The sequence below is a fragment of the Glycine max genome, chromosome 2 (assembly GCF_000004515.6).
Source record: "Glycine max cultivar Williams 82 chromosome 2, Glycine_max_v4.0, whole genome shotgun sequence".
Classification (NCBI taxonomy): Eukaryota; Viridiplantae; Streptophyta; class Magnoliopsida; order Fabales; family Fabaceae; genus Glycine; species Glycine max.
Genome location: NC_016089.4, coordinates 6,262,832 through 6,403,935, shown reverse-complemented (window position 1 = coordinate 6,403,935; position 141,104 = coordinate 6,262,832). Strand labels below are relative to the sequence as shown.

General features: G+C 31.1%; 18 protein-coding genes, 2 long non-coding RNA genes, 2 other non-coding genes and 2 pseudogenes across 36 annotated transcripts; 14 read left to right on the top strand and 10 right to left on the bottom strand.

Moving 5' to 3' along the window:
• Window positions 1-8,153: 8,153 nt before the first annotated feature.
• On the top strand, window positions 8,154-11,732 carry PIP2-9 (aquaporin PIP2-9). Its single transcript, NM_001248275.2, has 4 exons — window positions 8,154-8,531; window positions 9,093-9,388; window positions 11,020-11,160; window positions 11,312-11,732. Exons 1-4 carry the CDS (start codon window positions 8,231-8,233, stop codon window positions 11,429-11,431), a joined length of 858 nt encoding a protein of 285 aa, NP_001235204.2. The 5' UTR covers window positions 8,154-8,230; the 3' UTR covers window positions 11,432-11,732.
• Window positions 11,733-18,105: 6,373 nt separating this feature from the next.
• On the top strand, window positions 18,106-21,117 carry LOC102666568 (uncharacterized; annotated as a pseudogene).
• A 2,210-nt stretch (window positions 21,118-23,327) lies between these two features.
• Window positions 23,328-24,566, bottom strand: LOC100786436 (uncharacterized). Its single transcript, XM_003518233.5, has 3 exons — window positions 24,405-24,566; window positions 24,116-24,223; window positions 23,328-23,652 (listed from the first exon to the last, which is right to left on the bottom strand). The coding sequence occupies exons 1-3, from the start codon at window positions 24,543-24,545 to the stop codon at window positions 23,542-23,544; spliced, it is 360 nt and encodes a 119-aa protein (XP_003518281.2). The 5' UTR covers window positions 24,546-24,566; the 3' UTR covers window positions 23,328-23,541.
• Window positions 24,567-27,837: 3,271 nt separating this feature from the next.
• LOC100792111 (alpha-(1,4)-fucosyltransferase) lies at window positions 27,838-33,142 on the top strand. The gene is made up of 3 exons (XM_003519912.5): window positions 27,838-28,444; window positions 29,190-29,363; window positions 32,460-33,142. The coding sequence occupies exons 1-3, from the start codon at window positions 27,950-27,952 to the stop codon at window positions 33,024-33,026; spliced, it is 1,236 nt and encodes a 411-aa protein (XP_003519960.1). The 5' UTR covers window positions 27,838-27,949; the 3' UTR covers window positions 33,027-33,142.
• A 1,423-nt stretch (window positions 33,143-34,565) lies between these two features.
• LOC100783256 (septin and tuftelin-interacting protein 1 homolog 1) lies at window positions 34,566-40,502 on the bottom strand. Of its 3 annotated transcripts, none has more exons than XR_005889422.1 (4): window positions 40,272-40,502; window positions 36,888-39,540; window positions 36,232-36,474; window positions 34,566-35,029 (listed from the first exon to the last, which is right to left on the bottom strand). XR_005889422.1 is itself a non-coding variant. In XM_041011408.1 (3 exons), the coding sequence occupies exon 2, from the start codon at window positions 39,513-39,515 to the stop codon at window positions 36,927-36,929; it is 2,589 nt and encodes an 862-aa protein (XP_040867342.1). In that variant the 5' UTR covers window positions 39,516-39,540; window positions 40,272-40,502; the 3' UTR covers window positions 34,566-35,029; window positions 36,888-36,926. The 3 variants fall into 3 exon arrangements, 1 of the variants encoding a protein (XP_040867342.1); XR_005889423.1 differs by having other exon boundaries at window positions 36,371-36,474; XM_041011408.1 differs by lacking the exon at window positions 36,232-36,474.
• A 2,488-nt stretch (window positions 40,503-42,990) lies between these two features.
• On the top strand, window positions 42,991-46,494 carry LOC100526928 (probable inactive shikimate kinase like 1, chloroplastic). 4 transcript variants are annotated; one of them, XM_041011406.1, is made up of 10 exons: window positions 42,991-43,206; window positions 43,319-43,356; window positions 44,055-44,106; window positions 44,231-44,303; window positions 44,392-44,479; window positions 45,083-45,165; window positions 45,462-45,588; window positions 45,687-45,759; window positions 45,869-45,933; window positions 46,189-46,494. In XM_041011406.1, exons 1-10 carry the CDS (start codon window positions 43,041-43,043, stop codon window positions 46,255-46,257), a joined length of 834 nt encoding a protein of 277 aa, XP_040867340.1. In that variant the 5' UTR covers window positions 42,991-43,040; the 3' UTR covers window positions 46,258-46,494. The 4 variants fall into 4 exon arrangements, with proteins under 4 accessions (XP_040867340.1, XP_040867337.1, XP_006574761.1 ...); XM_041011403.1 differs by having other exon boundaries at window positions 42,993-43,206; window positions 45,681-45,759; XM_006574698.3 differs by having other exon boundaries at window positions 42,994-43,206; window positions 44,052-44,106.
• A 3,612-nt stretch (window positions 46,495-50,106) lies between these two features.
• On the bottom strand, window positions 50,107-52,896 carry LOC100791583 (syntaxin-132). Its single transcript, XM_041007575.1, has 8 exons — window positions 52,884-52,896; window positions 52,645-52,715; window positions 52,436-52,492; window positions 52,241-52,289; window positions 51,666-51,754; window positions 51,521-51,582; window positions 50,643-50,679; window positions 50,107-50,551 (listed from the first exon to the last, which is right to left on the bottom strand). The coding sequence occupies exons 1-8, from the start codon at window positions 52,894-52,896 to the stop codon at window positions 50,471-50,473; spliced, it is 459 nt and encodes a 152-aa protein (XP_040863509.1). The 3' UTR covers window positions 50,107-50,470.
• Window positions 52,897-53,673: 777 nt separating this feature from the next.
• Window positions 53,674-55,081, top strand: LOC100791058 (syntaxin-132-like). The gene is made up of 3 exons (XM_003519910.2): window positions 53,674-53,766; window positions 54,442-54,507; window positions 54,883-55,081. The coding sequence occupies exons 1-3, from the start codon at window positions 53,674-53,676 to the stop codon at window positions 55,045-55,047; spliced, it is 324 nt and encodes a 107-aa protein (XP_003519958.1). The 3' UTR covers window positions 55,048-55,081.
• A 2,911-nt stretch (window positions 55,082-57,992) lies between these two features.
• Window positions 57,993-59,685, top strand: LOC100527497 (ethylene-responsive transcription factor ERN1). The gene has a single exon (XM_014765535.2). It carries the CDS (start codon window positions 58,377-58,379, stop codon window positions 59,346-59,348), a length of 972 nt encoding a protein of 323 aa, XP_014621021.1. The 5' UTR covers window positions 57,993-58,376; the 3' UTR covers window positions 59,349-59,685.
• A 7,016-nt stretch (window positions 59,686-66,701) lies between these two features.
• On the bottom strand, window positions 66,702-69,868 carry LOC100817453 (putative eukaryotic translation initiation factor 4E). Of its 2 annotated transcripts, none has more exons than NM_001354850.1 (6): window positions 69,609-69,868; window positions 68,616-68,714; window positions 68,406-68,510; window positions 68,165-68,242; window positions 67,365-67,484; window positions 66,702-67,244 (listed from the first exon to the last, which is right to left on the bottom strand). In NM_001354850.1, the coding sequence occupies exons 1-6, from the start codon at window positions 69,771-69,773 to the stop codon at window positions 67,113-67,115; spliced, it is 699 nt and encodes a 232-aa protein (NP_001341779.1). In that variant the 5' UTR covers window positions 69,774-69,868; the 3' UTR covers window positions 66,702-67,112. The 2 variants fall into 2 exon arrangements, with proteins under 2 accessions (NP_001341779.1, NP_001341780.1); NM_001354851.1 differs by having other exon boundaries at window positions 68,616-68,711.
• Window positions 69,869-72,828: 2,960 nt separating this feature from the next.
• LOC100813728 (thioredoxin-like superfamily protein) lies at window positions 72,829-76,058 on the top strand. Its single transcript, NM_001255598.2, has 4 exons — window positions 72,829-73,073; window positions 74,440-74,621; window positions 75,084-75,208; window positions 75,366-76,058. Exons 1-4 carry the CDS (start codon window positions 72,915-72,917, stop codon window positions 75,797-75,799), a joined length of 900 nt encoding a protein of 299 aa, NP_001242527.2. The 5' UTR covers window positions 72,829-72,914; the 3' UTR covers window positions 75,800-76,058.
• A 3,065-nt stretch (window positions 76,059-79,123) lies between these two features.
• LOC100810509 (uncharacterized) lies at window positions 79,124-80,756 on the top strand. Its single transcript, NM_001252764.2, is given in 2 exon segments — window positions 79,124-79,834; window positions 80,416-80,756. Coding segments are annotated over 2 exon segments (807 nt in total). The 5' UTR covers window positions 79,124-79,144; the 3' UTR covers window positions 80,533-80,756.
• A 3,723-nt stretch (window positions 80,757-84,479) lies between these two features.
• On the bottom strand, window positions 84,480-84,654 carry LOC113000998 (small nucleolar RNA snoR138). Its single transcript, XR_003266307.1, has one exon. It is a non-coding gene; the product is annotated as a small nucleolar RNA snoR138 (small nucleolar RNA).
• A 14-nt stretch (window positions 84,655-84,668) lies between these two features.
• Window positions 84,669-84,788, bottom strand: LOC113000980 (small nucleolar RNA U19). Its single transcript, XR_003266288.1, has one exon. It is a non-coding gene; the product is annotated as a small nucleolar RNA U19 (small nucleolar RNA).
• A 1,780-nt stretch (window positions 84,789-86,568) lies between these two features.
• LOC100306627 (arabinogalactan protein 14) lies at window positions 86,569-87,072 on the bottom strand. Its single transcript, XM_003518194.3, has one exon. The coding sequence runs from the start codon at window positions 86,922-86,924 to the stop codon at window positions 86,757-86,759; it is 168 nt and encodes a 55-aa protein (XP_003518242.1). The 5' UTR covers window positions 86,925-87,072; the 3' UTR covers window positions 86,569-86,756.
• Window positions 87,073-91,630: 4,558 nt separating this feature from the next.
• LOC100803573 (uncharacterized) lies at window positions 91,631-92,980 on the bottom strand. Its single transcript, XM_003518190.5, has 2 exons — window positions 92,326-92,980; window positions 91,631-91,936 (listed from the first exon to the last, which is right to left on the bottom strand). Exons 1-2 carry the CDS (start codon window positions 92,479-92,481, stop codon window positions 91,832-91,834), a joined length of 261 nt encoding a protein of 86 aa, XP_003518238.1. The 5' UTR covers window positions 92,482-92,980; the 3' UTR covers window positions 91,631-91,831.
• A 7,971-nt stretch (window positions 92,981-100,951) lies between these two features.
• LOC100801991 (glutamate dehydrogenase 1) lies at window positions 100,952-105,226 on the top strand. The gene is made up of 9 exons (XM_003518189.5): window positions 100,952-101,109; window positions 101,847-101,960; window positions 102,055-102,276; window positions 102,407-102,481; window positions 102,920-103,036; window positions 103,246-103,496; window positions 103,930-104,005; window positions 104,144-104,230; window positions 104,710-105,226. Exons 1-9 carry the CDS (start codon window positions 101,002-101,004, stop codon window positions 104,893-104,895), a joined length of 1,236 nt encoding a protein of 411 aa, XP_003518237.1. The 5' UTR covers window positions 100,952-101,001; the 3' UTR covers window positions 104,896-105,226.
• Window positions 105,227-107,774: 2,548 nt separating this feature from the next.
• On the top strand, window positions 107,775-112,911 carry LOC100789473 (YTH domain-containing protein ECT3). 8 transcript variants are annotated; one of them, XM_014765507.3, is made up of 9 exons: window positions 107,775-107,969; window positions 108,822-108,889; window positions 108,985-109,084; window positions 109,180-109,262; window positions 110,023-110,595; window positions 111,213-111,794; window positions 111,890-112,102; window positions 112,192-112,338; window positions 112,519-112,911. In XM_014765507.3, the coding sequence occupies exons 1-9, from the start codon at window positions 107,936-107,938 to the stop codon at window positions 112,687-112,689; spliced, it is 1,971 nt and encodes a 656-aa protein (XP_014620993.1). In that variant the 5' UTR covers window positions 107,775-107,935; the 3' UTR covers window positions 112,690-112,911. The 8 variants fall into 8 exon arrangements, with proteins under 8 accessions (XP_014620993.1, XP_014620996.1, XP_040867330.1 ...); XM_014765510.3 differs by having other exon boundaries at window positions 107,776-107,969; window positions 108,828-108,889; XM_014765522.3 differs by having other exon boundaries at window positions 107,779-107,969; window positions 108,985-109,089.
• Window positions 112,912-114,280: 1,369 nt separating this feature from the next.
• On the top strand, window positions 114,281-120,953 carry LOC100793494 (T-complex protein 1 subunit theta). The gene is made up of 13 exons (XM_003518178.4): window positions 114,281-114,668; window positions 115,020-115,282; window positions 115,374-115,520; window positions 115,614-115,775; window positions 116,794-116,871; window positions 117,885-118,018; window positions 118,135-118,207; window positions 118,285-118,362; window positions 118,515-118,637; window positions 118,826-118,920; window positions 119,713-119,922; window positions 120,199-120,256; window positions 120,665-120,953. Exons 1-13 carry the CDS (start codon window positions 114,521-114,523, stop codon window positions 120,731-120,733), a joined length of 1,638 nt encoding a protein of 545 aa, XP_003518226.1. The 5' UTR covers window positions 114,281-114,520; the 3' UTR covers window positions 120,734-120,953.
• A 1,073-nt stretch (window positions 120,954-122,026) lies between these two features.
• On the bottom strand, window positions 122,027-123,849 carry LOC102663138 (uncharacterized). The gene is made up of 3 exons (XR_413072.3): window positions 122,941-123,849; window positions 122,612-122,775; window positions 122,027-122,484 (listed from the first exon to the last, which is right to left on the bottom strand). It is a non-coding gene; the product is annotated as an uncharacterized lncRNA (long non-coding RNA).
• A 350-nt stretch (window positions 123,850-124,199) lies between these two features.
• On the top strand, window positions 124,200-125,161 carry LOC121173864 (uncharacterized). Its single transcript, XR_005889421.1, has 3 exons — window positions 124,200-124,487; window positions 124,566-124,645; window positions 124,729-125,161. It is a non-coding gene; the product is annotated as an uncharacterized lncRNA (long non-coding RNA).
• Window positions 125,162-125,457: 296 nt separating this feature from the next.
• Window positions 125,458-128,608, top strand: LOC100790346 (protein NDH-DEPENDENT CYCLIC ELECTRON FLOW 5-like; annotated as a pseudogene).
• Window positions 128,609-129,542: 934 nt separating this feature from the next.
• On the bottom strand, window positions 129,543-133,250 carry LOC102662858 (protein SINE1). The gene is made up of 3 exons (XM_006574694.4): window positions 132,977-133,250; window positions 131,097-132,441; window positions 129,543-130,269 (listed from the first exon to the last, which is right to left on the bottom strand). The coding sequence occupies exons 2-3, from the start codon at window positions 132,432-132,434 to the stop codon at window positions 129,769-129,771; spliced, it is 1,839 nt and encodes a 612-aa protein (XP_006574757.1). The 5' UTR covers window positions 132,435-132,441; window positions 132,977-133,250; the 3' UTR covers window positions 129,543-129,768.
• A 1,743-nt stretch (window positions 133,251-134,993) lies between these two features.
• Window positions 134,994-139,511, top strand: LOC100788946 (pentatricopeptide repeat-containing protein At4g13650). Of its 2 annotated transcripts, XM_006574692.4 has the most exons (4): window positions 134,994-135,159; window positions 135,247-138,539; window positions 138,624-138,689; window positions 138,922-139,511. In XM_006574692.4, exons 1-2 carry the CDS (start codon window positions 135,037-135,039, stop codon window positions 138,319-138,321), a joined length of 3,198 nt encoding a protein of 1,065 aa, XP_006574755.2. In that variant the 5' UTR covers window positions 134,994-135,036; the 3' UTR covers window positions 138,322-138,539; window positions 138,624-138,689; window positions 138,922-139,511. The 2 variants fall into 2 exon arrangements, with proteins under 2 accessions (XP_006574755.2, XP_006574756.2); XM_006574693.4 differs by lacking the exon at window positions 138,624-138,689.
• Window positions 139,512-141,104: the final 1,593 nt, after the last annotated feature.

Genomic DNA, 141,104 nt, shown 5'->3' with positions numbered 1-141,104 from the left:
CATATTTGCACTTATTATACTCCCCACAGGTCTCGTTCCTTCCGTTTCACCACCCTTCGCCTTTTTCCCTGTCGGAACCTCTGTCTTCGACCATACCCACTCACATTAGTCATGAAACCACCATGGACTGCCTTGAAGAGGCACTGTCCCACCTCACCCAAACCATTTGCACCAATTCGATTTTCATCGAATCCCTGTAATTTGATAACTACCCAATCCGAGTTCATAGACACTTCTATATATCGTGACAAGAAATCTATGTAGTGCCATCTATATAATTAACATATACAAAAATAATAAATGTAAGTTAATTATTCACTTAATTATTTTAGCTTTAGGTATTCTTTGATGGTTGATCAAGTGCACTCTTCATTTTATTAATTCACTTCTCTTTGAATTTTCAACACAAAAAGATGGTAGTAATTCTCAATCTTAGCGAAAAGCCCCACATACAAGAAACAAAAAAAGAAATTAAACAATCTCATTCATATGTTGCCACTTTGCTAGGGACAAAACGATACAAACTGTGTGATGGCATAATAAAACGTGCTAACAGTAAAAAGGTGGCATGGAAAAGGTGATGAAAATGAAATGTGAAATCAAAAAGTGAACACAGTTCTTAAAATTATGACAATCAAAAAGTGAATAAGAATTGGGTCGACACCACAATAGTCACACAAGTGAAAGTGAAACAAGTAACGATGAATAAGTTGCTTTGTAGGATTTGAATCCAAGACAATTTTGGTTAAATTAAAATAATTCAATGTGAGTTGATTCACATATTTGATGGTTGATGATGATCACTTTAAATTTTGATGAACATTTTTTGAATCTATAGCCTATGCGTGGGGACGTGGGGCACCCATCATTTTTACTGGTACACCTAGTAATTTTCTAAAATACCATTGGGTATTTTTTGTTATAAATAGCCGATTAGCTTCTTTATTTTTGCAATGCTTTTTTTTTCATAAAACCACACTTCTTTAGTGTAACTTGCTTCTGTTAGTATCTTTTTGTGAGTGTTTGTTGTCGTCGATGGTATACGTGCGTTGTTTACAGATGTATGGTGAAGTTCGGTTGTTTTTCATCATTGGAGAAGAAGAGGTACATATTAAAAAAAATTCAAAACGGAATGACAATTCATATGTTTTGAATTTTTTTTAAAAAAATAAATTTTTAGAATTTTTTTATACATTTAATTTATTTACAAAATTTGATAATTAAACAAATTTGATATTTAATTGAATGTTGAATTTAGATGTTTATTACAGTAATTAATAGTTAAACAAATTTGATATTTAATTGAATGATATATTTGTATATTTATTACAATGATTGAAAACTAAATAAATATAATATTTAATTGAATGATGTATTTAAATATTTATTACAACAATTGATAATTAAATAAATTTTGTATTTTTTTACATATGTAAATTTTTATTAAATTTATTATTTTTATTTACAATTTATATATATTAACAAATTAATTATTAAATACGTTAAAATTTTTAGTGTTATATTTAATGATATTAATTATTTTATATTATAATTAATCTATTCAGATAGAATGTTGTGCTAAAAATATGAAAGTTACAAATTCGATTCACGCTTGAATCATTAATTAATCGTATTGACTTACGAAAAAACTGAAATTTGGCATGTTATGCGGGTATACTAATAAAAATGTTAGCAGTTCCCGTGGAGACGTTACAGTGTGAAGTCGGTCAGTCAGTAGTTATGTGGCGTTCTATGATTCAGTGTGAAACAGTTGACGGCACCGCCACTTCGTTGTGATTAAAGTGTTGCTTCCACAAAACTTGTGGCCAATTAAATTTATTCTTAAGAATGTAATTTTGGTTTGAGATTAATTTCAAAAGTATAAAAGTTTGTGCTAAATATGTTTTAGGTCTTTGTTGAGTAAGAAAATTTAATATTGAAAGTCGACTCGATATATTTTTTATTTATAGGAAAGCCTTATAAGCAGGACAGCGTAAAGAAAATGAAGATAGTTTGAGTGGAAAAGTGGTTTTTGTTGATAGACATCTAAGAGTAGCTTTGAAGAATTAACAATCTGTTTTCGATTGTTGAAAGGGTATTTATTGATGGATGTATGTTCAAAGGGTTATCTGGTAAAGTGAGATTGGTAAATTGAATTGACGAATAGAAACAATTATGATTTGATAATAAAGCAAGGGATACGTGTCAAGCTCTCGACAAAGCGGTTATTTCTTGAAAGACACATGCTTTAAGCATTTTATTTTTCTGTTATTTTTAGCTTACTATAAATAAGCAACTCTTGGTCATTTTTATTCCTACTAAACGCACATTTACCTCCTGTAGCGGGTAAAATTAATGGTTGATCGGTGTAGATGCCGCCGTAGGCAAGGTTAACATCTTATCAAGTTAAGAAAAACATTTTGGTAATTTTTCTCTTGTTTCAAAAATAATAAAATTTGTTTTAAATAATAAATTTTTCTGTATATAAATAAAATATTTTTAAAATTTTGAATAATAAAGTTTTAAAAATATACGTAGTAAAGGTATTTTTATTAAAAAAGGATTTCTAAAAAATAAAATATAATATAGTTAAACAATTTCTATTAAAACAAAATATAAAATCTTTAATTTTCAAAAATATGTGTAAATCTCTTCCAAAATTTTTATAACCAAATAACTATATTTTTGATCATTTTTTAAAATCATAATAACCATAATTTATGGTTAAGAAGAATTATATCTTCCAATCTTGTCTTATCAAAAGCCCCACACAAACCTAAAAATATACTCTATAATGATTTCCTTTAAATTAAAAAATGCTACCTGATAAACTTAATTATTGTGTTTTTGAATTACCATAATTAAGATTTTCAACTCTCTAATTAACCTTTAAGCGATTATAAGATTGATTTTTAGTTCGAGAGTTAATTCAAAATGTAATCCCACTTTTCTCTCTAAAAATTTTGAATTCAATTTTTTGTCCACAAACTCAACATATATTATTAAACTTGATTATCGTTTGTTGAATACTGGCCTTTTATTACTTATGCTTAGAATATTAATTGTTGGCAAGCTAATCATTCATTCCTAAACCAATGATGAAATGGTGCACTTTGTCTCAGCCACCCCCACCCATGACTTTCTTCACTCTAAATATGGATATTGTCATTTCTGAACCACCAACTTATTTTTTATTATTATAATTTCTCTTTTCTTAAAATAAACTTTTTATGAATTTTTCTTCGCACTGTTTTTTAAGAAGAAAAAGTTTGCTTAGTCGGCACTCCTAAGGCTAAAATGCTCATCCTTGCAATATATTCTCTCTTTCTATAATCATTAAAGAAGAAAAACCAGGAAAAGGAGCTTCTCGATTGAGAAATGCTTCTTTGTCCGTTACTCTCTAGCAGACAAACTATTGTTTTTACGTATATTGTATAACTATTTTTGTAGTTATAAAATCCATATATAAAAATATGAATAGAACAAATAATAAAAAATAAAATATATTGTAAAACAATATATCAGTAATATAATATGTTCTCACACAGTACAAAGACTTATTAGGATCACTAATAGTATAATGAGTAATTTTTCTAGAGTTGGATAAAATTATTCCGAGTAATTTATTCTAAATATTTAATTTAATGTAACTACATACATAAAATTTAAACTTAAAATCATTATAAGATAACCAAGTGAATAAATATAAAATATTAATAAGCTGAAGTTATAAGGGTTAATTATTAAGCTATTATCCGAATTCAATTCTTACGAAAATAATTATTGATCAAATTTTATTTATCTTTCCATTCAATTTTAAATTTTCATAATCTCTTCCCTTAATGAAATAAATGATTAAAACAAAATAAACTATTATTAAATATTTAGTTTAAACATCATTGTCATTATAAAATAAAGTACCAAATATAGAATGAATGCTTAAAAAAGAAAAACATAGGTTAAATCTCTTAAATAAATCTAAGTAAATATTGGGATATGTTTTTGATGATTTTCATTATTATATAAATTCACGTCAATTGGCCAAAAATAACGCGGAAAAAATATTTAACAAAAAAAAATGTGTAAAGAGGCGTTTTAAGGTGTGAAGAAAGATTCTTAGATATATAGACTAAAAAAATATCACATTTATTTGTTGTTTACAAGTTTTGTAAAAACATTTTAAGAAATATAAAATAGGCAAATTTAGATGAAGTTTTGTATTTTCTGAAGGAAAAAACATATTATCTACAATAACTATTCATTCTCGCATTTTTTCATCACATTTATTTTTAAATTTTTTAAAATTAAATTGTAACATTTGATTCTTAATTTTATAAATGGATGATTTTAATTTCATGATAATAGTTATGATTATTAGAGATGTTAAATTAATTATAAATTAAATAAAATTATTAATTATTAAAAAATTAACAAAAGACTAACAAAAGAGATACAAGAGACGGAGAAAAAAAGGAAAAACACAATTGTAGTGAATTAAAATTAATAGTTTTTTATTAAATTTTTAATAATTAATAGTTTTAATTAATTTATAATTAACTTAATTGATCAAAATTAATTTTTAATAATATATCAGCAGAATCAAAATTATTAATCTATAAAATTAAAAGACTAAATATTATAATTAAAATCTAAAGGATGAAAATAAATTTAAAAAATTAGAAAAATGAAAATTATAATTTATTTTTTAAATTAAATAATTTTTTCCCTTAAAATTCTTAATGATAATCATACTTATCAAACATAATGTTACTAAAAATATAATTGTAATATTGTAAAGCTTAAAAGAAGAAACGCCTGACAAGTTAAACAGGGGAACCGCCAAGGCATTTGGGGCCACAACTTTTTGGCCGCCTGCTTGTGTGTGTTGGCAGTGTTCTCAGCCACGTTTTCGGATTCGTCTACTTTTAAGTTCATAAAATAATATGCACACTATTCATTTCCATTTTAAAATATAAATCATGGATAACGTAAACCAATAGCACCATTAACAATTGCTCGCAAAAAGTATACATACTTTTGCAAATATATATTACAATTCTTCTGTCAAAAAATAAAAAAAATTACAATTCTACCATACCGATAATTGTATGTCATATTGATTGATTATATAAGCTATTAATTAACACACACAATGAAAAGCCTATGACAGGATGCATATTCATCACTTTTGTCCGGTGACAGAATCCAATTTCGTAGTGAGAATAAATAAGCAACTATTTGTTTTGAGTAAATATTCTTTATTTTTATTTCAATTTTTTAGATTTGAAAAGTATATTTGGTTTGAGAATATATTTTCATTTTTTAGAAAATAAAATATTAAAATATAATTTAATCATTTTCAATAAATATTCATAAAGTAATATTTTTTAATAGTAACAAAAAAGAAGAAGACTCAACAAAGTCCAAATCAAATATGTTTTGAGCGAACCATCGCGGAGCGATTAGAAAATCTTGCCTATAGCGAGTAGATCTTTTTTGGGTGAGGCAAATATTTTTTAGGTTAAATTATAATTTTAAATTCACAATTTTAATTTTAAATTAAAATATTTAATTTTCTTGTTTTTATAATAAAATATTTTAATTTTTTAATATAAATTAAATTCATGATCTTTTATTCATAAAGAATATAATAAATTATTAAAATACATGTTTATTTAATTAATTATATTAATATTATTTTTTAGTATCATTAGTTAAGAGTTATTAATTTTTTTAAAATTATCAAAATTTATAAATTAAAAAATATTTAATATATAATTTTTTTTAATTTATAAATTTTGATAATTTTTTTTTAAAAATATAACTCTTGAGTAATGTTACATAAAAAATAATGCTAATATAGTTAATTAAACAAAAAAAATATCTTAATAATTTATTATTTTATTTATGAATAAAGTATTATGAGTTTAATTTCTATTAATAAATATTTTATTTTTTTAGTTTATTTATTCTTTTTTCACATAAATATCATAAGATAATTAAATGTCTTGATTTAAAAATAAAAAAACCAAAATAATGAATTTAAAATTACAAAAATAATAAAATTAAAATTTAACCAGCTTCTTAATTTGTCATTTCAAATGTGAATTAGACATCAAATTTGTTATCTTATAATCCAAATCAAGTATGTATACGTAGGTAGTAGGAAGCATATATTTAATATATAGAGAAATAAAGTAAGCATATTAAATGAGTGTTTTTTATTGTGAAAAATGAAAACTATAATTATAAACAATTACATCTTATTTGAAGTCAAAATTAAAAGAAAAAATGTATATGACTTTTTAAAGTGATTATACGACTACCAAATAATTTTTAATCTTAACTTTCATAGAAGTATAACTAAGATTTAAAAATTTTACATTCTTAAAATGAGATTTGTTATCACTTGATATAACTCATTTTGTAAGTATAAATTTTAGGAAATATATGCATATAATATATAGTCCAACTAGCTTATAAACTATTAAAGTGTTTTATCACATATACACACATTTTGCCATTTTTTTGTTTTCTTATAAATTCAACTACTTAACTGATTTAACCTGTCCTTAGTCTTGTAAAACATGTTTAGTTTAACGTTTAACACTGTTTAATCCAAGTTAAGCGGAAGCAATAAATTATAACTTCATATTATTATTTTTTATACATATTTTGACGTGAAAAATATCTTTGAACACGTCCAAAATATGCAATCAAACACTCTTAATTATTTAGTTCAAATTATAGAGCTTCAAAATTAATTAAAACTGACTCACTTTAAAGGGTCTTGTGAAAAGTCCTACTTAAGACTTAAGTGTATTAAGATCCACTTTAACGAGAATTTTGCTTATATACCTTAAAAAAAAGTCACGTTAAAATTCAATTTCCCTTGGACCGGGAAAAAAAACCGCTAATGTCTTGAAACTTTTCAAACGGTTTCTACGCAACTGTGTACTGTAGAGCACAGCATATCACTTTGTTTTTTCTAAAGCAGCTTGCTTTCCCACGTCTGTGATGATTTCTACCCCAAATTGACTCATAGAGAACTTTAAATTAAATTTAAAGGATGACTCTTTTAATTATCATATATCTCTTCAAGTTAATTTTTTTATCCATAAAAATTAAAACAATAACAAAAAATTTATAGTATTCATACACCTTATTCAATCAATTCAATTAGAACATTTTTTATATTCAAACATAAATTGAAATATATAAATATAAATAATCTATAAATTATATTATGAATAAAATATTAAATAATTGTATCTATTTGGAATGTCCATTTCACTAGTTTTCTATTTTTAAAAATTAGAAAAGCAAATATCATTTTAATGTAAGCTCAAGATTTGAGATAACTTACCAAAATAACGGATAACTTATAAATAAAAGAGATATATTATTCTTACAACAAATTTTTACAATACTTTTTTATATAAAAAAATTCTATTTTTGTACTACATGATATAATTTATCTTATCTAGTTTTCTTCCATCGAGTAAAAAAGAAATGATCTTATCTAATACTTTTCTCTCTTCTCTATCATGTTCTAATATACAAAAATAATGAGCAGATATATTTTCCCTATATAAAATAAATAATCACACTATGAATAATGAATCGAATCATCCAACTCAACATTTCTTGTTCTTTAATCCGATTATTTCGTTAGTTAGACAATGATTATTGTAATTAGACAATGATTTAGTTCTTTTTTACTGTAATTAGAATTTTTTTTGGTACTGAAGAAAAAAACGATTTGTTCTGTCTCACAAATAAAATAAAATAGAAACTTGAAGTAAAAAAATTAATGTCTAACTTGGTAAACTTAGAAGTGAAGAAGAAAACTGATCCCTTGAAACTAAGGGAAGTAGACAAAAACCAAGCCAAGTAAGATAGATTCATTCTTTCTAGATAGAACAAAATGACAAAACAAACAAAGATACAAATGTATTTAAGGGAGTGGTAGGGAGGTGGTGGTGTAGTAAAAGTGAGGTCAAGGTCGGTGAAAGCGAGACTCAAACCAAAAAGTTTATTGCTATTAATATATGGCTTTGTTTTCCAGTGTCAAATTGCATTATTACAATAATCAAATGCACTAACCACACTCCATCACCCCCATATATACCCCTTCTCCTCTCACACTAATTAACACACTCATCAAAAAACCCTTCTTTCTTTCAGGTTCATTACTTGATCAGTGTCAAAAGGGTAGTTGCAAATTGCAATGGCTAAGCATGATGTTGAGGGTGGTTCCTTCTCAGCAAAGGACTACCATGATCCTCCTCCAGCACCTTTGATTGATGCTGAGGAACTCACACAGTGGTCCTTCTACAGGGCTTTGATTGCTGAATTCATTGCCACATTACTTTTCCTTTACATCACAGTGCTCACTGTGATTGGTTACAAGAGCCAGAGTGATGTCAAGGCCGGGGGTGATGTGTGTGGTGGAGTTGGCATTCTTGGCATTGCTTGGGCCTTTGGTGGCATGATCTTCATCCTTGTTTACTGCACTGCTGGAATCTCCGGTGTGTTATCACTTTTCAATCTCATAGACACCCTTTTAATTTGCTTGCGTGGACTTCAATCTCTTTTGTTGGATTGGCTTGGTTTCCTTTCTATATTCTGATTTCTTAGCATCCAAAGAGGGAAAGTTGCTTTCTTAGAACTCTAATTTAAGGTTTTAAATTGCAGTCGCGCTGTTATGGTTTCATCGCAATGCCGGAAATTGCAGACAAATATGGCCAATGTGGCAATGTGGTTGCAATTGACCAAAATTATGGTCGCAGACTGTTTTTTAAAATCATAGATTGTTGTAGAAATATCAAGCATACCCCCATTTAGACAATTAGCATTCTCGGTTTGGTTTTGAGTGCTTATGAAATGATATAATGGTGTTCGTCAAATTTAACTGGCCTTTCATGTTTAATAATTCCCCTTTTCTCTCAAGTTTCTAAGCCTCCAAACTGAGGAAGCTGGTGCATTTGTGCTTCTTTTCTTGGTTGGAAGTAAACAAATATCCATGGCTTGATTTGTTTGCAAATTTTGGTTTCCTATTCTGAAAACTGTAATTTTTCTATCCAATGTAGGGGGTCACATAAACCCAGCAGTGACATTTGGGCTCTTCTTGGCTCGCAAGGTATCTTTGATTAGAGCCATAATGTACATGGTGGCTCAATGCTTGGGAGCCATATGTGGAGTTGGGTTGGTTAAGGCATTCCAAAAGGCATACTACAACAGGTATGGTGGTGGAGCCAATGAACTCAGTGAAGGGTACAGCACAGGTGTTGGATTGGGTGCTGAGATTATTGGAACCTTCGTTTTGGTCTACACTGTCTTCTCTGCAACTGACCCCAAGAGGAATGCTAGAGATTCTCATGTGCCGGTATGAACTCAATCATTTTTATAGCCTTCTTTTGAAAAATACATCGTTACATTAACTGTAGAGGAAAATGTTGCTTGCATAAGTTGTGCTGAAAGCAATGATTATATGGAATTGTACATACTAAGTTCATATTGTATTGCCTTCGAAAAGAAAAGTTCATATTGTATTGCCATATATGATGCCTAGGAGTGAATCCATGCTTGCTTAAAAGCAGGGTAGGTCTTTCAGGTTTTCAATAGAAGATTGAGTTCCTTGAGATTATATTAGACTAGTTATTGATAAAGAAAAAAGTTGAGTGGAAGTGACTTAACTATAGTCAGATATCTAATCTTCATGCATCTACCTATGCTTTCTAAATGAAATTAGCTAGAGTGGGATTAATGTAATTAAGAAGCTGTACGTGCTTCCACTCAATATTTTTTTTTTGTTTGAAATGATAAAGTTTACAGCCTATGATAATATGAAGTTTCCATTTTCATAAAAAATTTGGCACAGTCAACATATATGCATGTTATTATTATTAATAATAATAGTTATAGAAGCTTTATTTTTAATAATCATTTCAAAATGAAGTGAACTAGTCCATCCTTCATGAACAGTTGAAGATCTTAGTCAGTTGGATTTCCTTTTGATGTTTGAATCTAAATCCTTCTTTTCACTACTTTATCTAGAGACTTCATTTGCAATAATATTGAGTAGATCAGGCTGCATTCAACGTAGATGAAAATTTTCACTTTTCTTGCTTGGCTTTCCTTTTTGTCCACTACTTGTTTGATTGTCTTGTCCTCAAAACAAGAAAGTGAGTAAACTTTTCCTGTGGGCATTTTTCATTTCTTAATGGTTACATTACATTTTTCATTCATCTAGGCATCCTATAGTGGTGAGCCTATCACTTTCTTTCACCAAAATTACCAAGTACATATTTTTTTTTTATTGAAGTGACTTGTTACCATATGCTTGAGAAATATGGGACCATTAGGCCAATTACCATATATGACTCTGTGGTGGTATTTGATTTTCACAGCCTTATCACACCAATCTCATCTAATTTAGTTTTCCTCTGCATCTTTTTGCCTTAGAAGCAAAATGTATCTTTGTTGATATGGAACTTTAAGGCCTAAAATAAAGTGTTCAGAACAGCGTCATTCATGCTAAATGCCATTTTCTCCAAGCTGGCAAATCTCGTGAGAGTTTCCAGCATCTTCCTTATTTATCATTATCAGCTTTAGGTTCCTCCAAACACTCTCTCAAATTCCCCAAATCAATAAAGAAAGGAAACCATGCCCCTCACATGGGGCATGCCCCATCTGCCCCTAGTGCTTACTGTTTTTCAATTCCATTTTTTTTTTGCCTTTAATAATAATTAACAAGGTTTTCAAAATGGTCAGCAACGGCAATTTTGGCCGTAATGTTTAGGTTTTTGGAGATTTTGTGATCATGATTGCATTTGCGTTGGCCACAATTTCCTGTAACATGAAGAATCACGACAAAACTACAACTGCAGTTACAATTTAAAATGTTGATGATTAATTCTGATTTGAATGTTTGGAATAAATTCGTATCCACAATTATTGTTTTAATTCAACCACATGACATGAGTTTCTTATTGTGCTTTTGTTCTGTACTTGAAGGTTTTGGCACCACTTCCAATTGGCTTTGCTGTGTTCATGGTTCACTTGGCAACCATCCCAGTAACAGGCACTGGCATTAACCCTGCTAGGAGCCTAGGAGCTGCTGTCATGTACAACCAACAGAAGGCCTGGGATGACCATGTGAGTTAACTGTTTTGTGTTTTCTATATTCAACAACTTGCTAGTTTTATACTATAATCAAATTTATAATTTGGCCATGTCATGTAACAAAGTATAACAATAAAATAGATGACACATTTGTCTGAGATGTTTCTTATGATTGTTTGTTCAGTGGATCTTTTGGGTTGGACCATTTATTGGAGCAGCCATTGCAGCCTTCTACCACCAATTTATCTTGAGAGCAGGTGCTGCTAAGGCTCTTGGATCATTCAGGAGCAACCCCACTATTTGAGTCAATTTCCTCTTCATAATCATGGGTTTCAAAAAGGAGATAATTGGAAGCAAAATGACTTGATATTGTAAGAATAATAATGTTATTAATAATGGCAATTGCTTGTGCTTTTATTGCAAGCTTTTCTTTGATCCTATGTAGATTAAAGGTTCTTTCAAGACAAGAGCCTTTGGTAAATACCCTTTAGTATTTTCAAGCACTTTCCTTTCTTCAGTGTGTGTTCTTTTCTTTTAGGTAATTAATCTCTTCTACTCAATGTATTCATGAAAAAAAAAATTATATAATATCCATGCTTTTACTCAAAACGTCTCTATTTGGCATTTTTTCTTAACTGCATTTGAGTGTTAATTATTTATCACTTATCAACAAATGCGAAACAGCTAACATGGCAAATTGGCAATAGGTCAAAAACAAAATGAACAAGGGGACAAAGAAATCCCTGCAAAAAATGAAAGGAAAGATATGTAACGGTCTTTGATGTAATCAGCATAAGAATAAGACAGTGTTACAGTGTACTAGTACTAATTGATTAAACACAACTACAGTACACAAGTGTATGACAAACGGTAAAGTTACTTACGTAAACATTTTAAATACGGACACTTTTTCGTCGAAAAAAACCAAAAGTACGGACCATTTGGCCACAGCGCACATGGATGTCGTTGAGGAAATTAAGAATAGTAAAAGGTGGAAACAAGGGTGATAAGGTGATCCTGTTACGTAAGGTTGTCACTGCCAGGTTGGATAGAGAAAATCTGACCTCTGTTTTTTTTTTTTTTTTATCCTTGTTGGCTAGAATCTTAGGGCTGACCCTTGTTTAGTACCTGAGCTGGACGAAAATAATTTGATAAGGCTATTTTCCTTCTGCTAAATCATATAACTTCTCTTAGCATTAATCATCTTATTTACTTTTATATTTATATTTTTTTTATCATTAATACGGTGTATAATTGTTAACAAATAATCATAAGACGTGATATCCTTAACAAATAATCTTATTCTTTATATATATATATATATATATATATATATATATATATATATATATATATTTAAAGATTTGATTTTCAACTCTTTTTTTTTGTATGAAAAAATATTTTTATAATTTTTTATATTACATCACTCACTATATTTTGCGCTTTTCTCTTTTCGTTTTCTATCTTTTTCATTGCACGAATAATTGTAGAAAAGAGTTATAATTACAACATATAAATTCTTTATGTTAACTTCCTAATAATTCCATCCAAACAAATCCGGTACCCCTCCTATGACCTCCCCTTTAACATAGGTTTTAATGGAAAGTCCCACTTGTTGGGTGTCAATTTCATCTTTTCCCTATATATTTAGTATAAGCCCCACCCTTCTTAATATAGAGGTGAGTGAGGGTGAGGCCATGGAAAGTGTCAACCTACAGCCTATGACCATTGCATAGCCCCTTTGGTTATTCACAAAATTTAGCAACTTGGTCCTTCCTTACCAACCTTTAAGGTATTGCTATTGGCACTACCTAATTTGCTATTGATACTACCCACATGTGTGCCTTTTGTGGTATTCTGAAATTGCCCCATGGCACAAACCAAATCGGGAATGTGTTTCCATTTTGAAAATGATTCCGTTATTAATTTTTCACCCCCATTTATAAAACGGAAACATGTTTTTGTTATATACCTGTACAACATAAATATGATTTTGTTGTGTATCAAATTCAACACACCATGAAATCATGATTCCGTTGTGTAAAACAAATTACTAGGTTGAGTGGTATGAGGGAGACAAGAGAGAAGAAAAGAGGTGGAGAAGTGATGGAAGAAATGAGAGACGAAGGGAGACCAAGGGAGAAGGGTTGGATGTGTAGGAAAAAGGGAGAAGGGTAGAATGGTAAAAAAGGGAGAGGTTCCCCAACCTTTATTACAAGCCACTTGGTTTTTGGGCCCAAACCTATACAATAACAACTTCGTCTCAAAGACCACAAACCTCTATAAGTATGATTGTCTAGAGAGATTTTCATATTTGAAACCTCAATGTATGATTCTTGAGTGTTTCGGAGTAAATAACACAAATTAAGTAAACGAGTTAAAATTCATTGTACTGTTCGCGCATCAATGAATTTTTGTTGAGCTATGTTCAACTTCAAAACACATGGAATTAGACCAAATTTCCATTGGGATTTGTTCAACTAAAGCTACTCCTTGTTTCTGTATAAGTATTCGCCAAACAAAAAAAGCTTTGAATCATAAAAAATGGTGGGATATAGGTTGAACTATGTAATGGAGAAGACAAGAGATTTTTATTTCAAGAAAAAAATGTTTGGAAGTTAGAAGACAAAAATTGAAAAATAAAACAAATTAATTAAAAGTTCTAAGCACAAATTTTACTAATAAGTATATTTTTTATTAAAAGGGTATATATTGTCATATATAAACAAATATATTGTATTGAATACAGTCAATACAAATAAAATATACTCAAAATAATAATAAAACTATTTTAGTGTTTTTATTAAATATTTTATTATAATTATTTTATATAATTTACCTAAAGTAATAATGTTATTACTATTTTTATTTAAAAATGATCTATTATATTTACTTTTATCAATATAAAATAAATATTATACATTCGTGTAAATTCAATGCACAATGGAGGCTGTAGAATTTTTTTTCTCAAAGTATACGAATTACAAACATAAATTTTCCTTAAATTTATGATTATAATAAAATTAAATTTTGATTTTACTTTTATGAAAAGTTATATTTAAACACCCCCAAAAGGTATATATAATCTTGAGAGAGATAAGAAGAGAAATGAGAGAAATATTTAAGAGAGAGATGAAGAGAAATTGAGAGTGTTAATGGGGTGTTGATATAATTGAAATATTTGAGTTTGATTTGAAGAAATGAAATATATGTAAAAATAGAAAGAAATGAAATATTTGTCATAAAGTAAAGAAGAGGTTTGCACCAATTTTTAAACCAAACACTAGCTAAATATCATAACTCTTGTTATCTATCTCTGACTTTTCTACTCTTCCAACCTCAACTCAAGCTCCGAGTCCAACTACTAGGCTATTAGCAATAGCGCATAGAGAGAGAATCAAAATTCAAAACCCGAAATTGATATAATTTATCAACTTCAATTGAGACATGCATCTATGGCCGACAAAGAATCTCCGAGATTCCTTCAAGGATTCATACCTCAAAAGGCTCGAATGGAACTACCAGAGAATGAAAGCGGAAAAGAACCAACAACAATCCTCGACGGAACAGAAACTTCTGGAAAACGAAAACCAGGATCATGGCAACAATAACAACGGTGACGCACCCAACCTCCTCAATTGCGAAGCTGGCTCGGTCTCTTCCCTGTTCCAGGAATTGTTGTTGGTTCTCTCCTGCTGCTACTGCTGCTTTTGCTGTGGTGGTAAGTAACTAACTAACTATCTCTCTAGTAAGTAATAACCCCTTTTGATTCTTGGTTTATTTAGTTTTTCATTCTTTGTTTTGTTTTTTGTTTGGTAGGAGGGGGATCGCTGTTTTGTTTCAATTGGGTTCATGGACTGCTTGTGAAAAGTGTTGTTTTTTTGTGGGAATTTTTATCTGGGGTGGGGTAATAGGTGTTGACATTGATGGTTTAACGTTTTCTAGGTCTAGTGTGGTCGTTCTTCTGGATGAAATGGAATTGGTGAATTTTGATTAGGATTAAACTAAGAGTCTAAGATGCGGTTTTTTAGGTGATTTTGGTTGTGTTTTCTAATCAAAGTTAGAGTTTTTTAGCTTGGTAACTTATGTTGACCTTAAAATGCAAACCTTTATTACGAGGGTTACTTGAAGTGGAAGTGTGGAACTTCAATTCTTATTTGAAAATAGTAGTAAAGCTCCTAAGGAACTGCATCAAAGTTTTTTTTTTTTTTCCTTTTGATTACCTATCAAGTTTGTTTTAGTTTTAACTTTTGATGTTTGCTCATGTATGGTCAATTGAGGAGTTTATACACTCCTATTATTTGGGAATTGGATCAATAAATGTATAGTGGTTCTAGCTATTTGGGAATTGTTCAGTGTTGATTACACAAGGAAGTATTTCTTGTGATTTTATTTTATTTTTGTTGGTTCTCCCTTGTATTGTTTGAGCTGGAAGTTAGATAAGAAAAAGGGAAAAAAGGGATTGATTCATGGATTGCTGAAATTGAGTTGGAGGAAGGGATAACATCAACATGTGCTGTATAAATTCCAGAGCTTAATATTCAAACAGTGCTACTGTGCTTTAGAAGCTTTTCTAGAAGATTTTCTGGTCGTAAAAGCCTAATGACCATTGTGGATTTTTGTTGGGAGAACTTTTAAAACTTATGTAAATTTAAATATGCATAAACTTTGGAGAAAGAAACCATTGAGAAGTTTCTTCAAGAGAATCAGAGAGACATTTCTTGCACTCTTTCATTGCCTTGTGTCCCCTTTTGTCCTACCTTTCTCTCCCTCACTCTCTTGTTTTAGTTCAATTGAAGATGCCTACGATCTGTGGAGTCTGACTTAATCCTGCATAAGCTTCATTTTCACACTAGCTAGCTTATGTTTCACGCGGGCACTGCAGTTTCGTGATCTGTTGTTTTGCATGCAACTTTTTCTTTTATTTCAGCCTTTGTGTTGTGCACTTCAGCCTTTCTTTAAGAAGCTGCTACCTCTGTTTTGGAGTTTCACATTAGTATTCTGTTTGGTCCTCTCGCTTTCTTCGCTTGCTTTTCTTGGGAATTATATTTACCTCTTCTCTTGTCCTAAATCTAAGAAAAAATCTCTTTCACGGCTTTATGCTGATTTATGTTGTTTTAGGATTGAATTTAATATCAGTATTTGGTTTAGTTGATTTCAAAATTGAAATATTTTATTTTTGTTTTTTGTGGATGGGAGTTCTTTACCAAGTACTCATTTTCTTATATTTTGCTGTTAGGGGTTGAATATTTATTACTAATTCAATTGTAAATATATATAAGGCTTCTAAACACTTGATCTATGATTATATACATATGTGTGTGTTCTCATCTTTGCTGTTAATTTGTTCTATATATAAAAGGAGAACAAAATTGACCTTTTCTTTTGATTCCAATATGTACAGTTTAGCTTTCCTACTTCAAACTGCATTATCAATAATTTTATTCTGCATAATCAGCATGGTTAATTTGCCATTTTTCTTTTCCTTTGCTTTTTGAGGAGGGGCATAGTAGTTTGAAGGAATGTCAAGTGCATTGAGTTTGCTGTTTTTTTTTTAAGCTTTTTTTGTCTCATCTTAACTGTGTTTTTCTCTTGAAGCTTGTGTTGATGAGAAATAACGAGCTACATGATTGATGGCAGTGCTTCTATTCTGTCCTCGATGCTCTTGGTGACAATTTGTGCATAGTACAGTGATTAAGTTTTGTACATTTGGTTATTGATTTTCTTATAATTATTTAGATTTTAACATTATTATACAATTATTCTGTTATGTGATTCGTAAAGGGTACTAATAGACTGATTGATAGGATTTGTTTCCCCTTTATATTTTCTACAACAATGCCTTTTTTTATTGGTAGATTAGATTTTTATTTTCATGTTAAATGTCTTTTTATTGAAATAACATCAAGGACGAGCTCATAAACAACTTATCAACGACCTCATTCTTGATCACATGGATAATGTTGTAAGGTACAGTTATATATGCTACGAACTTGTGATTAAGGATTCTGAATAGGTAATTTTAAAGCGCATATATGAGGGGCGGAAAAATAACTAATCATGCTCTTCAGTTGATTCAAAATAAAGCATAAATAGCAAACTGTTCTTCAAAATTGTAATCAAACAAAGCCTTTCGAACTTCAGTAACATAGAATCACCAATGTTTTCCTTCTCCTATCAATAATTTAAATAATTTCATTATTTTTTTACAAGATTCTCACTATTTTCTCATCAACGTTTACTAGTATCTTTCTATTTACTTAAAAATACTAATCTTTCCTTATTAAATTTATCTTTTTTATCGAAAACAACACAAGAATTCTATCTTATAAAAGATATAATTTGCATTTTATTTGAGAACTATTTGTCACGAAGGGTGATTTGACTTATACGAATGATTTATTTATTTTTAAATAACCAAGTGATCGTTTGTATTTGACAGAAAATAACGGTGGTAACTATAAAAAATTGACCAATCAAAATCATTCATGTCCTTTTGTGCAGTTTATCTTTGTTTCAGCATTTCCTTTTTCATTTTCGTAAATCTTATTTACTACCTTATTCTTTACAAATGGTATTCATCCAATTCAATTATTTTCTATCCAGTTCAACATATTTTTATTTTTAACACATCTAAATATAATTTGAATATTTTAAAAAAATTGTGGTGCCTACACAATTCTATGTATATATATTTCTACCACAATTTCAGATACAAAAAATTAATAATTTTTATTGATTTTTTTGTTGGAATTTAAAAACATTGATAAAATTCTTTACATTGCCTTGCACTATTAATTTACAATGCTTGGAGCTTTCATGTGGCCAAGAAAATGAATAAATAAATACAAAGAGCCACATAAGAGCCACATAACTACAAATATTTCGAAGAACATATAAAGCTCCTTAAAGAATGCCTAGAGACATGCTTATTGCTTACCACATAAGTTCCTGAAAGGGTCAATTCTATCACCCGCTTTTAATGGAAATTTCAAATCAAACTTGCATTCTCTTTTACTTCCTTTAAGGTTCTACTTTTCAACCTTATGCGATGAGTTTTCTGTAGCATTTAAATGATCACTACCTCATTGTTGAGATAAAGTTGCAACTGGCTCTGTGTAGTGTATTTTTCTTGGAGAAATGGATGGGATTTTTGAATGTATTGATGGAAGATTTGAAGTGTCTTTAGCAGATTCTACCATGATGGGGATTGTGCACCATGCCATGAACAAAGCTCAAGAGAAGATGAAGCTGAAAACAGGAGTCATCGAGCAGTTGAATGAGATATCAAAGTTCTATGAGTTAGCAGTGATGCAACTTGAAGGTTGTCTAAGCATTGTTCATACAGAGACTGAAAGCAGCTTTCTTGAGAGCAACCATGAAGAGGTACTCAATGATTTGAGAAACATAAAAGATCGCCTTCAATAGTGTCTCAAGGAATCTGAATTAGCCATAGTAGAGAAGGACAAAGAGTTGGCAGAGAGATTAGAAAATGAGTTGCAACTTAGGCATGCTTTAGAGCTGAAAGAAAGACAATTGGTTTCTTTGGGTATCAGCCATGGGATTGAAACAAGTAGTCTCAATGCTGAGAATGATCAAACAACAAGAAAAGAGCACGACAATGGCGATGGCGATGGCGATGGCAATGTGTGCGAGTTGAGGACTAGTGTTGATCAATCAAAGCTTGAGGCACAACATGATATGTTAAGTGAGGTACAAAATAATGGTATTGGCAGGATAAAGGTTGAAGAGATGGGTTCTGACATAGACATACTAAAGCAGACTATGGATCTTGCTTTTGGGAAGATGCAATCTGCCCTTTTCTTGTGTGAGATGAGGCCAAAAGAGAGGGAATGGAAGTTGACAATTGAAAAGGATGTAATGTCTATATCAATTGGAAGCTTCATGAGGGATTTCCAAGAGAACATTGAAGTAAAAGTGAAGAGGGAGGAGAATCAGGTTGTCAAAGTTTGGAAGGACCATTACAAATTTGCTGCTTGAATTTTCCACTTTCCATGACACATATCCTGAGGATTCTGACTGTTCATCACTTTCTTCCCCAGCAAAACCTTCTTCACCGACAAAGCCTTCTTCTCCAGAAGGAAATCATGAAATACCTAACAGGTTCTCTCTGAAGATGGAGACAGATAAGTCACCTGAAGAAGAAGAAAATGAAGACGGGAGCAGCATGTATGTTGCTAAGTTGATAAAGAATCATGAATCTATTATTCGCCGAAAGAGTGAAGAACTGAATTTGAGTAAGCATGTAATATCACAAGAAAGAAAGGCCTCATACGTGAGGAGAAGAAAGGAACTAAATCGCATGAGAGAAAGAATCCATGTTGTCACTGAAAAATTGGGCAATTTTATACGCCGGAATGCTAAACTTATTGAATCTCTTTTCAACCAAAGATCTATTCATGATGCAGAACTGTTTCCTCGGAGGAAGTTATCAGAAGTAGATGAAATCCATACTATCAAGGATGTTGAAAGTCAGAGAAGAGCTGAAAAACAGGTAAAAGGAGTCTGTGATGCTAAAAATGAAAAACAGGACGAATTAATAGGGATGTCTCAAATGGAAAAGGAATATAACACAATGCAAAATTCAATATCAGAAAATGTGTGTGGTTCTGTTGATGATCAGGTAGAAGTGCTCGATAGTAAATCCTACAATTTTGACTTGGAGAAGAAAATACAGGAGTGTGTATATAAATACTACTTAAGGGAAGTAATCAGTGAGTGGAATGAGAACATAGAAATGCAAACAATTGAAAGGAAGAGTAGAGATGACATAAATTTGATTGTCTTGTCTGAGGCAGTTATGGATATCAGTGCAAATCAAGAATTTTCCTTAATCAAGGGACGAGGCAGTGAAGCTGAGGAAAGTTGCTTGCAATGCTTGACATGTAGTGACCAAGTAGATAAAATAAATAGCACCATAAATGAGGATATATGCATGCTTATCTTTAGGAAAACTGTTGATGAATTCAACAAAATAATGGTAGATTGAAATGCTGACAATGTCATAAGAGAACAGATACATTATATTGTCCTTGGTGAAACATTGAAAAATGTTGTCAATTATGCAAGTTTTGCTTCAACAGAGCGAGAAAACAGGATTCAGAATGATTTTCTAGGTCAGTTACAATTTATAACCATAGAAAACATTCTGAAGGAGGATGTGTGTATGGTTGTATTCAAAGCTATGGTTAAGGAATGGAAATTGGAGCTGGATAACTATTATATGGAAAATTACATCAGAGAGAATATAAACCAAGTTGTCATGGTTTGGACGTTGAATGATGCCTTTCTCTTGACCATAGAAGATAGTTGCTCTACCTCTACCATGATGTTAAATCAAGTTCGGAAAGTTCATGGAGAAGAGAACTTGAAAATTTTGTTGTTAGAGTCTCTACTTGGTTGTTTTGAAGCAGAGGAGAGTCTGATGCCAAGTGCAAAGTGTGAGATCAAGGAACAATGCAGGGAACTTGACTTGGGTTCGGAATGAGGAGACCTACATGAGCATGAAATATTTGAAGACTGGATAACTGCAGAAGAACAAACATTCTCTTCACTGACCAGCAAGGTAGTTAGGTATAAGCAAGGCACTTCTTAGGGAGTTAGGCACCAGCTTAGGGCACAGTTTTCGCGACTCGGAATGTTTTCATAATCAAATTTCTGCTAATGAAGAAGGTCAACTGAGGCTGTCTTCTTCTGCTTTCATGCCCCTTTTGAATCTTTTACTGACATTTGCTGAATTTGGGACAATGATATGCCAGAAATTTGAGATGATGACTGTGAGGTATTCCACCGATCAATATTTTTCATATTTTTTCCATTTACCAAAGAGGGGTCCTAACTTCTATTCAAGCAAACAATTTAATTGATCCTGGCCATGCTACGACATTTAGATGCCTAATACAAACAAGTTCCTGTCAAGACAATCTTGTACTTATTTCAAAAATACTACATTGATTGATGTGCCGCCAATGATGTAATAGTCACATAAGAGTCCAGAAAACGATTAAGTTGAGATACATAAGAATACATGTACTATGAACTATGAAGTAAGACACACTAATCTAATACTCAAATTAGAGCATAAACATATGCTTGTGTTAAAAAAACCAGACCTAACCGGTCAATCTGAACAGGAACCAATGGTCTGATCGAGTCAACCGAATAACCGGGGTTAATATGACCTGGACCAGATCATGCTTTTTATTATTTTACTTTTTACTCCCAAAGTTGTGCTGTAGTTGCCTCTGTGGGAAACGTGTAAAGCACTTACCTTAAACTACGTGAATGTGTTACTACACCTGTGTAGTAAATACGAAAATAATATACTGTCTATGGTAAAACTAGGCTAAAACCAACAAGGTTTAAACTTTTAGTAAATTATTGACCAGGTCATAAAGGTCAATTAGTATTGCTTGGTTCAACCAGTCACCTAATATTTTGACCGGATTAATCGCTAGTTGAGTTTTTAAAACTATGAACATGTATGATTCCTCAGCATGCCTATACTTGCATAGTTCTCAACAAGTGTTAGTTAAAAAGAACATTAAAAAAGTATAAATAACACAAAATACAAGGAACTATATTAATTCATCAGATTCATACAAAGGAATTCCCAAGAGCTTATCTAATCCTAAAACTGCAATGAAATTATCAAAACGTGGAGAAAATACAAGTGGATAAATAAAAAATGGCGATGGAGGATGGCGATTCCATAAATCTTCAAGCTCTTCTTCCAAGGACTAAATCTCTAAGGGAGAATGTAAGAAATTTTTATTTTTTTTGGTAATTAAGTGATGTAAGAATTAGCATTCAAATTAACTCGTTCTCTCGTATTTTGAAGTCATACATTGGGTATTTGTAGCAACTGGAGTGGATCCAATTAATCAAGTAATAACTTCTATTACAACAATCCGATCAAAGACGAGTGGATAAAAGACCCGAAGAGAGGTTGAATAATGATACTTGAAAAATAGTGTCCCTTTTATTTTTCCCTCAAGTTTTCGCTTGGATATCAAAAGTATGTTAAGAGTAATAAAATATTTTCTTGAACTTGGATATAAATAGTAAATAATACAATACAGCACGCACCAAATTTAGAATGAGAAGGTGATTCTTAATACTGATTTGTAATGGCATGAACAAGGGTTGGTGTGTGGTCTTCGTCAAGGGGCATGTTGTTGGGGTCTTTGTGGGTTGGACCTGGGTTGGGATTTTGGTTCAGTTCAACTAGGTGTTGGTGTTGTTGGTTGGTTCAAATTCAACGGGTTTAGTTGGTTTGAGGTAGAGAATCAAGGTTTTCTCTTTCTTTTTAAGAATTTAGTTCCTCAACTGTTTTAATTGCTTAATCTCAATTTATTTGTTAATTTGACATCTAATATTTAACAAAAACCTAATGTGATGCTCTACTATATTTTCATGTGAGCACATTTAGGTACTACGTCAACATTTTTGTTATATCCATTAGATATTAAGTTAATATACGAGTTAAAATTACACAATTAAAATAAGAGAATCAAATTTACAAAAAAAATAATCAAATTTCAGAAATAAAAATAATAAAGGGAACAAAAATACAATTAAATCTTGTTTTTTCTAATGTCTAATAATAGTTTCACTTCATTTTGGCTAAAGATTTCAAAAAGGTCACAATCACTAGTATTGTGCGTGTTGTCTTTTTTAACACCCAAATGTAAAGAAAGCATATTAGCATCCCATATATTAGAATGCTAATTTTAATTTATACCCTAGACTAGGAATGATATGGGACAGAACGAAGACAAGCTAATTTTTATTTTTTTTCTTGCGCTTGTCCTATACCCACGTGAGAATCCATTGAGGATAAGCATGAACTTTATCATATATATATATATATATACTTGTTACAAAAAATGTGTGTATATATAATCGGCAATTATACTGATCAACAATTAATTTATTCAATACACATGCAAATACACTAACTAATTGACACAAAAATGATGTACAAAATAATTACAATAATCAACAATTTATTCAAAATACTTGAAATTCATCAATAAACTAGTCAAAACACTTCAATTAAGGAACTAAATGTAAAAGTTACAATACTTCATTCCAATAAGTTCAAACAATCTGAAACACTTCAATCTCGTAAGTCCATAAATAAGAAATCAAGATAACTTATTTATAAATATGTAAGGGCATTTAAAGAATTTCATGTTAGCTGAAATATGTGAACACAATACCATTGAGGCATTGAGCTATATATCCAAATTCATTTTGTTATGGATTTTATTCGCAGGAATCTAGCAACATGAATATTTGTCATCCAAACATAAATATTATATAGTCCAAAATTTATTTTTAGAATGTTCAAATTTATTTCTAAGAAACCAATGAGAAGTCATTTTAGTACTAGTTCTTGTGGAACCTCAAAACTGAAGCCAGAATACCATTGGATTTGGAGGAGGCTGAAGACTTCGACTTGTTGGTGATTTTTGGTACAGACTTGCTGGTGTTTTCGACCTATAATATATTACCAAATTAAAACACAATCTAACTTGGCCAGATAAGAATAGTCCAACAAATTGGGAACAAGCCAGTGCCCCCACAACAAAAGCAAAATAATGAAATTCATAAATAATTTGAATATTTATGTATTTTGAAAAACTTTTCAATTTTCATGAACTATATTCGCCAAAGAAAAACTATCAGTGTATAATTTTTACACAGTCAACAAATAAAAAATTATCTTGAAATTTTTTTAGATAATTATTATAGAAAAAGAAAATATTTATCGTAAACTATGCATGATTAAATGATAGAAGTCTTTACACTTTCAGTTAAATTCTTCTGAAATTAACCCATTGAATAAAAATTAAGATTGGGGATAAAATAAATTAATTTGAGTATAATTTTTATTTTTGAAAAAAAATTGCTCCCAATAGTTTTTACTTGCATCTTTAAAATAATATCAAATTAATCTTACCTTATTCTTGTTCTTTTTGTCCTTTGCCAAGTTCAAATCTCCAGGGTGATATTCTAGATATTCCTTCAGCTGCTGGTCGTCGTCGTGCATGTTCTCCATCATATCAAGCTATGCATGTTTAGTAGAAAGAAAGAAATTAAAATTATTTGAGAAATATTAACATTGTAAACACAACTATTTTGAGAATTAATTTAGAGCTTGAGAAGTATTAATTAATTTACTGAAACAGACTGCAAAATTAAAATTAAGCAAAGTTATGGTGAAGGGAATTAAAAGAATATATATATACCCATGTCTTAAGGTCTTCGATATCCTTGCTCAAGACCTCTTCTTCCTTCTGCGCAAGTTCTCTCTTCTCCTGCCATGGCATTGATACCACCTTTTCTTCTTCTGCTTGCTTCATCTTGTTTCTTCCTCCAACCGTATCCATGATGATTTTATTTTATGACTAACAAAATAATATAGCAGTGCCTTTATTAAAGAAATGGGCCAACCAATTGGATCAGTTGACAAGGCCGAAAATGCATGCCAGCAAAGAATGTATAAAAAGAATTAAATAGATATTAATTACAATTTTATATATATATATATATTAGTGCATATTTAAGGAGGAAAGAACATTACAAGTGAACCGGATGAATGAACGCATCAATTCTTGGCATTATGCCAACTATAGTTATTGACTTCACTATGACTGGCAAATGTAGTAACTATTAATGTTTTTTTTATAGAAAATATTAATGGCTTTAAACTAGTCTAATTAGTATTAAGAATCATAATGGATAGGGTGTTATAGAATTTATCTTCATATTTATATTTAAAAAAAATATTCGTACTAGGTCTCATATTCTCGGTATCTGTACAAGTATTCGTATTCATTGGATATCTATATATTTATATTCATATTTTATTTATGTATAAAGTTAATAAATTAATATAAAAAATTAATTAAAAAATTATCACAAGTAAATTAAAAATTTACTCCTAAGTAACCTATACATAACATTAAAAACATTTAAACACAAAAAAACATCTACATATAATTTCGATCTTATATATAAAAAATAATTACTTAATTCATCAATACTAATAAGTAATTAGATCAATTTATTTGTAAATTTTAATTTTATTCTAAAATTACCATTATATTAAATAATTTTAGTGGATATTTTTTAAAAATACTTTTTTAACTTTCTTAGAAAAATATTTTTTAACTAATAAATATATATTATTTTATTGGTAGGTCAATAAATACACCCACTTAAATAACATATTTAAATTACAGTCATATATGATATATGTGAGGGGCGCAGCTCCAACTTCAGCCCCAATAAGCACATAATTGTCCTCCCCGTTTGTGAATACTTTTGCAGGTACATGTTGAATTCGGGTCCATCTTGTCATTCCGATTTAGTGTAATTCATATGACTATTGCATGCTTTTTATACTTCCTCTTTTGTTTCATAATAAGTGTGTTCTAAGTTTTTTTTTTTATATACACAAAATAATAATAATAAATCATAAATAAATAAACAAGTATAACAATTTTACAAAAATTAATCTTATTTATTTTTTTAGGAAAGATACAGCACAACAATAACATTCTAAAAAATAATATTAGGTACATAAATAAAAAAGTAATTAATATTACATTAAAAAGATAAAATAATCTTTATTTTAAAATTTGTTTTTCTTCTAACACGACAATTAATATGAGATGAAAAAAATAATATTTATTATGTTATGCACAGACTTGAATATGCCCAAACCCAATTAAGATACTTGAAGTAACGTCTTATTGACATTATATGAATTTACTTTACATAAAATCTAAAATATTTAATTTTAAATAAAACTACTGTAATAATTTGTGTCCCGCTCAGATCTTAGATTTATAATTTACAAATATTTATATTATAATATTTTTTAGTATATTTGTAATGTCAATTTATCTTTTATATATATATGTAAGGGTATACATGTGTATGCTTGTAAATATATTCTATTTGTTAAAAAATTAAAACAAAAAAATAAATTAAATTAAAAAAAAAAACAAATTTGAAGCATATTATTATACTAAAACATTGTTTGAAAGCAATAATATGATATGTGAATTGTTGGTGTAATTTAATGAATATAAGTATTGAATGATGAGGAAGAAGAGTAAATCTAAGAGAGTAATTCTTGGAAGAACTTTAATAGCTAGAGTTGTCTCACACTCAAGACTTCATTAAAAACCTTTCCTCCAAGTATTAAACTGCATGTGTACCTTCACCTCATCAATTCTTATTTCTTCAAGAAATAATTAAACAATAATTATTGTTGACCTTCACGAAATAATTAAACAATAATGCAAAAGGTTTTTATATATATTATTTTATGTTGGTAGACTATACTGACCATTTTGAGAGTGAAATTATACACTGTTTAGGTACCGAAATCGTGACTTGAAGCTGTAAAAATTAAGTGTTAACTTCGCAACTGCATAACTCCTTGCACGGACCTTGTTTTAGAAGAGGGCTTTTTAATTTCCTATACTTTTATATTCACAAAGTCTAACTATCTGCAAAAACCCCAAACCATCTAACTTTTGTAGCTTAATTTGAATCATTTTAGTTCAGTTTAACCAAAAATTAGTTCATTTCAATTTCACCAAAAAAAAAATCTAGTTCATTTCGAAGCTAAATAACCCAAATTTTGCTCCCTAATGAAATTTTGAGTGGAACTAATAATGTGTTGCATTTCATAGCATATTTAATTTACAAGGAATTCTTCTCAGTTGTTTTGCATGTATTTTTTGTTAATTAGGGTTGGTTGATATACTCCTTTATTTCACTTAGGACTTTCAAAGGATTTTGTCACTGGGACTTTTGTATATTAGTTAATGAACTTTTAAGAAATAATTGGGATAAAATTAAAATTTTAAATGTCATTTGTAAAATCTACCCCAACGCTCCCCTCACGGTCGACCCTAGTGTGTTAAATGCATAAAATTAAAGGTATTTAATATATGTTTATTAATATATAAAACCCATTTGCATTATTGCTTAATCATTCCTTTGTGATTAAAACTTTGACTGGAATAGGTATTCTACCTTCAAATTGATTATTTAAACCCTAAAATTCATGCTTTATATTCGTCTTTACGTATTAAACCTTCGTAAGCTTATGATAATTAATTTAAATAAAAAAGCTACCGTTAAACAAATTAATTAAAACATGTATTACAATATTACAAGTATCATACGTCACGAAAAAAACGGAAAGCAAATCAAGACACGGAAAAAGTGTATCGGTTTTCCTAGTTGATATTTGTTTGGTTGTAGTTTGTAGGTTTTTGTTGATGCGTAAGTTGTCTCCAACTCACTAATTGTCCAACTCAAGCATGCACGCAAACAAGGTGTCACATTTTAAAGTTGACATGTTTCAATTTCTCAAGGCAAAGCATGCCACAATCGAACATATATGAAGTATTTCACTAGGTGAAATAGGAACTATAATCTCTCCAAAATAATCCACTATAATGAAGACAAAATTGTTGCTGTTTTTGAATTGGTTCCAACCCACAGTATAAGAATGACGCGTACGTTCTTAAATTTTTATTTTTGTACTATTCCTATCACTCGTTACTATCCCCCCTTTAAGGGTAAAAAAAAGGAGAGAAATTTCATTTAATTTTTTATATTATACTATAAAAATAAGATATTGGAGTACGTGTAAACAATTGGTGTGAAACTATCATTATTGTATCGTATAGTTTAAGATATTTCCTATGTTATTAGTGTTAGTCTACCTTTCATTTTCACATTTTTCACTTTGCACTCCAAAGAAAGGATGAGAGTTCCCAATTGTTCATCATTCTTCACTCCACCTCTACGCCATTTCATTACCTTAGTAAACACATTGGGTTTCATTCTCTTGATCCTCTTTATATCTGGGATCATTGAGTTCCCATCTTTTTCTTTATTCTCACAATTCTCAACCAAACCAATATTCAAAGATCAATCAAAGGCTTTCACCGATGTGGTTGGTGCATTCAAAAGGTGGGACTCCGAAGTGGGATGTGTCCGATTCAAGAATGAGATAAACCAACAAAGAAATAATGGTTCAAATTATAGTTTTTCTACTTCTTTGCAAGATCAATTGGAATGTGGGGTGCTGAAAATGAAACATGTGAGCATCTTGGTGAAAGGGTGGACATGGATTCCTGACAATTTAAATAGCATGTACATTTGCCCATGTGGATTAAGCTGCTTGTGGACAAAATCACTGGTTCTTGCTGACAACCCTGATGCCTTCTTGTTTGAAACGACTAAACCTCCAGCACAAGTAACAATTTTTTTGGGTCATGATGTTTACATTTATTGTTTTTTATTATTATGTGTTATGGGCATGATAAATTTTAGTTATATATTTTTTGTTATTAAGTGATTTATATATATGGGTCTAGCTAGACCTCATGAATTAAATACAATAGGATATATTGAATATATAATAAATCATGTGTTAAAATTTGTGATTTTAGATTATTTAATATATGTGCAATTTTAATTGTAACATTACAAGTTACATTTTTTTAACCAAGAATGAGAATTTACCTAGCAAATGTGATTGAAAAACAAGTAAGAATTTACACTTATATGTGTCCTGTTTTAAATTTCTATTAGAAGGGCACAAGTCAATATTCCTCTTTGCTCCTCATATTGCTTTAATTTCGAATAAAGGGACTGCTATATTAAATGAGTTTGTTACTGTATTGGACAACCATACTGTCTCTTCTCCTTGCTCTAGTAACTCACTCTGAATCTTGTGTTTTATTTAGAGTAATTATAGTTAGTGATAAATTATATGTAGAAATGTTGCAATTGTCATGGTAATAATTTCTCATTCATGCTTAGTATGAAGTGTTTGATTTGCAAGGGTTTTTTGTTTGAAACTCTATTGAACTTTGAGCATCCACACGATTGTGTTAAATAAATTTTTTGGCAATGACTTAAGAAACTTTATCAAAAATGAATTTCATTTCCTATAAGAATTGACTTAATTAATTGTTTCTTTGTTCTTTTGAGTTTAGAGAATCATAGGACAGCCACTTCGTGTATACATGGATCTTGAATCTAAAAGAAAGCGATCAGGTCGTGAAGAAGTATTTATTAGTTATCATGCTAAAGATGATTTGCAGTCAACCTATGCCAGTGCCATACTCCATAATGGTCGAAATTACCATATTTCTTCCCATAAGAACAATGTAAGTAGTTTTTAATTTGTATGATCAATTGCTTGTTAAAATTGAAATACTAAACTAAATGTTGAAAAAAAATTGCATTAAATTTTCAATATATGTTTTACATGCTCTATTACAAAATCCACGATAGGTAGGTGCATAACGACTTAGATTTGATTTTTATGATTGTCACTATTGTATACACAAAAAAATACTTTATAACAAGAATTTATTCATAAATGTTAGGATTGCTTGGTTTGAGAAAACATTTTTTATTTTTAATTTCTTTCTATATTTTCGTTGTTTTTATACATATATGCTTAAGAATAGGAAATAAAGTGGCAATAATTTAACATTTTTATAATTAAAAATGTAAAAGAAGAAAAGAAGAAAATATTTTCTCAAACCCAATAACCCTAAACTTTTTTGTTTCTTTTCTTATTATTTGAATTTTTTCCTTCTTGTTGTTTTTTCCTTCTTGAATGCCAAATTCATTGATTAGTATTTTCTTTGCATGAAAATGAATACAAATTATTCTTTGCATTTATAAAGCCTAATCTCTTTTTTTAAGGGATTGAAATCACTTGTTCTTGAACTATGTCCTATCAATCATACATTATACCAACTCAATTAAAAAAATCCCATGCCATCTCTCTATAGTTTGGAAACATTTTAGTGTGTATTTGGAAGTAATTATGTAATGTGGCCATCACACACACTTTCTCTCCACATACCTAAAATATGCAAAAAGTATTTATAACTTCAAGCTAACACGCACCAAGTGATATCTAACATAGTACCAAACATGCTATTATAATGTTACACCCAATCTCTTTCTTCTCTATGCAATGTATCCCTCCTTTTTTTAGGGTTAAAAGACCGTGATCCTTGAGAAATTGATGTTGGGTGTTACAATGTGTAATGACTAGGGTGGTGGGTTTTACAATACTGTACAAGATATTAACATGGCCTCGAAATATATAGGAAATAAATTAAAAAAATCCTTCATTGTTTGAAAACGTTTTACTATATGTTTGGAAATAATTATATAACACGGATCACACACACTTTCTCTCCACATACCTAAAATACGTGAAAGCAAGTCTTTCTAACTTCAGGCTTGCGTGTGCCGAGTGATACCTGGCATAGTGTCAAAGACATTATTAGTGTTACACCCAATCTCTCTCTCTTTTCTATGTAATGGATCCTTCCTCCTTTTTTTAGGGTTAAAAGGCTGTGATCCCAGCGAAATTGGCGTTGGACATTACAGTGTGTAGTGGCTAGCGTGGTGGGTTTTATAATACGGTGTAACATATTGACATGGTCACGAAATATATAGGAAACAAAAGTTTGTTACACAATGAGAGACAAAGATTGAGTGTAATCGAGTGCGTAACAACCCTAACACGTCTCCAAATTGTGAAGAGATGACCAATTTTTTTTAATTGATTGAGTTGGTATGATTTGATTGGTAGGATGAAATTTGAGAATAGATAATTTGAATCCATGTAAAGATAATTAATAGTATGCTTGGTTTAGAAAAGAAAAAGAAAGGAAAGTAAAATGATTTGTTGAGTCGTTTGATAAAAAAAAAGGTGAAAGAAAAATATTTAAATATGCAAGTAAAATACCAAAAGTTCCCCTATAGAAATAAAAAAAAAAAGTATTCAAAACATCTTCTCTCCCTTTCTATTTTAAAGAGTTTGCAGAACTTATCTACTTTTATATATATACATATATATATATATATATATATATATATATATATATATATATATATATTATCTTGTTTCTATATATAATAAATAAATAGTAGTATTTTTTCCTAAATAAATAAAATATATGACTATTTTCAAATATATTAATTAATTTTCTTATACACCCTTAATTTGTTATGAAGTTTATTATTGAGATATTATTCCTTTTTCATAAAAGTAAATTTATTTATTGAGTTATTAATAATATGACTCATCCTCATTGGTTAAAAAAATTATTTCTTGGATTATGAGTAGTGTCATTATATCCAATTATCACCTAACTCAATTAATTCTATGGATATTTTTAAAATAAGTTTAAATTTATAATAATATTAATTAAAATGAACTAATTTAATTATTTTTTTATTGTTCTTGATAAATTCGGTATTAATTTATTTTTTATATATAAAAATATAGATAGTGTACTAAAACATTTTCTCAAAAAATCTTAGTGTAAAAGTGAAACTTGTGGTTTAGCAAAAGTTCTCACTCAAATTGTCATCGAAACTTGTGGTATGACTAGAAAATTCGGAGAATAATTTATGGATTATATGTTTAAATGTGTCATCGTAACTAATATATGTAAATATTAAAATAAACTAATATATGTTATGTAACTGATAAAAAAAAATATCTGTGCACCATTAGAGTTCGCGTAAATATTAGATGAATGTTATTAATAATGATTTTAAAGATTCTTCAAAAAAAAAAAAAGATTTTAAAGAGATTAGTTAAGAACAATTTAATGCCATTAAATATTTCTGTTACTTTCTTTTAGGTTTAAATATGTAAGACAGTAAGTTAACACTTTTTTATTTTTGGTTTCGGTAAGTTTATTTTTTTAATGTTAATTTTTGTTTCTGTAAGATATTATGATTATTTTTAGTTGTAAATTTGTGTTTTTAAATTTTGGTTGTTATAAGCGTAAACTTATGAAGATTATAAACGAAAAGTTAAAATCTTAAAGTAATTAAAATTAAAAAAAAAATATAAATTTATAAGGACTAAAAATAAAAATAAAAACTTACAACGACTCAAATTAAAAAAGTATTAACTTCTAATGATTAAAATTAAAAAATAGACTTACACGAAAAAAATATTAAGGGTAACAAAAATATATTTAAGTCTTCTTTTTATTAAATATTTTCTACTTTTCTTCTTTAGCAAATGTCATGAGGATAATTGTTAGCATTTAGCAATTTGAATTTGGCATTAAAATTGAATACTAATAATTTTAGAAAATTAATTTAACAAGACGATTTGGGTTAACTTGTCTGTTTACTTACTTTGATTGCGTGTATTTTGTGTATGAATTAATATTTTAAAAGAACAAACTTTCATTAATTTGATTCATCATTTCTAGGTCCCGGTTGTTTATTGGTCTTCATCCCCTTGTACAACTCAAAGGAACAAACTTGCCCACAAACTCCTTAGTTTATTACCTCACCATTCACTTGGCAAATGCCTAAATAATGTTGGAGGAATAAATAAGGCGCTACGTTTATATCCTGAATGTGTAGATAATACTGCAAAACTTACCAAATGGTGGAATCATTTACACTGTATGATGTCTCATTACAAGTTTGTCCTTGTAATTGAAGGCACTTGGACTGAGAGTTATGTTACAGAAAAGTTATTTTATGCCTTGGACTCTGGTGCAATTCCAATCTATTTTGGTGCTCCAAATATCATGGATTTTGTCCCTCCTCATTCAATAATAGAAGGGGTGAAATTCAAGTCAATGGAGGAATTGGCTTCATATGTGAAGGCCATAGCAGAAGACCCAGTAGCCTATGGAGAATTCCATGCATGGAGAAGATGTGGTGTGTTGGATAACTACGCAAAAACTAGAGCACTGAGCCTTGACACTTTACCTTGTCGTTTATGTCAAGCTATTAGCAAAAAGGGGGGAAGAAATGCAGCTGCCTAGGCTTGGATATATATTAATAATTAAATAAATTATTTATTTGATGTAATGGTGGGAACACTATACTTGATAAGTATATTGATTAGTTCATAGAAAATATATTAATATTTTCTTATATACATTTGATTTTGCTTAATAACTCTTTTGCCATCACTATTATGTTTTTGCATATGATACCCATAATTTATTTTTGACATATAACTATATATCCCTATGTTCAGTTAAAATTAGAAAGATGTGATGTGTTATTTGAGTCATGCACACCATCAGCTAAAACTACAAGTTTGATGAAAAGAAATAATACTACCTGATCTTATATATAAGAAAAAAGTATCTAATTTATTAAGGTCAATAAAAATAATTAGAATGGTTAATTTGTTATAATTTTTAACTCTATTCTAAAATTATCCTTGACATTAAATGATTTAAAAAGTATATTTTTTCAAAAGATAAATTTTCAACCAATATACTGTATTTTGTTGATAACTTGATAAATATATGTATTTTCATGAAAAATGGATTTGTATCATTAATAAACCTCACAGTTAAGTAGGGATAAAAAAATTAACAAAAGTAATCTTATGTTTTTTATAGTTAGGAAAGAACCAAGAAAATATTGCTATTTTATTCTTATATAGGATTGGAGGTAGTATATGATTACATGAAACAAAAGAAAAGATAATGAACCTTACTTGAATTAAGGTTTAGGGCTTTAGTGTGTGGGGGAGAAGGAAAGGAGGTGGATTAGTGGGTTAGTGTGTGCTTTCTAAAGGTGTTCATAAATTGAATTAGATTAATGTTAAAAGGAAAATTCGATCTAATTTTTTTTAGATTTTTTTAATTCACCATCTAGTCAGCTCGATTTAAAATTTTAATTTAATATGATTTAATCTAATTTAAAGCAATTTGAATTGAATTAATTTAAACTAATATGTTTAACGGTTGAGAGAATTTACAGTTGAAAGTTTAAATTTCAACTGGACAGGATCTTGATTCGAGTGATTAAGAAGATTGAACTAATCACACTACTAACATGTTTGTTTCTGCTTTGATACCTACTTTATATCTCCACTGAAGCTATAAAACCTTGCTTCCACATAATTGTATGACGTGATTTTATTACTGTGCGTGCATTTTGGACGTGTTTAAACACACTTTGCGGGTATTTAATTTAAATTTAAAGAATTGATTCTAAGTCCAAAATTAATTTTGAACAAATTTTAACATTTAATTTCATGTTAGAAAAAAATTCATAATTAATTATAGATCCATAATTAATTGAGTTAAAACAACTTTGAATAAATTTTACATTAGATCTAAAAAATTTATACTGGATTTTTCTTTTATAATAAAAACATTCAAACACAAATCATATCGGTTCAAAATTAATTTTATTTAAAATCAATTTTAATTTTATGAACACGCATTTAATCTCTTGAAGTTATAGCCGAATAAATTGATGCCCTCACCACAACCCCAAAAGGCATAAAAAATATCAAAAATGCAGTTGGCTTTCCTCTTTCGGCATAATCGTTTTCTCAATGAATCCAATATACAATGAATTATATTTCCAATAATTCATGGTTTCAGGACCGATATTAAAGACACTTGAGAGCCACAACTCCCTCCATTAGGAGGCTCAGGATATAAAAATTGTAACAAAAAAGCTTGACCCTAATACATGGGAATAAAAAAATTTATTACCTTACAAGTTTGAGATTAGGTTGCCGACATGTTTCTACACGCTTTATCCTGACCATAGAACATTCACTTCCCTTAAAACCTTTGCAGCATCCTCGGGGAACAAAGTATTACCCGTTTCCCAGCTCAAAACCCACAATCCCAATTCGTTGAGGTATTATCCTTATAAACCAATTAGTGTATGCTAACTATGACCCGTTGCCATGAAACCAACTAGTGTGAATCATATAGTTGAATGGCGGATTTTTCAACTGCAAAGACATCTTCCTGAGCATTAGTTTCAACAAACCTCCAAGTTGAACTGCCTGCAAAATATATGTCAAGAAGTAATGATTAACCTTTGGAACAAGTATATAGTTTATATTAGTACGAGTATATAGTTTATATAATGGCATGACATAGTGCACATTACAGCAATACATGGAGGATCAGTGCTATGCTAAACCCATAGCATAGTAATAAGCAAAATCCACTACGTGCAGGATAGCTTAAGCTATCTGTGTGCAAATACAAGGATGCTCGATCTGTAATATATTCTAATTCTAATATAATAAATCCTCAAAAATCTAATGTCTGTTGGGGCCCTAATGCATTACTTATTTGTCACTATCCCCCTGTGAAGCACCGTCTCCAACACCAGGACACCGCTAACGTTACAGCTATCCATTATCCATCTCTTACAAGGATACCATCCTCTTGCAGATTCTGGCCAAGTTCTGAGTTCATCTGCTGCAGCATCACTGGTGTTTGTGTGTGGGCGAGCGTGTGCACCACTACAAATGCCTAACATTAACATGCCAATGCCTAGACTGCTTGGCTCTTTCAAAGTTTCAACAAGGACAGTTTTTCATTTAAGTCTTTAATAGTTTAATGTATTTCATGATTAACTTAAAACTTTGGATGAAGATGGAGTTGTATTTTTTAATTTTTCATAAACAACAGTGATTTAAATTGTCATTTTCTAATTATATCGAGTGAGGTTATACTTTGTTATGCTATTTGCTATAATATAAGGAAAACCATGCTATAGGGTTTTAGTTCACTCAGATTACCACACATGAAGATGACATGAAAAGTATTTGGTACTCGGTTATGTTTATGACATCTAATAGTGACAGTTCCCTCAGAACTTGGCATCCCCATGTCTAATTATAATTTCTAAGCACAGTTAATGCCATATCCAACCTCATTATTCAAGCACCAAAGAAAATGCAGTTCAAATCCAAAATACCGTAATGGCAATAGGAACGACCAACAGTCTAACCCCATTTCAGATCTACTTGTTCAACATGTTTCTGTCACATGCAATCACCCCATATTGGGATTTGGCGTCATGTCTCAATCACTTAGAAAAAACCTAAAATTAAGCCTTTAATTCATGCCTTGTATGAGATGCACTATATTGAAACCAAACTAAACATTTTGCACTTAGGAATTAATAGGACTTCGCAAATAATGAAATGATAACTTTTCAGCATCCAATTCATGGAAGTGAGCAGAGTGGTACCGGGAACAATCCATATCCCAAAAGGAAATGTAGAAGCAAAAGGAAGTTGGTAGATGATTATGAATCAATCAAAAGATCTTCACGATGAATTTCACAAATAAAACATTGCCTCTGTTTGATCAAAAATGAGCTGTGATACTTGCAAGACGGACAGAAACACTACGTGGAATAATTGGCAGGGCCATCATCTGACAGAGAATGACTCATTTATGCAGCAGCTCAAGTACCATGGTTTATAAGCACCTTCAAAGATTAATAACAGCAAGTTTACTTGATAATTACATGATGAAACAAGTGCAAGAAAAAGAAAAATAGTAATTTATTTATGCAGAATGTGGAAGGCTAGATTATTTGCAATTATTGATTTCATAGTAAAAAATTATAGAAATATACCCTCCAACTACCATTTGACTAATAGTTGAGCGCACTGCAAGTGAACTAAAACATATTTATCAAAGTGCAAATAAATCCAAATTCCAAAATCCACACAATTTCTGAATTTCACCTAAGAGCTTATACCTTACATTGAAAATTTTCAACACAGCATATCAATGCATATAATATATGCTGCATAGAAAGCACAACATCTCAAGTCTACAATAGTACTAGTAATCAAGATAATACAAGTTGTACAAGAAACTAGATAAATAGAGCACCTGAAAATTGAGATACTTCACATTTGGCAAATGCTGAATTCAGCGTCTTTTACTAAGGGATTTATTATGCAACTCTAGCAAGCCTTGAAGTGATTCCAAAGACCACGTTTCTTCATTCTGGGCATATACCTTTTGATTTTGGGAATCTATTATTATGCTGACATTACCAAACCCATATATTTGATGGCCATTGTGCATTCTACCAGGTTTAATCTTGAATAGCAAACCATGTTGCTGAGCATGAGCCTCAATGACTTCTTTCAAGCTCAATTCATGAGCACCATCTGTGTTGACCGCACCACCCAAGCTAGCAGCAGCTTGCTGTTGAGCATAGGCTGCTGCTTTCTGTTGAGCCTCAAATTGCCTCTGCTCAAGCACCCTAAGATAGCTTATATTCTCCTTTAAACCAGGTTGGACCACCTCCATACCTTCAACAGCCTGGTTCATCATATCAAGACCGCGATTAAGCTGGTATCTGATACTTTCATTTGCCAACAGTTCTTTTGGAATGAGTTCTTTCCATCCCAAATACCATTTTGTAACTTCTTCGAAATTAGGATTTGAGCACAACCAATGATACAAAACCTGAAGCCATTTGGCAAAGAAGAATTTCTCCATCATATCAACCATCAGGTGAATAGGAATAGCAGAAGCCCAGTTTGTAACCCAATAAAACTGATCAAGATTCTGACTTGCCGGGTTCACCTGGAACTCTTGCAAGACAAGCTGCAGCTTTGGTACTATAAAACGAAGCATAAGCTGTTCCCAACTTGCAGAATCAAATACAGTCTTCCAAGGAGACAATATAGCATAAGCAGAACCATCACTTGGGTGCCAGGCACCAAGAACAGTACTCAATTTAAAACGAATCACCTGGTAAATACCCTCCAACTTGTGCCCCAGCAAAGGTAGCCATGGATGCACCCAAGTGTGAATAGGAATGGTCTCACGGTGAGGTTCCCAAGTATCTACAGCACTTGATAGTTTTGGCATGACTATATTGTCTAATATGGTAGCAAGGACTGAAGAAGGAAGTAACTTTTCCCATGATTCCAGAAACCATAACATTGGCTCAGGATCCCGTGCCTGCCAGGTATTGATACCAGATATTCTGACAGCTGGCAATACAACCTCTGAAACCAATTGAGTATAAGGTGATGATACATCCCATATATCAACATAATCTTCTCCTTCAAGCAATGCCTTCCACTGTGACACCAACTCCAACCCATGAGATGGATTTCGAAGAGGATCCCATCCTTGGAACACTCTGATAAGTAGAGGTAGAGCATATGAGCAAGCAATGCATGACAAGTTACACAACTTGTAGTTATCAGCAGATCTTTTGCGCAAGTCCCTAAAGTATTGAGCCAGGGAATCCAATGTTAATGTTCCCAAAGTGTTTTCCTCTCCAACACGGTCCAACACACTCATTATTTCCTCCATACTATCCAGCTGCTTCTTTTGAAATGCTGCTTCAGTTTCTAACTTCTCTTTTTCGTTTTTCAAGCTAAGTGCTGTCTCCCTCTCTCTCCTCAAATCTCGATCGATCTCTTGGATGTCAGCCTCAGCCAACCGAACTATTAACGCTACATTATGCTGAAGTTCTGGCATTGGGACATCATTTTCTTTTGCTTTCTCCTCAGCATTTAAATCTGACAAATTTGTTAATACTCGAACCTGTGGCCCCCTCATATCATAAACCTTTTGAACAACCTCTAACTCTTGTTCTTGCTTGCTCGCCAACAACTCCTCTGCAGTTATATACTGTTCCTCCTTTTTCTTCTTCGACCTTGCTTGCTTTGACCATAACCTCTCCTTCGTTCTGCCAACCACAGGTTGGGTGATTTCCGGTACATTCTTCTTCTCTTGCTGCACAACAGGCAGCAGCATAGTCTCCTTAGATTCATTAAACCCAATGCCAGAATTCTTGGCCCTCAATTTTGCCTCAATAGGAGCCACGATACCTTGCTCATTCTTCCCAAGCCCGCCTCCTTTATAACCCATCTTTTCCAACAGCTTCAACCCTATCCCTTTCGTATGCTTCTCAAATTTTCCAACATCACCAGACACATCTTGACCTACACTCTGATGCTTCCCCCTCTTCTTCTCCAACCTCTCCCTCTCCCGTTCCTTTTCCCTTCTCATTGCCCCCTCCTTAATCTTCTTCCCAAACGCGGTAGGCAAGAAACCATCATCATCATTCTCATCAGAATCATCATTTCTATTTGAACCTTTCACAGCATTACCAGAATTAAAACCTAAACCAGACCCCATACCGAAACCTAAACCTAACCCTGGTCTATCCTCACTAACATAACCGTCTTTCTCATCCTGCTCTTTGGACTTGTTATCAATTTCCTGATTAGGCATAAAAGTTCCTGTAGACACAAAATTCACAGGCTTGGTGAGGTCTGGCTTCTTTGAAAAATCTTTCCTCCGTTTTCTACTCGGATAATCATCGTCGTCATTGTCATCAGAATCTGCAAAAACTCCATAAAGAACATCATCCTTGGTCTGAGTGCGTTTCTCTTTACGATTCTTATAGTAAAACTCGCCACCAATCCATTGGCCACCCTCATAATCATTCTCCGTTCCAAATCTCTCCATCTCTTGATCCTCATCCATGTTTTAGGGTAGATATGCCTGTAATCTAAAAAAGAAAAAAAGTAGTTTACAACCTAAAAAAATTAAGTATAATCCCTGTTACAGATTTCAAATTACACAGTTCAAGATTTCTTTTTGCAAAAACCCTGAACTTATTGCATACAAAAATCTGAAAAGCGTGGAAATAAAATCAAAATTACAAAGGAGTCTGAACAGGAAAATGAGCACAAAAATTAATGAAAAACTGAACAAGGCAAAGTTGAGTGGAGACACAGGTGTAGAAGATAAAGAAACCTGACAAGTGATAACCAATGGCAGTGAAGCTCAATCAAACATGCTGGTATCTATCTAGCCTTATGTAAATATGGCAAGCAAGTTGAGCTCAAAAGTAACTTTCAATTTGCTATATTTGAGAAGATAACTCCCACATTCAAACTTATATTTAGCCTCCTTGCAGTGCTTAACGTTATCTTCTAACAAGATTTTCATCACTAATGTCTGTCATTAGTTTTTTAATTAGTGGTTTAGCAAAACAATGGACAATGATAATCTTCAAAGTGATAAAAAAAACAATTATACACCTTATATGCATAGAAAAAGTTCCTTCCGAGTTACACCCATCAAAATCCACACGTATGTTCTGATATTCTATTTTACTTCTCAACTTTACAATACCACATTTTCTTCCCACAATTTTTTTTCTCCTTCCTTTTGAAAAGCGAGGAAAATTAAAAAGCAATAAAAATGAGCTAGGATAGGTTTAGATTTAGGGCTTACCTTGAGAAACCGCGGAAGAAGAAGAAGAAATCGCGAGCGAGAGAGCTTGAGTTCGAAGAACAATAATGAGGATTTAAATAATCGATCGAAGAAGCGAGCAAGTGATTGCGGTTCGTTCGTCGAAAGGGGGGTTAGGGCTTCGGTGGAATCAAATAAGAGAGTTTTTTGGGAGTGAATTTTAGAGAACGTAATCAGTGTACTATACTGTTGTTGGAAGAACTAAGCAAAGAAAGAATAAAATTAACAGGAATAATCACTTTTGTTTCTTATTGGATAATTTGCTGATAAATATATTCTTATAAAAAATATAAAATTTAATGTCTAAGGTGTAAAATATATGACGAGTATAACTCCTTGTTATTTGTTAACTTCAGTCTTCGTGTTGACAACATAACATACATAGTGCATGTGGTGGTATATAAAAACAAATTTGTTGATGATTAATCTGGTCATGCTAATTAGATTGAACAAAAATGTTAATAAGATATTATTTTTTAAACGTAAATGTCAATAATTTTTTATTAGATCAAAATGTTAATATTTTTTTATTGGAAAAAAATATCAATAATTATTTTTTTTACCTAAATGTTAGTATGTTTCATTGGACCAATAATATTAATAAGTTATCATTATTAGACGAAAATGACACTAATTTTTTATTGGACCTAAATATTATAATGTTTCTATTGGACTAATTATTAGATCTGAAATTTCTTTTCATTTAAAGGTAAAATATAATTTTAGGATAAATTTTCGTCTTTTTTTATTGTCACAAACATAACATTACAATAATCACTTAAAATTTTTTATTGACAAATATAATTTAAAACAAACATAATAATAAAGATAATATTGATTATCAACCATAATTTTTCTATTACAATAGAAATTATCCAAAATAAACATTATACCAGTCTACCAAAATAAAACATTGTAATAATGTATTAATCATTATAAATTTTTCCAAATTACCCTAAAAGATAAATATATCTCTTATTTCACTTTTTCAAATATTAACTATTTTATTAACGATGACGAACAAAAATTACGGTCGAATATATTTATCACACCTTTTACACTTTGAAAAAATGTTATATTTTTATCTTTCAGGGATGTATTTATTACTGAATTACACATTTAACGAAAAAAGTAACTATTTATCTAAAGTTAAAATATGTTTTGGGGGTAAGAACAGGTTGCCTTAGCACTAGAATTGAAGCAAACAAGATTACGGTTTTGTTTTAACTTTCAATGTTTTTTTTTTCTTGAATAAAAGATAAGTTTTTATTTTATTTTTTCACATGACATATAATTATCTTTAAATTCAAATTTTTCATGATTTTTGTATGAAACAGTATACAGAAATTGAATTCAAGTTTGTTATGTATTGTTTTTGTCAAAAAATGCAGTTTTTTTTATTTAAAAAAAATATGGTTTTATTATTTGTAATTATAACAGTTTTTCTATAATTCTATCAATACTAATCAAAATTAAATAGTATGGTTAACTTCTTTCTTTTTGTTTTGTTTTTGTTTTTTATGCTCGTGAAAATATTTGAAATTTATCTACGTAAAATTTTAAATAAGTTTTTTATCCTCATCAAATTGAAATATATTTTTTTTTTTACCAGAATAAAGTTTGAACATTTGAACATATATGATTTTTTACTCGATGTAAAAATATCATATTTTACATTAATTATATGCATAATTAATATCAAAACATCACATCTACACATATGATCGATGTAAAACCTTATCATTATAGATTTGGATTTATTCAAATCTATGTTGAGACTAAAAACGATATATTTTAATTTCGTAAAGATGAAAAAATGTATCAAAAAATTTACATGGGCATATTTCAAATATATTCATATTTATATTTATATTTATGAAGACAAAAAATATATTTTAGCATTATTTTTTATTTACTATAATTGCATTGAAGATTGAACATACATCATCATAAATATTACTCCAAACCTCCCACCGCTAGAGCTACTTAGTGATTCACATGATTAACTTTTTTCATCCTATTTTGTTTGCATTATTTCTTATATTCGTGAGTACTTTTTATATATAATATTTTAATTTTTTTTATTATATTTTAATTATGAATAATAATATACAGACACCTAATTGTTTTGACCACTTTACTAATATATTTTATTTCTTTTTTCTTATAAAATCATACATCATATATTATACTTTTTTTTCTCTCTCGGTGTTATATTTCTTTTTTCTTATAAAATCATACATCATATATTATACTTTTTTTTCTCTCTCGGTGTTATATAAGGATTTGAGGTGTTTATTCAACTTTTTCCTTTATAATACATGGTTGTTTTTGTCACATTTTAGTTTTTATAATTTATTTAAGTTTTAACATTATTGTTTTATTCTCTAAAATGTAATTTTTTTTTTACCATGAGTCTCTTTTTTATTAGTTTTTTTTTTAATTTCAGTCTCTTGTTTAAACAAAAGCAGATTTATGTTTCCATATTAGTTAGTTGCATGATCACATAAATAATTTTTTTCACATATCAAATATCAAAATAAAATAAAATAAATAAGAATTAAAATAAAAAAGGCTACCATATATTAAATGAATAAAAAACATTTAAATTTTTATAATAGTATAGATAGATAGATTATAGACGTAATAATAATGGAAATAAAATAGTGAAAAAAGAATATTATTATTTTTAGTTTATAGTTGAAACTAGAAAGAGCAAGAGTGAAGACAGAGAAAGATAATAAGATTGGAATGGAGAAGGCAAGCCTGTGCCACAGGAACACTCCTCTCCCACTTCTTAATCGCCCTTCCAATTTTCTTCAATTCAAGCACCAAAACTCCTTCCTCAAGTTCCCGAACCCAAACCTCCATCGACTGCGCAGGCTCAATTGCTCAGTATCAGACGGCACCGTTTCGTGTAAGCCTCGTATTGCATTTCTTTCCCCTCCGGTTTCTGAATTCAAATTTTGTGCAGTTAGTTAGTTAATGAATGTTGTTGTTGTTGCGTTTGCATTTTTATTATTATTCAGCTTCGCTTGGTGCCACGGACTCGTCTCTTGCGGTGAAGGTGAGACAGATAAAGATTGTTGTATAAATAGAATCATGCGTGTTTGATTTCACAATGGAGAATAATTGATTCCGAGTTTAAAATTGATTTTAAATGAATTTTACACGTTGGAGAATAATAGATGATTCTGAGTTCAAAATTAATTTTAAATTATTTTTCACATGTCAAAAAAAAAGAAAAAAAATTCAGAATTAATTATTAGTTGGAGCAACTTTAGCCAGTCTTGCATTGCATAAAAAAAATTAGGTTTAAATATTATTTTAGTATGTGTAATTTAATGTTTTTTTCATTTTCGTCCTTTCAACAAAATTTCGTTCTAATCCTGTTAAGATGTGTTTGTTTTATTTTTTTTTTATCTTTAACATGACATTTTTTTCATTGTTGAAAACATTTTTTACTGTTCAAAAAGTGCTATTTAAAGGTTTTAATAATGAAAACCAAAACAAACATATTTTATAAGGACTAAAATGAAAAAAAAAATACAATGACGAAAATAAAAAAAAAATTACTAAATTGCAAGGACGAAAAAAGTATTTAAACTATAAATTTATATTAAATTTTACTCATAACTTATAACAAAAACATTCAAACAAAAATCAAATCAATTCAAAATCAATTTTAATCAAAATTAATTTTGCAGCAATTATAGAATAGAATAGAAGATTGTTTTAACTGTTTGTTTAGTTTTTGTTCAGAAGAAAGCAGCAGAGGTGTCTTCTGAGCTCAAAGGGACCTCCATATTTCTGGTTGGTAAGAAAGAACACCAGCTAGCATTTCGATTAATGGGGGTTTGGATGTTTGTTGTGGCTTATGTGACACGATCAAATTCTTTTTTATTTTTTTACTAAATTAAATTGTGTTTATTTGATTTAAGGTTTGAAGAGCTCTCTTAAAACTAGTTTGGGGAAGCTGCTGGCTGATGCATTGCGGTATTATTATTTCGACAGGTATGTACTGTTTACATTGTTTTTCTCTGATAGAAAAATGGAGCTTCCAGTTATTTAGCTTTACTTGATGGTTATGTACTCTGTCCAGTGATAGTTTGGTGGAAGAAGCTGTAGGTGGTGCACTGGCTGCAAAATCATTCAGAGAGAGTGACGAAAAAGGCTTCTATGAGTCTGAGGTGATTGATTGCAGTTTTTAGTGTCCATAAACATATGGTGGATTTTGGTTTTAGTCCCTATAAAAAAATTCTATGGTTTTGGATTGGTTATCATAAATTTAATTTCTTTCAAAAGGGTCTTTGTTGTCATTTAATGATGACAAAAATGCTATTTTAGTGACTATTCTAAAATGACATGTGATGTGACATATCTAAATACATGTGGCGTCATCAGATGGACTATTTTAAAAAATATATATTTATAAAGATCAATATTAACAATTATTTTTTACCAATATTAAAACAAGCATTCACTATATTTACAGAAGCTAACAAGCATATTAAACCTTGATTGTATTAGACTTGCTGAATCTTACTTTGGATGCATACTTAATTGCTGTATGAGTTCATAATGGCAGGTCATCTGTACATTAGAAAAGTGTGACTCTAGAAGGGCATGAGGCTCACGCCTAGCGGTGTGACCATATTACTAATTTCTTTTAATTACCTTGGCTGACATCTTTCTTTTTTAACTGAATTTTCTGGATAAATATGCTCATTTCCATCACTTAACTGTTGAAGTAGAATATCAAATACTTATGTTTTACATGTCAAATGCTGCAGACTGAAGTACTGAAGCAATTATCGTCCATGGGTCGACTAGTGGTTTGTGCAGGAAATGGCACTGTTACAAGCTCCACTAATCTGTATGGATTTATAACTGCTAGCTAAGAGCTCACAATCTAGATTCAATGTAGTCATTTTTTCATACATTCACACAGTTAGTAAGTCAGAATTGTTGGGTGAAGATCGAACAACTCATTTTTTCTTGGTAAATGCAGACTTAAATCACGCATTTGAGATTTGATCCAATTAGTTTTCATCCAACAGTTTTGATTTGTTGACTGTGTGAATGAGTGAAAAAACTAACTGCAGCTTAAATAGTATGCCAAACTCTATGTTAACCTCGATATTATATTGACTTGCTCTTAAATTGACATAGGGCCCTTCTGAGACATGGGATTTCATTATGGATTGATGTGCCTCTAGATTTTGTGGCCAGAGATGTAATTGAAGATAAGAGTCAATTTGCTCCATCTGAAATATCTATTTCAGGATCATACCCAGAGGTTTATTCCCTGCTGTGAAAAGTGTAGTGGCACAAGTATACAAACTTCTTTCAGTAATCTAAATTCCTAATGTCTCTGATAAATGATGTTAGGTACAGGATGAACTAGGTGCTCTGTACGATAAATACAGAGTTGGATATGCTACAGCTGATGCTATTATTTCAGTTCAAAGTACACAACGCTCCCTGTTTTTTTTGTTTACAGTTTTTGTTAAGCAAGGGGAGGTTGGGGTGATTTAAAATGTTTGTCTCAAGTCCTAAAGGCTTCTTTCTTTTTGCAGAAGTAGTTTCTCGGCTGGGTTGTGATAACTTAGATGAAATTACAAGAGAAGACATGGCTTTGGAGGTTGTAATTTTTATGCAAGCAATTTGAAGCATGCCATGCTAACTGTTTCTTGTTAGGAAGTATTAGATGAGCTAAATTTTTGGTATAATGAGTAAAGCATTGTTTTTGACTTTGGATAGTTGATTGGTTCCTAGTTCCTAACCATTTTGACTTATCTAACTGTTCTTACTGAATCTTGACAAATTTTTACTGAATTTTTTTTCTGGCTGTGTAGTAGCCTTATTCTTATCAATTGTTATTCTTAACTAATTTCAGGCTCTTAGGGAAATTGAGAAGTTGACCAGAGTAAAGAAGATGCAGGAAGAGGCTGCAAGACCATTTTAACCAACTTGGACATGCTCCCTTCCTTTACCCGGAATCAAATTGGACAATCTAAACATTTTTAAATTTGCAATCCCTGTGTTAGCTTCTCAAATTTCAGTTTTCTTTTTAGTTGTTTTCCTTTGAAATTTCAGTCTTCCTATTGTTGTTGTTGTTTTAAGACTTACTCTGTACTATAGTGTTATATAGGGGAGGAGAAAAATACTCCTTTCTGTACCTCCAATACAACTTTTTTGCCTACTTTTTTTTTCTTCTTTTTATCAATGATTACTTGATTTCTTCCTGAATTAGCTTCGGATATCTTCACCCTTGGCCCTGAATTTCCTTTGGTTTTTAATTCACTCAATTCTTTTATTTTTGGATTAGAATCTAAGAAAAAGAAAGGAATGAAAAAAATAGAAATTAATAATTTGAAATCAAATTATGAAAGTTTTCACTCCAATTAATATTAATATAGTACAAAAGTAATACTGGACCAACGACAGTCACGCACAGCGAGCAGAATTAGTCTCTGACCTAATAGGTTAAGATATAGCGTGTCCTCTCACCTAGAATAAAAAAAAATAATACAATGATCTCAAATTGTATTTCATTTTAAATTGCAACATGACAAAAATCCCGAGTTTTACTCTGAATTCCAATGAGGCTGAATTAACTTTTGCTCTTTATTTTTTCTGACTTAAAACGAAAAAGAGATTATTTAGATCTATTCAATAAGATTTATAATCTTCTCCATCCCTTGAATCAATAACTTGAATGAAAAAAAATATATCAATGCATTTGCAGAAAAATGATTAAACTCTATCAAGAGAACCATTAAATATGGATTAAAAATGTTATCCTTACAGGGATGAAGACAAGTATTTTTTTTCATAAAGTGAATATGGAAATATCCACTCTATTGGTTACCATTCTAACTTGTGAACGAAACAAACATACCATTTTTTTCTAACTTCTGTTTTAGACTAACGATACAAACATAAGGTTGAAACAAACCTAAAAAGCAACTAATCAAACCAAGAAGAATTATGTGCGGAATTAACCATCCAACCAAACAGAAAATATTTTAATATTCTCCCTTTACCTTCCAATTACTTCAATTAAGATAATCTCCATTTCTTCAAGATTAAGTGATTGATTTGTCCCCCACAGCCCTGAAAGAGACAGCTAGAAGCCTTGAATGCCAAATTACAGTCATAGTTATTAGTTCCCCTAAAATTTCTCTTGCATCTTCTTAGCTGACAGCTGTTACCACAATACCCCACTCTGTTTCTTAGAGTAATTTATTTTTGTTACACTTTGGTTTAAGTCTTCATTTGATGGTGTAACTAACAGAACTATTACTTATGGGAGATTATTAGTTAATTAGTATACAAATTCAATTTTGGTTCTTTAAATTTATTTTTGAATTTAATTTCATCCTTTATTTTTTAAAATTAATTTAATTTGTTCTTTCAATCTAAATGGTAAGGAATTACAAAATTTAAAATCTTCACTAAGTGATGTTAAACCGCCACAAAATGTATATTTCCCAAAAAAAAAAAAAGAATGAATCGTTTTTAAAAATTTGATAATCAATTTGAACCTAAAAAAATTAGAGGATCAAATTGAATTGATTTTTAAAATTAAAGGACCAAATTAAACAAAAAAAAGTTAGAGGACTAAATTGAATCTAAAAAATAAATTAGAGAAGTAAAAAACTAATTTAACCTAGATTATTTTATTATTCAATAAATATAATTAATAGAGTTAAATAGTGATGCATTATCATCCAATTATAAATCATCTTATATATGACTTTTAAAATAATTTTATAAAAGTTAATAAACTTATCATATTTTTATAATAGAATGATATTATAAAATTATTTTCACTACAGAATTTTTTCTCTAATTAATATTACAACTTTTCACATGCAAACCAAAAAAGTAATTTGTGTGAAGTTTATTTCTTAAAAAAGATTCAAAGAAAACCAAAAGAGTGTATAAGAAAGATTTATTTACCTTCGAGTATAATAGAAAAAATTGTTATTTTTAAAATATGAAAAGTTTTATTATTTTAAACTTTTTTTACTACAAAATATAATTCTAACTTATGTATAGGTTATTATTATATATATATATATATATATATATATATATATATATATTTAATTTTAATTTATTAAAGAGATTACATCATTTTATTGTTTGATAAGTACTTATAAAAAACATTATTGTCCTTCTTTGTGGGTAGTAACTTTAATGCCAGTGTTCTTTTCTATTGGATCGCTAAATGCCTATACCCATAGTTGTTACCTGCTTTTAGTTAATACATGAAAATTTGAAATATAAATAACATTGATTAAAAAATATAATAGAAATTAAATTAAAATTTCATTCAATTTTTCTTATAAAACATAATCACAATCATAACATAATTTTCTTTTACCTTCATTACATACTCAAAACTCTAACACAAAACATTTGGTTAGATTATAATAATGCTACGTTGATAGTCATGTACTTTGAAGTAAAATATAACAAAAATTAAATTTTTATTTAAATATTATTTACAAAACATGACCGTTTAGTAAATAATAAAAATCACGTGCTTTGTAGTAAAATATAACAAAAATTAAAAATTTATTTCAGATCATTTACTAAACATGATCTTTTAGTAAATAAAAATCTTAACTTTTTTCAGAAAACAAAACTTGAATTTTTTTGTGTGAATTAAGGAATATAATTTATCTCTATAAGGAACATTTTTTCCGGTGAATTAAGGAATGTTATGTATCTCTACAAGGAATATGATTTTTTTTTTAATTAAGGAACTTGATCTATCGCTTAGCATCTAAAGATTAAAGAATATATTTGTTATTGGTGAATTAAGAAATATGATCTATATAATAATAATAATAATAATAATAATAATAATAATAATAATAATAATAATAATAATAATAATAATAATAATAATAATAATCTATCTCTATAACAACATCTAAAGCGGACTTTCAGATCAATTTTACAGGAATTTATAAAATTGACCAACTAAATTTGTTCATTAAATGATAGGGGACCAAATTCATAATTGGAGATAAAATGGGAATCAATCTTATAATTTTACCTAAATAATTTTTAAAAAAAAAACAATAAAACCAAGGAACTAAAAAACAAAAAGTTTGAAAACATGTCTTGTTCCTCTTCTTCTTTGTTTTCATGCGTTTTTTTTTTTGTCAGATCTAGTTTTGTGCATAATGTGCCATCTTGTTTTGCCTTTTTCTGCTTGTTTGCTGAGAAAATGAAGGAAAGTTGTGGGGTTTGGGGAATGCGGGTTCTCAAACGTATGAAACTTTCTTCACGGTTTTGTTATTTTTATTCGTCAGTGTTGCACCTGTTCCGTTTTTAAAAGGAAAAAAAAATAATCAAAGAGGTTGCCATGGATAGTGACAACTAAATTAATCTAGAAGCTTCTTCTACTTGTGTTTAATTTTCAATGGTCAACTATGTTTGAGTTAAATAAATAATGGATGCATTATGCATTTATGCCTCATTTAAAGTATTCTTCAGTGGCTTCTTCTTGCCAATGAAGAAAACTTAATGACTAATCAGATCATGAAATTATTCTTGTAAAATCAGCACTTCCCACTTCCCAGAATCCTTTTTTTTTTAACGTCGAAAAATTATTTTTGTAATTTTAATTTTAAATTTTAAATTATTCCTTCCAGATTATATAACAGTGAACTTCTTAGAGACTCCATGATGTGTATAAAATGTTCTCTGATTTTTTTTCATTCTAATATACTATGAACTGACAGTATACTTCACTTTCTTTTAGCTATAAGTTGAAGTGTGGTTGATCATTTAATGATCCAACAAAGTTCTAATAATTAATTAAATAATGCTAATCCACGAAATAAATTATGATAAACCTGACATTCTTGCACTTAGATAGCAACAGGAAATAGCATTAGTTACATGGTGCTCATGAAAGCTCTGTTCTTTGGGATAATGCATTTATTGGCCTGGAGTACTCAGTTTGGTATCATTGAACATTTTGAGTTACCTGCTTAGTGCTCACATAAGCTCCATTTACTGGCCCTTCTTAGGAGTTGTATTCTTTTCATTACACAACAATCTTCTCAATATGATAATAAATTTGTTCTATGCATAAATAAAGTTGTGGATGCGTTTAAAGTCTGTCGTTGCAATCTTGTTGATTTAGTCATTATTCAATTGTCGAGTAGGCATGCTGTAAAAACACGTCTCTCAACCACCTCACGATACTCTTGATGGATGGCCTCTCTCAGGATCTGCAAAGATTTTCAAAAGTGGACTCAGTTCAAGTGAATTGAAAGAACAGGAGAATAAAAAAAAGATCTAAAAAAAATGAGACAAACCCACCTGAAATTCAGTATCTTTCAGTTTCTTTTTTAAAGAACTGCAAAAAATGCAAGGTACAGATGAGATAGGTCCAATAAAACATTAAGCCAAAAATGATTCAGAAGACCAACAGTGTAATCCTAGTTTGAATCCCCAGGTTTACTCATTTTGATTCAGCATAGGTTGCATATTCATGTAAGTTGAAAGCCATGAAATATGTGGAAAAATTATCATGTAATCACTAATCATATTATATAAGTAAGATAAGTTAGACCACAAGCCCACCACAACAAATTAACATAACTTTTATTTTAAGGATTAAAGAACCTCCGGTACAAAAGTTTCCTATTATAAACTAGGTTCATAATATAAAAAAGTTACATTGATCATTTACCGGAAAAAAAAAGTTACATTGGCTTTTGGGCATTTAGATTGAGATGATAACACCTTCCTTTACTCTTGATTTATCCTTTTTAGGCATTCCTTAGTTTCCAGATATATATAATATATAATCATATTACGAAAGATATATTCATATTGTTGATTGAATATCAACCAAGATGCCAAGGACAAAATAATATTTTAGACTCAAAAGGACTAGAAATTGAGTTGCCTTAGAAGAGGAATATTCATGCTGGAGACTCTCTTATAGACTTGTATTTATCAAGTAAAATATTAAGTATCTAAATTGTTATACATTTGAATTTGTGTACTGCAAGAGAATTTGAGAAATGAATAGTTGTAAAATTATGGAAGCAGAGAGAGAATTACATATACTAAACTACAAATGCAATGAGAGAGAATTACATATACTAAAATACAAATGCAATGAGAAATTCAATTTGAGGAGAAAGTTACGAGACAATTATAATGAAATAAAAAGCCGGATTATAACTGACATGGTTGTTGCTGTTCTTGACCGGTCAGCACCTGATCCTTTTCCACACCCGTTTGCCAAATTCTAAAATACAGAATGGAATGAGTCAATTTACACCAAGAATCTATGGATTGAATAAAACACTTACAGGCATTCAGTAAAGACACTTCTTTGTCCAGTTCTTCAATTTTGGTCTTTAAGTAATGTGCAGTTTTCTTAACTTCATCAACATCTTTCTCCATTCTCTGCTTTATAGCTGCAGATAATCATAGGATCAAGCTAAAGCAATTAGTTTAACACTCGTGATCTTTGTTCACATCTGCAGAACAACTACCTTCAAATTTGTAGTTTTATCAGAAGGGCAATTTAACATCTAGAAACTATCTTACAGCAAATTCTTCTACATATCAATATCATAATTTCAAACTATAAATAATACTTGCTTGCAAACTACTACTCTATACATGTTTATTTAATTATATTTTACAATACAAAATTTCATTAATGCCTACAAGATATATTCTGCTAAAAGTTCAACGAGTCACAAAAGGAGTAGTAATTTCCACATTTGTGTGTGTCTCACTATAATATTTTTAAGAAATTATATGAAAGGAGGGATGCATCACTAAATAATTTTTCTTTTTATTACTTTATTTATGGTGATTAAAAAATTAAAATAAAAAAGAACAATGGAACATGCATAAGATTGTTTGAAAAAATGATAAAACAATATTATACTAACCCTTCATGGAAGGAGCCTTGGTCACGGCTTTGGATTCCTCATGGGCATCCTGCATACAAGGTTAATTTGCATAAAAATGGTGAGGAAAATTTCAAGTAATCTTTAGTTCATAGTATAAACCAACAAGGAAGCACAACAGCTTTTCATTATTTGTATAAACCAACAATAGTAGTCAAGTTTGTAAAGACAGGTTACCTGGAGCTTTTTCAAAAGCTTATCCAGCTTGGCATATTGTTTATCAAGCTCTTGAACCTATTAAAAAAAGCCATAGGATCATTCAATCGGATGAGCAATATGATTGAACATGGAAAGAAATAATGAAAGATAAGCTTATTAATGCTTTTATTCAAATATATATATATATATATATATATATATATATATATATATATATATATAACCACCTTTTTGAAAAAACTATCCAAGCCCAAGTCTCCTGAATTCCTTGCATATTCTCCTAACTCAACGTCACCACCTCATTGGCCTTGGTCACGTGGAATTTCAAATGATTCCTGAGTAAAGAAAAAAATAGATCATCAAATTAATATATATGGTTCAACTTTAACACTGATGTTGCTATCTGCACGTTCTTGGTAAACTAGCCACACAAGTTATTGCTATCCAAGCACAATATTCTACATACCACAAAAGCACATACTAATCTTAGATGCATGTAAAATTCAAACAGTAACAGAACAAATAATCTTTTTCAAATTTTTTATATGATCTCACTACAAAGACTTTTTAATTATTAAGTACTACACTACTGTTAAGACCTATGTAGTGACAGGTTATTATGGATATATGCATTGAATTTTCATTAGTGCACAGGTATTCTGTTTTTGTCCCCCCAGTAACAGTCAATGGAAGGATTGAATTCACAGCCCAATACATTGTACAAATCCAAGTTAAAGGCCTAACTGCATTCAATAAATATTGCAAATAAAAAATTGCATATACAGCTTCAGTAAACATCTTATTAACTTTTGTAAATATCAAAATAAGACATCCTTAAGCATTTGCTTCCCTTTGCTTTGGCATGAAACTTTAGGGGATATGTTTGAGTTGTTTACTCATTAGTGGTTGTATTCAATTTTATACCATTAGTTTTCATTGAAATGGAGTTAATTTGTTTTTATTCTCTGGTTTTCATGATTTTCAGTTACGGGCACAAGAGCTGATGAGGAGGTATTCTTTCTTTTCTTAACTTTTATTCATCCGCTGATGGAAATGTCTTTTAGAAGTTTGTCTTCTAATCATTTAACTATGTATAGACAATTGACAGATTAATTGAAACTGGAGATAGTGAACAAATTTTCCAGAAGGCAATTCAAGAACAAGGACGAGGCCAGGCAAATTATATGATATTAGGAAACCTACCTTGTCATTGAATCATTGTACACTCCTCATACATCGAGTTATCTTTGTAGATAATGGACACCTTGGCTGAAATTCAAGAGCAAGATGAAGCAGTTAGAGATGTTGAGAGTAAGCTTCTTGATTTACCACAGTTATTTAATCAGTTGGTTCAATTAATTTGACTGCGATAATGTAGCTCCACAAATTAGGACACTTAATATCCTGATTAGATGATGACAGACATGCAGAAAATAGTGCATAAAATAATTACTTGTGCAGATTTACTTTTTATTTTTTTTTTTACATTCTGTCCTAATAAGTACAATTTATATAAAAGGCCTATAGAACCACTAGGACAGGGGGGCCGGGGGGGTTAATGGATTGAGATTATTTTGAACCGGAAAATATTTATGCTTTCATATGATGATGGATTTAGTCTTATTACACTATAAAACTAATGGTATCACTATCACTTCACTTGTGAAGGAATTTCCTGTTACAGTTTTGCTGTTTAGGATATTTATATTATTTCTTCAGCTTCCCAGTTCACACATTCTTGGTCTTCTTTTTTTGATATATTTATGTACATTTTGCACAAGTGATCCATACATGTCATGAGAGATGGAAGCCATAAAATATATCACAGCACTACACTTGTGGGAAGCTAAAAATTGCTTTTGCAAGTCTTTGTTAGGGTGCCATAAGAAAAGAATGCAATTTATTCTCAAAAGTATGTTTAGATGCTATGCTGGCACAAATATGCATATAATACACACACCTGCAAGATATGTGAAGGTAGAGATAGATATCTAGTTTGGACGTTAATTGCTTCATGTCTTCAGATATTTCTGGATATTTCAGTGTTAGTGGATGCGCAAGGAGACATGCTTGACAACATAGAAACACAGGTTTTTTTTTTTTATCTTTTTGCATATCAAGTGAAAGCTGAGAGCAATGAATGAGCAAATTTCAACTGTATGTATGGTTAAGATTAAAACTAATTAAAACAATCTTCACTATCTAGATTAACATAATATATACTTTTAAAATACATGAAAATAAGAGTTAATTGATTATTTTCTTATTGTTTTTTAATTTTTATAAATTTAGGTAATACATAATAATAATTAAACAGTTGCACCAATGAGAATAGTTAATCTTGATCATCTGTATGGTCAATGTAATGTATGTATGGTCAAAATTAGCAGTTTTAGTGTGTGTGTGTGTATTAATCACTGAAAAATTGATTGGTTGATCAAAGTTGGTTTCTGCTCTTGCATCAGGTTTCAAGTGCAGTGGATCACGTGCATCAAGGAAACAATGCCCTCCAGAAGGCAAAGAAACTACAAAGGAACTCTAGAAAATGGATGTGCATTGCAATCATGATCGTTGTTATAATAATTGTTGTTGCTATCATCAAACCACGGGTTACCAAAAACGGTGTATAGTTTCCATTTCCAGTCAGCAACTTATACCTCATGATTCTTTTTCCCGATCCATTCTTTTGGTTTCGCATGTTTTAAGAACATTCTTTACGTGTTATATTGCACTTGAAAGAAACTTGAACCAACAAATATTGAATTGAGATGTATACTATTGTTACATAAAAGAAAATATATTGATTACTATCTCCAATCACTTCTGAAGGAAAAAAAATTGCTTTTTTATTTATCTGTCATTTTAAAAATTTAAGATCGCATTTGTTCTTTTCTTTCTTTTACCCTTATAAACAAAAGACAGAAGAAATCCTGTTTGAAATGTCAAAGTAATAAATTAGAGAAATAAAATGCATATTAAGAAACTACAATTAGTTTTAGTAAAAATGATAAAAATAATTATTTTTCATAATCTATTTGTTATAACCTTAAATGAAAATTAGATAAAAAGACATAGAGGATGTTTCTTTTGCGTTGGACGAATTTGCTTCTCCACCTTGACTTTGACTCCAGCAATGTTCCAAAACTGAAATTCAATTCCTACATTCAAAAAGTTTAAAAGCATAAGAAATAATTCCTAATTTAAACAAACTAACTAAATTCCTGGGAAAATAAATTCTAAAGTAAAAGAGGTATAGACAAAGTTTAAAATAAGGAATAATTGGAATTATATGTGCATAAAAAGGTTAGCAAATTATGTTTTTATCAAACAACAAGTGAATTGAACTCTTGATAACATGCTTAAAAACTAAGTTATTTACTAATTATGTTATACATCATCCATGGAATGGTGTGCGAAAAACATGTTATATATCATCCATTATTGTATGATAAGGTTTAAAATCTTTCTTCTAAAATTCTACAACTTAGTAACATGTATATACTTTATATTTCCATCTTGAATTTTCAAATCATGTTAATCTAGCAATTACCGTTAGCATGATTAATTAATTATTATGATTGTTTCATATAAGTAGTGGCATAATTATTACTATTCCCTTTATATATATGGAAAAAAATATCAATAATCACTATTAGCTGTAAGTTTTTGTTAAAATGTTACTAGGAGAATTCAAACTCATGACATCTCTAAGCTTAAGCTCTTTACATTCTTTTTATCTCTCCTTTTTTTTTCTCACGATTCTCTCCTACATAAATAATTTTTTTAAGTTATATAATAAAGTACGATGATATTCTTAAATTAAATTTTGAAAAACAAAAAGATTTAATGATTTTTTAGTCTAAAATTTTTTGTGTTAAATAATAATATACACCGACTAGGATAAATATATATATAATTTTGAATTTTGGATAGATTAAGATAGCATAATTCCATTTTTTTTATAATTTTTTTATAGATTGAAATAACATTGGTCCAATGTTAGATACCCAACTTGTTTAATATAGTAATGTTTGTGTCCTTTTCCTTATATTTTCATTCGCGTCCAACATGGGATTCAATGTGTACACTTTGGTGGTACGCAATTACTTATCAAATTTCATTTCATCATTAGAAAAAATATAAAAAGAAAACAAAACAAAAAACTTTGTCGATTAACTCAAATTGAAAAAAGTTTTTTAGATTGGCTTTATTGTCTTTCTTAGTTAACAAATAAGACAACGACAATGTCTTGTATATCACAAACATTGTTGGATTAGTTGAAAATGATGAACATATGAATATAAAGGTGGAGACCAGAGAGGGGTTAGGCAGTGACGTGAGGACAACTTGCAACAAAAGCAGTTCACACGGCATGATAAGGGCATAAATATCTTATAAAAAATGAAACACTATTTCTTTATACAAAAATTTGTATAATACCTAATAAAAAATTGTATAATAAAGTGAGATAGGAAGAGAAAATCAAAGAGAAGTTTATAATAATATGATTAATGTGATAGAGAGAGGGGAATATACGATATTATAAAAAAGTATTGTAAAATTGATATATAATTTTACATATTAATGAAATGTGTTTTTAGTCCATATAATTTTTGAAAATTCATAGTCCCTGGGGTAGAGAACGTTAATGAAAGTGGAAGCGCTCTCGGCATTTATCATTGTATACTTTCAAACGTCATGTCACCATTTTCGTTAACGTTGTCGACTTTTAGAGATCAAATGATTTTAAAAGAAAATTGTAGAAACTAGAATAATTTTTTAAAATTTGATGAATAACAAACAGATTTATCTCAAGCCTCAAATTCCTAAAAACATAATTAAGTTTCTCTAAAAAAAAGAAGCATAATTTAGTTCTATAATATAGTATTTAAGTGTGTAGTGGTATAGATATGATGGTGACAAACGACTTGGTCCACCTTAATTAGTGCTAAGCATGGCCTTTTGAGTCTGAGTTTATGGATGCATCTCAAGCATCATTTGGGAGCCTCCAAGTGGAGGCCATTCACTCCATCACTACTATCTTTTCAAGTGCTTGACCTAGGCAAAAAGATGGGAAGAGGGAACAAAACTAGCTTCTTGTTTTATATTTTCCTCACTTGGTTTTGTGTAGATGGTTTGGTCATTCTGTCTGACTTCCTTATCGTGGCATGAACACCGTTGTCAAATTTGGCATTGAAAAATTATTTAAGGGGAAAAGATTTTAAATCCTTTGAATAATTACTTTTCTCACTTTAAGTCTTCCATCCAAATATGCTCTTAAAGTTAGAAATATACCACTTCAATTGCTTAGAATTTTTCTGTCCGACTTAATTGATTCTTCCATTAATTTATCACTCTAATTTAATTAACTTGATAATATATATCAAACTGTAAAAAATATCACATCACTCAAAGTTGACAATGTTAGAGGGAAAAAATAACAGGATGAATCAATTTCATCCAACAAAGACACTATAAGAGATTAAAATGAATTCTTTAACTCAATAAATGAAACTGAAATCTAAAATATAGATAAGAATCAAAATTCTATTTCAGCATTCACAAAATAATTACATCAAATTGATTATGTTTAGGAGTCTGGATCTAAAATAAAATAACTTGGCTGTGTCAGTATTCAGTAATGCAATGCCAACAAACGAGACAGGTATAGCGGTCATTCCGAACAAAGTCAGGAGAAATTGAATGTGACTGCTAACTTGTCTTCATCACACATAATAATTTTATACATTTTAAAAGCTAATCAACAATAAAATAAAAAAAATTCAAGAACTACTCTTGTAATATACTAAGCCCACTTGCTACTTAACTTAGCAACTTTTTTAATCCATATATTATGATCTCACAAACTTGCAAGCAACAACATGAAAATTGAGGAACCAAACCAAATCTATATGTGTGAGTTGTGAGAGCTAAGGAAGTTTCTCTGCTACACTTTGAGATGGAAATTCAATTCCAGCATCCAAAGAAGCACTTGAGAGCAAGCACATCAAAAGGAGGCAAAGGGAGAAACAACAACAACAAAACCAAAAGCAAGTATGTTGGGGTGAGGCAAAGAGCATCAGGGAAATGGGTTGCTGAGATCAAAGACACAACACAAAAGATAAGAATGTGGCTTGGCACATATGAGACAGCAGAGGAAGCAGCAAGGGCTTATGATGAAGCTGCATGCCTCCTTCGTGGATCCAACACTCGCACCAACTTCATCACACGTGTGTCCCTTGATTCCCCTCTCGCTTCGCGGATTCAGAATCTTGTCAACAACAGAAAAGGTACCAAAACCAAACAAGAACAATATGTCGTGGAAACATGTGACACAAGGATCAAGAGCAACCGACATGAGTCGATCGCTCTACCAGAAGGAGCTAGTCCTCCACAACGTGGTGAACTAAGGTCTGAATCTTCGTTGGAAGACGTGTCCAAATTTAGTATCCAACAACTGTATATTGATCAGGATTGTCTCCGAAAGAAAATACGTGTGGGAAATGAGAAGAAAAGAAGGGTCAATAGCACCACTTGTAGTACTAGTAATAGTACTAATTCAAGCAATAATAGTGACTCATGTGAGAACTCACTTTCTAGTGAGACAACAACACAAAACACACAACAATTTGATGATGATGCTTATAGACCTGATTTGAGCAATTTCATGGTGTCCGAGTCAGGTTCTCATCAGAACAATCCTTCATGGGGTTTTGAACCTTCTTTTAGCCAAGTAATGGATGTAGCAAACCTGCCTGATATAGCTGGCTTGGAGCTTCCAGATTTTGAAAGGATAAAAGTTGAAAGGCAAATATCAGCTTCACTTTATGCAATTAATGGTGTGCAAGAGTACATGGACACTCTTCAAGACTCTAACAATAATAATGGAGCTATCTGGGATTTCCCACCCTTTTGCTCTTTTTTGTGTTAAACCTGAAGGTCTAAGTATGATCCAGCAAATCTTTCTTCCAATTTTTCTACAGTATTTGTTTATTTTTTTTAGTTTTTCTGTTTAGAAATAAAAAGAAATAGAATTCTGTTTTAACTGCTTTCCAAATATTAGCAGGAAGATATTTGGATTGAATTAGTTGCTTAAGGGAACCTTTTTCAGTCATTATTATGTAAAAAGTCAGAGCATTCATGTATGTATTTGGCAAAACCAGCAGACAACTACAAATTGAAAGATGAAAAATAATATATTAGCCCATTCAATCAAATAAAATTGCTTTGAACAAGTTAGTAAGTGTAAAATAAAATAAAATAAAAACATTTAATTACTTGGTCTTAATTTGAAATTGGTTATATATATATATATATATATATATATATATATATATATATATATATATATATATATATATATATATATATATATATATGAGACGAAGGGAGTAATTTAGAGAAAAAAAATGTTTTGGGATCTTCTCAGATTTTTCAGTGTTAAACCTTTGGGGTTAAAAAAAAACAAAACTCTTCCGACACCTATTTTTTATTTAGAAAATTCGAATATTAAATTTACTTGAAAAGGATTTTTTTTTTTTAATTCACAAAACTATTAAGCTTTACCTGAAAACGAAAACTAAACATACCACTTGACCCAACAAGTTTTGGTCCAATGATGTTACAATTTACAAGTATAATTGTCATCCCCCTTTGGTAATTTGGATAGGCCATGTACATCTCAAAATTTTCAATAAACTATAGCTACTACTAACCTTGGCGTGTGAACCATCACAGAATTGACCCACTCAAAAATCTTTACGCGGAGATTATGTCTCAACTGAGCTTATATCACTTATCACGTCCAAAGATATGCTTACATGTTGCATATCGTTCAAAGACATCATTTCACCTCCCTTGTAAGCTCCCTTCTTATATTCTTTTCTGTTAATAAGGTTTAGTAAAAAAAAAAAATTTCAATAAAATTATATGGACCCAGCTTGTTACAACTGAACCTAATATGGGGAACCCTAAGGGACTTGGTGCTAGAGAGCACCTTTTCTCTGATAAAATGACACGCTAATATGTTTTGATTCTTTCATGAAAACTGGATTAGAGGCAATATGGAAGGCTGCTTGAATACCACAAAACAGCTTTAATTGAAAGATATCTACAAATTTAGTTCTTGAATTAGTTGCTTGATCCATATTATTAGCTTACATGTAACCAACGTCATAGCTTGATATTCTAGTCACAATCTCAAACTTCTTACTTTTCCAAGAGACAACATGACAAGAACATAATATCCTAAGGTAAAACATCTATCAAGAGGGGACCCAACCCAATCAGCATTGTATAATCAATTACAAGTATGACCTTTATTGTGACACCCTCTACCCTTACAATTATAACTAACTAATTAAATAAATCATACAAAATTTAATTAAAAGATTATAAACACATAATAATAAAAGAAGGAAAAAAAACATGCAAAATTAATTAATAATTTTTTTTAAACACATTTAATTTAATCAATTCAAAAGGATAAAGGTTCACATCCACTTAGTGAAAACATAATAGAATATTACTTTTTTTAATAAAAGATAAGATTATCCCGACTCAAAACAAGGCCGTCCACTCTAAATAAATAATAAAAAAAAATCTAAAGTAGAAAAGTATAACACAATTATATCATTCAGTAAATCATAATCCCTATCACAGACTAAGTCTCTCCATCTCTAGCATGTGACTCATCATATGAAGGCTCACCTGAAACAAAGTGGCAATCAGCCCAAACACAAACACACACCGGAAGTGAGTTATCACATTCGTATATAATAAAACATTAGAGCATGTGAAACATATAATACTTAAAGCTAAATTTATATAAATAGCATTACTGCACAAAATCGCACACGTTATTCACACCCATTCAAGTTTACACACTCCATAAAATAACACCAACCACAATTGTTAACTCAATGAAATTCAAACACAAGCGTTATGCAACAATTATACTAAGACTCAAGCCTATATGCAATGTGGTACCATGTCAGTGAAAAACAACACTGGGACGCTTAGGAGTACATGACAAAGCACACCACACAATGGGTATACTCGATCACTCTCACTAAGTAACATCATAAGGTGACCAGTCAGGGTTACTCTGTTTTGCGAGAATGCCCCAACCACATGGGATCAACATAGGCTTAAAGGAGCACTCAAACCGAGTATCTTTACCCCCAAGGCTTAGACTCCGAAGAATCCGTTTGGGCCTCACCTTCCTGATTCAAGTCCAACCCCTAAAATATTATTTTTTTATTTGCACGCAGACACTGTTTATGAGTTATATAATACCCACGACCTTACTCTTATATTTCAAACATATTTAACAAATTGCGCTATAGTTTAACCCTTCAGGATCCTAACTAGGAATCCTACAATTTTCTTTAACACTGCGCATAAAAGTTCTCTCAAGGTACACACTGGTCGGGTTACTGTATAACTCATAACTTACATGACAAGTAATATCTCTACAAATATCAATCACACACTCATTCACAATCATGTTTCATGTCTATAGTTTAACATTTCACACTCTAACTAATTACAAAATATACTCAACAATTAGATAACAATGTATCATAATAATAATAACATACAATATTTAACTTCAAGGCTTATAAACAACTAACTATAAAATACACGTAAAATATATATATAAGTATATTATATTCAAAATATATAACAAAATATATATATTAACGTAAACGTAAACGTACATATCACATATAACATATAAAAAATATTAAATACATATTAATATAAAGTAATCACAATAATATCAAATATATTATTAAGTAAATACAAATTATATATAACAATAAAATATATATTCATATTGATTTCTATGAACAACATGTATACCTATATTTTAAATATATTTCAACTAAGTTGCCAACATCAAGAAAATGCCTAATTACAATGTGAATACAACTTTAGTTAATTTCTTTAAATGATTTTAGCCAATTCAATTATCCAACAATCCCTACACCTATGAATTTCATGACAAGAAATCACCCACGTGAAATAAAATATACAGCTTGTAAAAAAAAATAGTGTCAATATATATGTACACGTATACACTGCGGTGTAAAAATAATTATCTGGACACAATATACATTAGCACAGGAACAAGATTGAAAGGCCAACATATCTGGTATAAACAAAATCACCACCACACAATTTTTATGTTAATTATAAAGAATTCTAATTCCTAAGGTACACACCTAACAGAGAAACACATCAATCCTACAACAAACTCGCAACAGAACACATCAATTCTACAACAAACTCGCAACAGAACACCAATTGGTTCATCAAACACACTCAATCCGCGATTAAACATGAAAACATAATTAAATTCATAAACACCCCAAAATAACCCAAAAATTGATCCTCTAGGGATCCCTACACATGTTCATTCTAATCCCCAAGCGTGAGTAACTCATCCCTTACCTCGAGGTAGTCGCTTAAATGTTCTCTGTTAACAATGATGGCGTCTCTGGTGCTCTCTAGAGCTCCTCCTCTGATTGCTCTGTTAGGATTCTTGTGTGTCAGAAAAGAAGAAAGGAACAGAATGTGTTTTCCAAAAAGCTGCTCTCTAGGTTAACATTTGGCTTATATAGTGAAAATTTATGACCTAATAATTTTTATTTTATTTTTTCTTATTTATTTATGTATTAATTTATTATTTTCTTATTTACTTATTAAAGTTACGGCTGTTACATTTATTGTTATATAATATAAGCTTGATCCGGGGACCCCTTTACACACCTCAAAATTCAAATGGCTGCATCCCGATGTGTATCATAAGTATGACCTGCTTTTGGTCATGTCATTCTAAGATAATTCAACTTACCAACTAGTCTCTAATACCTTCCCGGATGAATAAGGGGCTCCCCCTGTCCTGGAAGAACCTTGTTATTTGGATCCATAGGAGTGTCGTTTGGTTTGCAGTCTAGCATGCCAGCCTCTTCAATAATGTCCAATGCATACTTCAACTGACACAAAACACTATATTTGAGAGAACTACTTCTATACCTACAAAATTTGAGAGAACCCAAGTCTTTGATTTGAAAGTAATTCAGAATAGAGACATTTAAGGGGGATCCCCTTTCCATTAATGGTGATCCAGAAAGTTGTAACATATTTTAAGATTTGAAGTAACCTCACAACATTATATATTACAAGTATTAAGAGGCTAGTGACTTCCATAATAACGATGACCTAAACAAATTGGAGCAATCGCATGATATGCATCCTTGTAGATCAAAGGTTTAAGAATCACTGCAAGGATGTGATGGAGGTCCAAAAGTTTGGGCAATTTAAAGTGAGAACTAAAAGTTGAATTCTTGTCTGGTTAGTGGACTGTCATTGCTGCCTAAGATTTTTTTCTTGATGCACTACACTAGTAAAAGCTGAAGATATTTTTGGGGGGATTATCATACAAAAAATATAAAATAAATAAAAAGAGGAATACAAGCACCCATGGAATGATTATGTCTATATATGAAGTAACTTCTTGTCATGCATAAAAAAGATTGGAATAATTTTATATTTGTATTATTTAGTGTTGAAAAATCATAAAGATGCTCCACTGTGTATCTGTATTTTAGGTAAAGAGGACAGTATCAAAAGCTACCAAATATTGTTGTTTAGATTTTCCAATAAATATTTCAGTATTATGCTTGTGTAATATTCAGATGAGTCCTTGTTGGTTCCCCTTTAATGTCTCTATTGGCATGATTTTGCTGGTTATATTTGACATAATGTCTAGAGAATAGATGTGATTTTTTTTTTCTTTTTTCTTTAGCTTGTTTGAATTTTTAGAGTTCACGATGGACTAAAATTCTTTTCACCACTTGCCCTAGCATTCTAGCCTTTATTTATAGATTAAGTCCACAACTTTGCTGTTTAGTTTTTGTATCTTATCAGTTATCACCATTTTTATGAGTTTTAAACTTTTCGTTTATTATAAAACAGGTGGGCATGAACTCAGCAAGACTACTGGGAATGCAGGTGCAAGATTAGCATGTGGTAATTCTCACTTTTCTTCATATTGTTTCCGGACATTAACAAATTATAATCTATTCCACGAGTTTAATCCGTTGCATGCATAAATTGTTAGTGGCTTAGTGCCTCTAAATTCTAATATGATTTTTTTTCTTGTCAAACTATTAAATAGGCAGGATTGTAGAAAAAGCATACTTAGCTTGGATGATAGAACGTTATTGACTCATACCAGGATAAGTTATTATAGGCCATATAGTTGAACTAGTTGTTGTAATTTGTAAACATAGTCATTCTTATGCATACAGTATTACAGTCAGTAAATAAGTTAGGTTAAACACAGAATGACAGAAAAGGTAGTATGTGGCATCATAGAGTTCAGTTTGGTTTAATACAGCCAGCTGCTTCTTGCTTTGTATGTTGAAACCTGACAATTGCTAATTGTTGATCAGGTATCATCGGGCTCCAGTCATCTGTTTAGGATAGTTTACCTATAGATGATGCATGCAATGTCATTTGACTTATGTATGAGATCACAATCATGCTGTAACTACTTTTATAGTAACTCCCATGACAAACTTAAGTTATACTACATTGTTGCCTGGGTGGGGTTGCTATGCTTGTAGCGTTTAGTATATGTAACTCATAAATGCAACAAAAGATTATAATTAAGTTTATGACAAAATTACGTGGCGCTTGTTATTTTCAAAGAAAACAGAAAATGCATTTGAATATGTGTTTGGTTTAATTTTTGAAAATATTTTTAGAGAAAACATTCTCGTAAAAAAGACTGATAATTAAAAACAAGCATTTGTCGTTTTAAATGTTTTTTTATGAAAGTGAAAACATGGTGGCTCAGTCGTAATTATAACCAACTTCTTTGGCAGCTTCGTTCCCAACCCTCTCGACCCATCATCCTTCCTCTACCTTCTTCTCCTTCAACCTTCATCTCCCAAAACACCACCACGCAGCACCACCTACCTCCAAACTCCATCATCAATGCATCAAACGGCTAACACCCCACCTCCAAACACCACACCATAACCCAAACAACCACACTGCCTTGTCCTCCACAACCACAAGCGCAAACTCCGGCGACCCAACCTCCACCAACAAAACGCCGCGCACCGCCACCTATCACCACCGCGACCCAACCTTCAGAGATTTCATTCCCTTTTGGTTAGGTTTCATCGTGTCCTGTTTCGATTGTTGGCAGCAAGGTCGACACCGGAAAAGGAGGTGGTTCGACAGTCAAGTGGAGGGTGGTTGACGGCACAATGTTGTGCGTTGGGTTCAAAAAGGTCTTTTTTGTTGTTGACAAGCTCTTTGTTGAAATGCCCCAAGCAGTTTTTCAATATTTTCATATTTTAAAAGAGAAAATAATAAATTAAAGCAAACATGTTTTCTAAATTAAAAAAAATTCAAACCAAGTATCACTTTATAATTTTGTTTCTTCTATTTTTAAAATTCATAATTTTGGTGTTTCAAATTTTAAAATTATATAATTTTAGTCCCTTCCATTAATTGTTAATTGACTATCAATGGACTATGATATGCCATTTGAACTCAAGATTTGATGTGAATCTTGCAATAGAGAGAAATCTGAGATCTTTAGAGTGAAGAATGAATTCTTCTACAAAACTCCTAAAGATCTCTTACCATACTTGAAAAAAAATAAAAAAAAAATATTCAAAACAGAAAATCAGAAATTTGCGAGAATGAGAGAAGGTCGTTGAGGAAAAAAAAAAGAAGACGAAGAAAAAAATGATGTACTTACCTGGATGGGGGAGCATGAATGTTGAGGGAGAAGAAAAAGAAAAAAAAATATTAAAAAGTGAAATTCATATGAAACTTATTAAAAATTATCTAAAATCATAAAATAAAATCTACCACTAAAGAAAATCTTACGTGATAAGATCAAAAAATGATTTAAGATTTCAACTTAAGATCTACCATTAAGATCTACCATTAAAATGCTCTTTAATGAAATGAAGGTAAAAGGGTACAACTTGAGAGACTTATGCAAAGGTATCCAAATTATTCATCACATAATATAACATAATGAGTAACATTCAAATATGAACACCATTTGTATCAAACATGTATAGAATGAGTGGTTTGGATATTTTTAATAAAATACCTTTGCAAAATTAATTTTAAATAAATACAATGAGTGATAAATTGTTCGGATGTTTTTATTTTAAAATCAAGCCAATAACAAAATTCAATACAAATATTTATCAGTTTAAAGTAGACTATATTTATCAGTTTAAAGTAGACTTGATCCCCTCCCATCTCATCGATCGTCTCAGTTCAAAGGATTAATGTCTCTGTAAAATGCGCTACAGAAGTAATCTACCATATATAATGGGAATGAAAAGCCATGATTCTCTCCATAAGCGAGGTGAAAAGCAACAAGACGAACAAGTTTATTTACAAAAACTACGACACACTACACAAAATTAGAGTGAACCCCAAGTAACCAAATGAAACTATTTAAAGCAGTAGCAATGTAGCTGTCGTACATTGAATTCAAAAGACAGAAACCAGTCCAGGAACACCCAGCCCCATCACTAGACCGAAGCCAATGGCTGAGTGAAACCAGTCCTGGCTGAGTGAAAGCTGCACCAGTATGCAATATAGCTTCCACGGCAGGGACTTTGGCAAGAACACAATTGGATCTCTAGCCTCTCAACCAAGTGTTCCTGTAAGATGAATTGTCTCGCAGAGAGGCATCATGGGGCTTGTACTCCATAACATAGCTGTGAGGAAGCTTTAAGTGACGTTTGATTGAATCTCTCAGAGCCATTACAGCCTGTAATGAGAAAGCAGGAACAATACTAAGGATGCTTCTATAAAAGAAAAAAAGCAACAATACTGAGGACATGCATAATTTACATATGCATATACAAATAGGGTCCATAATAATGCCAACCTGATGGTCTGAAGCATTGCGATTCCAGACACTCAATATATCCTCGTTGAAACGAATGCTTAGTACTGCACCACATATGTTATCCCCATAATCCAATTGGTCACCCACCAAGGCAAGAACCTGCACTTAGTATTATGAAACATTCAAGTCTCCAACAATAGAAGACAGAAATATAATAGCAATTGATGGTACAGGTCATGAAATCAAAATAACCAAACAAGAGAGATTCCAAACAGTACTTTAGCTGGTCAATTAACTTCAGAAATGTAGGTTTCTGTCTTCAGTTTCAGTTGTGAAAATCAACAACAAAACATTTGAGGCCCATAAAATTGCATAATTTTAGGAGAAATGTTAGTAACACATTCTAACACTCTTTTGAACACACTCTCCACTACTGGCTGAAATTTATTTGAAATCACATTTTTTTTTGCGGGTCTTACTTCTTATTCAACAAGTCTCTCTCATAATTTTGTAGTTTTAAAAAAATTGGAACCAATAGTAGAGTGTGTTAAAATGAGTGTATTAGAGTATGTTGCTAACATTCATCTAATTTTAATGAAAAATTTAGATATTAACGACAACAACCAAGACTTATGCTACTGAGTGGGATCAGATAAACTATATGTATCAAAACAGACCATTGGGATAAAATCAGATTTTCAGTAAAACTAGTTGGTGCAAGTACAGATTTAAATAATCACTCAATAAATTAAAGTGTTAACATTTTCCATAATCATGCCATAGCCATACATTTTATCAAGGAAGATAAAAAATGTTACAGATGAAAATATTTGCATTACCAGGTCCTCCCAAAAACGGCCAGAGACAACCTTTTTGAATCGTATAATCCATTTACCACCATTGCAGTTAGCAGAGTCCTTCAGAAAAACAATCATGCAGTGTGTCAATGAAAATTAAAAGATCGATACGACACACCTTCCCCCTTTTCACCCTCCCCCACCCCCTCAAAAAATTGGAACAGCTTATAAATTCTCAATCGGCAAGAAAATGCAACTTCAGCTACTACTTTTAAGTATCTACCTCCCATAGAGGACGGATTCCTTCCTTGAAAAGGTGCAAATCTGTTGGACTAGGTAAAGAAGCAGGACGAGCAAGATGGCAGTAGCAGACCCAAAATCCTTCAACCTATTAATACAATACATACAATCATGGAATCAACAAGGTATGGATAATTGTAATGAAGTATGAACTCATATTCAACTACAACTATCAACAAAGCAAAGACCTCACCGTACTAAATTCAACAATTTTCTTTATGTTGTCCTCATATGATGTTTGATTTCGAACTCCAGGTGTTCGACGAGTGTACCAGAAGACAAACTTGTGCTGCTAATAGAAATCACCAGCAACACAAAATAAATCCACCAAAATGTTAAATTGCACCAACAGCCTCTAAGCAGGATAAAAGATAGAGTGAAACAAACATAGCTACCACACATAATCAACAAGCATCTCAAATGATCAAGATGCTCAATCTAATCAAGTGCATAACCATCTCTCATATAACTACTTCAAAGCAGAAGCAGCCAACACAACATTCAATCAACTCTTCCAGAATTAAAACCACTCCTTACGTCAAATTGAAAGATCCCAGAATCATAGTGATACATCAAAGCAGGCTACCCTTACATAAAACCTTAACAAAAAACCAATCCAAAATTTTAATTTCTTTATCATCTTCCTCAGCAAATAATATAAATACCCACAATCCGAAACTTCCAATTTAGCCATTACATCGGACCTCTGCATGTCTATGCGTTGGTGCAAACTTCACTTACGCCCTTAAATTGCCATTCTCCAATAAAAAACCAAAATAAGAAAAACAAATTAAAAAAATAAAAAGCCTAGATATGAATCACCAAACTTCTCATTGCAAACCATTTCGTCCCAAATACACAACCATAGACCAGGATCAAAGTCAAAATTACCCTAATTTAAGGAACAAACACATAATAATAGACAATACTTAGATGCAGTTCTCGTATACTTTTGATTCCATTCTCTAATCAAATTGAAGTTTCACCTCAGTAATCCGCGTAATAAAAGTTTACATATCTCACTATAGATTATCAAGGTGAAACTATCGTTCTAATCGGAGAAAAGCACCAAAACCGTATCTAAATTTTATTCTAAAAACAAGAACAATACTAATAATTGTTGGTAGAGTTTGAGCGATTGAGTGGTGAAGAAATAAAAATGGAAGTGAGAGAGAGAGAGAGGAACCTTTAGGGGGTGAAGTCCGGCTTTGAGTTCACGAGCTTGTCGTTCTTCGATTTCTTTGTTGTTGGAATCAAGTGCCGATGCCAATTGAGAAGAAGAATCTAACGTTGTTGGGTGAGCATTTTCGGCGTTGTTCTCTGATTCCTTCTTCTCCACTGTGAAATCCATTGTTGTCGCTGCTTCCTAAACCCTAATCCCCTTTTCCCCTTTCTGCGCTCAGCGTTGTTGAGGTTCGTTTCGGTTCAGAGGAAGCAACGCGCTTGGGTTTTTGTGCTTTATAGGTAGATTCACTTCAGAAATATTTTAACCCTTTTTTTTTATTTGTTTTCATTTTTTCTCATTTCTTGTGAGTTGTGTTATGACAGAAAAAAAAAAAAGGACTTGTGTAGTCAATAGTCATATACTTTGATTTTTATGCTATGAATATTTTATAAATTATTGAAAGAAAAATAAGTTGATTGTTTGTTTATATTATTAGCGTATGTTTTTAAAATATATTATTATACTATAGTTTTCTTAGATAAAGAAATATAAATTATTTATTTAACATTTTCTGTTGTTGTTATTTAATCATTTGATAAAACATCATTTTGATGCTGAAAATCTAAAGCGTTGTTGCATTTTTTAAAGGGTGAAAAAACAAAAATAAGTCCACAAAAAGTCAAATAAATAAAATTAGCAATTTACTATTACTTTTGATCCTTTCAACATATATTAATATTATTGTTTTAAGTCACGCAGTTTTTTAAATTTTGAACTAAAGTGATTGAAAGATTACACTTTTAAATACTTTTTAAATTAATTTTTTTACTTTTAGGAAGTAATGTATTTTTTAATATATTAAGTTTTAAAAATTTTGAAGGCAATTTTTGTACCTCAAAATGGCATTGATGATGGTGAGTGAAGTCAACTTAGGTTGAACAATCAATCTCACATATGGAAAAATAAATTAGATATGAAAATAAGAAGTTGAGAGGATTTTTCTTTGTGGTTTATAATTTTTAAAATAAAATAAAGATAGTGACAACTAAGTTAGTTATCATTGTTTGACATTAATTATTTTAAAATTTAAAATACTAGCAATACTAAATGTTGTTGTTAATGGTAGGTAAAAGAAGGGATTGAAATGACATTTTCGAAAACATAAAAGATCAAAGATAAAATTTTCAAAACTAAATATAACAAAATAAAAATAAAATCACTAAAATATAATAAACCAAAAATAAAATTTAGTTTTTTTTAATATTTTATTCCTTCCATTCGTCCATGTGTATGTTTGGTCTTCCCCCTTGCTAATGTTGTAAAAGTAAATACAAGATTAAAACTAATATGATATGGTATGATTGGTAGATAATTTTATCTCTTAAGCTTGTGTTCAGGATTTTAGCCTATGTGAATGAAAAAATAATTCATACTCCTAGTATAAAATATAAGAAGAAGAAAAATGCATTTTTCTTGGTATCAAATACAATAATTTTTCAATGAAGGAAAGTTAGGGAAAAAATAATTTTTAAGTCAAAAGGCATCTATGTCTTAAAAACAAATCAAGACTATTAATTATTTTAATTAGATGCAAATCAATACAAAATGATAAAAAGTTGAGTCTAGTGTGTTACCAGATCATGATCTGTATCTCATCGTTTGAAGTTTCAGATGATGTCTCTCACATACATGATTTGACATAGCATTTAAGTGTTGCATTTAAGACCTTTATTCAATACTTTGCGTTTGAAATTCTTTTATCTATCAAGTCAAAATCCTATGAATAATAAATGAAGTCCATAATCTAAAAGTGTTGACCTTTATCAAAAGACGTTTCACTATGCAGATCAACTCTGATAAAAGAAGTGACTTTTCTGCTGAAGTGTTTGTCACGTTAATCTATCAACATGAACTCTCTGCATGAAGAACGAACATGCATTTAATGTAAGCATTAATTGCCTAAATAGTTAGAATTCATTTGACGAAAAACTTTAAGTGACGAATTAATCCATTGAAGGACAACAAACACTTAAAGATGAAGATTATAAATAGAATAAGCTTTAAAGAACAAAATATGAATTAATCTTATGTGAAATATTCATTCATTTTTTATTGTGTAAAACTTTTTGTAGACCTTTATATAGATAAAAAGTTGTCAAAATACTTTGTATATCTTAAGAGAAAAGACTAAAGTGTTGAGTGTAATATTTGTAAGACAATCATCTTTTAGTCATTAAACAATCTTAAACAACAAATCTTGTTGAAATCAAGCTTGGAGTATAACTTGTTATTGTAATAGCTAGAAGTAACAATAAAGAATACTTGTAACTTTTGTTAAGTTAATGAAACTTGGTGAATTGTCTAAAACTTGATGTAGTCTTGGTGATATAGTCGAACCAATATAAACCTTGTGTGTTTTTCTTTATTTTTTTTCTTCATGTTTAACTAACAAAGGGTTTAGATTTATTTTTAGATATTATATCAGTTTTTGGTCTATTAAGAAAACCATTTCATTATTGTTTGATCAAGCTTTTCACATTATATTTTATTTGTTTTAAGCAAAATTCGTATGAGATGATAACTCATTTTTTGTTTAAGAAAAGTTTAAAATTTTTAGATTTAATTATCCATTTAATCTTTATAGTTTTTAAACTTATCCCTTTTAGTTTTTATAATTAATAAATGAATTTTCTAGTCCCTAAAATTTACATTTTAATTCCTAAATGGTGCCTATAGTTAAAATTCTTTAACTAATAGACTTAAAAAAATTTAATCACATATGACTTTTGGGATTAAAATGTAAATTTAATGAACTAAAAAATTCACTTATTAAATTTCAAGGACTAAAAATCTACTTATTAATTATAGAGATTAAAAATGATAAATTTGAAAACTATCATAATTAAATGAGTAATTAAACCAAATTTTTTAAAATATAATTTAACATCATTTTCATGTTATTTGTGTGTATAGTGATTAACTAATTTTTTTAGTTAGTGTGTAATATTATTTTTTCTAATATTTGAGATAAGTTGTAGTATCATTAAGATGTAGTACCTTGGTTGAAAAAAAAAACGTAATGCAAGATTAAGAATAAAATAAAGTGTGGAATTTTTCATTTTTCAAAAAACAATGGCTATTGCGAACTGTCTAGAAAAAACAAACACACACGAGGTATACTCGGGGTTGGAGAGAGAGCGATTTTTAAGTATATGAATGTGTGGGAGAGAAAGGTTCCTAAAACAAAGACGAGAGAGACTCTAAAACCTTTCGTTCTTTTTTCCCTTTATTTTTCCCGTTTTGCCATTTTGCTTTTCTCCTTCCTTCATGGCTGCTTGGCTTATTCTTCTTCTCCTTTGCATGGCAATGATTCAATCCACGTTTGCGTCTTCTTCTTCCTCTTCGTGCCTTCCCGAGCTGCCTTCATTTCGCTACAATCTTCAATCACAATGCCCAATCTCGATCCCATCGAATCCACCTCTTCAGGTACCTCGTTTTTTATATTTTTGTTAATTTCCATGTATTGAGGTTGTTTTGTGCTCTGTGTTTGCTTTTTCCTAGGTTTCTGGTTTTATTAGATTTTGTTTTCAATGTTTGGATAGTTTGATCTGAATCATGTTGTGCGATTCATGTAGCTATTGATTAATAGGGACAATTTCATACCCGTAAATGGTTTTGAAGTCTTGATTTTGCAGGCTTGTGTAGATAATTTCTCATATTTCTTATTTTGGTTAACTATTTTATTTTTTTTAACTGCTTTGTTTTTATAGCAGACAAATTGAGTTTATAGTATTGCCTTGGACCTTGAAGATTTTGCTAGGATAAAGATTGCTACGCTTAATTGCTTGTAAACGATTAACTATTGTACTTGTCAATTGTCATGGCTAGGATTGTGACAGAGAAGTGAAAAATTTTAAAATTAGTTTTGAAAATGGAGTTGTCACCAATGTTTTCATGACCAGGATGGTATTGTTTGTGGTTTTTGACTCTGATAAGTGTAATTTTTTTTTTGTTTGTAGCTGATTGAGAACTAGTTGACTTGATTATTCTCATTGGATGGCATGGTCACACTGGTATAACAATAAAATACTCCCTCCATTCCTATTTATAAGACCCAAGTTTGAATTAGTGCTTGTTCCTTCTGATAAGACTCAATCTATAATATTTCTTGCATTAATTATTTTTAGACTAGAAATATCCCTAATTAAAAAAAGAGAGAGAATGTATTCACAAACAATTAGAAGAGAGGGGAGTATTAATGACAAGGATAATTATGGAAAAAGTTATAAATTTAAGACAAATTTATTGCTATCAACTAAACTAACTATTTTTCTTAATCTTGATGAATTAGGTAATTGGGTCTTATATATAGGAACAGAGGGAGTATGTACATTTGATGTCCTCTAATAACCTCTAAAGAGTGATCCATATGTATCAGTCAAAATAATTTAATTGTGATAAAAAATATATATGAACTATGGCTTTAATTCATGAGGAGATTGCATAAATTTCTTATTTTACTTTTTAGCATTAATTTTTTTTTATAGATGGCTATATAGTGTTGTTAACTATTACGATGCTCTCTAGCATCTTCTGAACCACTGCAACACCTGTCATTGTATTCTTTTCTTGAAAAAAAAATCATGTCAAATCTTCGAATGATTATATTTTCCTCAGGAAAATAGATAACCTTTTTTGATTATTTCAATTTTCAATCAAGTCACTCACACTAGCTTTAGTCTGAATCCCAGTTATAGATTTGAGTAAATAGTTACATAGATCATTTAGTTATCTATTAACAATTTGCATATTCTGATGACATTTATTTAATTTTTATTTTTGATTTGTTTAGGTGGATGGAAATTTTGTTGAAGGAATTTTCTCTGACATAAAGAGGACAGAGTATACGTCTATACTCTTTTATGCATCTTGGTGCCCATTCTCTCGTAAAATGCTTCCTCAATTTGAAATTCTAAGTTCCACGTTTCTCCAAGTAGAACATTTGGTTCTTGAGAAATCATCAGTTTTGCCAAGGTTTTGAAGTTATCCCTGCTTCTATTTAAAGTTTCTAAATAAGGATGAAACTATTTTTTTGTATGTTGTTTGCCTACTCTGTCTATGGCATATAACTTGCAGTGGTTAGTTCTATTCCTGGATCAACAATATCTAATTTCCTATTAAGGAATTCTAATGTTACTCTCTGTGACAGTTTTTTGAAAAAATTCTATATGAATAAATGAAAGCCATGTGGATCCACTAAATACGAAGTATATGCCTTGTAATTAAGGCATGAAAACCTACATGGATTTTTCACACAACTGCTAGCATTTCTCAATTTCCTGTTAGTTAGGCTAATGCCATAAGCAATAAATATATTCTTTTCTTTTTCAACTTTGTATTTTATACATGAATTTAAAATTTAGCAGAAATTATGACATGATCAATAGGCTATCTTTATAAATGTATGTTGATGTCAACATTTGTTTTGTTGTGTAGCTTCTTTTCAAAATATGGAATTCACAGCTTGCCTGCAATATTACTAGTGAACCAGACATCAAAGTTGAGATATCACGGTCCAAACAATCTTCTCTCCCTTTTTGAATTTTACGAAAGAAAGACAGGTAAGCATATCCAATTTCTTGTTTGTAACTATACAATGTATTATTAAAAGCAACAATTCTTCCCCAATTAGTAACTCGAGTGAAGTGAAAGAAACTTCAATGATTGATAATATTTTTTTGCCCAATTTACATCCATTGACTTGTCCGCTTGTATCAGGGTTTGCACCAAGTAGTAATATAGTTATTAGTCCATCAACCAGCACGATGAGTGATGAGAATTCAACTACAAACCTATTCAGTTTGTCTATGAAAGAAACATGGAGTAGGGAACCCTACTTGCTATTCTCTGTATTGTTTCTCTGTTTGAGGTTACTTCTTTTTGTTCTCCCCAAGATTGGATCACATCTCCGAGCATTTTGGATTTCCTGCATTCCTCATCTGAACTTGCAAATTTTTGGTGAGACCTGCCAAATGATGGGGCGCGTGCTTCAGGTGATCGATGTCAGGAGGATTTGGAACAAGCTAAGACTGTGCAAGACCAGGACTTTTCACGAAAAGGCAAGGAGTGCCCGCGTTTGGGCTTCATCTATAACTTCTGTTTCCCTTGGTGAGTCATCATCAGCTAGATCATCCACCCAAAGTTTGAACTAACAACCTTATTATGATGTCATTTTGAGGGTAGTTAAGAGTTTATTTTTATTAGATAATATTATATCCTCAAGCTTTCAGTGAAGCTTGGCAACACATAGTCTTCTTCTCTCTTGCTTATTTTGTTGTAGTATTAAAAGCCAAATGTTGATTTATGTTTTAAGCCGGGTTTGGGAGGAAGCGAACAAGCATATAAATTTGAGAATTGTTCCTTTCTTGTAAATTAGTTTTTTTCTGAATGAAATCATACACACATTGTGATATAAGCACGAAGCATCCTTCTCAACAACCTTTCCCCAACACCCACATTAGCCCCACTTAAAACATTTTGCAGCTCAAGTGCTCAACCAACTTCCATTATTTTCAAAGTCTGGAAGAAAGAATAAATCAATTCAGGTATTATCTATCATCCACTTAACAAAGTGTGGCTGACGGTGACTAAATAGCATTATAGATTTATCTTGTATTTATTACTAACACACTTTCTAATACTCTATTTTGAACATATTCTCTATTCTTGATTGGTATCTATCGGATATCACAAAACTTTGTGGATTCACTTATTTAATGAGATCTATTAATGATTTTGTAATTCTTAATTAATAGTAAAGATTGTGTATGAAGTGTGTTGCAAGCACTCTTCCTAGTATACCGGCATCCTTATGCTTGCAGAACAGGGTTCATGTGCTTGTTTGCATAGGCGACTAGGGCAACATTCGACAATTACGTATGGTTGCTATAGAAACTTGTTTGTTGCTATGTTTCAATTTCAAGTTTTTGTTGGTGGAATTGTAAGAGTCTTGCAACGTTTTTCATTGCGATAAATACTTTAAATTAGTCACTGGAATTATCAGTAGCAGTTAATAATTTCTAAAATTACAAAAATGTCATTTTAATATATGAAAATCAAATATAAGCCACTAGTCTTTAATTTTGTAATTTTATAGGCTAAAATAATTCTCGTTTGATTATTTCAAACAGATTAAAATAGTATTTTTTTTAAAATTTTAAAAATTAAATTGGCATATGCTCATAAATTCAATGATGGTTAAATTTGATATATTACACTTGTTCTTTCAATTGTGGTTGGTTACCTCTCATTGCTTATTACTTCTTCAGGCTAGAAGAGTACTACAAAAATGTTGCACACCTACGATATACTTTTAATAAATAAATAAAATCTTTTAATATAAAAAAGTAATAAGAAAATTGTTCTATCATGGCCAACAAAAAAAATTCCTAAAGATTTTATTTCCTTAAGATATGCTTTTGTGATTTGTCTCACTTGGGCTGCCCTCTCGTAAGTCATGTATCTATATACAAGAAGTGTATGAAGTGAAAAAGGTTAAATAAGACAATTTCAATTATATAATCAAAGTTGATGATCAAAATTAAATTTAGAATAAATTATCAATCTTATTTTTTTTTGCTTTTTACATTTCACATTTATTTTTAAAATTCACATAATACTTCTATTTTATAACTGTGATACTTAAATTCAAAATCTAAACACACAAAAATAATAAAAATATCATTATCATAAAATTTAGTTTTTTTTTTTACATAAATCCCTTTTTTAAAATTATTATACAAAATTTTTTATTTATAAATTATAAATAAATTTCTCTCCAATAGTTAAATGATAAAAAGATTGCTTGTAACAAACTTTCTATGTTGTGGTTAAATTGAAGTTTCGTCAGGGATTTTCTCTTCCAAACAAATCCCTTCAACTTTCTAACGTTCTACTATTGTGTGAAGTCTCTCCGCATAAATGTTTATTTCTCTTAACTTATTCAATGTTGTGGTTAAATTGAAGTTTCATTGTGGATTTATACTTTCAAACAAATCACTTCAACTTTCTAACTTTCTACTATTTTGTGAAATTTCTCCACAGCAATATAACACAATATGTGGTGTAGGATTAGTGATGATGTCGCCTCTTGCATGGGCAAGAATCGATCCCTGTCAAATTGAACACAAAATGTTGTTCAGTCCCTAATATAAACCTTGGATAGGTTAAATTTCACTGTTGCTCCTTTATATTTTAGTATTTTTTTATTTTGGTATATTAAGTTTTAAAAGTTTTTTTACCTTAAAAAAAGTTTTGAAAGTTTTATTTTAATTATTTATGCTGTTTAAAGATTTATTTTAATCTTTTATTTTATTTTTCATTAAAAATATTAATGTTTCATTAACTTTAAATTTTAAAATAGTTAATTTAAAATATTAGCAGCTGAAAATTGTCACCTGTCTTTCAAAAACAAATTATGTAAAAAACATGTTTGTGTTATTCAGTTGGGTCATCTTTAATTGAGTGATAAATTATGTAATTTATTTTTAAAAAACACATAATATTGATTTTTAGAAGAGATGGGAGAATATTAAATATTAATTTAAGAAAAAAATTATATCAATTAAATTAATTATTTTTCTTAATTAATTATGATGAATTAAGTAATTAAATCTTGTAAATAAAAATAAAGATAGTCAAGTATTACAATAAACGAGAAAAAAAACATAGTTATAATTAATAAAAATTTCACTTGACAATATTACATTTTAATGTTATTTAATTATTAATATGCTAGAAAAGAGTTCAAACTTATGGACAATTGCTGAGGTCTCACTCTACCTTCCTTCTTTTACTTTCTTTATGTCTTTTTCAACAAGCAACCGACAATCTCTCTCCCCCCCTTCTATCTCTATTGGTCAGAACAAAAGCAACAAAAGAAATTTTTATTTTTCTTCACATGTGAAAACACCTCTCTACTTGTTGTCGATACAAAATCACCGGCTGATAACAATAAATAATTAATTAAAAGGTAGAACCTAATTTGATTACCTTGGTCATTTAGCTATTACTTCGTTTTTGCGCACAGAATCAAAACTGAGCTTTATCCAAAGTAAACCGTCCACTATTATTTAGGCATATAATAGAGTTTGGTTTCATTTTTTTGGTGTACTTTAATACTCTTTTTTGAGTGTACTTATAATAGAGTTTAATAATCCAGTAGAAAATTGGAAAGAAATATCCAGGAATCCTATCTAGGTAATTATCCTTGGTGGGGCCCACATGGACCATACTCAAATTTGTCATCTTCAACAAAGATAAGCACTCAAACCATGTCATATGCTGATGATGGCCTATGAGTTCCATCAGGACAAATCCATGGTGGCATGCTCTTTCAATTCTCAATTGAAATTCCCCCAAAGCCACCTTCTTTTGATTCAATAAATCAACACCCAATTTTCAAAATTCCAACTTGTAATCAATTTTTCTTTCCATTTGACACACCATACCAATCAACCAACCTTGTTGCTTCTTGTGATCACTCCTGAACCACACTAATGGATATTGATGAGTGGGAGTTTCTCTCTGATGATGGCTACCTTGATTTCAATGAAGAGGGTGGGAAGCAAAAGCAAAAGCAGAATTCCTTTGGAAAATTGGACTCCGAGGGCATCTTTGACATGGACTACTTTTGCTCATCACCACCACCACCAAGGGTGAGAACTCAACTAGTCCCTTTGCCAATTCAATTGGAGCCAAAAATTGGGAAGGCCCCAGAAGATATTTTGGTGAAAGACATCATCAAGAGTAGTCCTATGGAAGTGGCTATTGCTACCCCATCAGAGAACACAAAGGAATTTGAGACAGTGGAAGCTGATAGAGTGAAGGTTTTCTTCAAGATCAAGGAGAAAAGTGAGTTTGTGGACATGAAAAGGGGAATCTTGGCTCCAATGGATGCTGCTGGTTCCTTGAAATTTGAGGACAAAGGTGAGGCCATGGAGATCATCACCTCTCCCAGAAGGAGGGTTATTGAGAAGGATGTGTGTGACAAAGAAGAGGAGTCCACTTGGGAGGAAGACAACAACAGTGGTTTCAACTTGTGGAAGTGGAGTTTGACAGGTGTTGGAGCTATCTGTTCTTTTGGTGTTGCTGCTGCTACTATTTGTGTTCTCTTCTTTGGAAGCCAGCAGAGGAACAAACTAAAGCAGGATCAGAAGATTCGGTTCCAGATCTATACTGATGACAAGGTTAGCTAGTCCCTCAATATTTTTTTTATTTGGTTTGTTGCTTATAAAATTGTTAAAACCAATGTTCTAGACACTGTCTACGACCAAAATTTTGACTGCAATATCAAGGTTTTTGAAGTTTAATATGCAATTTCTCAATCAGAATTAAAGTTTCACCTTAGTGTGTAAACATTTAATAAAAACCTTTATTTCACAGATAGTAAAACTCCAATTCTAATTAGAGAGTAACATCAAAAGCACTAATGAAATTGCACGTAAGTTTTGGTTCTTTGAAATATTCGTAACCACAACACGACTGAAATTGTGGCGGAATAAGTTGCAATATCAAAGATCGCGACAAAAGTGTGACCATAATTTAAAACTTTGGTTAAAATAGTAAAATTTTGTTTATGATTTATTATAGGATTGTGTTATGTGTTTCAGAAATGTTATGGAAAAGAGAAGTCTGTTTATTTTGTGGTAAGGTTGGAATTTTACTATGATTGGAATTTGGAATACTGAATAGTTTACTGGTTTTAGTCCAATTGTGTTTTTTTTAATGGGTTGTCGGATGTTGAACTAGTCCTTGATTGTGATTTCAGAGGATTAAGCAAGTGGTGCAGCATGCGACCAAATTGAATGATGCAATTTCAGCAGCAAGAGGTGTTCCTATGAGCAGAGCTCACATAAGCGTTGGTGGTTACTATGATGGTCTTTGAAAGCATTGATTAGGTGCCTTCGTGAAGCAATTGTAGTCTACAATGGATCAACCATGCTATAAGATCTATTAATCTGGCCCTATCCTATGTTGCTGTAAATAACATGATGCCAGATGTTACCTTATTGTTGTTGTTTGTTCTGTATATTTTCTGTGGTCTTGTAAATTAAGTCACAGATCAGAGGCACTTTTTTTTATTATTATTATTTGATTAATATTTTGGAATTTATGTATCAAGAATTCAAGATGTTTCTAGCTTTAGTTTTGGTTTTTGGTAATTGACAACTCAGGTGAAACGATGCGAAGGTTTTAAAAAATGAAGTGGAGTCAACTTATAAAGGTAAAATGATCTAAAATTTTGAAGATATCAATGATTCTCCTAATATTAATATAGTCTAAGGAAGATTTACATTCAGTATGATATTTGACAAGAATTACCGAAAGAAATTTAAGAATTCAAAGCGTAAAACATGTTGAGTAACTAACTATGAAGTACTAATTTTGACACAGATACAACTAATATCCAAAATATAAAATAGTGTAACACCGCTTATAAGTTATATATATATAATTCGCATTATCAAAACAAAGTAGTGAGTTACGAGCACTTTTGGGCTTTACAGTTTTCATATAAAACTGCATTAACGACCCTCGCGAATAAAATATTAAGAGGGATTATTTCACAATAGAAATATAATCTTTATAAAAGAAAATTAGTAAGATGAATTATATTTCTTAAAAGTTAAAATTACTAGTTAAGTCATGTGAAAATGAGTCTAACAAAAATAATGCTACAATTGTAATATTTATAATATAAGTTAACTTTTTTGTTTCATTTTATTTTATGTGTAACAGTGTCTAGAAAGTATTTAACTAAGAGTAAGTGTTAACTCACTCTCTTAACTTATGCTTAAATCGTATCGGAGAAGTGTTCAAATTGTGTTAAAGAGATATCCGAACAAGAAAAGGAGCTATTTTAATTGTGATACGGTTAAGAGGTGTTTAATAATATTAAAGGTACGTCGATCTTATTTCAAAAGTGTCTAATAGGTTGACATACCATTTTACATAGATTTCAATGCTTCCTAAAATTCTTAACATAGTTATGGATATATCATTGAAAGATTTTTATAATATCTTTTCCATGTCACTAAGATTGTAACTTTATGAAACCATATCTGCCAATGAGATCATGTGTAAAAATTTCAATGCCTTAAAGTAGACTTAGGTTGAGTCTAATGTTATGTACAAATTTTCATTTTAATCTTTTAGACTTATATGAGTTGTAAACTTGTTTAATGAAATTTTATATTTAAATAATTTGAATATTTTTCAATAGATAAAATTATTAATTTATTTAATATTGCTGGTAGGAAATATTGTTCTAATTATAATGGTTGAAGAAGAATGTTAGAACAATATTACGACTACATCTTTTACAAATGAAGACAGTAGAGAACAAAGTTTTATTCAAAGAAAATACAAGTTCCTCCATATGGTCTTCCTCCTTGTTTTGTGCCTATCTTGGGAGTTGGGATGCTATCATAAACTTTTGGAAATATGCAAATTACTTATTCTAGCCCAATATCTATGACCACAAGAGCCCAAACACTTTGATTTGTCTTGATTAGGACAAGTTTGAATAATTATCAATTCTGTGCAATTCACTTAAACCAGGCCTTTGAACAACTAATTATTTGATTAATGATCCTCTCCTTTCATATGGTTTAAGCCCACGACCTTAGTGTTACCTATTATTTCTTTCTTAATTAATTATAATATAACTAATTACCCATGTTTATCATCAAGTTTTTAGAACTTGGAAGGAACCTTAAGTACATTAAGAGGGTACCTTAATGTTCTATTCTGTTTCTAGATTTATTTATTTCTCCATTTTAGTTTCATCAACCACTGAAGTAGCTAGTCGAGGCAGGGGTTACCCGTTATTGTCAAGTAGTTGCTTCTTCATTCTGCTTACGCCTCTAATGAAAAAGAGAAACCCACATAAATCTAAAGGGCAAATTAACAAGAATTCCCCCACTCACGTGAAGATATTTGTGATATGCATGAAGTCACAAATTGTGAAGAAGAGAGAAAATGAAAGATAGTATAAGCCATCCATCCAAACAAAGTAAAGATTAATTGAGACATGACCCACTTGGGACAATGACTCGCTCTAGTTGCCTATATGGACGATCACTAATGGCACACGGTGTTCATTGCTTCATTGTCAACATGAGTGACGTGGGGTGGTAAATGTTCATTTGAAATAAGAGAAATTGGCTGTGATAGTGTGATGGTGATATCCCTTTCGGAACTATCTATTGAATGTACCCTGTATTTTGAATTGGAATTGTGGGGTTGCCAAAGATTCCAATAATTCGAGATTCACAACTTGGGGATCAAAGAAAAAGCTGAAAAAGGATACCAAGGAATCTTGGTTATGTTTTTTGGTGTTCGACATCACTATATATATTGTCCTTCCGAAATAATCGTGTTCAATGTAAAACGCGTCTTTTAATTTAATGTGTTCATCACTGGTGAAAGAACAACCCCTTTTACTATATCCATTCCAACTTCAATTGATAGAAATCTTGGATACATAGTAATATGCTAGGTGATTTTTTGCTTTGTATATGTCAATGGATTTTTCTTTTTGGACAGAAAGTGCTTGTTAATAGATTAATAATGGTTAATCATCATTTAAATAAACTAGCGATCTAACTCAACTCGATCATTTGAGTTTTCATGGATACTTTATACCATCAGTTGTTGGCACATTATGGTCATAGATATACTAGATATGATGCATTAGTAGAGGTTGAAGTGTTGAACCATTTAATTCCTTGTTGAGAGTTCAAGCGTTGAATTTCTTTGCTCTTGTTAATGAACATGGTCACATTTACACTTTTTAGCTTGTGGTATGTCCCGCTCTCTTTTCCCTGATAATTAATTGGAAGTTCCACAACACAGAAACTTATTCCCCATGTGTTGATTTTTCTTTTGGTGAATGGAAGGGATTATGCCCCCAAGAGAAGAACCAATACATGTAGATTACGCATAAAATGAGAAATTATAACAAAATATAAAAGTTTGATAAAATGAAAAAACAAACCATTTGAGTTGGTTCTAAAATCAAGTCCTTTTTTATGATCGCATCATGTGTTTAAAAGTCCAAAATTTAAAGGAAATTGCAATTCTCATCCTAGGATTGCATAAATGATATAAATGAAAATACATTTCCGTTATGAAAGCATTTCCATTTAGATTTTTTCTAGTGTTATCACTGTAATTGCATTTTTGTTATTATTTTTATTTTATCACTAGCCTCACCATCGTTATTATGTTTAGCCAGTTTGACTTAAAATTTATAATCAGTTTGAATCATTTGTTAGACTAAACATGCTTTGACATAGTATTAATGCCATCAAATTAGTCAAAAATTAGATTAAATTGGCGTTGAGCAAACCAGAAGAAGCAAAGAGCTTCTCTTTGTCCTTGTTGTCCATCATATAGGATAAAAATACAACATAAGTTGTTACTCCATTGCTGTTTTTCTAAATCTGGCGTTCTTTTCCGTGTTATTCTCCTAATTTTGCACAACACCCTCTTAATCCCATTTAATGTAAAAAAAAGAGAGACTTTAACCAATTGAGCCAAATTTAATCACTGATTGAAACCCTTTATCAGAATAATAATTAAAAAGTGTCCGAATCTAGATGAGAAAAGAACAAGAATACAAAAAATTGTTCCTCTCCTTCAAAAGATTCGTCGGGACGAACCCTCTAGCTCTTAGCCTCCGTGCGAACCGAAAGACCTAACATTTTAAGTTCTTTCAGCTTTCTGGGGAGGCTTTAATCAATACCATATAATTTAATAATATACAAATTACTACAAGGTTCTTCAAGCCAACAAAAACAATTACCAGTAAATTAACTATAAAATTGAAAATAATAATAATAATAATAATAATAAAATGTGAATATCCGAATATATCTAGGTCAGGAACAGGGGATGATGTGTTCCGTACCCTCAAACGTATTCAGATTATTAACATTTGATTTGCGCCTCTGTCTGAACAAAACAGCGTTTGTTTTCGCCGTTAAGTTATTCTGAAGGCAAAGAAATTAAAAATAAAAATGTGAAAGGCTGCTTGAGGGACAAATGATATCAGAGTCCCTTCAAAAGGCCTATCTCTGAATGGAAGCAAACGTGAATTTAGTTCCGATTGATGTGCGCCTCCTAACTAAGCCGCGTATGAAATTGGGTATTTTCATAGGGCTACTCAAAGAGGCATAATGAAAAGCACGTTTGGGAAGTGATTTAAGAACGGGAGAAAAAACATGGTGTTGGGAAGGTTGATGGATTCTGAAGCTTGTAGAGTGAGTGGAAGGGATAGAGAAAGAATGTGATTTATACTGCAAAGGAGAGAGAGAATAATGACCTAAGCGGCGCAGCAACATAAAACTTGTGCTCTGAGCTTTTTCAGTTTGGGCTTTAGGGTTTCTTCCTTCCCAATTTAAAATGAAGGTTTTTGGATTCAATTCACCTTATTACCCTCCGTTACATTCTCCTGTCTTTTCTTTTGGTTTAAATATGTTTATAGTATTTCTAATTTAGAGTTTTTTTTTTAATTCTTGTAAATTATATTTATGTTATTTTTAGTATTTCACTTTAAATAACATTTTGAATAATTAAAAAATATTATCTAAAATACTATAATATAAAAAATAAAATAAATATAGTAGGTAAGGACAAAATAATAATAATAATTTTACAAAAATAAAAAGTAATATATTAAAATTAAAATGACTAAAAAGATATATATATAAAAAAAACTAAGATGAATATTTTAGTCTTTAAACTTAATTATTTATTGTTATTTTAAGTCTTAGAAAGTGTTTTAAAATTATTACTTAAATCATACTACTTTTTGAATTTTAGGAGTAAGATGAGTCATGAATTGGACTTTCAAAAACTTTTTTATCATTTTATTATTTTTAAGGAATAAATTGTCTGCACTTCGCATTTTTAAGATGAAATTAATTATTTACTCTAAATTTTATCTTTCTTAATAAGTTTTTTTATATATATTTAATTAAAAATAATTATATATGAACCCCTCGATATTACAAATACTAATATTCATAGTAAATAGGATTCTCCTCTTCTAAGATATGCAAATGTTACTCGACCTTCTCTTTTAATGTAAAAGTATGGACTACTTTTTTTCATACAAATTTACATATACGATGCTTTATTTTATTTTTAAAAAAGAATGTTAAAATTTTGTTCGTTTTTATTAAAAATATTATTAAGATATCTTTTATACTATTATCTATCTACTGATGTCATCCTTTATTCTTGTATTGAAATTTGAAAATTGATTCTAAAAAAAGAAATTAAAAAATTAAGATACAAAGTCACCCCTTAATAGAGGTAAATATGTAATACTAGTAGTTTTTGTCTCCTTCCCTTAATAAAAAGTTGTTGATAGCCTTGCTAGGCATGGAGCATTACAAGACAGCCAACTTGATATTTACAATGCTTGTCCTCGCAGTTTAAGTGACAAGCTTTTAGCAGATGCATTAGGTATTTCATTTGTTAGATTCTGTAGGTTAGTTTTTTTTTTTTTTAATGTTTATGCAGCATAAAAAGAACAAAGTTCGAAAGGATCTTGTACAAATTACTCAAATTCTCTACCATGACGGTTGAGTTGTGCAAAGAAGTAAAGTTTAAAATCGTCATGGAAACTTGATATTAGCCTAAGAATTGGCAATAAAAAAAAGCTAAAAAATAACTGAAAAACCAAATAAAGTGCCATAAAACATATTTAGGTTTGCGTTCAATTAAATTTCTTTCCCGTTTTGTTTTTGAAATGCTTTCTGATTTTCAAACGAAGAAGCTGGATCATATTTTCTTTCAGGGGAGAAGTTTTGGATGGCAAATAAATTGAAATAAAGCTCGATCATAGCTTCATAAAGAATAAGTAGAATGCTCAATAATGTAACCAAAAAAAGGGGGCATCATGAACAAATTAATGAAACCAACCAAATCACATTAATATTACATCATCAAATTCAAATTAAAGCCCATATAAACATAACAAGTAAAGAAGTACAGTGGGGAATGAATGTGTCATAAAACAATATGGATCATAATAATGATGAAAACACAATGAATCCCATACAATACAATTAGTTGTTTGCTTCATTGTTGAGAAACTCAGAAGAGAATCCCAAAAGCAAGAGCAACGAGTGAAGCAACCGCTGTTGGCACGAATAAGGTGGTAGCATCCGATGTGGGACTTGGAGCTGGTGAATCTGCAGCTGATGCTGCCATGATCAGCATGGCCATGACAAAAAAGAAAAGATTCATCTTCAATGCCTCCATTTTTTTCTCAAAATAAAATTTTGTTTCTTCTTCTTTTTCCTTTGAGAAATTAAAGAGACTTGAGAAGAGGAGGCAAATGCACAAAACTAGTAGTAGTGGGGTGAAAACAAAGGGGTGTAGGATGTTTTTATATAGTTGATGAAAGAAGAACACAACAAAATGTGTAGGGATTATTGTTTTTTGTAACGGGCAGGCTATAGCTGCTGCCCCAACATTTTTTTTTTTTATTTTCGAGAATTTCAAGGCTGCCTTATGGCTTCCAACAAAGAAAGGAGATTATTTATGGGTTGGATCAGCTTTTATGTTTTAAATATATTTGTCCTAATTTATGTTGTAAAATGTTGGTATGCATGGGGCATTTGTTATTAGGACAAGAAGAAAAGGCCATGCAGAGTTTTTATTTATTTATTTTAAACTTATTATCATTTTGGGGGGGAGATGTATCGTCTTATTTTTTACTTGTGTTTAGTAAATAAGTTATGTTTTATTTTTAAGAGAACAAACATTATTCGACTGAGTTAAAGTTAGGTTAAAATAAATTACTAAACATCTTCAAATAAGATTTTTTTTTTGAAATAATGCCTTTTTACAATGTTTTTAGATTCATTTATAAAGCTTAGTTTTGTTGTATTAATTGTTAATATAAATGTTTTTATTTTATAAAGTAGTTTAAAGTAATTTTATAAAATTCAAGAATCTTATGATATAGTACTACAACAATTCATGATTAAATGATAATATTAAAAAGAAAATAACAAATTTTCATGTCATGTGTATAGAGAAAATTTTGTTTAGAAATATAAAATCCAATTCAAGGACTTTTAAAAAAATAAAATAAGAAAAAAAATGAAATATGTTTCTCATACGCATAAATTAATTTTAACTTACGAAAAAATTCATTTCAATTTTTCTTATATTTTCTAAAAGTTTTTATGGATAAGCTCGCCTAAATAGATTATTGCTCTCATAACTTTTGACTACGGAAATATCTTATTTTTAGGAAGAAAAAGAAAAAAGAAAACACCAGCAATACATTTAAATTAAATTTGAAATATATAAGCTTAACTAAAAATTATTGGGTAATCCTTTCTCAGATTTTTGGTCAGCCGCACCTGCCCGTTTGGTTGTTGGACAGGGTGTCTTATTGGGCTTCTCCGTGCCATACAGCTGTCGCCAACGGTTTGTAGGCCCACTACTCTTTCATTTTTTTAAAGTTACTTTTCCTTTTTTTCTTAAAATAAATTTTTTTATTGCCTTTCTTTAAAGTAAAATAATTGAGTTTGAACTTTGGATATACTTCTTCAGAGCCTGATATTGTTATACTTGGTTTCAAAATGCATGTTTTTCTTATAATAGTAAAATAAATAATGGTTATATATTTATAAAATAATTAATAATGAAGATGTTCTTATCATAAAAATAATTTGTCTATCTACTTGAACCAAATAAAATTTGCTTGAGTGTAAATTTAAGAAGGCGATGATCATTCATGAATTAACAATGTGAAGAATAGTTTGTTGGGGGAGCCTTATCATTACTGTCATTTCATTACATGTTTAGTTTTTATATGTTAATATATTGATAGATAGATAATATATTAATGGTTCTATTTAATCATTTCTGTAAAGATTTTCAGTGATTTAATTTGTAGTTTATATGTCGTTTAGGTGTTTCCAATGCGTATAATTTAACAAAATGCTGAGGGTGATGCCTGTTGAGCTGGTTTGTAGACTTTTGTTACCTGGATTCACTGTTCCTTCCAATTGTGTGCATATATTATACAATATGAACATTGATAATTTTGATGTCGACTAACTAATTTCATTAACTTATTCTCCCGTGTTGGCCATGTGGTTCGTGATGATTGAGCAGTTGAAAAATACTAAATTTTAGTTGGCAAAACTTCCATTAAGAAAATTGAAAAAAAATAGTTTTGCTATCACGTGACAAAAGATTGTTTGTTGCATTTTGCACTTCTAATTGGGTGTTACATGATTGCCTCACATTCAGTGTTGATTAGGTGTAACTTGACAAAAGTTTGGGAAAATTCAATTCCCTTCGTCACGAAGAACTCTTTCAAGGTTTATAGACTTGGTTCAGCCAGAGTGGCTTAAGCTATTTACGGTTTAGGGTCTAATCATAGAATATATATATTTGCATATCAAATAATATTTTTCATAAATGTATTTTTAAATTTTACATGTATAAAAGGACGTGCAAGTTTTCTCTCTCGAAAAAAAAAAAAGATGTCTAAGTTCTATTTCTATTCAAATATATTTTTTATAACAATTTTAAAAATTATGTAATATAATTAAAATCATTAGTAAATTACCTTGTTTAGTTTTGTTAAGTTTGATCTTTCTTTAGACTTAGGTTGTCAAGTTTATTCTCATGTTCCTACTTTTGTTTATGCCCAATTATTAGGTGATGTTGACTGTATATTTTTGCCTATTGCATTATAATCTTTCGTGGGTGTGGGGCTTATGCCTCTCCCCTTTCAGCAAAAAATAAAAAAGTAAATACCTTATGTGAATGGAATGGGAATTGTTTCTAAGAAAATCATTCGATGAAAATTAAAAGAGAATTTGTATAAGAATAATGATAAATACTAAAGAGGAAGAAAAAAAAAAACTCTCAGAAGCAAGTAGGATTAATATTATAGTAGTGCTCCTCTCGTCAATAGCATGAAGCACATCTGTTCAGTGGAAGGGCATATTCAGTGGTGCTACATTCTTGAGGAAGTTAATCAAATAGTAGTAGTTTATTTACTTCATAAGTGTGTGTTTGTGGACTTACATTTATAAACTTGATTTTGTAAAATTAATTTTTTAAGTAAAGTGATTTATATGGATGCTTTAATCTTAAAAGCTTGTTTATTAATTATAGGATTTAGTGTAAAATTTTAAAGTCAACACAAAAGTTACCTTTCATCACTTTTGGTTAAATTGAGGTTTTGAGTCAAAATCATTTTACTTATCAATAACCAAGCGTCTATACTTTTATAAAATCAATTTTCACTATAGCCCATATCAATTCTCAATATTCTCGCCCATAAAATCAAACACATTCTAATAATAATGTTTGGATGTATGGTTAAACCAGAGATACCAAACAAAAAAATGTTATAGCTACAATAGTAAATAAATAAGTTCTACTTTCAGTGCCACTGCACCATACATTAGTAATGGATCTAAGATCCTAAGTTAAAGCAGATAATTTATTTTAAGAAAATTAATTATTATTATCATGAAAGGAGGGAAAATTAGAGGCAATGGGTTTAAATATATAAAATTAGGGAGATAAAATATACATTTTAAAAATATTTATATGTAACTTTTTAAAAGTAAGAAAATGCATGTATATTTCCTAAAATAAGTGTGAATCCGCCGCTGTCAAACACAATGTAGTAACTTTATGATCACCATAATTTTTCACCTTGATTCCCTGTGAAATCAAACACACCATAAATATATGCAATTTTTTTCTTGTGATTTTTAAAGTCTAATGAGTCCTTCTCAAAAAGGAAAAAAGAAAAGAAAAGAGAGAGGTGAAGTATAAAAGAAATTAAATTGAACCGAAGTATAATATTATCGCGTTTTAAATGTAATTTTAAAATCAATAATATTTTTATTTTCTAAAATGTAAAATATAATTTATAATATATTATTAATATAATTTTAAAAAATTATATGAATTAAAACAAGTTGGGCCCAAGGCCATGGTATTATTAGCTTTACCTTAGTTCGGGCTTTGGATTTGACAAAATGACAACTTCACCATCAACATGTTGTACCTACGTGTAAGTTGAAAAAATCTGTCCATCTAGCATCGTATGAATCATGCTGCGATAATCAAAATTTTGGCATGGTCCTCACTTCTAATGAGTATTTACAAAATTATTTACCATGGATAAAAATTTTATTCATCAAATGGGTTTGCTTTTGAACTAGGGTGATTATTTTTTACTATTGTTATTTCTACTTCTCCTCTTTACTATTACACTCCCTTTTTCTTTTTATTTTTCTAAAATACCCTTGTAAAACGCACACTTCTCCCTCATGTTCTTTTGAAAAAAAAAAAAAACACTCCCTTTATCTGCAAATTTATCAGTCTGCAGCATACCCCCAATATTTGTCTTGTGTGCCAAGAACCCTACCATGCATCTCAACATCTCATTACAACATTTATGACTTTAGGGTTATAAATGTTGTATGATATATCAAACAGTCAATTTTTAAAACTTGTAGAATAAAAAGTGTGACCTAAAATCGAGCATGAAGTAACATGTCATCAAACACGTCGACGATGCATCAAGTGAAAATCAATTAAGTTTTTGCATCGAAACTAAAGCAAACAAGATATTATTGTCAATTTTTCCTTTTTATGCAATTTTAGTGATCTCACTGCTAAACCATTCATGCTAATAGTTTTTACATTCCGATTGTGATTTTGTATTTCTCAACAAGTTTCCAAATAGACACATTGTCTATGGCATGACTATGAATCGAGTCCAATAAAAGTGGAAAAATTTCTGCTTGGACGAAACCCCCTATGATCAGCTTATCTAACAACTCTAGTGTTTGTCAACTTCATTCACTAAATTGATGTGTTAGCTTGCCATATATTATGCGCCATTTATATAGACTGAGTGTAGTTTTTGACATTGAAATGCAAGACAAATCTGAAAATAGTGATGAGTGAGCGGCTTTGCCGGACATAAGATTATGCATAATGATGAGAATTCCACGATTCTTTTGGCCAATTTATCCACCAAACATTCTTGAATTGAACCCACAAACAAGGATAAAGAAAAGTGGGAATACAAGAATTTACACGTAGGTTTCCACAAGACAAATCACTAAACAAAGAAAGAGCCGTGATTAAAGAAGAGGATTAGGGTTAGGTCCCTAAGAGCTTTTCAATTCGGCGTCTTTGTTGGTTGACCTCAAATTCCTCCACAGATACCTCCCACTAGCCATGTCAACGAAACCCCAAAATCCATTCTGAATCATCTGAAAATTCAATCACCATTCTTGGTCAATAAAATAACCAAAATTAAACCCCTAACAAAAAAATTGCACAAATTCACAAAATCTTCAAGAATCCCAAATATCAACTATAGAAATTTTGTATTTAAAAAAATTAACTTATCCGCCGACAAAACCCTCAACATGAATTTGGGACTTTATTCTCCCTCCCCAACAAAAAAAATCCCAATTGTTCATTAATCATCAAATTCATCTTATATCACTTTAACAATCCCAATTGTTCATCCTAGGAAATTAATCGTCCACACCTAAAATTTTAAAAGGTGAATTTGCATGTTAATTATATTTTCATGTGATGATCATTGTAGACAGAGGATTATGACATTAAAAAAAATAGAGGATTATGAGGGTACCTTCTTGAAATCAAAATCTCCCTTCTTGGAGGATTTATCTTCATCGGCAGAATCCTCGGAAAACACCTCGATCGGGTTAGAACGCACCGTTTTCCACGCAAAATAACCCGCCAGCACGGCGGAGAAGAACACCAAGATAAACCTTAAAGGGCACATTTCTCTCACAACACCAGCGAAAAGAAAAACAAAACAGGGGCTTTCGATTTCAAGGTATGATTTTTCAGCAATGGAAAATGAAAAGAGGGAAAATTGTTGACAACCCAAGAAGGATCAAGTGTACGAGAATGTTGGGGTTGAGTTTTTTTTAGAAGGTGTCTATAAAAAAAACTAGAACGCGTTGAGTTGTTCGCTTGTTTTTCTTTGGAAAAAGAAAATTCTCAACCACCACTTTGTGACTTTGTTTGTTTACAATGTCAAAAGGTAGCTTCTCCAACTGCTCTCATTTTTTGCACATTGGTTCAGCATTTTTGGCTAGGTCTTCGGTGACGATGATGCTGGCAAAAATAAAAATAAAAATATAGAATATTGAATGAAATAAAGTATTCAATTGAAATCTAGTTAATAAGAGTTACACTGTTATCTAATAATTCAGGAAAAAAAAAACACTGTTATCTAATACGAGAAGTTGATAATTTTTAAAATAATTAATTTTAAAATATTGTAACAATGAGTTTTGATTGGATTATAATCTAATTTACTTGCACATGTAAATTGAAGAAATTATTAATTTATCCATCTTATCTTACATGCGGATAAAATATAGGCGTGTGTGTATTTTTAGTCAAATTTGGAGGTTGGCGTGAATCTAGAAGATAGCCCTGAAGTAGTGGGGCCAGCTCACACCATGATATGATAGAATTAACTTTACTTTAAATAATTTGGGGTCCCTATCTCATTCTTTGCTTGTTATCGTTAGAAGGAAATATACACATACTAATTTGGTTTAGTGTCAAAAAAAGATATACAGATTAAGGAACGAAATTGTACCTGTATATCATTCTTTGCATAAAAAATATACCTGCAATGTCAATGTAATTTGATATATATATCTTTTTCTTTTTTTCAAAAATGTCCTCAAATTAAAATTAAAGACTTGGCCGGAAACTCATTTTGGGAGACATGCTTTGGCAGACAACCCCTTCAGGAAGAGGGTGCACACTCCAGAGATGAACTTGGGTCATCATTTAAGCAATTTTCACTTTCAAAATAAATTGGGCTTTCATTTCTATTTTATTTATATTTGTAGTTAAAAAGAATTTTATAAAATAATTTAAAATTTTCATTATAAATAAAAAACACAATTTATATAATTATAACATAATTTGTATATTTAAAAATATACATTATGAATCTTAATTATATAATAAAAAACACTTATCATATGCAGTTTACAAGTAAAAATACTAATTCTCTAAAAAAAATGTAAAAATACAAATTAAAATAAAATGAGATACTTAAATGTATGGGAAGGTACTTTTTTGGGTTAATTCAGGAGATCGCCCAAAAACACCTTGGACTAAAAAAAAGCTACGTAGTAAGAAAGAGAATAATTTGTAAAAATGCTTTTATCCAAGAGTAAGGATTCAAAATTATAACATAGTGATAAATATTTAATGAATTATATAAATAATCTAACGGATTGGTTTTTAGTCATGAATTCTAATCCAACTCAAAATCCATTTGAATCATCCGTTTTACCTCTCCAGGTTGAACTATCAGAGTCTTACAAAAATTTGACGTAATAATGAATTAGTGTAAAATATGACTGATATAACTGTAATTGCATTTGCCATACAATTGTAAAGTTTCCAAAAACTTTGTTCTTGCAACACAGTTGTGATTCCAGATTGCAATTTTAAACCTTAGTGGCAGTGTGCTGAGGGTGAATTTAGATATGCTGTTTAGTTAAGAGTTAATTATAATAATCATAAATCTGATTTGTTTTTATTAGATTCGTAACTTTTCTTCTTTTTTTATTCCTTTTAACATCATTTGTTAATTTTCTGAATCTTTTGTTAGTAAATTTAATAAAAGAAAAAAAAAGATATTTATTTACAAAAGAAACAAATAAAGATCGACAAAAGAAAATAATATTTAGATATTGATATAAAGAATCTTATTGAAAATCATTTTAATATTCAATTAAAAATGTTTTTTGGATTTACTTAGTTGAACTTTATTTTTTGATTGAAGTTGTTCAAATTTAATGTGAATCATTTTAATATATGTACTTCTCGACTGTTATTTTTTAACATGAAATAATTATGAAGTTAAACGGAACAAATAAGAATATTTTAGGTAAAGAAAATTTATTAAAAATTATGTGTTCCTCGAGTGATAATTTCAAACTAATTGTGAATTATTTTATACATATATACTTCTCCACCTGTCATTTTTTAACATAAAATAATTATGAAGTTAAACGGAATAAATAAAAGTACTTTAGGTAAAGAAAATTCATTAAAAATTATGTGTTCCTCAAGTGACAATCTCAAACTAATATTTCTCACAAAAAAAAATCAAAGATGACGAATGAAACAGAAAACTAACAATTAGAATATTTTTCATAAGATTAAAAAAAGAACAAGAGTGTCCAGTGTAATAAAAACAAATCAAATGAATCATCGTTATAATTTACTCTTTAGTTAATTAGTTATAACATGGTGTGATATAGATCACAGTTAATTGTGTCTCTTAATGTGTTTGGATTAAATTCACAATAAAGGTGAAGACAAAATAATAAATAGTTGTTTTTATTTTTTTATGGTGTGACTTTGATTTTATGGAATAAAATTGATAAGTATATAACAATGATTCGATCTTTAAAGTCAATGTGCTTAGATGAATATCTATTAGAAAAATATTATCCTTTTAATCAATCTTAACTCCCAGCTGAGGATAGCTTGAGTTCTAAGAAGAAAAAAATGATGGGTTGTAATTGCCTAGTGGTTGCAAGGACTCAAGATAGGACATTAAAGCACCCCCAACTTTTATTTACTAACATAGGCATCATATTATTTTTTATTCTGATACGCATCATATTCTCTAACCGAATTGTTATAATTCTGATCAAAGCAGGCACACATGTTGCACGAGAAGTTGATTGGACCTGTTTGTGTTGGTTTTGGTGGAATTTGATTCCGAAATCCTCTGAGAATTAAATTCTGATTCTCTTAAATTTTTGGCTTTCTTCTCTCTCCCACAACCATAACCATAGTAAATATATATATCAAATTCCAAATTTAGAAGCTGTTCAGTTCAACCTATGCTTGGTTTTACACTCATTTTTTTGTTGTCTCCCCCTCCACTTCTCGGGTATGTTTTCCTTAGTATGTTATTGCCGCTTGCAAATGTTAAAACGAAATTTGTTTGCTTTGATCACTTTTTTCAATGGTTTTATTTTAAATGGTTGGAAACAAGAAATGCAATGCTATTTATTTTAGGAGCTTAATGTCAACTTTAAGTTGTCTTGCTTTGTTATTATGTTTGGTACAAGCAGAGGACAATTAATATGCACTGAATACTAACATAGATTGACTCTTTTGTGATAAATTGTATCTATATATGTGTGTGTTGAGCGTGTTTGTGTGAGAAACACGATGATCATTTGTACTACATAGCCGACCAAAGTTGAAACAAAAACTCACTTTTATTTCTTTTTGCAACTACTTTAATGTGTTTTTTTAGTTTCATGGTTATTTTTTCTGTCTCTCTGTTGAGTATCATGATGAAAGAGAGTGGAACATGAATTGTTATTCATTATTATTATCACTTTAGTCCATTTGCTTGATTAATACGAATGATCTTACATAGCTAATTAACTCCTTTATTTTTCAAAGAGATTATCTTTGACATGGTATTGAAGCTTTTACAATCAAATAATTAAAAGTTGAACTCAATTTTAACTTTAACACATATAAATTATTCACAGTATAAATCCAAAACGTTTGTGAGTTGTAACTTGCCCGGCCGTGAAGAAATTTCCTAAACTAGTCCAAATATGTTTAAAGCTTGGACAATTCTTAAATTAAAAGTATTAATATAGCTTGGATTTATTTTTTAAATCATCGGAATTAGTTTTTTTTTTTTTTTTTTACTTTTTGATGAAACTTTTAGGTATTTTTACAAACTCCGATATTTTGAATTGATTATAAAACTGATCATGAGACTTGAGGGCAGTTTGGTTGAGCAGTTGTGCACGAGAGGAGAGAAGGGGTGAGGAAGGACGAAGATTTGAGATGATTTTGAGAATCGTATATAGTTTTGATGCGCTGAATAGATAAAAAAAATTTCAAAAAATCTAGTGAGTCCCATGATTAAAATCATCCGTGCAAAAGAAGTGAATAAAAGTTAGCGTTCTCTCTCTCCATTTTTCTAATATTACAATATCATACATAATAATAATAATATTAAAAATAAATAATAATAGTTAACATTACTATTATTCAAATAAAAATTTAAAACATTAATAATAAAAATATTATAATATTATTAATAATAATATATTTTTATTTAATATCAATTTCTCTTCTCTTATTTTCTTATCTATCAAATCATTTTAATTTAAATATTTATTCTTTATTTCTCTTCAACCAAATAACTATTATTTACATCCTATCTCATGTATATTTTTCTTCTTTTTTTTTCTCACTTATTCTATTTTCTTCTCTTCTTTTCTCTCCTCACAATCAAACCACGGCTTAGTCACATATTTAAAACTTTACTTGATTCCAAAAAGTAAAAAAATAAAATCCTAATTCCAATGATTAACCGTTGGTTTTTTTGTTTGTTAAAAATTAAGAGCAAATCTCGTGTTTTGCACGATTTTTTAGTAAAAAGAAGAAGAAAAAACAAGCAAAAGAGAGAAAAAAATATTGTAAAAAATAAGTGAAAAGCATGAAATTATCCAGCCGTCAATACGTGACCATGGCTGGACAGATTTAATATATAATGAGTTCACACATTCAAGTCAAGATAAAAAAAAAAGAGAAAAAAAAAACAGAAGGTGAAACTGACGTGTATTTGAAGTAGCTAGAGTATTATGGGTAAGGATTAACATTACACGGACCCAATACTTGGTAGTTGGGCCGTACATCTTTAATTTGAGCCCACCAATTTTGAATATGATCCATGAATGTCTAAAGAATCACCAAATCAATGTTTTCTCAATGGATTAAACTAATCATTTAGTTTTTATATATGGGAGACATTAATTTAGAAATCAGTCCCTGTATGAAAAATATATATTAAGTTTAGTTCTTATAAGAATATATAAATACTAAAATTTACATTTTCTTTTTTAAAAAATATTAACAACACGAACTTTATTAAATAAAAAAAAACATGAACTAATGCATACTAATGAATATATAGTTATATGCTATGTTAGATAAAACTAGCTAAAAAAATAGTTGGAAGTTAAAAGTTAAAAATTGAAAATTGAAAAATTAACTTATTAAATTCTAAATATTTGATAAAATTAATTGTTAAAGTAGTTGAAAATAATAAAATTATGATTTATTTAAAAAAGATGGTAAGAAATTTGATAAATATATTAAAGATAAAATATAAAAATTAAAATTTAGTATTTTAAACTTGAAGTAATGTTTCAAATAAAGCTGAAAATTATTTTTAAAAAATTATTTATTGAACAATCAAATCAGCAATTCAATTAGTAAAAAAAAATTAAAAATTAATTAAAATGTATTTTTTAACATAACTATGTATAAAAAATAAAGTCGTAATTGAACCCTTTTTTTTGTTTAAAGACCAAAGAGGAAAATGATGAATATAATTTTTTTGTTTAATTGCATTAGGGTGGTGACGATTTGCCAAGTAAAGCATTGACAGGATGAATGCGCGTTTGCAGTTTTTACGAATCTTGACGAAGGCAGCTTATCTTAAGTATCAACTTGTGGCAAGCAGCAAATGGCCAGATGAATCATCTTATTCAATGAATAATATATTTAAATTTGTATTTTAATATTTATTCTAACCTTTTATAATAATAATAATGTAGATTTAAAAATGGTTTAATGAAAGACATTCACACTATTGAAAGTAATTCGCCAAGTAAATACATTTTCTGATAATTTAAAGGCACGGAATATTTATTAACTATAAATATATTTTATAATTTAAGACAAAATTCTTACATATTTTTATTTATCTTTATTTTAAAATAATTTTAATTACCTTATACATACATGTTGATAATAATTAATTTAATTATTTTAAATTATAATATATGATTGTTATAATTACCTTATTTACCATGTTTATATATTTTTATGAACTAAAAATAAAAATAAAAATAAAAATCTCTAAAGTTTTCCTGCTCAATTGCACAATATTTTCCTTTCAGACTTTTACTTTTAATTACCTTAATTAAAACATATATATGTGTTGATAATCATTAATTTAATTGTTTCAAATCAAAAGATATCATTATTCTAATTATCTTATTTAGAGCTTGTTCTAATTATCTTAATTATTATATTTAAATAGTTTATAAATTAAACAGATAAAAAAATTCTAAAATTTTCCCGCTAAATTGTATAATATTTTTCTCTGAGAGTTGTTTATTTTATTATATTATAATTATAATTATTATAATAAAGATAAAAATTCATCTACCCACCTATTTATATACACATGTGAGATATGGAATATTTTTATGTTTTTTACAGAATATTTTTATGTTAGATTTTAGTATGTCAAGAGAGAAAAATAAAACAATTGTGATAAGTTTCATTAACAAGGAGAGTGTATGAAATATTTTTGGCATAAAACACAGAAATAATCGTAGAACTCGTCTTGGATTCTCAGTAAAAAAAACTCGTTCTGGATTAGTAAATTTTTTTTTCTCTCCAATATGAAAGGAAAATATAAAATGATTCAATATTCGCTTGAATATAATTTTTATAAGAAAAATGTTTTTCTTAATTTTTTTTAACTTAATGTAAAAATTAAATTATAGCACAATACATCCCGCGACATTACCTGAAACAAATGGAACTCGTGAGTATTATTAGGAAAATTATTGGGCAAGAAATCTTATTTTCCATGAAAAAACGACATAAACAATAGTCACGTTTTGTAATCGGCAGATAAACGCATGAGCAATAAAATATCTTATGGTAATTCAGCACACAAAAAAATCTTATGGTAAGAAGTCATATTCTGCAAAAGAGACCAAAAACTCTAGTAATTAAGAAAAAAAACTCTTTCAATTTTCAGTTATTACGAATAAAAAAAACTACGAAAAATGTATTTGTCAAGTGTCAACTCAATTAACATGTTTTTAGTTTGAGAGATAAAATTTGAATTTGGTTCTCATATCATACATCTTTTTGAAAATTAGCAGGGAAATAATTACTTGAGGGTTTGGGGTTTGGCCCCCTGACTTTTTAAAAATTATAAAAATATTATATAATTTTTGGTTATTTAGTGTTGTATTTTGACAGATTTTAATTACCGAATAATGATATTGTATATTCTTTTTGGGATTTTCTTAAATACCTGTTGAATGTTATGGATCTTTGTGTGATCCTGGCTCTTTCTTAAATGAGATTGTACATTTGTATAACCATGTAAAAAAAAATACACATAAAAAATTATTTTAAAAAATGAACAAAAATAAATTCTAATATCCTGTAACTCTTAATATTATTGAATAGCCCTACAATGCAAATCATGTATATAAATTTCAATTCTCGATAATGATAAAGAAAATCAATTATCGATTAATTGAATATGGAAATATACCATTTTTAATATATTATGAAGTGAAAATGGTTATATATATATATATTACTTTATTATGGATTCCCAAAATAAGAGTGCAAAGTGATCATGATTTGTGAATTCAAAACCCTTAACGAATAATAAAATAATTAAGAAGTAGGTTTTTTTATATAAAATAACTAACATTTTGAATTATTAAATTATAAATATTTTAAATAAAAAATAGTGCACATCTTTATGAAATGTTTTTTTCCCCCGTAAGTGCCAAGTCTGATTATATCCCTGAGAATAAGTTCGATCATGTCCCTAATTAAAGATTAATCCAATCCAAAGGATTAAATTTGTAGAAATACCTTAGGTCCTAGTAGTACTACCAATTTTACCAAAGAGCCAAAACTTTTAATTAGAGTAGTTGGTTACAAAAAATAATACTATAGATAATAATCAAGCAAATCAAATCAATTGATCACTCCTGTATATATTTTCCAATGATCAAGCTATCCCTATCCGTATTATTAAGCTAACATAATAAACCTTTAATAAAAGGGACATAAAAACTATGCTTCACAAAATCAACTAAACGCAGCAATTTCTCCTAAATTTTATGAACATTGAGGCTGTCATTATTTTCTTTTCCGCCACCATGATTCTATACTAATTGCTAACTTTGATCCACGTGGTGTGTCACGTTGATGTAATTATCCATGTTTTTTGTCGAATCATTACCAAACTTTTACTAGAATATTTTTGTTGACATTGACTAGCGATGTTGCTTGTGTATCTTTCCTACTTTCATGGCACAAGTATCTTTCTTTGTTTCCCTTTTTTCTTCCCCTGATAGCTATATATACCGGTAAGAAAAGCAAAGTTGCAACATCTATTTTCCGCGTCTCGTGTATCTCTCTCAAAAACATTGAAATTGTGTTAAGAATGAATGCACTAGCAGCCACCAACAGGAACTTTAGGCTGGCCTCTAGGCTCCTTGGATTGGATTCGAAGCTTGAAAAAAGCTTGCTGATTCCATTCAGAGAAATCAAGGCAAGTAAACCTGCAAAATGATCTGTTCTTACCATGTTTTTTCACAAAGGAAAGTGCTAAATGTTTTTGAAGAAACATTTTTTTTCTCTTCATTCTTCCAGGTTTGTTGCAGTCAAAATTTTCATGCATCATAGAGGCAACAAATCAAAACCGTTAAATGAAGATCAGAGAACTAAAATCTTGAATGCATGTTTTTTTTTTTAATTGGCCAATGTTTTTTTATCTAATCGAAAACAGTTAGCATGGACAACAACTCATGTATCTTGCGCAACCAATTGAAATAAACCCCTTTGATTTTTTAGGCCAATGTTAGGTGTTAGTTTTTTGTTGGTTGGAGAATTCAAACTCATGACCACTTCCTCCTTTTCTTCCTTCAACCACCAAGCCAACCTTATAACTCCCCATCTTAAATGCATGTTTTAAATCTAATTTACCTAGACAAAAAATGAATCGTTTGATCTTCATTCAATGTTTCTTATTTGCTTACTGTGTGAATGTGTGATAAAACTGAGTTCAGTCATATCTCTACCTATCCCTCGCTTTAGTTTATTGTTTAAAAAATCATGCATAAAACTTTTTACAAAAAAGTCAATCTTACTAAATAGCATTATGTTTCTCAAATCACCTTCCCTATTGATGATGGCACCTTGATGGCTTCTGTTTTGTTCTTATTTTGTATTTATCAGATAAGCATAAAATGCAACTCTAGTTCTAAAACATGTTGAATGAAAATGCAGGTTGAGTGTACCATCCCCAAAGATGATGGAAGCTTGGCCACTTTTGTTGGATTCAGAGTTCAACATGATAATGCCAGAGGCCCCATGAAAGGAGGGATCAGATACCATCCTGAGGTTATTTATATTCTGACTTACAAAAAACTCAGTGATTTATCTGTTTATAGGTTTTAAGTTCTATCACTCAATCATATGTCTTTGGCTTGAGTAGGTTGAACCAGATGAAGTGAATGCTTTGGCACAACTAATGACATGGAAGACAGCAGTAGCGAATATACCATATGGTGGAGCCAAAGGAGGGATAGGGTGTGATCCTGCAAAATTAAGTGTGTCAGAGTTAGAAAGACTCACTAGAGTTTTTACCCAGAAAATTCATGATCTGATTGGAGTTCAGACAGATGTACCCGCTCCTGATATGGGAACGGGACCACAGGTCAGTACAACAACTAAGCTTTGTGAATTTGCTGATGATTGTTATGCTTGACAAATGTTATGCTCTCTTTTCTTCATATTGGACTTTATTATAAAACACTCACTAACTTACTAGTTGGTTGTGAATGCAGACTATGGCATGGATTCTAGATGAGTATTCCAAATTTCATGGCCACTCTCCAGCAGTAGTGACTGGGAAACCTATAGTACGTAGATTAAACTGTTTGTATTTCTCATTTTAATGAGCATTGAACTGTGCCACAACAGCAACTTATCAACACACTCTTTCTACGATTGGATTATTAGTTGAAGAACAAAACTTTGATACAGTTTTATAAGTGCTTTTGTACAATGAGAATTGAAGTTTTATGTTGAGATTTAATGCAAATTTTTATTATGTGAAATACCAAGGTGAAACTCCAATTCTGACAGGAGAATAACACCAAAAGCACTTTAAAAACTGTATGTAAAAGTTTTGTCCTTAGTTGAAATTCATGTGAACTCTACTAAATAAGGAGGGTTCCACTCCCTATTTAGTGCATTAAACAAGAATTTCAACCAAAAATAAAGAGCGTGTTCAGAAAAATTTGTTGATAACATATCCTAAACCAATTCCCATATCTAACTTTCCATGTTCAAACAAGGAACTCGGTGGATCTCTAGGCAGAGATGCAGCTACAGGACGAGGAGTCCTCTTTGCAACTGAGGCTTTGCTTAAGGAGCATGGGATGAGTCTATCCGGACAGCGGCTTGTCATACAGGTACGACTTGATCTCTATGCTAAATGAAAACAGCATTAATCATGCACAGTAGTTTGAAAATCATGCTTTCAACAATGATTAATATTTAATAGAGATATAATAGTTAAGTGTAAAAATTCTCCAAGAAAAGAAGATCATCAGTTCATGCCTAATATTTTGATGAATTTGAGATAAACGCATGCAATTAATCATGTCGTGTGTGTCTTCAGGGTTTTGGAAATGTGGGGTCTTGGGCTGCCAAATTGATCAGTGAGAAAGGTGGAAAAGTTGTTGCTGTGAGTGACATAACTGGGGCCATCAAGAATAGCAATGGTCTTGACATACCAAGCCTACTCAAGTATTCTGAACAACACCAGGGAGTCAAAGGATTCCATGGTGGTGAAGCAATTGACCCTAACTCAATATTGGTTGAAGACTGTGATGTTCTTGTCCCAGCAGCTCTTGGTGGAGTCATCAATAGGTGCTTTTGCTTAACTACATAATTCTTTTGTTCATATTAAACTTCTAAGATCACTTAATTATCATCACATCTTACCTTGGAAGCAAACACCAAAATGCACCCCACATGAGTAAACCTCCATTTTAATTAGGCCATGGGATGATTTAATCTCTTACTTTACAAGTTTTTTACTTTGGTCTTTGGTTTTGCACAATATTGTAAAATATCATTCACTTTATTTCCAAATGTCAGTGAAAAAATGTAATATAAAATTTTTAAGTACGCGACATTTTGCAATATTTTCCAAATTTAGAGGAGCTTGACAATATTGGTTGTTGCGTAAACTTATTGCCTTCCATCCTTAAGCATCAGAAACATCTATCTGTTCTAAATGGAGATATATAATGAACAGAAGCGTAAACCTTTTTCTTTCCCTCTTTTTATATGGTTGAAGGGAAAACGCAAATGAGATTAAGGCCAAATTTGTTGTTGAAGCAGCCAATCACCCAACTGACCCGGAGGCTGATGAGGTTAGTTTGAATTCTTTTTTCTGTTCCTTTTAATAAAAAAGCAACAAAAAAAAAAACAAGAAAAAGAAAAAGAAAACATTGGAAGAAAAGTAAGAACAAATATCATGCACTGTTTTTAACTACCTCCTTACTTTGCAGATTCTGAAAAAGAAAGGGGTTGTGATCCTCCCAGATATATTTGCTAATTCTGGAGGAGTCACAGTCAGCTACTTTGAGTGGGTGCAGGTAACTATTAACTGTTATGATTTCACATGGTTGCATATTTGGTTCCTCTCATATTAATTTGTCATATCATTTGAAAAAAGCTAAAAAGAACCATAGTAAGACCTAATTACAAGAAATACTAGCAACACATTTTTCTAATATTCTCTTTTCAATAAATTTTCCTTTATTGCCTAAAATTCAAGTGAATCCGACTTATTTGGGAATGAGAACCATTAATATATTTTGTGAGACTTGTATGAATTTCACTCAATAAAAAAGAATGTCTCGGAAAAATAATTCTAAAAAAAGTGTTACGTAGTATTTTTTTCTAACACTACTTATATAGGGTCTATTAATTGTTTTTACATTTTTCTTCTTCTATGACATAACATTGTCATGTTACTTGAGTGGTTCGAAATTCATTTACATTTACAATTATGTTAACCCACTTCATGTAATCATTAAGGTTAATTAAATGATGATTATTATGTAATGCACAGAACATTCAAGGGTTCATGTGGGATGAGGAGAAGGTGAACAACGAGCTAAAGACATACATGACCAAAGGGTTCAAAGATGTGAAGGAAATGTGCAAAACCCATAACTGTGATCTTCGTATGGGAGCATTCACCCTTGCAGTTAACCGTGTGGCAAGGGCCACCACCCTTAGGGGTTGGGAAGCTTGAAATCATAATGAAGAGTTCCATTGTCAGCCTCAGCAAAACCTTACACAATTCTTGCATATGCATCCGAAATTTTTACGGATTTTTTTAGATCTTTTATTTTTTTAAGAAAAATAAAGAAATTCCTTTCCACTTTATGATTGTTTTATTTGTTATGCCTTAGATGTATTTTTAGAACACAAGCAATATATCCAATTTATGCCTTTGTTGGTCCAATTGCAATGAGGAATCACTTGTTTTCTGATGCTTCTTTGTTAGGATGTATTTCCCTTTTCCTTTGCTGTTTTGTTTTGTTTTTTCATTCCCATTCATAAAAAAAAAAAAAATCTATTTAGAAAATAACAGCGTTGAACCACTGAGTCCGAATCATCTGGCACATACCTATCGTCTATATGGTATTTTTATTCTATAATCAAGTTAAAAATAAATTCAATATAATTTTTTATTTTAAGCAAAAATTATCTATTAAGTTATTTTAACTTAAAATTAATTCTAAATTCATAATCAATAAACATGTAAATGTTTATCTAAGATTACAATAGCTAATATTTTAATATGATTTTGAACAATTCATGATAGAACTAAAAACATTTTTTTAACGCAATTGTATATCAAAACCTAATATGAACAAAAAATAAACATTAAAAAATGACAATCAAAAATATTTTTAACGCTATTACATATTAAAATCTGAACTTAAAGAATATTAATTTAGAATAATTCATTGGATGGTTGTTGTATATCCTTTCAAATTACTAATCCAATATTTATGGCTTGGTTCCATAAGACAATTTTGGAAATCTAGGAAATGGAAAAGAAAAAAAAAACAGAATAGAAAAAGCAGAGTGGAGAAGAGACTATCCAGCATTCTAATTTCTAGCTAGTAAATAAGTAAGACAAGTAGCGTACAGTGATTCAATCACTGATCAAAGACAAACAACGTAAGACTCACGATGGCCACATCATCCTTAGGAAACCCGAATAACCCAGAAGTGAGAAAAGACATCGTGTGGAACCGGTGGGTGATATTCTCACCCGCGCGCGCCAAACGACCCTCCGACTTCAAGTCCAAGTCACCCGCCGACCCGAACCCGAACCAGCAATGCCCCTTCTGTATCGGCCACGAGCACGAGTGCGCGCCCGAGATATTCCGGGTCCCTCCCGGTGACCCGGATTGGAAAATCCGGGTCATCCAGAACCTCTACCCCGCTCTCTCCCGCACCCTCTCCGATTTGTCTCCTTGAGAAATTGGGAGCGTTTTCCTCGCTTATACCGAGAGAATTCCACAGCTCGCCAGCCATGAATCCATCCAATACGTGCAGCTTCGTTCTCTCCAGCCTCCCTATTTTCATAATCCAATTATTTAATTGTTAAATTAGTCTATAAAAATGTGTTTTTCTTCAGGAAAATTGGTGGTGTTAGGACTAATTTGACTAGAGAAATACGCATTTAAGGACCTTAGACATAAATTTATCTTTCAATAACTAATTTGACTATTCACTGTATGAGTTAACAGGTCATATTAGTTTCGGAATGGTGGAGATTATTAATTGGAAGTTCGTTACTGTAAAGGTCAAACAAATTTATTTTATAATTGGATGATAATATAAAATTACACAATTCAAAATTCAAAGTCTATAAGACTGAAAAATTGCATATTTAGAGACTTCACACTGAAAATTGACTCTTATGAAGTTAGAAGTACCAAGTAATAATCTCAGTTGTTGATGAAAAAATTAACAGTTGATATTATGATGCATTCATGATTAGTCCTACATGCGAACTTAACATCAGTTGTTGATTTTCTGGTCGATGACTAAGGGTGTGTTTGTTTTTCCGTTAGCATCTCCCTTGAATGTCAATTCTTGGCTGTTCCTGCTTTGCATCACTGATAATAGATCTATTTACTTTTATGGTTAAAGTTGTAACTTTATTAGTTTATTTATCAATGGTAGTTGCAGGCTACATTTCTATCATTTTCTACAATTGCAATTGATCTTGTCTTAACATTTTTGGTATAATGTGATGTTTGGCAAAACAGAAAAAAAGACAATAAAAATATAATTTTATTGTATTTTTCGATATACATAACACAATGAATTCATATTTTTTTTGTTATTTTGTAAAAAAACTTAATAGAAATATAATTATGTTGTGTTATGTGTTGAAAAATATAATGAAATTGTATTTTTATTATGTATTTTTTAAAATTATTTTTAATTTTATTTAATTATTATTATTTGCTTCTAATTATAATTATTAATTGTTATTTTCAGATGGCTCATACTAAAGGGGCTTCCCATGACTTAGATGCGGAGAGGCAAAGGCAAAGTATGATTGCGTTAGCATGTCGTGATGCCTGAGGCACAATATTCTTAGCGACAATCAAGATTACACCAAAAAAATAAACTGTCCAGATTACATCGAATTCTACAGGGATATTGTTGTTTGTCCGACCATCATAAATGTAGTAATGGGTTGTTTAATCATAATATAAAGCATTAAAATTTACTTTTTTTAAATTAAAACATTTGTTTATACAAGAAATGCAAAAAAAATCAACACAACGGAATATCCACAATAGGAGTGGAGAGAAAGTAACAAAATAGAACTACTATACATTTGGGAATAGAATAAAAATATATAACAAAATCTTGATTTTGTGTGTTATGTTGGGTGAAAACACATTATACAATAAAATCATGATTTTATTATATAATTTGGGGTGAAAAAATAAATATCAATGAAAACTCAATTTTATTGTACACTCGTAGGAAATACAACAGTGTTTTTTCCATTGATATCTGTTTTTTCAACCACTAACGGAAATATGATTTATCCTCACAAGGGTATTTTCGGAATATGGTTAAAAAACACCCATGTGGGCGGTGCCAATAGCAGCTCCCCCTTCTCCAAAACTAAAAAACTAAAACCCCAAAGCAAAACGGTGGCAGCGGCGACCCCTTCTCCAAGCTTCTCTTCTCTTTTCTTCTCTCCATCTTCTTCTCTGCTCAGTCTCGCAATCTTCACCTTCATTTGGATCATGGCAACCCTTGCTCCATCCTCTGACACTGCAAGTAAGTATCCTTTCTCATCTCTCTATTTGACTCATGTTTCGGTCTTTTACGTTAAAAAAAAACTTGTACTTGTATCGGTTTCATTTAGTTATGCTCTGTGTTTCTGATTAACGTGTCTATAGTGTGTTTGTGATGGTCATGAATATCTACACCTCTGTGTGTGTGGTGTAGGGAATTGGTTGAAAATTATATATATATGTATGTATGTATATATGTATGTGTGTATATATATATATATGTATGTGTGTGTGTATATATATATATATATGTGTATATTCTACTTTTGGATTAATTTAAAATTATTTCATTTATGTACATGAAGAGTAACATCGTGTTTTTGAAAATAAAAACTAATTGATTATGTTTTTTTTTTTAATTGTTGTCGGTTTTTTTAAAATTTGACAGAATACTCTAGGTAATGATGAATAGTTGTAATTCAGTGGTTATATTAATAGAAATTGCATTTTATTTGAATAGTTTAACAGGGTTTTGACTTGTATTGGTGAAATAGTCTGTTAGTTGACCTGCTCAAATTTATCTCTTTTTTCCCCCCTATCTTTTAATTTCAGTTATTTTGTATGTGTCTTTTTTATGCTTATGAAAGGGTTATTTCTATGGCAAATGACTCTCTTTTTCCTTTTAATTATAGAAGATACTGGTTAATAGCTCAAAACCCCTTTTTTTTGTCTTTTATGAAAACATATATATCTTTTTTGTTGTCAATTTATAAATACTAATGTTGAGCCGCTCAAATTTCTCCCTTTTTTTGTTTTGTTTATTGTAACTGTATTTCTTATGCTTGATATACTGTTCTTTCAATGATGAATTTCTTTTACCATTTTAATATGGAAGCTGCAGATTTACTGCAGAATTTGTCCTTGGATTCCGAGTCCAAGACAGTTCCTGAGCCTGCAAAGAAGGTGAGTATTTTTTTACTATAGCATCAATGCATTTGGAACTTTGGATTTGTGGTGTGATAACGAATAGCTAATTCTTATAGTCTACTTCTATACAGAATGGACATGGTCCAGCCAAGGGGGTGACCAAGCCATTTAACCCGAATGCAAGCTTCACTCCAAATGGACACCTGTCTGCTTCTGCATACTATTATGGAGGTAAGGTAAGCAGCTATGACTTCAGATGGAAGGTGTTGATTGAATAACTTATTATTCCTTCTGGAAAATCAATGTGGTAACGAGAGTTTGTGCAGGTTATGATGGGCAACGTGATTGGAATATTTATTCCCGATATATGAACCTTAATACTGGGATGAAACAAGTACCTCTTGTTTGTGTAACTACTGGACTTTGTTATGTTGTGTATGTATTTTGATATTATAAAATTGGGTATTATTTGCAAATTGGTGTTGAGAAAAAGCTGTCTAAGTTCTATTGAGTGATGACTGATTTCTGCTAGATGATAACTTCAAAATCAAATGGTGTAGGATGGATGCTTCCTACTTGCTAAAATCACGCTTGATTTGTTTCTGGGGGTTCTAAATTGTTACACCAATGTAAAATTTCGAGTATTACATAAGCATCCTTTCTGTTTTAAATTTTAAATTCTAAAGAGCAGTACATTATTTTGAGTTTTTTTTCCTGTTGACATCCAATCCTAAAATTGCTAGTGCATATAAGTGTAGTTTGATCACTTTGATGAGCCTAAAATCATTTGGGAAAACTATAGTAACCTTCCTTGAGGTTAGCACTTTTTACATTGACACTGTCCTTGTTTAGGAAATTACACCTACCTCCTTTGCTTTGTTATTTTTAAGGTGTTAAAGCAAGTGCTGTGATTGGACTTTCCCAAACAAGAAGGGTGTTGGTGTAAGTGTAATAATCCTTATCCTTAAGGGAGGTCCGTATAATTAGCCCTAATCATTTCCTTCATTTGCCAATTTTCTTAGATGTGTAGTTTCATATCTTCTTCCTCTTATTATTGCCAGGATATGATTTGCTTCTTATCATTTTTAAATTATAAAATATAGATTTACTAAATTGTTAAACTTAAGACAATCTTACAGGTTTTTTTTGTGTAATGAATTAAATAACAGGGTGTTTTGGGAGATAGCTGCTCTTATTTGTACCATCAAGGTTATGGTTATACACCATATGGAGCACCCATGCAACATGATGACAATCTCTATGGGCTGCAACAGTACCAGTACCCTTCTTCTTACTACCAGTCTCCAGCTTCTGCTGATGGGTCATTTGCTGCTAACAAAATCAATGCTCAAGAAGGGAGAATATCAGCTGCAGCCAGTGCTGAACATATCCCTTCATCTGCTGTTATTAATAAAGGAAGCTCCATTGGTGTGGTGAATGAAGGTTCCACAAACAACAATGGGGTAAAGGAATTTTTATCAAGTACCCAGCGCCCGTTGTTGAATTCAAATGATTCTTATCAAAGGGCTGGCTTTCCTGTGTATGCTCCTTTGTCAGGATATCAAGATCCAAGAGTAGGTCCTCATGGGACTCAACCAGCATTACCTTTGGATCCCTTATTATTTTCTAATAAGAAGTCCAATGATGGAGCAAAAATTGGATTATCTTCACCAGCTGTGCCTGGCAAAAAAATTTCCTCTCAAAGGAATACAACCATTCCTCAGCCACTTCCACAGTCCATGGTATGTTTCTAAGTATTTAACTACCTTTGTTTTTTCCTTTACAACTTAAGCCTTGCCTATCATTTGTATGGTGTAGTTTCCTATCTAAAGCTGTCCAAGAAAATTATTTTTTCTCAACCAACTTTCCATTTATGTTAGGTAAGCCCAATTTACTGGTTTCTGTTAGTTGAGGACTTGAGGGAGTTGGAGTTAGTAATAATCTATAACAGAATTAGTAGAGTAGTCTATAAGGAGATAGGGGGAGAAAATTAAGACTGATGTGTTTAGTTGGAAATCGGTTTTGGAGGGAGAGATGTTAGGCTCTTTAAATCCTAAAGGAACAACTTGTATTCATTCCTTTCCCTCTCTTCCTATTCCTAACCTGGATTCATCACTGGTTTGTGGACTGTGGCCTAGGGGACCTCATCAACAAATTCCTGTCTTTTCTGTCATATATGATTATGGGTATAACTATTGTTGTGGTGATGATCATTTGTTTATTCAACCACATGGTCATGATTCTTTTTATACAACCTGTTCTACAGTAGATAATTTGATTTTTGGTCTGTGCACAATATTGTTGTTTCTATTCATAAAATGAATTCAAAGTTCACTCATAAACTGTACCTTGGATGCAGAACTTACATGGTTCCATACATTCATCTGGACTAGAACCGTTCTCTGGATTCATTAATGGGACGTACCCAAGCAACACAATGTATAGCCAATATGGAAATGCATATAGAGCTAGTTCTCATTTCGGACAAGCTCCGTATGGATATGGGTATAGAATAGGGTCTGTTAATAACAAGCCTAAAGCCTCAAATGATGGTTGTGCTATTGATCATGTCAAAAGAAATATGGATGGCTTTGGTGAGCTGAATAAGGGACCCAGATCTGGCAATAGTTCTGATGATAAAAGTGTTGATGGTCCTGGACCTGTCACATTATTAATCAAGGGACAGAATCTTCCAATTAAGAGTGATAATAAAGAAGTGCCTCTAGTTCCCAATAACGAACAGTACAATGGGAAAGACTTTCCTGAGAATTATTCTGATGCAAAATTTTTTGTCATCAAATCTTATAGCGAGGATGATATTCATAAAAGCATTAAATATAAAGTCTGGGCAAGCACCTTTAATGGCAACAAAAAACTGGATGCAGCGTATCATGAATCCAAGGAGAAACCTGGTGACTGTCCTGTATTTTTGCTATTTTCGGTTAGTTGCTAACTTGATAGCCTCATTTAGTTGGGTAATTCCTATGCTTTCTTGGTGTTACTAAGCCTCAATTTTCCCTTTGTTTCTTGGTACAGGTTAACACTAGTGGCCAATTTGTTGGTTTGGCAGAGATGGTGAGTCCACTTGATTTTGGTAGAACTGTGGAGTATTGGCAGCAGGACAGGTGGAGTGGTTGCTTTTCTGTGAAGTGGCATATCATAAAAGATATCCCAAACAGTGTGTTGAGGCCCATAACACTAGAAAACAATGAAAACAAACCTGTTACTAACAGCAGGGACACCCAGGAGGTATTCACTTAGTGGCCTGTTCGTTCCCACAAATCCCTTCTCCCCCTTTCAACTAGCAGTACTTATCTATATCGTTCATCCTTCCGCAGGTTAAGTTTGAGAAGGGTATTCAAATTCTCAAAATTTTCAAGCAGCATTCAAGCAAAACATGCATTTTGGATGATTTTGGGTTCTATGAGACTCGTGAAAAGATGATTCAGGAAAGAAAATCTATGGAACAACAGCTTCCGAAACAGGTAATACGAACCTTTACATCATATACTAAGAACAAATTTTGGCATTTGAATTGTTCCTGTAAATTTTCACTTTTTACTATGCACCTTCTAAATATTGGATACTAAGATACATTCAGGATCATGCTATTTAAGTGGCCTCTCCCGTTGATTAAACCTCTCAAATCCTTTGTTCTATTATAGGCTAGCAAGTCCAATGATTTAACAACAAATGGGACAGTTATGTTGCCCAAGTCTCATGATGGAGCCTTGAAGAATGAATCAGCTACTACAGATGAAGCAGGACAAAAGGAGAAGCTGGTAGAAGTGAATGGATCAACTCAAGCATCTGAAGACTGTTCAAAGAACTGCTAAACCCGTGACAGTGCAAGACAAGAGAGTGGTTAAAGAATGTAGCTTCCAGTATCCCCTCCCCCTCTTTTCAATCCCTTTTCATACATTCCTTTAGTATGGAGCGAGTTTTGGTGTTTTCTTGTTCCTTGTTATCCCTGTTTATTTTGTTTGTCCTTGGGATTCTAATGGATGTAGCCATATTGCACCTCTTTCTAAAGAAAATATATAAAGTGAGAATGGAAATATGAGTTTAATTATATACACCGAAGATTTTTACAATATCAACAAATTATAAATTACTTTAAATATATGAATTTTCAGTTACTTATTACAAAAGTCAATAAATTTCAATTACTTTGATTGAATGAGAATATAAAAAAAAATACATTATTAATATATTTCAATTAAATTCATAATCTACTTTTTTCTTTCAGCTGATTTATATTTGTCATGCCAGCTTTGCTCATTTATATAATTTAATAATTTGACTTTATAATATTTCTAATGTTATTTCTATTATCTTTTAACTAATTTTAATTATTCTACTTTTACCTTTTTTTAATTGCACTTTCGGTTCCTTTATATTGTTTATTTAATAAAATTGGTCATTCTATTTTTTTCTCACAAAAATTATCTTGCTATTTTAATAATGGAATTTAAGTCCACTTATCAACTTGATATCTAATATTGATATAACAAAATTGCACAGTGAAAACAATGGGAGGTCAAATTGGTGAAAAAAAAATTAGGGAACTAAATTTAAAAAATATTATACTAAGAAGACCAAAAGCGCAATTTTTTAAAAATTTATCTTTATAAATAAAGACCAAAAAATAAGAATATTACTTACTTCTTTCAATTTACCCTATTTTATTATATCCCTAAATTGTATTTCAACTTTTTTTTTATAAAAAAAATTGTTAATAGTTTGTATGGGTTTACTTTAGGGATAGAGGGCGTCTTTTCTCCAACCTTTTTTTTTTTGAAACGGTATTTTCTCTAACCTGAGACTAAATACTAAATAGTGATATTCAAATAATAAACCATTAAATCGGGCCAGATAAATTTTTTTAATAGTTAAAAGTAACGTTTTATCATAATTTAAATTACACACAAATCTAAAATGTATTGAATATTTATCAATTTAGTTCCGATTTTTTTTTTACAATATTACCCTAATCCCACCATTAGGTAAACCTAATGATTTTTAAAGTTGATATATTATACTAATGTTCTTAGACTATTTTGAATAATTTTTCAATACTTTAAGAATTATTTAATTAGCATGATTTCTAATATTTGGATATTACTTATATTTTTTTAAAACTACTTAAGAAAAAAAAGTAATATTTTAAGAACCAAAGATGATTTATTAGAAGAAAAAACTATTATAAATGTAATACCTATTGTAATTTTTATTCACTAGAATATAAAACCTTTTATATTATTTTTTTTCTCCATATTTTTGTGGAGTTTAAAATTTGCTATTATTAGTAAGCCATGCAGTAATTTTTGTGCAAATTGTTTTCAGTCTTTAAATTACTTTAAAATAATTATTTTAAAAAATTAAAAAGTTTATTATATATAATCAATTGTAATAGAATGAACAATTGCATAATTCTTTTTATCTTTCTATTATATTTTACAGATTTAATTTAATTATTTTACTCCAGACTCACCTCACTTGCTTTCCTGCTTTTCTCCTCTGTCTCACCTCACTTGCGTTATTAGGGTTTAGTGAGATAGTGGCGGGGTAGTGACATTACAGTGTGGGCATAAAATTTTCAAAGTCGAAGCGAGAACTTGCCATTTCGAGGGTTTTAGGGTTAGGGTTTTCTCAAATTGCAAGAACATGGGTTTCAACATTCAACCCTATGGGATTCAGTCCATGCTCAAGGAAGGCCATAAGCACCTTTCTGGCCTCGATGAAGCGGTTCTCAAGAACATCGACGCCTGCAAACAACTTTCCACTATCACTCGAACTTCCCTCGGTCCCAATGGTAACGATCACGGTTACCCTTTTTTATTTTCTGTTTTTCTTATTCGCCCCAAGTATTGCTGCATCCTCAGATTCCAAAAGTTTGGATTTTTATAATGTGGGTATGTGTTCGTTTTCATGTTATGTTGATCCAGCTTTTAACGTGATGCAGTGCTTTGAAAATTCGTGGGGGGTTGAGAATAAGTAGATTTGTTTTTGTTTTTCATTCACAAAGAGAATTTGCCAATTTTGGCTCTGTAGAAGCTTTTGTTTGTGCTTTTATGAATCTGTTGCTGAAGAAAGGGTTTGTTTGGATAGATTTAGAATGTTGGTGGTGGTCTTGTTTTCAAATGTTTTGTTTGATCTGATTCAGGGATGAATAAGATGGTTATAAATCACTTGGACAAGCTTTTTGTCACGAACGATGCTGGGACGATTGTGAATGAACTTGAAGTTCAGCATCCTGCTGCCAAGGTTTTGGTTTTGGCTGGGAAGGCTCAACAAGAGGAGATTGGGGATGGAGCTAATTTAACTATTTCATTTGCTGGGGAGCTCCTGCAGGGTGCCGAGGAACTTATCAGGATGGGTTTGCATCCGAGCGAGATCATCAGTGGATACACTAAAGCAATCAACAAGGTTTTTTCAGTTTTTGATGAAAGCCTTAGTGATCTGTCTTTAAATGTCATATTGCTGCTCTCTCTCCCTCTAATTTCTTGTTTTGTTTCAGACTGTTCAAATATTGGATGAACTAGTTGAGGATGGTTCTGACAATATGGATGTTCGTGATAAGGAACAAGTTATTTCAAGAATGAAAGCAGCCGTTGCCAGCAAGCAATTTGGTCAAGAAGATATCATATGTTCGCTTGTTGCTGATGTGAGTATATCCCAATTTACCCTATTTTACCATGATAAAATGCTTTGGTAGCACAACACTGTTTACATTGTGACCTCTGTTTGGAAAATATAGGCATGCATCCAAGTGTGCCCCAAAAACCCTGCAAACTTTAATGTGGACAACGTTCGTGTTGCAAAGCTCTTGGGAGGGGGCTTGCATAACAGTACTGTAGTTCGAGGATTGGTTCTGAAAAGTGATGCTGTCGGGACTATAAAGCAAGCAGAAAAGGCGAAGGTGAGCTTCTATTGTGTTGAATTCTTTTTGTTTAATTGGAGAGTCTACTATATAATTTATTTGTATTTTGTTGAGAGTGAGATCCTTCACAACTGTCTCAACCTTTTCATTTTTCCAGTCCTATATGCTAGATGATTTCAAGCCATATACTCTAAGGATTGCTTGTACAGTGTGCTCTTTATTTTTTATATTTGATTAATGGAAGGCTATACTTTTTGTTTGACCTGCTCCTTGAGTAATATACGAAGGCTACGCTTTTAGTTTTCGCCTATTTTATCTGCCTTCAACATATTCTGCCATATAATTATGTATGGCTGTAAACAATAAATATAGATGAAGTTAGTACTTGGACCCTCTGACTTTATTTTTTATTTTGGTTTAGTCCTCCAACCTTTTTTTTGTTGTTTTTATTTTATTTTTTATTTTTGTCCTTACTTTAAAATGTTCAACAAGTTAATCCTATCTGTTAGCTCCATCCAACACCTGTAATAACTCTGTTAATGTTGTGTCTTCTAATTTAGCTTAACATCGTTTCATTTTAGTCTTCTAACACTTAAATCGTCAACATGTTTGTCCATTCTGCAACAATGAATTAGAAACAGGTGTTCTATTCTTGAGGGTGAAACCATGAAACCCATTGAAATTGGTCTCAACACTAGTTGAACCACAAAAACTAATCTCTCCCATGGGAAATATCATACTAGGACCAAATGAACAACCCATTCCCACACTGCTGACAACTCCACAGTGAAGCCCTTTGCAACAATTCAAAACACAATCTCCATTTGAAAATCTCTTAACCCAAGTTTTGAATATGTGTACATTGATACATTTTATATATGAATGTCAGTGGAATTTGAAAAAAAAATTAAGCAATATTTTAATCTCTCTAGTAACAAAAAGCAAGTGATCCAGTCCTTCTCGAAAAGAAGCTATTGTTGATTTCTTGGAACAAAGTCTAATATTTGCAAATCTTTATACTATCTTGTACTGAGTTCTTTTGTTTGTGTTTTTTAAGGTTGCTGTGTTTGCTAGTGGTGTTGATACATCTGCAACTGAGACTAAAGGAACTGTCCTCATACATACAGCTGAGCAGGTATATCAAAATGACAAGAGTTTTGAATTTGATTATTACAGTCTCCTTACTGTTTTATATAGTTATATTTTTTTTATTGTTTGAGTGGTGAAGCCTATTTTGTGTTTGCTGGTATAAGTTGGAGATCAATCCCCATCTCCCAGATAAGAAAGTTGAAAGTGGATTGTGATAGGGTACTATGTTTAAATCCTAACGCAGTAATGCCAATCCTAAACACGTGTCATTGTTTCTTTTTACCAAGTTTAAGTTTACTCCCTCTGATAATTTGGAAGCCTCTACTAAGGTATTATTTTGGACCTTGTCATTATTGTCTTTTAGATTTTGTCTGGTGACCTTGTTGCTGAAGTTTCTACGTTCATTTTAGCCTGATATTTTGTGCATGCATATGCTTTATTGTTTCTACATATTCTGCCAATTATTAAAACTTAAAATACGTAAAAAGCCTAAAAGGTCTGTAATGCTTGGTCAATAGTGGATTCAAGTAGATAAAGAACTCAGAATGCTGAGTATTTTCAGCTTTATGACTGAATCTGCTTTATATTTGCAATGTTAAACTATAATAATGTCTTTTAATAATTAGTGCAATATTTTCATTTAATTTGTATAAAACATCATTTAGATTCTTCAGTTTGAGGTCTAACAGGTCTCGGCATACTAGCATGGAGTTTCCTAAAAGTATGCCTTTATTTTTATTTGTCCCTTCATCTATTTCTGTCTTGCTTGATTTTTTAAGTGATTTGTTTTTGTAAATTTTTTGCTAGAGCTTTTGATTGGAAACAATTTTGAACGTTTAAATTTAAACTTGTATGACAATTCATTAACTTTTAGGATAACTTGTTATTTTGATCTTCAGCTGTTTTTTGCTGGATTAGGCAATGATTTTATTTATTACCAGATGCTGTACCGGGGGAGCCTTGAGATTTTATGGGCCAATATTTTCCCCGTGTTTTTCTTGAATTATTTTATGTTTTTTTCTAATTGGATTTGTTCCCTTCATTTTTTTATTTATATAGCTAGAAAATTATTCAAAAACTGAAGAGGCTAAAGTAGAGGAGCTCATCAAGGCAGTAGCAGATTCAGGTGCCAAAGTGATTGTCAGTGGAGGAGCAGTAGGAGAAATGGCTTTGCATTTCTGTGAGCGTTACAAGTATGTGAAGTCTTTATCCATGTTTGGTGGTTTTAATTGTCTCTTACTATTGAATTAATATGAACATTATAACTGCACATTAGATTGTTTTCTAACTTCAAAATTCCTGCTTTTAGGCTTATGGTTCTGAAAATCAGCTCAAAGTTTGAACTACGTCGATTTTGCCGGACAACCGGCTCTGTTGCCATGGTTTGTGCTTTTACTTATTTGGCTACGTAAAGAGGTTTTCTACTTTCTGTCTAACCCATTTTATTTTCCTGAAATAGCTAAAACTTTGCCAACCAAACCCAGATGATCTTGGATATGTAGATTCCGTTTCAGTTCAGGAAATTGGTGGTGTCAGGGTATGTTAAAGCTGGATTCTTTCAGTTCTGTCATTTTCTGGGTTCCATGTTTCTTTTTTATTTTAGCTTATTCCCTTGCTTCTTTTTGTTGTTGTCATTTTTAAGTATTGCATGCAATTTTCTTATTTTTTGGATAATGATATGATATGCAGGTGACCATTGTGAAAAATGAAGAGGGTGGAAATTCTGTAGCCACTGTTGTTTTACGAGGAAGTACTGATAGTATACTAGATGATCTTGAAAGAGCAGTGGATGATGGAGTGAACACTTACAAGGTAATTTTCTTATGTTTCGCTCCATTAATCTTGTAAAAATAGGGCAGCAAACCTAAGGGTTATTGTTACTTATGACATTTGTTTGGATTACACATTTGAAGGAATTTTATTTTTAAAAACAATTTTATGCTTTGGCTAATTGTAATTTGAAATACTGGTTAATCTTTATCTTTACAATTACTTGTCAGGCAATGTGCAGGGATAGCCGCTTTGTACCTGGAGCTGCAGCTACTGAAATTGAGTTAGCTAAAAGGGTGAAAGACTTTTCCTTCAAGGAGACAGGGTACTTTTTATTTCCCTTTTCCCTGTAAAAGATAGTGGCTTGCATTCTTGGGGATACATTGATGTATTGTGTTCACACACATGCCTCTTCCATTCATTGATTTTTTTTTTAACTACATGAGGAATTTTGTTTGTATGATTTTGCCTTATGGTTATTTGCGGTATAAGGCTATCAATGTCCTGTTATTATTTTATAAACATTTTATTTCATTTGCTGAAGGCCATGCAACTTGTAAGGCACTTTTTAGCAAGTGCTATATTGGAGAGATGCACATGTGGGTAAAAAAGAGGTGTACCATTATTCTAATTTTGATTTTAAACAAAAAAATCTTAATATGTTTATGTGCATGTTTGTGCAACTGATTATAAATTCATGGGGATTTCTATAACATTTTTTTACTATGTTGTCTGCATCTTGATACTTGCATGCTTTAACATGCCTTCATTATTATGTATTTGCGTTTCACTGGCTTCTAGCCCTTAGGGATCACTCACCACTTATGTACACGTTTCAAAGATGTTGCTATTTTTTTTATCACCTGTCTTGTGCTGTTTATTGGGTTATGTCAATATCTTTTTGTTATCAAGAATTATTGAAGTCAGTATAACATAAATGTGTTCTAAAATCTAACTCGATATTGGATGTTTTTAACTCAGCACCATATATTACTGTGTATTATTTGGAATTAGTTATTATGTCTCTATTCATCCGGACTTAAGTTATTTTGTTCAATGCTTATTTGGTATTTCACACGTGAATGGGATGGACTAAACGTTTGCAATGGCCCTGCAGGTTGGATCAGTATGCTATTGCAAAATTTGCTGAAAGTTTTGAAATGATTCCTAGAACTTTGGCTGAGAATGCTGGCCTAAATGCAATGGAGATCATATCTTCTCTGTATGCAGAACATGCATCTGGAAATGCCAAAGTTGGCATTGATTTGGAAGAAGGCATATGTAAGGATGTCTCAACCTTGAGCATTTGGGATCTCCATGTGACTAAGTAAGCTATGATCTAACACAAGCTTTGTTGTATATGGTGGCAACCTATAGTTTGAGCAAATAGTGAACTGACTTTTCATTGCTGTAGTGGAGATTTCTCTAAAAACCTTTCCATATAAAAAATATATAGACAATAATTAAGGGTTCTTGTAATTGTTGGAGCTGATGCATTCTTTGACCGTTAAGATTTTGAAATAATTCTATTATATGTTGAATCAGAATTTATCTTCATTATCTCCTGGAAAACTAGTTTCATGTTATTGTTTTTTCTTTTCAGGTTATTTGCTCTTAAATATGCTGCAGATGCTGCATGCACTGTACTACGTGTGGACCAGGTAATCAAATAAAAATAGTCACTGTATCCCTGTCAATTTCTGCATGCCACCTTAATATGTACCTCAAGCACATTTTTCTTTGGGGAACAAGCTCAAACAATTTTTTTATGATTAATAAATATTTATGAAGGAATTGGATCATTTGCAAAGTGATGGCCTTTATATCTCCCACTGTAATACAAGCTCAGAAATTGGGATCTTCATATAACCCAAATTTTTTCTTTGGGGAAGATCCTAACTTAAAGCACACAGAGATTAGGGAATAAATAGCTGAGCCTGAGGCCTATGCCATTTGTATTGCCAATTGCATATACATGTCACACACTCACGGGAATTTGGATTGCAATATATTCGTCTACTTTTCTCATCTTAAATTTATGAAAATTGATTTTTATTTTCGTTTTTCAGATTATTATGGCAAAACCAGCTGGTGGTCCAAGGAGAGAACAGCCTGCTGGTGGTATGGATGAAGACTAAAATTATTGTGGGAATTGATGGTTTGCTTTGGTCATGTTTGTATCTCAGCATGATGGCTTGAATTTGCCTTAGGCATGTTTTCTTGATTTAGACTTTTTAGTAGTGGTGGCGATCTTAACAAATTTTGAATTTTGTTTTGCTATGAAATACTAAGAGATGTGGTCTGTAAATTTACATTTTATTCATAGCCTTATTGTGAGTGGTGATGTTAATTTGCTGAGCATGGCCTTTGTTTGAGATTTTCTTTTTTTGCAAGTTTTTTTGGGTATCAGGACTTTAGTATCAAAGCATTCCTCTTTTTCTCTCTTGCAATATATCCGTTACTGAGAAGGACCCAAAGTGCAAAAATCACTAGTAGGTTACAGGACTTTAGTATCAAAGCATTCCTCTTTTTCTCTCTTGCAATATATCCGTTACTGAGAAGGACCCAAAGTGCAAAAATCACTAGTAGGTTACAGACACAACTTAAACTTCTTGGGTTCTGCATAATACAACCAGCCATAAATTAATGTGTAATAATAATCGTTAGTTCAAAAGTTAATGGTTAATAATTAATTTTAATCAGCTATATATATATTTTAATAAAAAAATTGACCATTGATTTTCGAATTTACCGTTATTATTGCACTTTATTTTCTAAAGTGCATTCGAGACTTTAGAGGAGCCAAATCTGCCGAAAACTACGAATGTATGGTCTGTGTTTTTTAATAGAAAAATGGAATTAACCGAACCACTTTAATAAATCAGTGCTTGATTCAAACCATCCGAACCACTTTAATAAACTGGTGCAGAACAATCAAATAAACCGGTTTTGAAAATCAAACCAGTTTTTAATCCAGTTTTTTTAAATCGCATTTTACACTCCAATTGTCCTCAGCTACTTGTAGTAGTGCTTAATGCTAATGTTGCTGTATATTTTGATGGTCAATACCATGGGAGTAATGCCTTGATGTTGGTGGGCAAGTCAGTCACTTTGCCAACATCAACAAAAGAGAGCAAGGTTCTATCTCTACTTTTTCCGAAGTAACCTTATGGAGATTGGACCAGTTCCTCCACATCAATGTATTGGTGCCCCAATTGAATGAACTTCAAGAAACCATTGACCCTAGTAACACTCATGACTCAACTTTGATAGGATTCAGTGACTAAGGCTTATAAGACACATCTATTTATTTTTTTATAAAGGTAAAATCTTTTTAATTCAAACAGAACAAAACTCAAGTCCAACAGCGGATAATTGTTATAATAATTCATATAAATAACACTAATACGAAAAATACAAGAATGAACACGTTAGGATTAATGCGTGGACAGTGCACATGTCCATTTTACATTGTCAAAATTCAACTTACAAGAATGGTGCAGCAAGGAGAAACTCCCATAACAAATTTGTCAAAGAGGCTCTAACGTCATATGCCAAGAACTGACTCTCCAAAAGCCTAAGGTATAAACTTAACAAGGACTTAACCGCCAGCAAACTGTTGTATATTATGATATGCAACTTTTACAGGAATAAAAATATGGAACATTCCTTAACTATAGATTTCCCAAGTTTTAACAAGACATACCCATAAACATACTAAAAGTGGCTAACACCGGAAACCCGAGCAAAGATGGCCCGAGCTACCGACGGGAGTTGAGTTTAGCAGAAGGACTAGTCCCTAGCAATGTGACAAATTCGTCCAGCAGGGAGAGTTGCACACACTTAGTGTCGGACCCTTCTTTGAATAGGATTGTCTCCAAAGGAATACCTATGGGAAACCAAGAAAAAAAAGATGGTCCAAACTATTTGTTAAATGATACAGTGATTATAGTCAACAATAATAAGCATAACTTATCTTCTGTTAACAACATTATGCACATAACATAACCACTTACTACTGAGAAAATTCAGCATATGCCCCATTCTTTACAGGATTTGCTCTGCCAAACATGTAAAGAAGCACTTAAGTAATAGAGGTACAATTGCAAAACTTTCTGCTATGCCGCCGCCTGCCTCCGAATATTAGCACAATGAGGGCATGTTACTGGCTTCTGAATTCCTGTTTTATTGATTCATCAAACAAGTAAAATAATGCAGAAGCATGGTGTTGGTTAGGAGAAATTATTAGGTAGTCTTAGATTATTACCGGTCCATAGTTTCAACCAATGTTTATATAATACATTCAAATTTTACAATTTACAATAAAAAAATTAATAACACTTACCATATCATGATTAGCCGGAACACGGTGGTCCAAGACCAGTTAATAGTTTCTCGTTGATCTGACCCTCCACCTTTATATCCAAATTGGCATTGGATGCTTGAATCTTCGTCACTACAAAAAGACCAATATGTGTTTCAATTCTGTTGAAACTTGAAACACATTGGCCTCTCTGTGGTAACAAAGATTTGAGCATCTAACAATTTGAGTAGTGTGCCATCGCCATCGCTGCCGCCCTCACCACATTAGGCAGTGCTGTGGTTTCAGTACTTTGTCACTGGGGCCGGAGCTTACCCAAGTTGACATTGTCATCATTTCGCAACATATCTTGTTAATCTGAGCTCACAAATTGACTCATTAGGAGATATAAGGTTGGTTCAATGGTTGAAGGGAGAGGAGAAAGGTCGCCGGTTCGAATCCTGCCAACTTACATTTCTAACCAAACTAACCAATTTGTCGATTAAAAAAAAAAAAGGTGACCCTTCACTATTTCTCATCTTTTGATACTTGCACATGCTTTCCTTTGTTTTCTCTCCAGACGTGACAGAACAAAAACTCATTACATTCCAAACACTGCATTAGGGAGAGAAAGAAAGAGAGGAGAGAGATAGGAAAAAAAATAATAGGTATCAATAGAGTGTTTGATATATATGAGTATTCATACATTATTTTTTAAGGAAAATTATAAAAGTCTACTCTGTTTTTGAAGTACATTTGGGGTTGAAGAATAGAGAGAAAAGAGAGAAAAATAAATAAGTGATATGATGACAAATGTAAAGAGAAATAAAAAGAAAATGGGATGAAAATGAGATACAAGGAGAGTGTGAATATATATGAATTTTGGTGCAGATTTGCATGAATGTGATCTTGGACTCAAATCCAAAGATGCTATGAGTATTCTCTGGTTAGCATGGTTGGAATGTTCACATGAAAAAACTATAAATACTGAGATTATAGAATAATTTTTGCACTGACAGCTAGGGAAGCGTTTTTCTTCCGCATGCAGTTTAATTTGGTTACGTAGCATCCGATTCTCTATCATATTTTGTGCCATTGCTTTTTGCCATTTGATTCTTGGTTCTTCCACTTTGTTAGATTCATTTAAGCAGTCTTGAGTAAGGAAACTACCTAAAATTAAGCAGCTGAAAATTCGATTCGTTTGCATATATTTGGCTAGTGTGTTATCAGCAAAATAGATTCTTTACATTTATCATGCATTCACGAAACAAAACTTTTGGATAAAAAAGCAGATGGTTCACATCTCAAATACATATTTTTACGTTAGATTAATTTATTGACATAAAATATGAATTATCTGATAACTAAAAGAGAAAATGTGGAAAGTCTATAGCCTGATAATTTAGAGTTTGCATCTTATATTTCTTATCCTTGAAAATGTGGCATAAAGCTGGCTCCCTTGCAAATAAGCAGAACTGCTTTGATGAGTTCAACCCAGAAAGTTATGTATAGAGGGTGGAAGCAACAGTGGACTTCTTGTTGGCGCTTGCAGAAATCAGTTACTATTTGGGAGTTGCAACTGGGGCTCTTCGGTTGGTGCTTTTCATGTCTGGTCCTTTGAAGAAATTTAATGTGCCTTGTTTTATTGAATTTATGGTATTTGTGAACAGAGACCTGATCTTTTTGGTTGTGCCCTGGTTCATGTTGGTTGGTGTTATGGACATGTTACGGTTCCACAAATTTACAATAGGTTTGTACGTTTTGATCTATTTTCTTTACTAAATTGTTATTTTGTTATTGTGTATCATTATTGATTTAGGTTTTGTCATTCAGGTCATGCTTGTACCACAGATTATGGTTGTTCAGACAAGGAGGAAGAATTTCATTGGCTAATCAAGTTTGTTAAACCGATCATGAAATATAATAATGATGTATATATATATATATATATATATTATAAATGCATAATTGTAGTTTCTGTAAGTATTTTATTTTAGTGATAATTGTATCCAAAGAGATTTTATGTGTAATCTCAAAAGACTTTAGGGGTTACACTGTAATTTACTCAACAAACTATAAAAAAAAAATTGAATGTTGAGCTACAAATTCTTCAAGCCTGTTTATATAATTAAAGTTTTAGAAATATGTAGAATAATAATTTCTAAAGTTTGTAAATTCCGAAAATAAATTCTGTAAGTCTATTTATATAGTTTGAGAAACATAATTTTGGAATAGACACATACATAATAATTTTTCAGATTTTTAAATCAGGAACGTGTAACAAATAAACTCTTCAAAGTTTCATTTTGAAATATATAAATAAGTTTTTACTTTTTTAATTTTGGTTTAAATATGTTTAATCTCTTAAATTTAGGATATTTTTTGTTTTGGTCCTTCAATTGAAATTTTATTTTTATAGTTTTAAAAATTCATGAAATGTTATTTTTAGTTCTTTAACTTCATTGTGGGGACTAAAAAGAACTGAAGTTATCCTCTTTTTAGTCTATTAAATTCAATTTGGAGGGCTAAAACTAGTATTTTATAAATTTGAAGAATTAAAAAAATAAATTCTTAAAAGGATAAAAATAAAAAAATATCTTAAATTTAAAAGAACTAAAAATATATTTAAATCTTAAATTTTTTAAGTATTATATCAAAAGTGTATATTGATTGTGTACAAAAGATGCCAAATCTACCCTACCCTTTGGGTTTGAATATTGTACCAGTCACTGTATATTGCTAACAGAGGTAAAGTGTTTAGAGAGGGACAAATAAAAGGTCACAAAAACATCTAATATGGAATAACAAAGGCGATAACATACACCACCTTATCCACTTACAAACCAAATTTTAGCCATGCCAACATGAACACGAAAATGTTCTCTTGTTCCTCTTCAATCTCTATAGCAAGACCCCATTTGGTATGAATCATGACCATGGCTTTAAGTTCACTTTTTGGCTCCACTCGTTTCATTCCCACACCCTTCGTTACTTCCACTAGAAACATACCTTCTTCAGCACACACTTGTGCCAGTAACAACAAGAGAGAGTTTCCACTCCCTCCAGTGGCTTCAGTCCCTTACCAACCCATCAACAACTTTGCCTACCTTCAAGAAGAATTCAGTGGACATGCTGGAGTCACCTTTGAAGGAGTTGAAGACAGTTGTGTTGCCAAGATGGAGCTGAAAAATGGAAGCATTGTGACCATGATGATGCCAAGTGGATTGATCACCTCATCAAGGCCCCCATGTGGCATGGTGGCAAGGTGGAGTTGCTTCATACTAATGTGTCAGAGGGAGAGTATGGTGATGCCATCATTCAAGGAGGGGTGTCTCTGAACTTCAATTTTCAAACTCATGATGATGGTGAATTTTCTTGGTCTCCAACTAATTGGCTTCTGCATAAGATTCAAGGCAATGCTAATGAATATATTCAGGTCTGTTTTCTCATATGTAATTCAGGAGGATCAGGGACAGATCCAGAAGTGTATTAAAGGAGATCAAAATTATTTTTTACACAATTATTTAATATCTAACTTTTAATAAATAATAAATTTAATATAAATATTTATTATTAATTTTATATATAAAACTAGTTATATGATCTACTATTAGGAAGAAAATTAAGCATATATCAACTTAAAAATCTGTTTTCTTATTTATTTTTAATTTTAACTTTTTTTCTTATTTATACATAAAGGATGGGGAGGGGCAAGCCCCCCTTGGATCCGTCACTGAGGTAGGGTCTCACATAAAGAAACTTAATTCAAATTATATTTTGTACGCCATCAATGTAAAGATAACCAAAAATAATTATGTATAATTAAAGAAATTTATTATACGTGAAAATCTATTATTGGATGACGATGTAAAAATACTTTTATACTTTCACTAAATTTTTATTAAATTCTTTTTTTTTTTGGCTCTTCATTGTTTGTTCCATCTCATTTGATAAGTAAGGAAATAAAATATATCAAATTCTTTTTGGAGAGGAACTTCCTTTAGAGTATATCAATGGGAGCTGACCTATTAATATTCAGAAATGCCTGAATGAACAAAACAGGAGTTTGTTAATGCTAGATAATCAATCTGCCATACATGCTAATAGATACTTCAGTTCATTTGATCTTATAAGTTCAGTGTTTATCATCCATCCTCAAAAACATATACGTTCCTATAGGTAGGTACTTATTTGTTATGTGTATTAGTGACTTGCTGTTCTTGCAATTTTTTTGTAATACTAATTATTTACTTAGACATCTTGAGGATATTTCGTGCAGGTAGAATTAACAAATAGAACATCAGATGACAAGATTGGATTAAAATACATAGTGACTTTGGAACAAGATGCCTTAAACTCAGAGCTTGAAATCTCGAACAAAAAGTCTTTACCAGTTCAGATGACCGGTTCCATCCTGAATCATCTGACAGTAAGCTCACCAGAAGCAACTTATGCACTAGGATTAGAAAGATCAAATTACTGTAGCAAGCCCTTGTTTGAATCTGAATTTATGTTGAGTCCTCCAGATTCATGCCAGGAAGAAGGCTTTGGAAAAATATTACAGCAATTTTTTCCTCATTGGGGTACAAAAGGTCAGAATAATGGATCAGAAGGTGGCCAACATGAAGAAATGGATGAAGCAAGCAGTTAAGTGAGAAACTAAGTCTTGTGTACACAGATGCGCCTCGAAATTTTACAGTGATTGACAGGGTATGTAATTGTTATTCTCAACAGGTGGAACAAGTAATGATAATAAGTAGGCATGCACTTACAGATGTTTTAATTCAAGCCGTTAGATAACACCCTGGTAATTGTTTAGATTGTGCATATACCTTACATAGTTTATCCAAGGATCTTTTTCTGTAGAGTATATATACTTAGTCAAGTCAGAATATATTCTAACATGATCCAGTAGCCATTGCTTCCTTCTCCATCTATCTACCTTAGTGTACTAGTCCATACATATGATATGTGTCTTCTTGATATTCATTACCTTATCAGTCAAATTAAACATGTTCAATTTTGAAGTTGCTTTTTCTTGGACTCTGATTTTATTGAGAAGGGATTCCTTTACAGATTTCACTCATTTCAGGATTTCAAAATCAATCACAGCTGCATATCTTCATTAATTTTCTTGCTTAAATTTAGCAATGTATCTCATTAAATGTAAGCACACAGAGCTAACACTTTTTGCATCAATCTTACATAGGTAAACTGCGTTATAGTTTCTTTTTAATTAATTACTTGATCTTTGATTTTATCAGGGTAGAAGAAATTCAGTGTCAGTTGGAAGAAATGGATTTGATGAAATGTACCTCTTCAGTCCTGGCTCAGAAGTTGAAATTTACAGCAAGTATTCTTGCATATGTGTTGGCCAAGCTGCCATCCTCAAACCAATAATACTAAGTCCTGAAGGTGGGCAGTATATACACAATCCAAATCTTGATGCATAAGCTTTCCTTTGCGATTCTCTTAGGCAAATTAATAGAATGGAAAAGACACAAGTGTGTCTTGTGTAAAAGTTAGGTGTCCTTTTGAAACTTTATTTTTGGTGATTTGGATAAAGGATAAGAGAGCACAAGAAGTTGATGAAAACAGAAGAATGGCAACTTGAAATGGCAACACTAATATATATCATTTTCCATTATACCGAATGGCCTAACAATTAGCATTGTACAAATCCTAATGATAAAATTGTTCTATTTTACTCTCATGTTGTTTTCATCAAGGTTGTTAGTAAAGCTTAATTCACTAGAAATAATTACGCTAAAATATAATTTTAGTCCCTTTGATTAATTTTAAATGTTGATCTATGTATTCTATTAACATTGATAAAGATGTGTTTATTTGTTAACCATGTGACAAATTATTTTGTTGTAATCATTTAATTGTCAATAAGCTTATTTTTTAAAATATAAAAAAGTAAATAGCCAACATCTGAAATTGGTGAGAGACTAAAATCACCAAAATTTTAAAAATAGAGACAAAATGTTTCAATTAAAAAATGGGAACTAAAATTACTAATTTTTAAAAATGGTGAACAAAATGTCTCAATTTAAAAATAGGAGGACAAAAATTACAATTTAGCCAAATAATTAAGATGAGAAAGTTATGGGGTGTTTGGTTTGGTTGTTTTCTGTTTTCATTTTCACTGAAAATAGAAAATGGTGATGAAAATGTGTTTAGTTGGATTTCTGAAAACATTTTCAGTGAAAATGAAAACAGGAAACAATCAGAAAAATGAAAACAATAAATTCTCATTTTCAGTGTTTTCAGTTGAGAACAAAAACCTCATTTCGGGTAAAATGAAATTGTGATGACAATGAATGTAATTTTAAACAAATATAAAAATACAAAAAGATAAGAAATTAATATATCATAAATTTTCAGTATTTTTATTTCATGAAAACAGAAAATAAAAAGTCAAACCAAACATATTTTCATAATTCTAATCTTTTAAAAATGAAAACAGTTTTCAGAAAATAAAAACAAGAAATGAAAATAGAAAATGAAAATGTAAACCAAACACACCCTTAACCATCCAATACAGTAACAAAGAAGCTAAATTTATCGTGTAAACAAAGATAAAAACCTCAAAAACACAGATAACTTCAGATATTGCACAAATTAAAATAAATATAATGATATTTAGTCTAAATATCCTTGCCCATCTATATTAATTTTGACTGAATGAAATGATCCATTCAATTTCAAGTACAGACTCTACAAGAAAAAAATAAAAGCATATTGGTTGTACAAATTTTATAGATCTTTTACTTCTACACCAAGCTTCCCAACATTTGGTTGGAGTGAGCTAATAGTTTCACAGAACTATTCTATAATTCTCAGGTTGTACACACTAGAATGAGCACATTAAGTCGGTACAAGAAAATGGCCTTGGTCCTGACTGTTGATCCAGAGGAAAGGAGTAGCTATTGCTAAAAGAGCAAAAGAAATGCCATAAACTAATTTATGCTTAGTCTTTTGAAAAGGCTTTCCCATGAGAACAGTTTCAGTACCATTTCTACTTTCAGGACCAACCTCAGAAGGCTTCTGCATATCGGTATTACAAGGAATGTCATCTGTTGAAGAGACTGACTCCAGCCCACCTTGGAACTGAACATCGCCTTCACCATCGCCACACAAGCTTCCACTCTCTTTAGAATCATAGTTGACATGATCTGCAATACCATTTTGATCATATTTAGAATAAGATGCCGGGCTCAACTTAATATTGCCTGATGATAGACTCTTGATCCTTCTATTTGGTTTCTCCGAGCAATCTGAAATCTCATCATTTAGGTCTTCTTGAAGAGAGTGAATGAGTTTCCTAGGAGTCATAAAGATCTTAATGTTGTCCTGCGTGCGCGATCTCTGAGTACAGGGAGAGAAGACATAATCTGTTAGCTCTTTAGAACTGATGTATGCACTAAAAATAATTTTTTATAAAGTTTGAACTGATGTATGCACGGGAAAAGCTTATGCTAAGTAATGAAGAATTCATGTTTATGCAAATTACACTCTTAAATGGTGAATGAAAAGCTCAAAACATCACACAAAGGAAATGTTAAGCATAAATTAAATTGAGTATATGAAAATGTATATCACCATAAAAAGTATATTCTTTCCGTTTCATATTCCTAGTTTTTTTTTCTTCTTTTAACAATATCATAGTTAAGATTATTTCTAGAACTAATGGCTAAAAAGAATCTTCATAATCTGATGTTTTTTCATTAAGCTTATTTTAAAAGCATTGTTAACAAAATGCAGAAGGAGTTAAAGAGTAAAAGAATAAAAATTTGGATTAAAAACAAAACAGAAAGTATATAATACAATTTAGCTTGTGCAGTGCAGTACAAGTCTAATACTTGAAACATTTAACTAGTGGAAAACTAACAGAGAATATAAGTGTTGAAAGAGCCAAAGAAGTGCAGTGCAGTACAAAAGGTAAAGGGGATTTGGAAATGGAAGAAAAAGCTCCATAGTCTATAATACAATTGGGAATTGGTTATGGAATGTGACATGCAAGTGTGCAACCATTTCATGTTAACAAAGCGGGGGCGGGAAGGAACCACTTCAGAAATGGACATATGTAAATTTTGAATTGAGTGAGTGTTATAAAGCTGTCCCTATAGCATGTGCAATTTCATTCACAGAATTTTTTAAGAAAATATGACTAATATCTGGTCTGATACACTTACTAATGGACTTGTGCTGGCACTTCTAGATGCTCCATGCCAATGACTTTTGTGCATGAAACCAGCAAACTCCCCTGTTAAATCTCCCCCTCCATTAGAAAACTCATGACCCATAGTGTGATAACTGTGGTCCAATGAGGCATTTCCGTGCCCTGACTTTGAGAACAAGCCATCCTTTAGAGACACATCAACCCCTCCATTTTCATGACTCCAAAGGTTCCTATTCACACTCCTCCGCTCGTAGAAGTTATGCGAAGGCAGACTTGTTGAAATGGGAGACTCAACAGGGGATGCATATCCATTGAAGAAGTCCAAGGTCTGTGACTCTAGAGAAATCGATGAGGGAGAACAATCTACATCACCAGAAAAACTTTCTCCTTCCATATAGTCTTTTCTACTGAAATTCAAACCCGGCACAGAAGCAGGACTCTTCACACCTCTTGATTTTTTATCAGCGGCAATTATATTAGCAGTTTGCAAAGCCTCAAATGCAGCTCCTTTGACATATGCCATTTTGTCTGATTGGCACAGCTTCATCACCTCAATTATCTGTTCAACCTCTGAAAATATGCTCCTTGGATCCAAACATTTCATCAAGAAGTTCACCATTTGAATGGCTACAAACTGCTTCTGAGAATTCCCCTCCACAGGCTCACTGCCAGCATTTAGTATTCTCAGTGCAGATTGTATGAGCAATCTAGCATAGGCTTCAACAATCAAAGCATTGCGCTTTGCCAGGGACATAATCAGACCCATGTGTGAATTGGTTTGTGTGGACTTTCCCTCTAATGCTGCAGCAACATTCTGGCACACCCTATTAACCATCTCAACCGACGCAAAACGCCAGTTGTCCGAATCCACAAGAGCCTTCAAGCAAAGGGCCGTGCCACATGTCAAACTCTCTTGAGAACTCAAGAGAGAGTCCGAAAGGGGCTTACAAAGAGAGTGAATTATTTGCCTCTTCTTCTCTTCAGGGGTTGCGGGGTCAATTCCATACCTTGCTATGGCTGGAACCACTTTTGAGCAAGCCTGCTGAAGAGGGAAAGACCCTGCACTTGAAGCTAAGGTCTGAACTATGGATTGCATAATGCTGTCTATCATAGGAACAATCTTGACTCCATGAACACGGGCAAGAACCTCATACAGTGAAATTGTGAACTCTCCAGACAAAGAACCAGTTTCCTTGGTCTCAGAAACTTGTGCAAGAAAGATGGGAATTGTCTTCATGTCCAAATCTTTCACATATGACTTCAATGCTCTCATTGCGGATTTGCGGCTATCCGTATCTTTGTCAAGATTTTGGATCTCTCTCCGTAGCATTGGACTCAGACTCCTTCCCATTGTAGAGCTAAAACCAAAAAACCACCACCATAAGCAACAAATAGCAACAACAAAGACAAATATAAAAAAAACAATGAGTAAACACATAAAAAGATTGATCTCATTTTAGGTATCCCGATTTATTTCTTCAACAAATTGAGTCAAAGTCCATAGCTTTTTCAGGATAAAATGAATAATCTTTCCAACTGGGACTTGAAAATTCAAAATTGAATTATAAAGGCCAACAACAATTTGAATTAAAGCTTCATATCACAAAATGATTAATCTTGCAAATGGTACAGTATAAGAATTTACAATAAAATGAAAAAACCCACTAACTGCAAACCAAGTAGTCCCTCTGTGATCTTGAATCTTTACAAATCAAACAAAAAAAAACATTTTTTTAATCTTTTGGGGCATTCACAATAACAGTAGATATGAATAAAATCAGTTTTTTATAATAGAAAACATAAAAGAAAGCAAAAGAATTGAGCTTGCAGCTGCTAACTGTAAATCAAACAGTATAGAACAAAAAAAAACTAGAATTCAATAAAAAAAAACACCTGTATTGTGCAATTGTGTGTAGCAATTGGCAGCAGGAAGAGAGAGAGAGAGAAAGAGAAAGAAGCAATGTCTGAATGAGTGTGTTAAGGGTTTCAATTCAGAATTTCAAATTTTGAACATGTTTTTAGGGATTGTGTTGTGTAGTGACAGCTGTTTCTTAATTTCTTATACTTTTCCATTTCTGGCTTAACGTTGTTGTTGGAAGGTTTCATTTTGAATTGCTTTCGTTTTCAAAACTCTGTCCTCCAAATTCCACCGCTATCCCTCCCTTCTTGAGTCGCACCACAAATTCCACAAATTAAAAGCCTTTCTTGGACGAAAATACCCTCAAACATTTTTTTTTTTCCATACGCATGTTTTACAATTTTCTTTTATCTCATTTTCATCACATTTTTTATCTCTCTTTTTCTTCTCCTTATCCCTTTGTTTCTTACACATAAATCCACCTAAAAAATGGATAAACATTGAGTATTGTCTTACAAAGATCTGATTTGGAAATTGATAAATATTTTTTTATATTGAAAACCAAACTACAGTAAAAATTGAAGTTTGTTTAGATTATACTTTGTAGGATTTTAATTTAATTTGTTTATCCACCTAAAAAATGGATAAACATTGAGTATTGTCTTTTAATTTAATTTGTTTAGATTATACTTTGTAGGAGTTTCTCTTATATTTTGCATGCATTTCCTTTTTTTTTTTTTATCATGCAGCTTGGAGCATTGGACTCAAAATTCAATAAGATATTTGATGTGGAACACAAAACAAAGATTGATTATGAAAAAGATACAAATGAAAAGCAAAAAATCACACAAGAAATGAAACAAAATTCAAAGAAAAAGAATAGAAGAACTTCATACAAGACATCAGCAAGTTGAACACAGAGGGAAAGATGGTTGAAATTAGAAATATTTTTTTTATAGGATTTAAATAAAGAAAACTCAGACTTGAAATTCAAGGAGACAAAGCTCTAATACCGTGACATGATACCAAATGGTATTAATACATCAACTAACATGGATTACCTTAAAAAGTTTAAGTTTAGATATTTATTTTCATTTCTTATAGGGAATGATCATCCCACTTAAAACATCAAGCGGCACTATAAAAATGTCATAATAATTGTCCCAATGTCTTGATAAGATTATATTTAATTCTTCAAAAAAAAAAAAAAAACTCTCACAGGAAAAGAAAGTACAATTCAATTTGATTTTTCTAAATTGAAAAGTTTTTCCCCCAATGGGACATGACATAAAAACACAAGTAATAGGAAAAGTTCTTAAAAAAAGGACAAGTTCTTAATAATAGCAAATCTATATAAATGATATTATCCTCGTCTAAAAAAATACCAAAAATAAATTAGAACAAATCCTAATAAAAATTAATAATTAATCATAATGAAATCTATCTCAAATCTTCATTATATTTTCGAATAATGATTTGAAATTCTACAAAATAAAATAAGCAATTCCGCTCTTTATTTTCATTCTTTGTTTGCTATACTATATTTTGGATCTTAATGTCTTTGGACTTGATCACTCAAAAATCAAAATGTTATTATGATTCATACTTCATATAATTCTTCCCCTCTTGAATTGGAGTTGTCCTCAATTCTTCCAGATTTACATCAATCTTTCCCTCTCTCTCTTCATGAGTTCCACTTTTGTTTTGTTGAAGTCAGGACTACTCAAAATTCAACAAGAAACTGTATTGGATCATGCTCATTCCTAATAAAATTCACAAAGTTTTACAAATAAGTAGCAAATTATACGATAGGAAATTGTTTTGACAACACAAGACAGTAAAATATGTATTTAAGCTTATAATTTATAATTTGATTAAAAATTGACTATTATGAGAACTTTTGAAAGAAAAGAATTCATATAACAGAAAACAATTTAGACCTGTAGTATCAATTTTTTTTTTCTTTCAAAAGTTCTTGGAACAGTAAATTGTGCAAAAAAAAAACAAAACAGGGTTACCCAGTTATGTTAATTCCAACTGTTTCATGAACGAAACTGAAACAAACATTCGTGACAACTACCAACGACTACCCTCTATGCTTATTTCTTCCCTTTCTCTTCGTCCCTTCTTCTTCCTATGTCCCAAGGCCTATTCTTTTCCACGCCAATGCAAATTCCCACTTCAAAATTTTCCCAAACCCATTTTCAATGATCACAAGGTAATGCTAAATTCGAAGTTACTTGGTTATACTCACGGTTCTTGTGCTGAAAGTTTTTTTTTTTCCTTTTCTCTTTTCTCGGTGCAGTTACTGTCTGGAAATTTGAGTTTTGCGGCTTTCAGTAACACTGCATTGAGCTATGCCTACAGCAACGACGAAGGAGAAGCAAATGGAATCAATTTCTTGCACCTCATGGAAGAACGTGGGGTTCGTGCGAATTCCCAGACCTATTTGTGGCTTTTAGATGGGTGTTTGAGTTCTGGGTGGTTTTCTGATGGTTGGAAGCTTCATGGGAAGATTCTGAAGATGGGTTTTTGTGCAGAAGTGGTTTTGTGTGAGCGTCTTATGGACTTGTACATTGCCTTTGGTGACTTGGATGGTGCAGTTACGGTGTTTGATGAAATGCCTGTTAGACCGTTGTCTTGTTGGAACAAGGTTTTGCACAGGTTTGTTGCTGGGAAGATGGCGGGTCGTGTTCTGGGTTTGTTTAGGCGAATGTTGCAGGAAAAGGTGAAGCCTGATGAGAGAACTTATGCTGGGGTTTTGAGGGGTTGTGGTGGTGGTGATGTTCCTTTCCACTGTGTGGAGAAGATACATGCAAGGACTATAACTCATGGTTATGAGAATAGTTTGTTTGTATGTAATCCTCTGATTGATTTATATTTTAAAAATGGGTTTTTGAATTCAGCTAAGAAGGTTTTTGACGGTTTACAGAAGAGGGATAGTGTTTCTTGGGTAGCTATGCTATCCGGTTTATCACAAAGTGGGTGTGAAGAAGAGGCGGTTCTTCTGTTTTGTCAGATGCACACATCGGGAGTCTATCCTACCCCTTACATTTTTTCGAGTGTTCTAAGTGCCTGTACAAAAGTAGAGTTTTATAAGGTCGGAGAGCAGCTCCATGGCCTTGTTCTGAAGCAGGGGTTCTCTTTGGAAACCTATGTTTGCAATGCCCTTGTGACATTATATTCACGTTTGGGGAACTTTATACCTGCTGAGCAGGTTTTTAATGCAATGTTGCAGAGGGATGAAGTTTCATATAATTCGCTCATCTCTGGTTTATCTCAACAAGGATATAGTGACAAAGCTTTAGAGTTGTTTAAGAAAATGTGTCTTGATTGCCTAAAGCCTGACTGTGTTACAGTTGCAAGTCTTTTGAGTGCCTGTTCATCAGTTGGGGCTCTTCTGGTAGGAAAGCAATTCCACTCGTATGCTATAAAGGCTGGGATGTCTTCAGATATTATCTTGGAAGGTGCACTGCTTGATCTTTATGTGAAATGCTCGGATATAAAAACTGCCCATGAATTTTTCCTTTCAACTGAAACTGAAAATGTGGTGTTGTGGAATGTGATGCTTGTAGCTTATGGCCTGCTAGACAATCTAAATGAATCATTTAAAATATTTACTCAGATGCAGATGGAAGGCATTGAACCAAATCAATTCACCTATCCAAGTATTTTGAGAACTTGCTCTTCTTTGAGGGCTGTTGATTTAGGAGAACAAATTCACACTCAAGTCCTAAAAACTGGCTTTCAGTTCAATGTGTATGTCTCTAGTGTGCTTATTGACATGTATGCTAAATTAGGAAAATTGGATCATGCCCTTAAAATCTTTAGAAGACTAAAAGAAAAAGATGTTGTTTCTTGGACAGCCATGATTGCTGGGTACGCACAGCATGAAAAGTTTGCTGAAGCTCTTAACCTCTTTAAAGAAATGCAAGATCAAGGGATACACTCTGATAATATAGGATTTGCAAGTGCAATTAGTGCATGTGCGGGTATCCAAGCACTTAATCAAGGACAGCAAATTCATGCTCAGGCATGTGTCTCTGGTTATTCAGATGATCTTTCAGTTGGTAATGCACTTGTTAGTCTTTATGCTAGGTGTGGGAAAGTACGAGATGCATACTTTGCTTTTGATAAAATATTTTCTAAAGATAATATATCATGGAACTCATTGATATCTGGTTTTGCACAAAGTGGACATTGTGAGGAAGCACTAAGTCTATTTTCTCAAATGAGTAAAGCTGGACAAGAAATCAATTCATTCACATTTGGTCCTGCAGTTAGTGCTGCTGCCAATGTTGCTAATGTTAAACTAGGGAAGCAGATTCATGCCATGATTATAAAAACTGGCCATGATTCAGAAACTGAAGTTTCTAATGTTTTGATCACACTATATGCAAAATGTGGTAACATTGATGATGCTGAGAGACAGTTTTTTGAAATGCCTGAGAAAAATGAGATTTCTTGGAATGCCATGCTTACTGGTTATTCTCAACATGGTCATGGATTTAAAGCATTAAGCCTTTTTGAGGATATGAAGCAGCTTGGTGTATTGCCAAATCATGTCACCTTCGTGGGAGTTTTATCAGCATGTAGCCATGTGGGTTTGGTTGATGAGGGAATTAAGTATTTTCAATCAATGAGGGAAGTTCATGGTTTGGTGCCAAAACCTGAACATTATGCATGTGTTGTGGATCTTCTTGGGCGGTCTGGTCTTTTAAGCCGTGCAAGGAGATTTGTTGAGGAGATGCCAATTCAACCAGATGCAATGGTCTGTAGGACCCTTTTAAGTGCTTGTATTGTTCATAAGAATATTGATATTGGAGAGTTTGCTGCTAGTCATCTTCTGGAACTGGAACCCAAAGATTCAGCAACCTATGTTCTGCTTTCAAATATGTATGCAGTGACTGGGAAATGGGGTTGTAGGGATCGGACAAGGCAAATGATGAAAGATAGAGGTGTTAAAAAAGAGCCTGGTCGTAGCTGGATAGAGGTTAATAACTCAGTTCATGCATTTTTTGCTGGTGATCAGAAACACCCTAATGTAGATAAGATATATGAATATCTCCGAGATTTGAATGAACTGGCAGCTGAAAATGGTTACATACCACAGACCAATAGCCTTTTGAATGATGCAGAACGACGTCAAAAGGGTCCAACACAAATTATTCACAGTGAGAAACTGGCAATTGCTTTTGGATTGCTTAGTTTGTCTAGCTCAACTCCTATCCATGTTTTTAAAAACCTTCGTGTTTGTGGTGATTGCCATAACTGGATTAAGTATGTCTCTAAGATTTCAGATCGAGTAATTGTGGTGAGAGATTCATATCGCTTTCATCATTTTAAGGGTGGTATTTGTTCATGTAAAGATTACTGGTAAGATGGCCGAAGAAGGTTCACTAAAATGAAAGAATCCCCCTAGATTTGCGGGATGGACCAGGATTTCATGAGCTTTCTCTGCATATATTCTTTTTGATCCAAATATCATGCTTGAGCTTTTGGTGACATTTGGTTTGAGCTAGCCACAATGCTGATTTGGATATCTCTTCCACGGATATCAATTCTCAAAATTGAAGATCTTCTTAAATAGACTTGGAGGTATTGCCGTTGATCCTTCTAGGAGATTGTACACAAATCATCTTTTATCAACGTTGATTTATTTATTTTTTTGTACAAGAATAGTTACAGTAAAAAAGGGAACACGTGAAGAACGGAGTCAGGATTTATCAAGATCTCTTCAGAACCTAGGTAGCAGTTGCACATTCCCTTATGTCATGTCATACACATTAATTATACTAAAGACATCCACACAATTTTTAGGTCATTCTAAAAAATCATTCTAATTGTATATTAAGTTGTAGGCTTAAATATGTCAGCGTTCCTTAATATATATCTGAATTTCGTTTTTGATAGCTGATAATTTTTTTCTTCATTTTTGATCCCTGACATTTAAAAGTTTTGTTTTTATCCCTGTCATTAGGATTTCTTTGTTAATTGGGGACGTGGCTGCTAAAGTATTAAAAATACGATTTGTGGTGGTTTTAAAACTGCTTATGGCGATTAAAAACCACTAGAATCAATTAAAGGAGGGAAAAAGAGATAAGGAACAAGATTTGGAACAGAGAGAGAGAGATTTGAAAGAAAAACCGCCGCACGCCAACCCCGCCACCCTCCTCTGATGTCGCACACCAATCCCACCACCCTCCTTTAACGTTGCATGCTGCCTCCTCCTCCAGATTTGATTGCGAATGACCCTTCTGCCTCCAAACACCTGCACCCTTGCGCCTTCAATGACGCTGACACGATCCCTACCAGCTCCGCCGCATGCTGTCTACACCCAACCCCGATGCCGTCGCGCCGCCTGCACCATCTTGTGTGTGTTCTTTCTCTTTTTTGTCCTTCTCCTATGTTTCTATGTTCTTTTTTGTTTCGATTGTGCATTGTGTTCATGTTGTTTGAGAGTTCTGATTGGGTGTGTTCATATGTTCTTCTTGGTTGATGTTTGATTTAAATTGAAACCATGATGAAGGAAAAACAAAATGGATATTAGATTTTTTTTCCCTCCTCTAATTGATTATGACGGTTTTTAATCTTAAAAAATTATAATTATAATTTTAACATGAATATTGGCGGTTTTAAGACCGCTACGATTTAAAATACTAACGATCAATACTAACGACTGGAATACAAAATAAAACTTTTTAAATATTAAGAAGAAAAATAATTTTTTTTTATCAAGGATCAAAAATAAAATTTGAGTATATATGTAAGAGAACACTAACATATTCAAGCCATATTCAAGCCGTTAAGTTGTATGTTAAAATTGCCGGATATTATCTTAGCGTGGATTTATGCATAAGGACTAGTATTTGTTGCCACTATGAAATGATGTATATAATTGACTTTCCTTGGATTTTATCATGCATAAGTGTTTATTATTGGACTACCCACACTATAGATATCAAATTTTGAGCATGAAGGGTGACTTGAAATCCCACATTAATGGGAGCTATAATCAGTGTAGTCTTTATACAACTTAAAACTTAGTCTATTCCCACATTTTAAGTTAGTTTTGTGAAAATGAATTAGATTCTAAGTTAAAATTATTCATTAAAAGAAAAATGATCTTTGACTAATTTGAATTTGATCGGAAGATAAATAAAGTCTGATATGTAAGATTTTTTATTTTTAAATTATATTAAATTATTAATATCACATTCTTTACTTTTTCACCTTTATTTTTAAAGAGGAAAAGTTGATTCTAGGAGTACAAACTTTTCACTTTTATTTTTAAAGAGGAAAAGTTGATCCTAGGAGTACAAACTATAGAGAGATATAGTAATGTAATTTTCATAGCTCTTCATCTTCAAAACACCAAAATTGAAGTTTTTGTTTTTTAATGAATAAAAAGGGGGATAACATGGAGGTACCCAATACTATCGAGTAGGACACTAATAATAACATGTTGGAACTACCAGTAAAGACCACTTGAGATTATTGCATAAACCTAAACTACAAGCAATTTACTTAGTTGTGGCTAGTCATTTAGTCCCTAAGGGACGGTCTTGCAGTGCACAGGAGAGTGGAAGGAGCGAGGTGAGGTGAAGAATTGTGAAGATCTCGGGAAGTGTGAGTGGTTTGGTAACACTGAAGAGAACAAATATATTAAAAAAAAGGATCCCACACCTAAAATTTTCACTCTAATATGAGCAGATTTGTGCAGAAATGAGGTGCAGCTCCCTATCCCGTACTGTTTTGCCAGAACATGTACATGTAGAACATCTGTTACCTTCACCCATTTTTTATTAGTTTAATATTACATTAATAAATAAGTACATAAAATAAATAATAATACTAGATAACTTTAATTTAAATATTTCTATTATATTTCTCTTCCACCAAAATACTTTTATTTCTCACTTCTTTTTCTTTTTTTCTCTTCTCACCTACCTATTTCTCCTCTCTCTATAATCAAAATATGCTTAAAATGTTAATTTAAGAATATGGATATATTGAATTTTCAAACATCCTACTTCCTCTTATTTTGGTATCATGTTAGTGTGTTTGGATGGACCAATTTAATAGGAGAATTCATTTTTTCAAAGAATTTAAAATGATTTGTGATAAAATAACTTGTTTGGATAGAGTATTTAAAAGGAGATT

Coding starts and splice junctions, on each gene's coding strand:
- LOC102662858 (XM_006574694.4), bottom strand. CDS start 132,434: ATGGGAAGGAGTCTGAGTCCAATGCTACGGAGAGAGATCCAAAATCTT. Junction 130,270..131,096: donor GTGCCAGCACAAGTCCATTA/GTAAGTGTATCA, acceptor CCCTGTACTCAG/AGATCGCGCACGCAGGACAA.
- LOC100792111 (XM_003519912.5), top strand. CDS start 27,950: ATGAGAGTTCCCAATTGTTCATCATTCTTCACTCCACCTCTACGCCAT. Junction 28,445..29,189: donor CGACTAAACCTCCAGCACAA/GTAACAATTTTT, acceptor TTTTGAGTTTAG/AGAATCATAGGACAGCCACT. Junction 29,364..32,459: donor TTTCTTCCCATAAGAACAAT/GTAAGTAGTTTT, acceptor CATCATTTCTAG/GTCCCGGTTGTTTATTGGTC.
- LOC100789473 (XM_014765507.3), top strand. CDS start 107,936: ATGGCAACCCTTGCTCCATCCTCTGACACTGCAA. Junction 109,085..109,179: donor TTCTGCATACTATTATGGAG/GTAAGGTAAGCA, acceptor GAGTTTGTGCAG/GTTATGATGGGCAACGTGAT. Junction 109,263..110,022: donor AACAAGTACCTCTTGTTTGT/GTAACTACTGGA, acceptor ATTAAATAACAG/GGTGTTTTGGGAGATAGCTG.
- LOC100791583 (XM_041007575.1), bottom strand. Junction 52,493..52,644: donor TGGATAGTTTTTTCAAAAAG/GTGGTTATATAT, acceptor TTTTTTTAATAG/GTTCAAGAGCTTGATAAACA. Junction 51,755..52,240: donor CAAGGCTCCTTCCATGAAGG/GTTAGTATAATA, acceptor GATTATCTGCAG/CTATAAAGCAGAGAATGGAG.
- LOC100813728 (NM_001255598.2), top strand. CDS start 72,915: ATGGCTGCTTGGCTTATTCTTCTTCTCCTTTGCATGGCAATGATTCAA. Junction 73,074..74,439: donor CATCGAATCCACCTCTTCAG/GTACCTCGTTTT, acceptor TGATTTGTTTAG/GTGGATGGAAATTTTGTTGA. Junction 75,209..75,365: donor ATTTTACGAAAGAAAGACAG/GTAAGCATATCC, acceptor CGCTTGTATCAG/GGTTTGCACCAAGTAGTAAT.
- LOC100803573 (XM_003518190.5), bottom strand. CDS start 92,481: ATGTGCCCTTTAAGGTTTATCTTGGTGTTCTTCTCCGCCGTGCTGGCG. Junction 91,937..92,325: donor GAGATTTTGATTTCAAGAAG/GTACCCTCATAA, acceptor TTGAATTTTCAG/ATGATTCAGAATGGATTTTG.
- LOC100793494 (XM_003518178.4), top strand. CDS start 114,521: ATGGGTTTCAACATTCAACCCTATGGGATTCAGTCCATGCTCAAGGAA. Junction 115,521..115,613: donor TATGTTCGCTTGTTGCTGAT/GTGAGTATATCC, acceptor TGGAAAATATAG/GCATGCATCCAAGTGTGCCC. Junction 118,019..118,134: donor CATTTCTGTGAGCGTTACAA/GTATGTGAAGTC, acceptor TCCTGCTTTTAG/GCTTATGGTTCTGAAAATCA.
- LOC100783256 (XM_041011408.1), bottom strand. CDS start 39,515: ATGGATGAGGATCAAGAGATGGAGAGATTTGGAACGGAGAATGATTAT.
- LOC100817453 (NM_001354850.1), bottom strand. CDS start 69,773: ATGGATTTCACAGTGGAGAAGAAGGAATCAGAGAACAACGCCGAAAAT. Junction 68,243..68,405: donor GAATCCGTCCTCTATGGGAG/GTAGATACTTAA, acceptor GTTTTTCTGAAG/GACTCTGCTAACTGCAATGG. Junction 67,245..67,364: donor GCAATGCTTCAGACCATCAG/GTTGGCATTATT, acceptor TTCTCATTACAG/GCTGTAATGGCTCTGAGAGA.
- LOC100527497 (XM_014765535.2), top strand. CDS start 58,377: ATGGAAATTCAATTCCAGCATCCAAAGAAGCACTTGAGAGCAAGCACA.
- LOC100786436 (XM_003518233.5), bottom strand. CDS start 24,545: ATGGATACGGTTGGAGGAAGAAACAAGATGAAGCAAGCAGAAGAAGAA. Junction 24,224..24,404: donor TCGAAGACCTTAAGACATGG/GTATATATATAT, acceptor AAACATGCATAG/CTTGATATGATGGAGAACAT. Junction 23,653..24,115: donor ACAAAAAGAACAAGAATAAG/GTAAGATTAATT, acceptor AATATATTATAG/GTCGAAAACACCAGCAAGTC.
- PIP2-9 (NM_001248275.2), top strand. CDS start 8,231: ATGGCTAAGCATGATGTTGAGGGTGGTTCCTTCTCAGCAAAGGACTAC. Junction 8,532..9,092: donor CTGCACTGCTGGAATCTCCG/GTGTGTTATCAC, acceptor TATCCAATGTAG/GGGGTCACATAAACCCAGCA. Junction 11,161..11,311: donor AGAAGGCCTGGGATGACCAT/GTGAGTTAACTG, acceptor TTGTTTGTTCAG/TGGATCTTTTGGGTTGGACC.
- LOC100801991 (XM_003518189.5), top strand. CDS start 101,002: ATGAATGCACTAGCAGCCACCAACAGGAACTTTAGGCTGGCCTCTAGG. Junction 101,110..101,846: donor TTCCATTCAGAGAAATCAAG/GCAAGTAAACCT, acceptor ATGAAAATGCAG/GTTGAGTGTACCATCCCCAA. Junction 104,006..104,143: donor CTGACCCGGAGGCTGATGAG/GTTAGTTTGAAT, acceptor CTTACTTTGCAG/ATTCTGAAAAAGAAAGGGGT.
- LOC100526928 (XM_003518225.5), top strand. CDS start 43,041: ATGGAGAAGGCAAGCCTGTGCCACAGGAACACTCCTCTCCCACTTCTT. Junction 45,166..45,461: donor GTTACAAGCTCCACTAATCT/GTATGGATTTAT, acceptor AAATTGACATAG/GGCCCTTCTGAGACATGGGA. Junction 45,934..46,188: donor GAGAAGACATGGCTTTGGAG/GTTGTAATTTTT, acceptor AACTAATTTCAG/GCTCTTAGGGAAATTGAGAA.
- LOC100306627 (XM_003518194.3), bottom strand. CDS start 86,924: ATGGAGGCATTGAAGATGAATCTTTTCTTTTTTGTCATGGCCATGCTG.
- LOC100791058 (XM_003519910.2), top strand. CDS start 53,674: ATGGACACCTTGGCTGAAATTCAAGAGCAAGATGAAGCAGTTAGAGAT. Junction 53,767..54,441: donor CACAGTTATTTAATCAGTTG/GTTCAATTAATT, acceptor TCATGTCTTCAG/ATATTTCTGGATATTTCAGT. Junction 54,508..54,882: donor TTGACAACATAGAAACACAG/GTTTTTTTTTTT, acceptor CTCTTGCATCAG/GTTTCAAGTGCAGTGGATCA.
- LOC100788946 (XM_006574693.4), top strand. CDS start 135,037: ATGCTTATTTCTTCCCTTTCTCTTCGTCCCTTCTTCTTCCTATGTCCC. Junction 135,160..135,246: donor CCATTTTCAATGATCACAAG/GTAATGCTAAAT, acceptor TTCTCGGTGCAG/TTACTGTCTGGAAATTTGAG.